A 144,179-nucleotide genomic window follows, 5' to 3' on the forward strand; every position below is an offset into this window, starting at 1 on the left:
GTTAAATGCTCTGCGGGTGCACAACAAGGCTCAGGAGTGAGAGCGCACTATGTACATTTGAGGTCTAAATTGGTGATTTGCACAGGGGAGGCTGTATGTTTTTTCCTCCTATGAAGCCTATGTCTAGTAACTATTCTAACCCCTCCCTCCACTCCACCCCAGGTACATTAATAAGTCCCCTCTCTATCTACACTATCTTCCCCCTCTACGTTGTAGGTTCCCTCCCCCCAGTCCCTAGTTTAAACATTACTCCACCCTTCTAGCCATCTTCTCCCTAAGCACAGGCCCAGTTCTCCATGAACCCAAACCCCTCCTTCCTACACCAGCTTCTGAGCCACTTGTTTACCTCCCTAATCTCCTGCTGCCTCTCTGGTGTGGCTCATGGTACAGGTAATATTTCAGAAAATATTACCTTGGAGGTCCTTGCCTTAAGTTTGCGGCTTAAGTCCCTGAAATCATTTTTAAGGACACTCCACCTACCTCTTACTTTGTCATTGGAGCCAATATGTACCATGACTGCTGGGTCCTCTCCAGCCCCACCCAGCAACTTGTCAACCCGATCCGGGATGTGCTGAGCTCGAGCACCAGGAAGACAATACACTGTTCAGCGATCCCTGTCTTCCCGGCTCAGTCTGCTGGAAATAGCGTATACGGCCCGAACAAAGTCACTAGGTGACTCCATTCGGACCATTGAAATTAATTACATCCGCTGCTCTCTGTACACATGGGCATCTTGTTGTCAGGCTATGTTTACATGGAAATTACACACAAATTTCATTCAGCAAAGCTTGCTAAACGGTATTGTGGAATTCTGCCAGAATTGCAGTAGAATTTCTGTTTGCTTGGAACACAGAAAACACAGAATTCTTCTGATTTCAATGGGATTCCACGACAGAATTCCACAAAATATAAGCCGTCTTATATTTTTGCAGAATGCGGAAAGCGGAATTTCCGTTGTCTACATGGGATTGCGGAATCCTATTGAATTCAATAATCAGTAAATTTCAACAGAATTTCTGACAGAATTCTTCAGTAGAATTCCATGCGTATATTCCACAATGTGAACTCTTAGCTGGTGTAAGTTGAACCTTGAAGCAGATGGCTACAACGGTTGTTAATCCTGTCAGCTGAAAACTGGACACAGAATTGGACACTGGAAGAATGTTGCCTGGTCTGATGAGTCTTGATTCCAACTGCAACATCCGAATTTGGAGTAAACAACATGAAAGCATAGATCCATGCAGCCTTCCATCAATGGTTCAGGCTGGTGGGGGTGGTGTAATGGTGTCAGGGAAATTTTCTTGCCATACTTTGGGCCCCTTAATATCAAATGAGCATCAGCTAAATGTGACAGCCTACCTGAATAATGTTACTGACCATGTCCATCCCTTTATGACCACAGTGTACCTATCTTCTGATGGCTACTATGTCACAAAGCTCTCAAACTAGTTTTTTGACCATGACAATGAGTTCACGATACTCCAATGGCCTCCACAGTCAGCAGATCTCATTCCAATAGAGAACCTTGGGGGTGTGGTTGGACAGGAGATTTGTATCATAGAATTACAGTTGACTGTAGTGAAGGCAAAAGGGGGGTCCAACCTGGTACAAGCTGTAGAGCTTGTAAAGTGGCCAGTGAATTTATATCACAAAAAATCATATACAGGTGGAAAAAAGTATACAGTATGTTAAACAGAGACTGTGATGAATACGTAACAGTGGCTTTAATCACCCATAGACTAATTCTAACCAATGCCATGTTAGCATTTTCCAGACTTATGCACTAAACAGATGCTATTATAACCTATGAGTTACAGATGGCGCTGTTAGGCATCCTTTAAATTGGCACTGTCAGAATCAAAACATTTTTATATAAACCTTTCTAATATACTTCATAATTATTTTTTTTTTTATAGAAATCATGGCTTATTAAAAAAAAAGACCATTCGGGGTCCCTGTACAATGCAGAACATAATCCTGTCAGGCTGCAGCATCATCTAGAGGTCCCCATACCATCCAGAACATAATCCTGCCCGGCTGCAGCATCATCTAGAGGTCCCCATACCATAGAAAATATAATCCTGTCTGGCTGCAGAATCATCTAGGGGTCCCCATGCCATCCAGAACATAATCCTGTCCGGATGCAGCAGCATCTTTGCCTCAGTTGAAGCACAGGATGGGACAAAGCCTAGGAAGTGACCAGAGACCAGACCTTAGGATTGGCAGCTTTTTTGGTTAAAGACACGATGGGGGCAACCAAGGTGGAGTAGTGGGGAATTAACTGTTGATAATAATTGGCAAAGCCAAGGAAGCGCTGAACCGCCTTCAGTCCAGTTGGTTGAGGCCACTCCAGTACAGCAGATAACTTGTTAGGATCCATTTGTAGTCCTTGACTGGTAACAATATATCCCAGAAACGGAAGGCTGGTCTTTTCAAAGGTACACTTTTCTAGTTTTGAATAGACTGGTTTGTCTCGGAGACGTTGCAGAACTTGACGGAGATGGAGACGTTGAGTGTGGAGATTGGGTGAATAGATGAGGATGTCATCCAAATAGACAACGACACAGGAGTAGAGAAGGTCCCAAAAAATGTCGTTGACAAACTCCTGGAAGACTGCTAGAGCATTACGTCTGCGAGGTGCAAGGATTTTCTCCAAATTGGATCTTCTTAGTGCCTATAACTTAATTTGTATAAGAGAAGGGGACGAGTGGAATGGCATAACAAGATATTCGAAATGTCCATCTCGAGTATTTTGAATATCCTGTTATGCCATTCCACTCGTCCCCTTCTCTTATACAAATTAAGTTATAGGCACAACGAAGATCCAATTTGGAGAAAATCCTGGCACCTCGCAGACGGTCAAACAACTCCGAGATTAAAGGAAGGGGATAACGTTTTTAACTGTAATTTTATTCAGTCCCCGGTAGTCGATGCAAGGACGCAACGACCCATCTTTCTTTTCCACGAAGAAGAACCCAGCTCTGGCAGGATAAGAGGACTTCCTGATAAATTGTTTCTGTAGGTTCTCCTGGATATAGGTTGACATGGCCTGGGTTTCTGGAACAGACAAGGGGAGTTGTGGTGCCGAGCAGCAAGTCAATTGAACAATCGTATGGACGATGTGGAGGCAAAACTTCAGCTTCCTTTTTGCTGAAGACATCAGCAAAATCCTGGAGAAAAGAAGGTAACCCGGGTAGAGGTCTAGACGATGGTTCCAACTTGGTCATGCAGTGATTGTTGCAGTGCAGAACCCAGCGAAGGACTTCTCCGGTTTTCCAATCCAGCTGTGGGACATGGAGCTGCAGCCAAGGTAGACCAAGCAAGAGAGGTGAAGTACAGTGTGGGAGAGCGTAGAAGGACAAGTTCTTCCTATGGGAGACTCCAACCTGCATCAACAGGGGTTCAGTGCGGTATAGCACAGCATAGTCCAGTTTTGCTACATTGACCATAAAGATGAACAGTGATTTCAGGAGGCGGAAAATTGGCAGTCAATACTTGCACTATGCACTAGAGAAGCATCAATAAAGTTTCCCGCAAAGCCAGAGTCCAGGAAGGCCAGAACTGAGAGGTTCACTTTGGAGGGAAGAAGAAGCTGAACCTTCATATTTAAGCATGGAGAGGAGGAATTCATGCCTAGGGAGGCCTCTCCAACAAACCCTAGGTGCGAGCGTTTCCCTGTGGCTGAGGTTGCAGAGGACCTTAAGGAAGTGCGCAGTATAGACAAATATTTTCGGTTCGTCGGCGAGTCCTTTCCTGCAGGGTCAGACGAGAACAATCCACTTGCATAGCCTCCACTGCGGGGGACAACGTAGAAGATTGCGGTGTTTGCTGGAAGACTGGCACAAACCGAGGGAAGCGCCAAAGTCATGCAGATTCCCTTTCTTGACGTAGCTCCTCTTTTCGCTCTGAGAAACGGATATCAATCCGGAATGCTAATTGTAAAGTTCATTCAAGGTAGATGGCAATTCCCGGGTAGCAAGGACATCCTTAATTTGACTCGATAATCCACTCTTGAAGGTAGCGCAGAGAGCTTCATTATCCAAGGCCAACTCTGACGCCAGGGTTCGAAACCGCATGGCATACTCACCAACAGTGGAGTTTCCCTGAGACAGGCTCAGCAGAGCCATCTCAGCGGAGGAAGCACGAGCAGGTTCCTTGAAGACAGTACCAAATTCCATCAGGAATTACATCACTGCTATCCCACAGAGGAGTTGCCCAGGCCAAGGCCCTTCCATAAAGGAGATTAATGACAAATGCCACCTTTGCTCATTCTGTGGAGAACTGGTCCACCATGAGCTAGATGTGCATGGAGCACTGCGTCACGAAACCTCAACAGGACTTGGAATCCCCCTCATATTTTTCAGAGAGCGATAAATAGAGTTTGGTCCTGGAGGAGACTGCAGCAACGAGAGGCTGTACTGGAGCTGGAGGAGGAGGCTGTGGCTTTGGCAGTTGCTGCTGAGCAGAAAATGCATCATGGCGGATATCTGGTTAAGCTGCTGTGCCTGCTGGGCCAACTGCTGGGACTGAAGCACCACGATAGATGCAAGAGCCGTGTTGTCAGGCCGAGGAACCCCAGTTGGATCCGTGGCTGGATCTTACTGTCACACACCTGAATGCGGACTGTCATGAAACTGGATGTGGATCCTCTACCTGTGTGGCTGATGACTTGGACCGTACCAGGGAGCGGAATCTAAGCTGCCACTGATCTACACCAGAGCCCGCTGAAAAGCAGGATGGATTTTCTGCGTCAGGCGACACCCAGGTTACTACCCCGACACGGCTCGACCACACAGGTAACTGGGCAAAGCGGGGTACCGGAGGATGAAGCAGAGGCATAGTCAACGTAGCAGAAGGTCTAGGCAGGTGGCAAAGGTTCGGAGTAAGAAACGTAGCAGGAAGGTCTGGAAACACGGGTAGGCAAAACAGGCAATGGGAACGCTTTCTCTTAGGCAATGAGCACTGAAGATCCAGCAGGGGGGCGTGGGAGGTGCAAAAAACTTATAACATGGTGAAAGGTGTATACACTAATTATGGGAGCACTGGCCCTTTAACCTCTCCAGGATGAAGGGCGTATGCATACGCCCTGCATCCTGAGTCCTTAAAGGACAACTGCAGCGGTATGACACTTATCCCCTATCCACAGGATAGGGGATAAGTGTTTGATTGCGGGGGGTCCGACCACTGGGACCCCCCTGATCTCCCTAACGGGGCACCGCCATTACCGCTTATGGTGAGCGCTAAGGCGCGTAGCGTCGACCTAGAGGTCGACGGTGACGCCCCGTCTCCTCCCTGTCCCCATACAGTTCTATGGGGGAGACGGGGAGGCACGAACGCTGCCTCCCCGCCTCTCCTATAGAGATGTATGGAGGAGGCGTGTCGGCTGCAACATCATGCTGCGGCCGGCACGCCCCCTGCACGGCACAGCCGCGGCCCCGTACAGGAGATCACAGGGGGTCCCAGCCGTCGGACCCCACGCGATCAAACACTTATCCCCTATCCTGTGGATAGGGGATACGTGTTAATCACGCTGCAGATGTCCTTTAAGAACGGAGGGCGTATGGATACGCCTGTGGGAATTCCGGTCCCTGCCGCTAGCCGGTCCCGATATGCATCGGTGTCACAGGAGCTGGCGCAGGACGTAAATATATGTCCTGCATCGTTAAGGAGTTTAAAAAAAAAATTTTAATCAGGTTACGGCAGTGTTTATTTTTTTCTTACAAATTATATAATATCTAGTCATATTTTTACATTTCCCATAGACTACAGTAAGATTTATTTTAAGTATACAATAAATAAATAATGCCAATATTAACAGTGATTTGAAAGCAATAGATTTAAAGTGTAAGCGCAAATGAACGCAGCGCTTAAAACCTCGACTTCAAAAAGTCTTGTGTGACAGACTAATACATTATTGATTTCTTTCCCCTCTGTCATGTTCTGTTCTCATTGCCTGCCCACAGTATTGACCCCGAGAGCACAGAAGATATTGGCATGCTGTGGAATGTAATTATTATGACCGCTGAAATGAGCCGGTAAATGACAGGCTTAGACAACCAAGCCGTCCTGCTGGCTATCAGTCATGGATTATTAACCTACCCAGCTGGTTATCTGATCCAGCAGACAGATTAATGCCAATAAATTACCAGACCAGATAAACCAATCTGGACATGTGAATTGTGGACAGTGATCGCAGGCATGAAATGTAAAAAGAACATAACAAGACTTGCATATGATGGTCCATTTATGCTGAGTGATTACAGATAATATACAGAAAGTATACAGATGACAATTTTAATGTTATTTCACATTTCAATCCTGCGATAACTTTCAGCATATCACATGTCCAGATTTCTTTATTTTTTTGTAGCCTGGATCTATATCTGTTCTGGACTCTTGATATCATAAAATATAAATACAGCCCATAGCAGACACCTGTGACACAGGTCATCACACTGTATCCAAAGATTTAAAGGGAACCTGCCTCAGATTTGACCCTATATAACTGTTGGCAACAGGTTACATAGGATAACATAATTTTATTTGCCATATGTGGATGTCGTCAGGGCCGGCAACGATCTTGGAGAAAAGAAGTGTGGACGTTGTCCTGTGCTGTATGTAAATCAGGTTTACCTAGTGCGTTCTTCATCCTGGGTTTGTCACGGTGCTCCAGGCTGTAACCACTTCCAATTTGGCATTATTGATAACCCAGGCACCTCCGACATCATTGCTCGGCACCGAAATCCCAGAAGCAGTGCTATCTCTGTGAATGAAGCTGCTTCTGGGCTTGTAAGACTTCAGGGAGAAAAGTGATGACTTTGAAAGGTGCTGAAATTGCCATGACTACCCAGACTGAAGAACACATGGCGACTACTTACGCCTATTTACATATGGCACTGGACAACTTTCCATTTTATCGCTGCCGGCTCTGAAGATGGGACAGAGTGAGCAAGCTGATTGTACTCTATATAACCTGCTGTCAATTGTTATATAGGGTAAAATCTGATCAAAGGTTCCCTTTAAGGCAGGTGATACAACAGAGCAATAGCTTGTCACTCACCTTTTTAAGCTGACTACTCATATACTAGCATTAAGCTGACTACTCATCCATTACTGAGCATTCTTAAAATGGTGGTATCATGATCCCCCTGACTAACCCAGAGCTGATTCAGGTTATAATTAAGAAATTTGGAACCAGATTAGAGATCCCTCTTTCAGAAGATTTTAGTGGGTTATAGCAGAACCCTGCATGTCCTCACACATTTCCACCAGAGGTGGCAGTACAGAATTAGCTCTTGCACATTCTAACTCTTCAGTGTAACAATGTGACAGGTTATACAAGTTAAATTCACAGTACCCAAGCAGAATTTAGCAATGTGCACACACACTTTACAGCCACACAAAAATGGTAGATACTGAATGTACCAAATCCCTGCAGTATTGATATCAATAGGAGCTGTGGAAATCACTACTTGCCAACTGTCCCTATTTTGGGCTGCAAAGGCTGTAGGGTTTGCAGACCATTTTTGAAAATTGCCAACTATATTGAGCTCTACCTAGCTGCATATAGCTGAGATGACATTGTCACAGCAAGCAAGAGAAGCAGGTCAGTTCTGGTACACAGCCCACCACAGGCCCCTTAGCCCCTTTCTCAGGGGTAGGTATGCCAATGTAACTTCCCTTATCTTAGCTGTTACTGAGAAGTAATGTGGTGTACCAGCACCAGAAGCTGTCCCATGGTTTTGGACTGTCTCGGGCGTCTTGGCAGCACAAGGTGTTTGGCCCACTAGAATGCTACAGTTAACTCTAAATTAATTTTGTTATTCTTGAATGTACATATGTTTTTCCTGTTACTGTGCCTTACATTGTGAACAGTGAGTGAACCCCATGTGACCCTGCCTGCCAATGAGAACCCCAAAAGTCTCCCCTACATAGTGAGATGAGGGGAGGAGTCAGTCAGTCTAGTGCTAGACATTGTTCAGTCTAGTTCCAACAAGGCTCCTCAGGTGTGCTGTGTGTCGTGTGCTCTGAGGAGAGGCCTGCTGCAAATCCAATCTCTCATCTGGTCATCCTGCAAGTATTACTCACAAGGTGGAAGTTCATGCCTCAGTGGAACAGTCTTCAGTACCTTGACAGGACCCTAGCAACCAGGATTTAATCTCCAATCTCTAGTCAGTATAATTCTGTCCGGTGAAAGCACCACAAGTCTTAACAAGGCAGCAGGGCTCCCAAGGGGTTACACTGTACTCTCACACCTAGGCCAGCTGTTTGTGTATTACCATCCGCACCAGCTCAGTAGAGACAGTTAACCTGATGTTGGTGTGTTCATTTACTCCCTGTGTCTGACCCAGGAGAAGCTGTCCCAAACCTTGGACTATGTGTTGGATAACAGTGCCCTGGCATCACAAAGTGATCAGGTATTTCCACCAACACCACCTGTGTCACCACAGTAAAGGTGTAACTTGATGCTCCTGGATGAATTTTATTCCATGTATTTATACCATGTTCCATTTATAATACTGGAACCTTTTTTATGTGGGCTCTGGGGCCTGCTGCAGCATCTACCCCTGCATCCTCTATAGCTATTTTTGTTGCAGTAATACCCTATTTTCAGACTCATTACATTACAAAGATGGGTCCGGTTCCAATTATGCTCTGCAAATCCTAATTTATCTGAATATGTGAGCTTGGCAGTAGAACAGCTATTTTGGGCCAGTTATTATAGCAGTTCGGGTGTAAGAATCCTTATAAATTACCACCCACAATATGTTGTCCCCTCACAATATAATGCCCCCCTATGGGCCACACACAGCATCTTGCCCCATGTTTGCATTTTACACTGTATAATGCCCCCTTTACTGCTCCCACACTGTATAATGTCCCTTCTGTCCACACACAGTATAATGCCTCCTTTGGTGCCTCCACATGGTATAATGTCCCACACAGTATACTGCCCCCTTAATGGCCCCCACACAGTATAATGCCCCAATTAGTGCCCCCAACATAGTATAAAGCCCCCTTAGCAGCCCCACGCAGTATTTTGTCCCCTTGGTGGCCCCCACAAAGTATAATGTTCTATTTAGTGCCTCACACACAGTATAAAGCCCCCTTTAGTGGCTCCCACACAGTATAAGGTACACTTAGTTTCCCCTTACATAATATAGTGCCCCCTTAGTCACCCCTTTAATGCCCCTACAAAGTACAATGTCTCCCTTAGGGACCCCCACAAAGTATAATGTCCGATTAGTGGCCCCCACACAGTATATTGTCCCTCTTAGTGGCACTTACATAGTATAATGTCACTCTTAGTGGCCCCCAAACAGTATAATGCCCCCTTAGTGGCCCACACACAGTATAATGTTACCACCATACAGTAATGAAATATTACCTCCATACCACTACTGAACAAAATGTATTCAGTAAGATATTGCCAATGATAGACCTACATATCACCAAAAGAAAACCACCATAACATAACAGCTATCATTACTACTACAGACCTTAAATTCCCTATATAATGAAATACAGGGCAGTTACATCCAATGACACACAACTCATGCAACCATTTTATAAATGTACACATTGCCACCACACACAAAAAAGGTGTAGAAAAATACTTGATAAATTCCCCCATTGACTTTAATGGGCTAAAAGTAATCTACTAGCCACCATGTTGTGTCTATTTCAAGAAAGAATACTATTTTTGTGGGACTGAAAAGCGTATGAAACCCCCCCCCGATATTGTAAAGATTTCTGTGATTGTTCCGTACATCCAGGCCCGTGCTATAGAAATCATCCTATTCAGAAACTGATCATCAGCACAAACCTTATTCCGTTAAAGACACATTTCAATGTGTAAGAATTACATGTCAATGCTGCCATAGTAGAAATCAACTGATCTGTGACCTGAAAGCTTTGTAAGGCATTTTCTATGCACAGGATTCTCTTGTAGTGATATTTTACATACTTCTATTGTTCAGACTGAACTGAACTTATACACTACCATTTAAGGAGGTCATTGGATTTTTATGTTCTTCGTAGCCTTACTCAAAGGAACACAATGACAAAGATTGTGAAATAAAATTGTTGTGCAAATAATAAATGTAGGTGACTTTTCATTTCACGGGTCACATGCATACAGTATGTTTAACCACATCCGAAAACCAAGGTCACGTTACTTTTATATAGACCGTATTTTCTAATGCAAGAGTGAAACATAGTACATGGGGTCTTCTAGGTAAACTCAAGACCTTCACGTTAAGCAGCAGACATTCCAATTGGAGGATCCCTTGACTTTCCCACATTTAAGCATCCCTATTAACCAAACCCCAAATGGTTATCAAGCTGACCTATTGAAAATAAAAGGGTACTGATAAAAACAATAAATCATGGTGCAAAAAATTAGCTCCCACACAGTTCTGTAAATGGAAAATGAAAACAGTTATATAGGGGTCAGAAATAGCAATGTAAGCATATTTACTTTTAAAAAAGCTACCGAATACAGCTACAAGTCATTTTTACCATTAAGTGTAAGGTTACTTTCACACTATAAAAATTAATCCGTATTGAACATCCGTCATAAAAATCTTGAAAATTGGCTGTTAAACGGCCATTAGAAAGTCTCATTATAGTCTATGGGATTTTTCTAATAGCCGTTTTAACCCATTATCACCCGTTATAAATAACGGTCGTTATTTTGTGATGGGCAAATGAACAGCCCAATATGATAAAAACAACCCCCACCCGAAAAAAGTAGCAAAAATGTATTTTCAACTTTATCCCACAAACAAGCCTGTTGATGGAGAATTGAACTTTTAGAAGGTGAGCAATAAAAATGCAAACATTTTAATCTGCTGTGTCATTAAGGGGCTTTTAAAAATAAACTATTTAGTGTCTGCACTCTTATTTTTGAGGACATTGTCCCAGTCAATGAGGTTAAAGGGGTTATCCAAGATAACACAAACAGCTGTTTTCTTCCACAAACAGTGCTACTCTTGTCCTCTTGGTTTTTTGTGTGGCATTGCAGCTTAGTTCCATTGAAGTTAATAAAGTAGTGTTGTAATACCACACACAACCTGATGACAGGTGGGATGCTGTTTTTGCAAGAAAGCAGCAATGTTTTTCTAATCCTGGATGACCCCTTCAAGGTCATCTCCAAGCTGATAAATTTTGGCCTTCCTAAAGTTCACTGTGGTTAATATTAAAGGACAACTGCAGCTTAATATACACTTATCCCCTATCTACAAGATAGGGGATAAGTGTTTGATCGCGGGGGTCCGACCACTGGGCAGGCACGGCACGCCTCCTCCATGCATCTCTATGGGAGAGGCAGGGAGGCAGCGTTTGTGCCTTAGCGCTCACTATGAGCGCTAATGGCGGCGCCCCTTTAGGGAGGTCTCGGGGGGTCCCAGCGGTCGGACCCCCCGCGATCAAACACTTATCCCCTATCTTATAGATAGGGGATAAGTGTATATTGCGCTGCAGTTGTCCTTTAACCCCTTAAGGACCAAGCCCATTTTCACCTTAAGTACCAGAGCGTTTTTTGCACATCTGACCACTGTCACTTTAAGCATTAATAACTCTGGAATGCTTTCACTCATGAATTTGATTCCGAACTAGTTTTTTCGTGACATATTCTACTTTAACATAGCGGTAAAATTTCGTCGATACTTGCATCCTTTCTTGGTGAAAAATTCCAAAATTTCATGAAAAATTTGAAAATTTAACAATTTTCAAACTTTGAAGCTCTCTGCTTGGAAGGAAAATAGGCATTCCAAATAAATGATATTTTGATTCACATATACAATATGTCTACTTTATGCTTGCATCATAAAGTTGACATGTTTTTACTTTTGGAAGACATCAGAGGGCTTCAAAGTATAGCAGAAATTTTATAATTTTTCACAAAATTTTCTAAATCTGAATTTTTCAGGGACCAGTTCAGTTTTGAAGTGGATTTGAAGGGCCTTCCTATTAGAAATACCCCATAAATTACCCCATTATAAAAACTCCACCCCTCAACGTATTCAAAATGACAATCAGTAAGGAAGTTAACCCTTTAGGTATTTAACAGGAATAGCAGCAAACTGAAGGAGAAAATTCAAAATCTGCATTTTTTACACTAGTATGTTCTTGTAGACCCCGTTTTTGAATCTTTCTAAGGGGTAAAAGTAGAGAAGTCCCCCCAAAATGTGTAACCCAATTTCTCTCGAGTAAGGAAATACCTCATATGTGTATGTCAAGTGTTCGGCGGGCGCAGTAGAGGGTTCAGAAGGGAAGGAGCGACTATGGGATTTTGGAGAGTGAATTTTTCTGAAATGGTTTTTGGGGGGCATGTTACATTTAGGAAGCCCCTATGGTGCCAAAACAGCAAAAAAAACTCACATGGTATACTATTTTGGAAACTACACCCCTCAAGGAATGTAACAAGGGGTCCAGTGAGCCTTAACACCCCACAGATGTTTGATGACTTTTCGTTAAAGTCGGATGTGTAAATGAAAAAAAAATTTTTTCACTGAAATGCTGTTTTTTTCCCCAAACTTACCATTTTTACAAGAGGCAATAGGAGACAATGCCCCCCAAAATTTGTAACCCTGTTTCTTCTGTTTATGGAAATACCCCATATGTGGATGTAAAGTGCTCTGTGGGCGAACTACAATGCTCAGAAGAGAAGGAGCGCCATTGGGATTTTGGAGAGAGAATTTGTTTGGAATGAAGGTCGGGGGTCATGTGCTTTACAAATCGTGGTGCCAGAACAGTGGACCCCCCACATGTGACCCTATTTTGGAAACTACACCCTTCAAGGAATGTAATAGGGGTGAAGTGAGCATTTACAGCCTACTGGCCTTTGACAGTGGGCTGTGCAAATGAAAAATTAGATTTTTCATTTTTGCGGACAATTGTTAAAAAAATCTGTCAGACACCTGTGGGGCGTAAATGCTCACTGTACCCCTTATTACATTACGTGAGGGGTGAGGTTTTCAAAATGGGGTCACATGTGGGTGTTTTTTTTTGTGTTTATGTCAGAACCGCTGTAACGATCAGCCACCCCTGTGCAAATCACCTCAAATGTACATGGCGCTCTCACTCCTGAGCCTTGTTGTGCGCCCGCAGTGGATTTTATGTCCACATATGGGGTATATGTGTTACAAATTTTGGGGGTCTTTTTTTTCCTTTTACCTCTTGTGAAAATGAAAAGTATGGGGCAACCCCAGCATGTTAGTGTAAAAAATGTAAAAACATTTTTACAATGACAGCTGTTATAGACCCTAACTTCACCTTTTCATAAGGGGTAAAAGGAGAAAAAGCCCCCCCAAAATTTGTTAGGCAATTTCTCTTGAGTATGGAAATACCCCATATGTGGCCCTAAACTGTTTCCTTGAAATACGACAGGGCTCCGAAGTGAGAGAGCGCCATGAGCATTTGAGGACTAAATAAGGGATTTGCATGAGGACGGAACTGGATGCAAGAATTACACTTGCCTCCGATACCAAAAATACCCTATGGCAGGGTTTCCCAAACAGGGTGCCTCCAGCTGTTGCAAAACTTCCAGCATGCCTGAAAAGTCAATCACTGTCCGGCAATACTGCGAGTTGTCTTGCAACAGCTGGATTCTCCGTTTTGGAAACAGTGTCATACGAGAAATGTTTTATTCTTATTTGGGGGGGGGGGGGGTGAAGGGGGGCTGTGTAGGGGTATGTGTATATGTAGTGTTTTACTTTTTATTTTGTGTAATGTAGTATAGTGTAGTGTTTTTAGGGTACACTCACATGGCCGGGGGTCTACAGCGAGCTTTCCGCTGAGAGTTTGAGCTGCGGAAAACTTGCTGCATCTCAAACTTGTATCATGAAGTTTGCTGTAGACCCCCGCCCGTGTGAATGTACCCTGTACATTCACATGGGGGGGTGTATGTGTGTGTGTGTCAAACCTCCAACTGTTGCAAAACTACCACTACCAACATGCCCTTTGGCTGTCCGTGTATGCTGGGGGTTGAAGTTATGCAACAGCTGAAGGCACACTGGTTGCAAAACACAGTTTGTTACTTAACACAGTGTATCGCAACCAGTGTGCCTCCAGCTGTTGCAGAACTACAACTCCCTGCATGTACAGTCTATCAGTACATGCTGGGAGTTGTAGTTTGAAACAGCTGGAGACACACCGGTTGTGAAACACTGAGTTAGGTAACAAACTTCGCAACCAGTGATCCTTCAGCCGTTGCAAAAACTACAACTCTCAGCATGCAGTGACAACTGAGGGCATGCTGGGACTTGTAGTTATGCAACAGCTGGAGGCATTCTACTAACACTCCCAGCATGCACTCTGGCTGTCCGTGCATGCTGGGGGTTGTAGTTATGCAACAGCTGGAGGAACACTGGTTGCAAAACATTGAGTTTGTTACTTAACTCATGTTTCCCAAAAAGGGTGCCTCCAGCTGTTGCAAAACTACGACTCCCAGCATGACCAGACCGCCAAAAGACATGTGCAGTGGTGTCCAAGCTGTAACCCTCCAAATGTTGCAAAACTTCAACTCCAAGCATGCCCAGACTGTCCAGGCATGCTGGGAGTTGTAGTGCTGCAAAATCTGAAGGGCCACATGTTATAGAACTACAACTCCCAGCATGCCTGGACTGTCTGGGCATGCTGGGAGTTGTAGTTTTGCAACATCTGTAAGAGCACAGTTTGGAGACCACTGCACAGTGGTCTCCAAACTGTGGGCCTCCAGATGTTGCAAAACTACAACTCCCAGCATGCCCAGACAGCCTTTGGCTGTCTGGGCTTGCTGGGAGTTGCAGTTTGGCAACTCCTGGAATGCAGCAGTGAAGATCACTTACCGCTGATCTTCACAGCTCCGTCCGCCGCTGCATCCGCCGGTACCGCCGCCGGTCCCGCTGCGATCGCTGGCCCTGGGACACGATCGCTGGTCCCGGGACACGATCGCTGGTCCCTGGACCCTCCGCCATCTTCCCCCCGCTCTGCCCCGATATCCAGGGGCGGGGCAGAGCGGGGATTTCACCATTAACCCCCCGCCCCCCTCCTGCCATTGGTCGCTAGTCCTAACGACCAATGGCAAGAGTTTAGGAGTGAGGTGGCAGCTGCTACCTCAGTCCTATCCCTTCAGGTTGATCGGAGCAGTCTCTGACAGCTCCGATCATCGTTATTTTCCGGGCGATCGGGTCACCAGAGACCCGATCAGCCCGGAACCCCGCAAGTCCTTGTCATTAGTCAGTCACTAACTGACTGACTAATGACAATGATCTGCAGCAGGGGACCAGTCTGATTGGTCCCCAGCTGCATAGTGTCATCGGTCAGCTGTCCAGGACAGCTGAGATGACGTTTCTATTACCATGCCAACGGACATGGTGATAGAAAATGTATTGGACGTGTATACACGTCCATTTGCGTTAAGTCACAGAAAAAATGGACGTGTATACACGTCCATTTGCGCGAAGGGGTTAAAGGGGTACTCCAGAGGAAAAAATTTTTTCAAATTAACTGGTGCCAGAAAGTTAAACAGATTTGTAAGTCCTTCCAGTACTTATCAGCTTCTGTATACTACAGAGGAAGTTGTGTAGTTCTTTCCAGTCTGCACTCTGTTGGCACCTCTGTCCATGTCAGGAACTGTCCAGAGAAGAAGCAAATCCCCATAGCAAACCTATCCTGCTCTGGACAGTTCCTCACATGGACAGATGTGTCAGCAGAGAGCACTGTGGTCAGACTGGAAAGAACAACTCAACTTCCTCTGTAGTATACAGCAGGGGATAATTACTGATGGAAGTAATTTACAAATCTGTTTAACTTTCTGGCACCAGTTGATTTTAAAGGGGTATTCCAGGAATTTTTTTATTTGACTATGCTACAGGGGCTGTGAAGTTAGTGTAGTTCATAATATAGTGTCTGTACCTGTGTGTGATGGTTTTCACACAATTCTTATGTGATTTTCACCCCACCATTTATTTTTAACAGCACACAAAATGACTGTTGTCTCAGATTTTTGCAATGTGGCCGAGACCTGACTCACTAGTCAGCTGATGACAGCGAGCCTGTCTGCTTCAATGGGTGGAGCGATCGCTTGGTGGGAGAGAGATCAATCTGCAACTAATGCACCAGCTGTAGGCACCCTAATTGAAAACCACGGGTCTTTTGAATGGATGCAGCTCATTTATGTTTCAATGGGTGGGGTGACGGATGTGTGGGAGGGAGGAAAATGGAATTGTGGGATTTGTAGTCAAAAAAAGAAAACTCAAACAGGAAATACCAGTTCACAAAAAGCTAGACACAGTGTTATGGTAATCTCATGACATAGCCATTTAGCCCCAAGACAAGCGCAGATCCTTCCTAAGCATATCCATTACTGTCTGCCAGGTATGTACTAAAATCACCTTATGGTCGATAACACCTTTAACAAAATGGTTTTCCACCAGAGTACCCCTTTCAGAAACACTGATGTAGAGGAATAAATGTAATTATTTTTCTCTTTCAATTACCCAAGTCCAAGTGCTCATTAGGATCTGTAAGCACTTTCCATTTTCCCTTTTAACTACAGATTCATTTACATTTTTAGACTTAATTTTTTCCTTTATTTGATCTAAAATAGCACATTAAATAATAAAAGTGCTTTATTACTTGTTATTACTCTGGAGAGTCCCTGACATGGGCAGCGGTGTCAGCAAGGAGAACTGTGGTCAGACAGAAAAGAACAACTCAACTTCCTCTGGAGCATACAGCAGCTGATAAGTACTGGAAGGACTAAGATGTTGGCTTAAATTTTTTAAATAGATGTCATTTATAAATCTGTGTAACTTTCTGGTACCAGTTAATTTGAAAATATTTTTATCCCCTCCAAGTCTAAAAGGTCCATCCTTCTTGCGGGGTCTTGTCCCTTCTCGGCCAGTGACTGGTTGATCAGGCAGGTCGCTCTCCAATATTTGGGGCCTACTACTATTACTGTGTGAGGCAATGCTCAATGGAGTTTGCAAGTAAGGGAGCATTCTGCTTGAGAAAGATGGCCCAGTCTGGATAGTGAAAAAAGGAAAAGTGAACTCCGAAAAGTGAAGATGTCACCTGTGAGTTACTGTATGTAAGGGTAATCACTTTTACTGGCTGAAGAGTGCTTGTGTACAGCTGGTCTCTACCTCTATATGGTCAGTGGTATGTGGCACATTTTTAGGGTGATTTGTAGGGTGATTATTAAACCAACATTGCATCCTGGGGGGGGTGGGCAGGGGGTTTATTTTACTCAAAAAGTACCTTCTAACTACCTGTGGACACACTCCATTTGCCTGTTTGCGTACTGGACATACATAAACACCCAATGATGCAGGGAGGTTAAAAGGGTTATCCAGGAAAAAACTTTTTTTTATATATCAACTGGCTCCAGAAAGTTAAACATATTTGTAAATTACTTCTATTAAAAAATCTTAATCCTTTTAGTACTTATGAGCTTCTGAAGTTATGGTTGCTCTTTTCTGTCTAAGTGCTCTCTGATGACACGTGTCTCGGGAACCGCCCAGTTTAGAAGCAAATCCCCATAGCGAATCTCTTCTAAACTGGGCGGTTCCTGAGACACGTGTCATCAGAGAGCACTTAGACAGAAAAGAACAACCTTAACTTCAGAAGCTCATAAGTACTGAAAGGATTAAGATTTTTTAATAGAAGTCATTTACAAATCTGTTTAACTTTCTGGAGCCAGTTGATATATATATAAAAAAAAGTTTTTTCCTGGTTAACCCCTTTAAACAGTTCTACAAATGTTTAGTAATTGTTACCCAAAGAACAGATGCATCCCCCTATCCCAGTTCACACCCAAAAAGTGTGTTGTGCACATTTGACTTTTTGGCACTTATTCTATCTGCACATTGTTCTTTACTATTTAGAAACCAAAGATCTTAACATTACAGGGACACAATGAAATACTGTATACAGTGTGATGAAAAAATAATTTATTATGGATGTCTTTACAGTACCTGGACAATTTATACTGTACATATGTGACATGTAAAGATACAGATAAATATTAGGAAGGTTGCAACATTAAAGGGGTATTCCGCTGCTTAGTGTTTGGAACAAACTGTTCCGAATGCTGAAGCCCGCACCGGGAGCTCATGATGTCATAACCCCCCCCCCTCATGAAGTAATGCCCTGCCCCCTCAATGCAAGTCTATGGGAGGGGGCATGACAGCCATCACGCCCCCCCCAATAGACTTGCATTGAGGGGGCGGGGCATGACTTCATGAGGAGGCAGGGCTATGATGTCACAAGCTCCCCTGGCACCGGAACCAGCGGCTCCAAACGCTGAGCAGTGGAGTATCCCTTTAAGTAAATCATGAAATAAGCCAGCACAATACATTCTGTATGTCAACTAACCTATCTAAAGAGATCCTAAAATACACTATTATATGGCACAAAGATAAAAATATGACCTCTCTATTAGTATTTACAAGCATTTGCTTCTGTGTGTCAAAAGTAAAGACTTATTTTTGGGTTTTATGTCAATGGACAAAGATACCCTGTTAATTACTACTAATACCTAAAATACAAATCGTATACAATACTATCATTTACATGGTTGACGTATAGCACATCCACTCATAATAAAGTATGTACCATACTAGTTAACATATAAAAATTTCACATAACATGTGGTGAGCGCCAGTTATGGATACTACTAAAAATGCTGACAACACTTTGCAGATTAGAAGAAACATGCGCGATCCTGTACCCTTGTTATGTGTGTTATTCATTCAATTATTGTATCTTCCATTTTTGGCTTGATTTTGTTTGGAAATTAAAGGTGTACTCCAGTGGAAAACCTTTTTTATTTTTTTTTAAATCAACTGGTGCCAGAAAGTTAAACAGATTTGTAAATGACTTCTATTAAAAAATCTTAAATGGGCACTGTCATGAAGTAAAAAAATTGATATGTTGTAGTACTTAAGTACTGCAACATATCTCTAATATACTTTAATTGAAAAAAAAAAGTGATTTTAAACCAGTTTAAAATCACTTTTAAATTCGGCCACTAGGGGTCGCCCTCCTAGTGGCCGAATGCATTCGGCAGTGACGTCACTACTGAATTTCGACTCATTTAAGCCTGGCAATGAGACGAAATTCAGGCACTGCAGTGCTCGCTCCCACCTGTCAATCAAACAGGCGAGAGCGAGCACACTGATAGCTGAGGCTGCGCGCATTGGCCAGCTCCACTGGCCTCGAGCGCGGCCCCGCCTGCCCACCCCCGTTACCCTGTCCGGAGGCAGCGCACGCACTCATTGCTGCGCTGATCCTCCGGATGGGTAAATCTACTCTCTGCACTATAGGCATGGTGGGGGGGAGCGGGGTTCGGGAGAGCGCCGCCGCTGCTCAGCACTATAGGCTGGGGGGGGGGGGTTTGGGGAGCGAAGTAGCACTGCTGCGCTAACAAAGTTATTGTTTTCACCACAGGGTGCCTCCAGCTGTTTCACCACTACAGCTCCCAGAATGCCCTGACAGCCAGTAGATGTCAGGGCAAGCTGGGAGTTGTAGTGGTGAAACAGCTGGAGGCACCCTGTATAATGAACTAAGGGTAGAAGTGTCGGCCCCAGCAGGCATCAGTGACGTCACGCCTGCTGGGGAAGTCTGCCTGGTTGTGAGCACACTACCAGGCAGACAAAAAGCCATTTTAATATAGTTAAAAAAATGTAAAGGCAGGGAGGGGGTTAGGGATAGATGGGCAATAGGCAGGGACAGAAAGAAAAAAAATGGATGGTGGGAGCTACCCTTTAATCCTTCCAGTACTTATTAGCTGCTGAATACTACAATGGCAATTCTTTTCTTTTTGGAACACAGAGCTCTCTGCTGATACCTTTGTACATTTTAAGAACGGTCCAGAGTAGGAGAAAATCCCCATAGCAAACATATGCTGCTCTGGTCAGTTCCTAAAATGGACAGAGATGTCAGCAGAGAGCACTGTGCTCGTGATTCAGCAGAGAGCTCTGTGTTCCAAAAATAAAATAATTTCCTCTGTGGTATTCAGCAGCTAATAAGTACTGGAAGGATTAAGATTTTTTAATAGAAGTAATTTAAAATCGGTTTAACTTTCTGGCACCAGTTGATTTAAAAAAAAAAAAAAATAATAATTTCCACCGGAGTACCCCTTTAAGGTTTTGTAGACAATTTTTTTTTTAATGTAGCTGCGTACCGATACAACAGGTTTATTAGTATACTGTGCAGTTGTTTCTAACTAGCCTCAAAACTATAACATTTCTTGATCCACAGTACATATATCACATGTGAATCGTAAGCATATGCCGTCATATAAGAGTGGCGCTAAACAAAAGCTAATATAGACTATTAACTATTTAAAATAGTGAAAATATTTTTGTTTTTACAAATTTGGCATATAGATTACAGGTTATAGGCTTGCCGCCAGGGCAAAATACACTAAAGTAATATTCACAGTAAACATTTACAACTACAGTTTACATACTTGTATGCAACAAATGAAAGGGCAAGCAACAAAGTTACTACAACTTAAATCAGCTTATTGAAAAACACATGATGGCACATCTTGACTTTCCCTGTATTTGGTTTTTCAGTGTTAATGCCTTTCTTACTCCTGAAAAACAAGGGCAAAAATAATAAAATCATACAATGCATATAAAATACAGTTTTAGCACATTAAAATATTGTTACGTACATAACCTTTAGCTTAGTTCTTCGGACCTTTTGAGGAGCAACTAGAAAAAGCATGTCCATGTGTTACATGGACGGCCCACTTATTTTTATGTACCGTATATACTCGAGTATAAGCCGAGTTTTTCAGCACGATTTTTCGTGCTGAAAACACCCCCCTCGGCTTATACTCGAGTGAACTCTCCACCCGCAGTGGTCTTCAACCTGCGGACCTCCAGAGGTTTCAAAACTACAACTCCCAGCAAGCCCGGGCAGCCATCGGCTGTCCGGGCTTGCTGGGAGTTGTAGTTTTGAAACCTCCGGAGGTCCGCAGGTTGAAGACCACTGCGGCCTTCGACATCATCCAGCCCCCTCTCACCCCCTTTAGTTCTGTACAGTACTCACCTCCGCTCGGCGCTGGTCCGGTGCTGCAGGACTGTCCGGAGAGGAGGTGGTCCAGTGGGATAGTGGTTCCGGGCTGCTATCTTCACCATGGAGGCCTCTTCTAAGCGCTTCGGGCCCGGCCTCAGAATAGTCACGTTGCCTTGACAACGACGCAGAGCTACATTCATTGCCAACGTACTTCTGCGTCATTGTCAAGGCAACGCCTCTATTCCGGGCCGGAAGCGCGGAGAAGGGGCGCCCCCGGTGAAGATAGCAGCCCGGAACCACTATCCCACCGGACCACCTCCTCTCCGGACAGCCCTGCAGGACCGGACCAGCGCCGAGCGGAGGTGAGTACTGTACAGAACTAAAGGGGGGTGAAAGGGGGCTGGATGATGTCGAAGGCCGCAGTGGTCTCCAACCTGCGTACCTCCGGAGGTTTCAAAACTACAACTCCCAGCAAGCCCGGACAGCCGATGGCTGCCCGGGATTGCTGGGAGTTGTAGTTTTGAAACCTCTGGAGGTCCGCAGGTTGAAGACCACTGAGGGCGGATGATGAGAAGAGGATGATGAAGGGGGGGGGGGTGTGGGATGATGAAGGGGGGGGGGATGATGAAGGGGGGGGGGATGATGAAGGGGGGGGGTGTGTGGGATGATGAAGGGGGGGTGTGTGGGATGATGAAGGGGGGTGTGGAATGATGAAGGGGGGTGTGTGGGATGATGACAAGGGGATGATGAAGGGGGGTGGGGATGATGACAAGGGGATGATGAAGGGGGGATGTGTGGGATGATGACAAGGGGATGATGACAGGTGATGATGATGAGGGTCTGGATGATGACAGGCGGTGATGATGATGAGGATGTTAATGACGGGTCTGGATGATGACAGGGGGGGATGATGTATTTCCCACCCTAGGCTTATACTCGAGTCAATAACTTTTCCTGGGATTTTGGGTTGAAATTAGGGGTCACGGCTTATGCTCGGGTCGGCTTATACTCGAGAATATACGGTATATTATTTAGCGTATTTTAGTGTATTATGTTACTCCACCGTAGAAAAATGTTACTTTTATTTACATGCTGTCCTGTAGCTTTCAGGTAATCACAGAGATTATTGGCAGGTAGACAGCCTATGGTTAAAGTTTTACTGGGGACCTTTCTGACAAAAACAGATTTTATATAGAGTGGACAACTCATTTGTGAACAAAACAATCAGAAATAAGTGTTTTAATAAATAATTAGTTCTAAGAAATATCCATCCCAGTGCTGTAAAAAATTAGCATGGAACTTTCACAGAAATTGACCTAAAGGGCAGATTTAAAGGGGTATTCCAGGAAAAAAAAATTTTTTATATATCAACTGGTTCCAGAAAGGTAAACAGATTTGTAAATTACTTCTATTAAAAATCTTAATCCTTTCAGTACTTATGAGCTTCTGAAGTTAAGGTTGTTCTTTTCTGTCTAAGTGCTCTCTGATGACACGTGTCTCGGGAAACGCCCAGTTTAGAAGCAGATTCCCATAGCAAACCTCTTCTAAACTGGGCGATTCCCGAGACACGTGTCATCAGAGATTACTTGGACAGAAAAGAACAACCTAAACTTCAGAAGCTAATAAATACTGAAAGGATTAAGATTTTTTTAATAGAAGTAATTTACAAATCTGTTTAACTTTCTGGAGCCAGTTGATATATAAAAAAGTTTTTTCCTGGATAACCCCTTTAAGTCCGCAACATGTCAGTCTACACGCTGCAGAAGTGTTATTATTGACTTTGCAGCAGATCTGCAATGGTGGAACTTTAATGCATTAAGACAAATTTATTAAAAAAAAAACTGTTTAAAAGAAAAAAATAGTCTCTGTTGCTCATAGCAACCAAAAAAACAAAGAAGCAAAAGACAGCACTTGAACAATCCACCGTGCTTGTGGTCAACCGGAGGGCCACTCCAGTGTCCAAATACAAAAAAATTACCAAGACCACAGAACAAATGATGGAAGACTCTGTTACTTATGGAAAGAGCTGTGATTTATTGGTTCCCCACATGCAACGTTTCGGCTAGAAGTTGGCCTTTATCAAGCCCATAGCAACCATCACCAATGACAACCATCAACAACCTTAATAGAACAGTTTAGGAAATGTAGGCTGCGCTCCTATTAGTTATTTCACATAATGAAAAAATTGACAACCTATTACATGCGCTGCTTTTTGTCCGTAATCGGCAAAAAAAAAAGGCTGAAATTTTTATGCAGATGTTTTTTCACCGTTTACAAGTGTAAGTCCATAGGTAAAATAAAATGTGACCTAAATTTTTCTCCTGTGTGAACCCGACAGTTTTTATAAACGCAAAAAAATCAATAGCAGGAAATTCGCTTTAAATCTGCACCGACCAACTCTTTACAATTAGTTGCGAATTTACAGCAGAAAATCTGCAGCATTATGACTCTATGTGAAAGCATCCTAAAATACATATAGAACATAGTTTTGTGGTATAGTAGAAAGCTTTTTCTGTTGCTTATTATAGCATCTTTAGTAACACGCAAGCAACAACTAGTGAAATGCTAAATGTGCAATTCCAATGTGTCAGGACAGAGAAGAGGAAGTATTAACAATGACGACTTAAATCAGCGGCAGAGTACATGTCCCTTTATCTTTCTTCCCACCCTGAGCAGTTTTAAATACAAGTTTTAATATTTTTTTTATACAAATAAAAAAAAAAATATTTAAAAAAACTTAAAGGAGAAGTATAACGTAAAAAAAAACGTATCCCTTATTCATATAGCTCTACGGGAGAGCCATTCGGCAATCTTCGGCTCTCCCATAGAGCTATATAGAGGGGGCTTGGCGGCTCCCGCTTTGAGTGGGGGTCGTGACGCGTCATTTAGCCATTCATGCCACGCCCCCTCCATGCATGTCTATGGGAGGGGGCGTGACGGCCGTCACGCCCCCTCCCATAGACATGAATGGAGGGGGTGTAGCCTGATGTCAGGAGGTTTCCGATACTGGAGATTCAGCAGCCGCATATAATGTGGGTGCTGCATGGAGATTGTAAGGGGTCTCAGCAGCGCCCCCCCCCCCCCCCCCCCCCCCCCGCGATCAGACATCTTATCCCCTATGCTTTGGATAGGGGATAAAATGTTTTTTGCCCAGAATACCCCTTTAATTTAGTAATGTATGATTATAATATAGAGGTATACAGTACACTTTGCAGGTACCGTTATATGCTGCAGATTTTCTGCACGTAAGCCTATATAATCATTTTCAATGGAGGGTACTGTTTTTACGTCCCAGCAAACAGACCAACACATTTCATACTGGGATTTATAGTTAATCTTTTTCTGAACCTCAAGTTCCTTTTAACGAAATGTGTTACAGAATTGTTCTCTCAGTCAAAATAAATGTTGATTGTACAAACAATGTAGCAGAATAGTTGGGCATAGTGAGAGAGTAATATTTAGACATATGAATCATTCCGCTAACAATGATTTATAACTCCAGATTTAATTCAAACATAAAAAATGTTAACTGTTTAGATAAGAGAAGTCTTCCATCCACATTAATCATACCTCTGTTTCTGCAGTCTTTCTGGACAAAAACCACACTTGCATTGGTTCGGTCTTCCCCTTCATGCTCACAGGTCCTCTATGCTGTAAATTAAACTGCGGGTCGGCATTTTCTGGACTCATAAGACATCTGAAAAATCATGCAAATGACAGCATAAGATGAGGAAACACTCTTTCCTAAAATGGGTCATCCACAACTCAATAGTCTTAATGTTTAATAAACGATCGTCCATCAACCAAATTCATCACAGTAAAAGGGGCAGCCCATAACTTGCATATAACTGAGCTGCAGTCCCAAATGTGATCACTCAAGGAACTGTACCCATGTAAACAAGGATGGTGGCATAATGTAGACCAATCACTGTACTAATTGATGCCAGAGACCAATCAATCATCAAAAGATTTCGGATGGCCCATCAAATTTTTAGTCTTGGAAAACCTGTGTAATACTCCAAATGTATATGCAGTGTATGACTATTTTATGAAAGCTCCAAAATATATGGCATGACATAAGCCTTTACATGTAGTAACAATGTTTTATCTTCTTTGCAAGAAAATAATTTTGTCATAAATACTAATCTTTGCCAATATTCTTCATAATATCTACCACTTAGGTTCTCAACACATGTACCAAAAAATACACAACATGTCACACGGTGGGTACTATTGGCCTCATTCTATATTATATTGTTAAAGTGGATGTTGCAGCAGTATGCGGCAATTGGACATCACATGCAGGCATGGTTTCGTTTAAATGTTATACTTGTAATATGGTACCTGTCCCCCCCCCCTCCCCCCCACATCTCAGCAAATATACTTCTAAGATTTGCACAAGGTGGAAGTTAAGTGCCTGAAAGCAGAAAAGGTAACCTCTTTAATCATGGATCCTGGGTATCCAAGCACATTGCACCTGTAGAGCAAAGGTTAGTCCGTCTGGTCTGTTCTCAAGGAATGGCTACTGTAGCACATATTGTTCACAACCATGTAAAATGACAGAACACACAGTGCATCACGGTTTGTTGTGTATAGACCTCTACTGTTTAGGGGCCAGGTTATGCTTAGTCTGGATCAAGTAGAGTATAGGTCATTGATTCTGAAAATTCTCTAAAGGAGGCATACAGACTAATGAAGCCAAACATATTTAGATTGGGAAGTTTGTGGGAATGTTATAATTATAGAGGTATTTCCACCTTAGACATTTATAACATATGAATGAGTTATGCCATGAAGGACTGGTATTGTGACCCCTAGCCCTGGGATCCACATCTAGCGTACCTGTCTGATCCCACAAAAAAATAAAGTTAACATGCTAATCCTGACCATGTACATCTATTTTTTATGTCATTGTCCTCTATATTTATTATAAAATCCCTCTTTTCATTGGTTCACATTGTTAGAAATCCTCTCAGGGGAAGAGGGCGTGTCCCTTCTTGTGGGGGTGGGAGATGATTGGTGTGTCTGCTCATGCAGCCTTGTCCATGAGTCATCTCTCGTTTATGACTCATGGACAAGCATGATGCTACTGTAAAACTGGTTAGTGTCCCAGACGGTATGGCCACCCCTAGTGGTGGAATTTCCAGGGGCTGTTTTCAGGATCAAACATGATGGACAAGGCAGGTGATATGTGGCTGTGTAGGGTTAGTAGTAGTGGCAGCAGCAGCAGTATAGTATAGAACATGATGGACAAGGCAGGTGATATGTGGCTGTGTAGGGTTAGTATTAGTGGCAGCAGCAGCAGTACAGTATAGAACATGATGGACAAGGCAGGTGATATGTGGCTGTGTAGGGTTAGTATTAGTGGCAGCAGCAGCAGTACAGTATAGAACATGATGGACAAGGCAGGCGATGTGCGGCGGTGAAGGGTTAGTATTAGTGGCAGCAGCAGCATTACAGTATAGAACATGATGGACAAGGCAGGTGATATGTGGCTGTGTAGGGTTAGTATTAGTGGCAGCAGCAGCAGTACAGTATAGAACATGCTGGACAAGGCAGGTGATATGTGGCTATGTAGGGTTAGTATTAGTGGCAGCAGCAGCAGTACAGTATAGAACATGATGGACAAGGCAGGTGATATGTGGCTGTGTAGGGTTAGTATTAGTGGCAGCAGCAGTACAGTATAGAACATGATGGACAAGGCAGGTGATATGTGGCTATGTAGGGTTAGTATTAGTGGCAGCAGCAGCAGTACAGTATAGAACATGATGGACAAGGCAGGTGATATGTGGCTGTGTAGGGTTAGTCTTAGTGGCAGCAGCAGCAGCAGTACAGTATAGAACATGATGGACAAGGCAGGTGATATGTGGCTGTGTAGGGTTAGTTTTAGTGGCAGCAGCAGCAGTACAGTATAGAACATGCTGGACAAGGCAGGTGATATGTGGCTATGTAGGGTTAGTATTAGTGGCAGCAGCAGCAGTACAGTATAGAACATGATGGACAAGGCAGGTGATATGTGGCTGTGTAGGGTTAGTATTAGTGTCAGCAGCAGCAGTACAGTATAGAACATGATGGACAAGGCAGGCGATGTGCGGCGGTGAAGGGTTAGTATTAGTGGCAGCAGCAGCATTACAGTATAGAACATGATGGACAAGGCAGGTGATATGTGGCTGTGTAGGGTTAGTATTAGTGGCAGCAGCAGCAGTACAGTATAGAACATGCTGGACAAGGCAGGTGATATGTGGCTATGTAGGGTTAGTATTAGTGGCAGCAGCAGCAGTACAGTATAGAACATGATGGACAAGGCAGGTGATATGTGGCTGTGTAGGGTTTGTATTAGTGGCAGCAGCAGCAGTACAGTATAGAACATGATGGACAAGGCAGGTGATATGTGGCTATGTAGGGTTAGTATTAGTGGCAGCAGCAGCAGTACAGTATAGAACATGATGGACAAGGCAGGTTATATGTGGCTGTGTAGGGTTAGTTTTAGTGGCAGCAGCAGCAGTACAGTATAGAACATGATGGACAAGGCAGGTGATATGTGGCTGTGTAGGGTTAGTATTAGTGGCAGCAGCAGCAGTATAGTATAGAACATGATGGACAAGGCAGGTGATATGTGGCTATGTAGGGTTAGTATTAGTGGCAGCAGCAGCAGTACAGTATAGAACATGCTGGACAAGGCAGGTTATATGTGGCTGTGTAGGGTTAGTTTTAGTGGCAGCAGCAGCAGTACAGTATAGAACATGCTGGACAAGGCAGGTGATATGTGGCTGTGTAGGGTTAGTATTAGTGGCACCAGCAGCAGTACAGTATAGAACATGCTGGACAAGGCAGGTGATATGTGGCTATGTAGGGTTAGTTTTAGTGGCAGCAGCAGCAGTACAGTATAGAACATGATGAACAAGGCAGGTGATATGTGGCTGTGTAGGGTTAGTATTAGTGGCAGCAGCAGCAGTACAGTATAGAACATGATGGACAAGGCAGGTGATATGTGGCTGTGTAGGGTTAGTATTAGTGGCACCAGCAGCAGCAGTACAGTATAGAACATGATGGACAAGGCAGGTGATATGTGGCTGTGTAGGGTTAGTATTAGTGGCAGCAGCAGCAGTACAGTATAGAACATGATGGACAAGGCAGGTGATATGTGGCTGTGTAGGGTTAGTATTAGTGGCACCAGCAGCAGCAGTACAGTATAGAACATGATGGACAAGGCAGGTGATGTGCGGCGGTGAAGGGTTGGAGTAGCTGTTGCCACTATGAGAAATTCATTCAAACTGAGTCTCAAAAGTTTTAGATTCACAAAATCAACACATTTTTGGGAAATTTGGAACAAATTTTACTTGTGCTGCATCAATTCACTCCTGTCTACCTGCAATGTTATGAAATCCTATAGATGAACATTCCATGCAAAATCAGTGCAGTATACTGGGAACACATTATTATAGAACCAGTTAAAATATCCTGAAGCCCTGATCCCAGTTTGATCTAACATAGAAAGGTGGCAGTATTCCTTTTTTTATGCAGACCACGTTAAAAAAATGAAACTATAAAGTTAAATTTAAATGCCCAGAAAACCTTTCCATTAGGTGAACATCCCTGTTCTTCACCGTTCTCTTCTATTCCCTGTAAACATGTCATTTCATATTTAATCTCAGCTCTTAAACCACATGTGAGCAGCCATTTCCATGAACGATCGTGCCCATCATTTTACCACACACAAGTTTATTTTAGTGAATAATTGTGCAATTCTCCATTCCATGCCTGGTAAAGTTCCATCTCTGCCATAAGAACCCCATAAATCAGTCATGACGAGCTTAGTATCTAGTTACTTGTGTTCCAATATATTTTCCAGCTGCAGCAGATGAGAAGTAAATCTTTTGATTGGGAGATTTCTGCACTTAAGATATCGTACCCCATTAAGCTTTTATTGTGCATTCCTTTCCTTTAATCTAGATAGGTGCTAGATGTCACTGCTTGTCTGCTTTAGAGCCCTTAGAGATATTACACTCGCTATTGAACATGTGCTTGTTGCATTGCTTTGCTCTGACGTACTGTATATATGAAAAACTGGAGATTTCTTCTTTTTAATTATTTTTAGGATTTTTTTTCATTATGATTAACTACAGCAGATGTAATAAATCATCATTCCTGAGAAGGAAAATAGACTCATGCATATGAAACAGTATTTTCAGCAATACGAAGACTCCTTGTATAGTGATAGAATAATCAGACATAATCAGACACAAAGCACATCTGTAGATTGGGAATTACGAAATAAACTGAGAGCGGCGAATTGATGCAAATGGAGAGGACATTCTCAACCATTGGTTAGGAACACGGGCTGTTCCCTGATCTCTACACATATTCAAAGATGTCATTTCCACTTGGACAGTAAGATTCTTGTACAGACACCTTTACATGACCGCCTATTATCATAAAATTACCATTAGCTAATTTATACAGATTACTTTTAGAGCATGAACATAGCCTGAATGGCCCCTTACTATAGCCTATGTATATACACGGATATCCTCCCTTTGAAACAATGCTTCATGTTTAGAGGCATTTATATGTACAGTACCTAAGACATAGACACAACATTTGGTAGAATATAAAATTGGCTGCACTTTTATTAAAGGTAACGTACATACAGCACACTGCTAGCAAGAATGGGCAAAGCACAGGGTGGAAGCAAGGTTGATAGCCCGCCTCTATTGCCTGTGGCTCACAGCATAGTACCTCTACTAGACTCCATAGCTCTCATTATCTCTAGTTCTCTCTTCTTGGACATTCTCACTAAGGCTACTTTCACACTGCCGCTTGGCTCTGCCACAAACGACCGTGTAGGCCCTTCTTTTTTTTTTCTTTTGCCTTTAACGGCCGTTAGTGTGACGGAGCATAACGGGGGGCATAATGGGCACAGAGGATTCCATTCACTTGAATGGGATTCTCTGACGTCCGTTATTGCGGCAGTTATTCCGACAGAAGATAGTGGGAGAAAAACGTTGCAAGCACTCATTTTTCTCACGCTATCTTCCAACGGACCCGCTACTGATGGGCAGTAGCGGTAGTTTGAAAGGAGCCTTGGTGGTCTTTCCCAGGTCTTGACAAGAAGTGTCAATTTGTCTATACACCTGCTGCCTACTCACACTTTTTTCTTATTACTACCAACAGAGATTCCTCACACATGCTCGGCGGTTCAGCTTGACTCTCATGTGTAGCCTTTCCATGCTTCACACAAAGGCTTCCTCTCTTTCCACAGACTGGCTGACTGCAGCTAATCCCTGTCCCCTAAGAATGGTGCAAAGTGGAAACAGGCACAGGGTTCTCTATTCATATGGCAAGACCTCCATCTAATCTGGATTGTCTATCTCGACTGACATGGAGATCATCCTGCCTGGGTACATGTCACATTAATCCTAGAGTTTGCCCATCATAACTTAGGCTAGGTTCACATGGCCGTTATCTTCCGTCCCGCTATTCTCCCATCATTGCTGCTAAACGAACCATACTAACAAACGGATGTAAACTGATGCAAAATGATGCCATTAAAGGGGTACTCCGGTGGAAAACTTTTTTTTTTATCAACTGGTGCCAGAAAGTTAAAAAGATTTGTAAATGACTTCTATTAAAAAAAATCGTAATCCTTCCAGTACTTATTAGCTGCTGAAAACTACAGAGGGAATTATTTTCTTTTTGGAACACAGTGCTCTCTGCTGACATCACAAGCACAGTGCTCTCTGCTGAAATCTCTGTCCATTTTAGGAACTGTCCAGAATAGCATATGTTTACTATAGGGATTTTCTCCTACTCTGGATAGTTCTTAAAATGGACAGATATATCAGCAGAGAGCACTGTGCTCGTGGTTCAGCAGAGAGCTCTGTGTTCCAAAATGAAAAGAATTTCCACTGTAGTATTCAGCAGCTAATAAGTACTGGAAGGATTAAGATTTTTTAATAGAAGTAATTTACAAATCTGTTTAACTTTCTGGCACCAGTTGATCTAAAAAAAAGTTTTCCACCGGAGTACCCCTTTGAGTGGCATCCTGCTGCATCAGTTTTTCATCTGTTTATTTTTGTTTCTATTTTTGTCTGGCTACTTCCTCACACCTCTTCTGAGCATGCTCAGAAGTATAATGGATCAAAAACTGATTGGAAAAAAACTGAGAGCTTAAAGGAACAGGAAGCAAACGGGTGCAAAGGGTTGTAAAAAAAAATCCCATTGATAACAATGGGATTCTTTTACAGCCGTTTGCAGCCCGTTTGAAAAATTATCAAATGGATTGATAACGGGCATTTATTAACGGGGGCAGATGGTAATGTGAACGAGCCCTTAGCTGTGATAAACCTGTGTTAAGACTTGCATACAATGGTACAAGGTAAGCTATCCAGAACATCATACAAAGTCCTAGGCGCAATATAGATAAAATACATAAGAAAAAGGTGTCACTAAGCCCTACATATAACACAAAAACAAAACTATCAGAAATAAACATTAAAGGTTTTTCCTCAGGGCACCCACCCCTCTTATCAGCTTTTCCACAGAGCTGTGGTGCTGGGGTACAACGAATAAGGTTGGACCCCGGGTTTCATTCATTGGGTAATGGTGGTGCTGGGGTACTGCAGCTCCAATAGTAAACCAATGACACCACTGCACAATAAATAGAGCCATCTGCTTCTGCCTAGTTCATTATGTATATGCTAGGGCCGTGGCCCCACAGATTAGTCCACCTCTTTTATGTGCACATTAGGTTATCTTCTTTACCATACAACAGCATCCACAGTAGGCAGCAATAATGGTGGAATACTGTTTGTTGCATTCATTAAACCCATACTCCAACTTTATGACCCTTTGATCTGGGAATATTTAAGAGAAACTCAGAAATGATTTATACCATTCACTCAGATTGATATTAGTGTGATTTACCATTAATATTTCATTCATTCCTATTAGGTTCATTTTAATCCACTTACCTGTACGTATATTCAGATACATTTATTTTCCCCTTCTCTCCAGTTGTCTCTGTTCTGCTAGTCAGATTGACAGTATTTCCGAACAGGCAGTAGCGTGGCATTCTCTGACCAATAACACCTGTCACCACTTCTCCTGTATGTATGCCAATTGTGATCTATGAGGATAGAAATGCTTAGATGAACCTTATCGGCCTGGTGTAGTCAATGAATAGCCATGGAGCACCCTGATTTCTGACAGTCCTCAAATGCTGAGAGACAGGCTATAAATTCCAAATGCCTTCAGTAATAAGTAAAGGGGATAAATCTATTAGTTCAACATTTCATAACTTAACATATTAAAAGGGACTGTCTGAAGCAGACTACCCATCCATATACCTACAATGTAAATATTGTTAACTGGTTTATAAGGCTGATGGTATTTGTAACTAGTAAATGATTGTAGGCTATTACAAAAAAAGTAGAACGATGACAAAATCATCTTTAGTTATAATGTTACTGGTTGTCCGGGTCTGTAAACAATGATGAAGACATGGGTGCATGCAACATTGCCATAGCCAAGGTATTATGCGGGAGGAGGCTTTAAAGATGTGACCACAACTGGTCAAACATTGATGACTAACTAGGGCATATGCGAAATGATTTCATTATATCTGACACAAGGATTTGTACAATAAAAAAGATAACTGTTCTCAATAATGTTTGTCACCAAAACATATTCTAAATGACAATTTACCTGCACAGATTCCCCATCTACTTGAACCTGTCCGGCAATCTCCATCATGTCTAAAGCCAAGTGACATATAGACCTTGCATGGTGGACACATGGTTCTGGAAGGCCACTGACTGTCATGTACTTGTCACCAACAGTTTCAACCTTAAAATATAAATATACATTTTATCAAACTACTGAACCTGTAAGTTTAAGATAATTGTTCAACTAGACATGAAATGTGGATTTATTAGACACAAACAGCAGTAATTACCCGATAAATAATAGCAACAATATTTATTTTTAAATAATTTCAATGCCTAACTTCTTTGAAACACAGTCTACATATAAACAGATTGAAAGAAAGTACAGGGATCCCCAACTTTCTACTGCTGCTTGATATCAACATACTTCCACCCCGGGACCAGTGGACTGTTGTTCCAATCCTTTGTAACATTAAAGGGGTACTCCACTGGCCAGCATTCAGAAGTAAATGCTCCGAACGCTGTTTTCGCACTGCGGGGGTTGGCCAAGCCCCCTCAATGCAAGTCAATGAGAGGGAGCGTGACGGCCGTCACGCGCCCTCCCATAGACTTGCATTGAGGGGGCGTGGCTGTGATGTCACGATGGGTGTGGCCGACCCCTGCAGCGCGAAAACAGCATTCGGAACATTTACTTCTGAACATTTACTTCTGAACGCTGGCCATATTATATCCCTTCCTACTTAATAACACTGTAGAAGGTTTATATGAAAGGGCTCAATTGCAGCAGGGCGCAGCCTCTGCACATCTAAAGCTATCCATACACATGAAATTTAAGTAGGCCAAATAAGCAATTATGGTGGCATTGTCCGTCCATCTAATGAACACGGGGCCTGCCCTGAAGGCATATGTTGAAGAGTAAGGTAGGATATGGAGTAGTTTAACATGCTCTATACTTTGGTTCTCAATGATCTACACTACCACCAAAGGTGTCTGGCAGCTGGTTTCTTCCCTTTCCTTATTCAGACTACATGCGTGTTTGACCAAGCATGCATGTGTATGTTGGGAATCAGAAGAGTTGGTTCAGTCAACAGCTCAAACCATTAAATCCTCATCTGTTAAAGGAATGGTGGACCATTAAAGTTAGCAATGGATTGTTGGAAATGGATAGTCACAGTTGAATAGATCTTAGGGTATAACAGCAAACTGTACCTTTCCTTATGGTGGTTGCCAAACTTAAAAAGGTTGTCTATTTATTTCTCAGCAAAGTTTAAAGGGGGTGGGGCCATGATTCTCAAGTGTCACTGCCTGACAAGTCTCCTTGTTGACCCTCCCCTCCCAGTCTCTCCTTGATGACAAACAGGACTCAGTCAAGAAGGTAATGGGAAGTAAGGGCAAGTGAAGGGGCATGCCAGGCTGCAAGTAGCTAGGCTCTACCTCTTTGACACTTGGCTCTGGAATAAAAGGGTGATTTTATAAGTTTGACAGCCCCCATCAGCTTAACTTTTATATACTATGAGCTATCCAATGGCATCTGCAGCTCTTATAGATACCAATATAATCCTCCAATTAGGCTATAATCGACCTTTAGGTAAGTATTGATCCACAAATTTCATCCACACAAAAGACCAAAGAATAGGTAAAACATCACTTTTACTGACATCAATAAAAAAAATTACAAAAATTTGACATTGATATACAAACATATGAGCGGCCCACAAAGGTGGGGGGATGGGGGAAAGGATGACAGGTGAATACCTAACTCTACATAGCCTGCTTGGCTGGATCTAATCTATTACTAACACTAAGTGTGGATAGGGAAGGGTATAGGAAAACCACCCATAATGTGAATGTGGAGATCAATGTACATAGACTGCTCTTGCTCCTTTTCCAACTTGTTTCACCCCACTATTAAGTTGGGGTTCATCAGGGGTAGAGGAGCGTATAGTACAGAGAATATACAAAATAGATATACAAAAGATTTTTTAACATAAATTGGGGCCAACAACAAGAAAATAACAAACAAAAAGATAATGTCCATCATCAGATAATTGATATTATAATACAGTGAAAGAGTGTCTAGTAGAAACTGCATCAGAGGTAGTCAGGGAAAAAAAACAGATAGAAGATGGATGGTGTGTAGCCTCACGTAGCCTCACCCCAGGACATCTATCTGGATATTTATCATCTAGTCCTGGCCCGCTCATCAGTGGATACCAGGTCCTCATCGTGATTATCTACTCTTTTTTACTCACTGGTCATTCTGACATCAGGGTTCCCATTATGGTCTTTTGTTGGCCACAGATCTTTCAGATGCATAACATACTTCTTATGGCAGTTTCTTAATACTGCACACTATACCTACAATCAGAAGCCATGATTGCCAGCACTGCGAGATGCCTCCATCACATCAGGCTATTTTTCTTATTTCATCACCACATAACAACAAAACGTGTTTATGTGTATTATATGTTTACCATGGCTCTTTCTATGTGCATATATGGTTACCAATAATTCTGTGACCTCTAACATTTACTAACTCTGTTTGTGTTATAAATGTTTGGTACCCTTCTGTCTTAATTCAAGTGACCGCGAGATCCTTTTCCTGACTACCTCTGACCCACTTTCTACTAGACACTATTTTACTGTCTTACAATATCAATTATCTGATGATGGACATTATCTTTTTGTTTGTTATTGTCTTGTTGTTGACCCCAATTTATGTTAAATAATCTTTTGTATATCTATTTTGTATATTCTCTATACTATACTCTCCTCTACCCCTGATGAACCCCAACTTATTAGTGGGGTGAAACGCGTTGGAAAAGGAGCAAGAGCAGTCTATGTACATTGATCTCCACATTCACATTATAGGTGGTTTTCCTATACCCTTCCCTATCCACACTTAGTGTTAGTAATAGATTAGATCCAGCCAGGCAGGCTATGTAGAGTTAGGTATTCACCTGTCATCCTTTCCCCCATCCCCCCACCTTTGTGGGCCGCTCACATGTTTGTATATCATTCAAATTTTTCTTGTACTTTTTGTAATTTTGTATTGATGTCAGTAAAAGTTATGTTTTACCTATTCTTTGGTCTTTTGTGTGGATGAAATTTGTGATCAATACTTACCTAAACGTCGATTATAGCCTAATTGGAGGATTTTTTTTTGGTATTTATACTTACACGTCCCCTAGGGCTGAATTATCTTGTCATTTTGAGGGAGTGACTTTATTTTCCTTCTTTGTAAAAATCTGCAGCTCTTACCAGAAAATAGAGCTGACAGATTTCCTTTAAATTGCTTTTAATACTTTTGCTCCCTCCTGTAGTTTTTCACTACTTCAGAATAATTGACACTTGTAAAACTTGAACTAATAGGTAATAAGATTAAAAGGATATTAATGACAAAATGTAGTAATTCTCTATTTTTCAAGCTTACAGAGACGTACATTTGAGAAATCTTGTCAGTCAACACCCTGTAGTGAGAGCTGTTAAGTCATTTTATACTGAACGCAAATAAATATCATATTTATGTTATATTGACAGGCATCTGAGACTATATTTAATTCTACAATTCCAAAAGTAGAGCTAGTCTGGGCACAGCTTGAATGTGATGATTCGATGCAAAAGAATGTGCCAACAATTTGTGCTACAGATTGTAATACAGAAGATGTCATGGAACTTCCATTACCATGGATATGATTTAGATGTGAGAGTAAAGTATGATACATTCGTTACATAAGAGAAACCCTTCTGATGGCGTGGATTTGTTTCTACTTAAAGAGACATTCATACGCGACAGTATGTAGTTTAGATTTTTATTTTAAACATTGCTATAATGGGACTGCACTGTTATTGTTATGTATTCCATATTTCACTTCTAGATCTGTCTTTGGCATTAGGCAAATGAAAGGACGGATATGGCTAAATAATGTATCTGTATTTGTTAATGAAGCACAATATTGATCATTGAAAACTCATCTGTATTTAAGGTGTTGCTGTCTTTAAAGAAAACTTTTAATATGTAATGCAGACATGTCAAAAGTTTACATTGGTTAGGGTTTCAGTGCTGAGACCCCCATCAATCACTAAATAAAGTAGGATAAAACACTGTGCCCTGCTTAATTTCCCGCCTCGCCACTCATTGTAGGAGACAGCCTCCATTATAATGTATGGAACCCTTCATTTGCAAAAGGACAGATTGATTGCTGAACCCCGGAATAATTAAAGGGGTATTCCAAGCCAAAACTTTTTTTTATATATCAACTGGCTACGGAAAGTTAAACAGATTTGTTAATTACTTCTATTAAAAAATCTTAATCCTTCCAATAGTTATTAGCTTCTGAAGTTGAGTTGTTGTTTTCTGTCTAACTGCTCAATGATGACTCACGTCCCGGGAGCTGTGCAGTTCCTATGAGGATATTCTCCCATCATGCACAGCTCCCGGGACGTGACATCATCATTGAGCAGTTAGACAGAAAACTTCAGAAGCTAATAACTATTGGAAGGATTAAGATTTTTTAATAGAAGTAATTTACAAATCTGCTGCTTCTGGATAACTTTAAATTATGTAGTGCCTTTCAAACCAAAAATTTAAAGGGGTATTCCAGGAAAAAACTTTTTTTTTATATGTCAACTGGCTCCAGAAAGTTAAACAGATTTGTAAATTACATCTATTAAAAAATATGAATCCTTCCAGTACTTATCAGCTGCTTAAGTTGAGTTGTTCTTTTCTGTCTAACTTCTCTCTGACGACACCTGTCTCGAAAGCTGTTCAGAATAGGAGCAAATCCCCATAGCAAACCTCATATGCTCTGGACAGTTCCTGAGACAGACAGAGGTGTCAGCAGAGAGCACTGTTGTCAGACAGAAAAGAACAACTTAACTTCAGCAGGGGATAAGTACTGGAAGGATTACGATTTTTTAATAGAAGTAATCTAACTTCATGGAGCCAGTTGATCTAAAAATGAAAAAAACATTTCCTGTAATACCCTTTTAAGCTCTTACCACCTCCTGCCGCTTCCCCCGAGAACATTTCTTGACTTTGCTGTTTTCTCAAATTTTACTGAACAAAAAATGCTAGTTCATACCCTCAGCATCTCCCGCCTGGACTATTCTAACAATCTTTCCTCTGGCCTCTCTCTCTCTTACACTCAATCCACCTTACACTCACCACTGTAGCCTTGTAAATGCACCTCTCCCGTGATTCCTCCTCTGCCTTTCTCCTCTGCCATTCCTTTCATTGGCTACCCACTGGCCTGTGAATTCAGTTTAAATGATTGACATTGACATACAAGGCTGTCCACTACCTGTCCTCTCCATAATCTCTGACCTGACATAATGATACCTCCTGGCATGTCTTCTCTTCATCTTTGATCCTCCTATTGCCACTCTTTACACAACCGTATCTTTTGTGTAACCCCTAATACTCTGAAACTCACTATACAAGAACATCAGACTGTCATCCACCTTTAAAATCTTATGCAACCTGAAAAAAACCACATGAAAAGCTTGCAAACTATTGCAATGTACAATAACCCTGCTGCCATTATATATACGATCAGCTTTTACCCTCCCCTTCTGTCTCCTTTCTACATCCCTTGTAGATTGTAAGCCTTCTTATGCACGGTCTTCTCCCTGCACCAGTCTATCATTTGATAAAAGGGGTACTCCAGCATTTTACTTCTTATCCCCTGTCCAAAGGATTCCCATAAGTGTCTGATCGTGGGGGGTACGACTGATGCAACCCCTCGCAATCTCTTGTATGGAGCCCTGGCTCTCCTTGTGCACGAAACAGAGGTCAACATGACCCCTCAATGGATTCTCTTTAGGAGATACACCAGCACTGTACTCACTTGCTTGTTGTCTTATGTTATGTACTAAAACCCTTTTATTCAAATGGAATTAACAGTGGTTTCAAATTATTATTGTTATTATTATTATTAATCATAATAGTAATATTTAACATAATTATTCACCATATCAGAAAACATAAGATTATGTACAATGCACTAAAATAGTAGAGATCCAAAATAATTTCAATTTTTGTCACTAAAAATACAATATGCGTATTTACCTTGTAGACAAAAGGATTCTTGCGAGAGTCAGTTAAAATATCAAATCTTGTGTAAACGTCATTCAGAAGATTTACAATCTTCATGGCTCCTTCGCCAGAAGCATGCTTGCTGCAGAATGCATTAAATCCTACAATGCCACTAAACAGAATTGTGACATTGTCATAACGCATGGCTGGAACTGGGCGCTTATGTCTGAGTTCATTAGCAACAGAAGGTGGAAGCACCGAGTATAGAAGGCTGCATATAGAAAGGAAACGGGAAATAGAAACTGAGAATCGTTGTGAATTATATACATGATGAGCTGACAATGGTGAATCAAACAATGGTGAAATGCTGACATATCATCCAGGGGATAAGATGTCTAGGGGTGGAGTTCCCCTTTAAAATAGAGTCATTACATTTCTAATGCCACCATTACATGTCATCATTGCCAATGCTTAAGTATTTCTTACGTATCAGTCTTTTTTTTCTCATCTTCCAGGGCCCGAAGGGTGTGCTGCAGACGGTCAGTAAGTATTTCCAGTTCTTGAGTCAACTTATATTCTTCTCTGAACTGTTCTCCAAGAAGTACCAGGTCACGAGTAGCATCATGGAGGGGGATGTCACTGAGATACAGTCCTCTTCTTGTCAGATCATCCAAGTTCATCACACTGTGATTGAATGTAGCATCAATTCATCATTCTATATTTCACTTAATTTACAAGCAAATAGAAAACTAGTTGTCATAGCTGGACAGAGCACCTCCAACATGGCAGGTCTTGTGAGATATTTCTAGTATGTAGTAGTTATGTATAAAAAGTGATTCAACGTTCTGAGTCGGGTACTATGCCGAGTTACGAAATATCATATAAGTGTTTTTGTGCCTAAGCAACTGATTCTGAGAAAGATTAGAAGCAAGCTTCCCTGGTGATCTTTTCTTCTTGCACATACTACAGGACAGGGGTCTTGCTGAGTCAATGTTTCGCCAGCTTAGAGTTGTTTTGGTATCTTCAGGGGGTACATACTCATAAGTGTATATGTAGAGGGTTGGGCAAATTTTTTTGTTTATATTGTTAAATAGAAACATAGAATGTGTCGGCAGATAAGAACCATTTGGCCCATCTAGTCTGCCCAATAATCTGAATCCTATCAATAGTCCCTGGCCCTATCTTATATGAAGGATAGCCTTATGCTGATCCCATGCATGTTTAAACTCCTTCACTGTATTTGCAGCGACCACTTCTGCAGGAAGGCTATTCCATGCATCCACTACTTTCTAAGTAAATACTTCCTGAAATTACTTTTAAACCTTTGCCCCTCTAATTTAAAACTATGTCCTCTTGTGGTAATTTTTCTTCTTTTAAATATGATCTCCTCCTTTACCGTGTTGATTCCCTTTATGTATTTAAAAGTCTCTATCATATCCCCTCTCGTCTCTTCTTTCTTCCAAGCTATACATGTTAAGGTCCTTTAACCTTTCTTGGTAAGTTTTATCCTGCAATCCATGTACTAGTTTAGTAGCTCTTCTTTGAACTCTCTCTAGAGTATCTCTATCCTTTTGGAGATACGGCCTCCAGTACTGCGCACAATACTCCAAGTGAGTTCTCACCAGTGTTCTGTACAGCGGCATGAGCACTTCTCTGTTTTTACTGCTTATACCTCTCCCTATACAACCAAGCATTCTGCTAGCGTTTCCTGCGGCTCTATTACATTGTCTTCCTGTGTGGTGTGCGCGTCAGGCCCGGCAGCTGCAGCTCACGTAAAGTGGCAACTGCGACATAATATTATTTTTATGAAGTCTTCACAGGAAATGGAACAGGGTGTGCTAGTTTGCTGGAAGTGGTAAGCATTAAGAAATTAGCGAACAATGACATACACAGGATTTTTAAACAGAGTAGTAGTACAAAATGGCTCCTATTATGGTAAGTTTGTCAACTTTCTATATCTACTATAGTAGATATTTTTTAATAGTTTGAAAGATCAGATATACTACTATGTATCCCCAGCTTTCTTTCAGACTGATATAGAGTTAAAGTAACATAAACAATGTAATGTATATCTCATTACCTTGGTGAGCAGAGAAAAAGAATGTTGTCGGCTTCTGGCAAGTAGATCATCTGTCCTTTTAGACGTAGACAACTTATTTCAGTTAAAGTCAGTTCATCTTCGGTCTCTAATTTTTCCACATCAAGCAAACCTTCCTTGTATTAAATTATAAAAATAAATGATATTAATGAAACATTTTAGTCATATATACTACATATGCTGTATTGTATGACTATGTATCTAATCTAATCATTCCAAGGGATAGAGGGTAAGAAAATGGCACTTGCTTATTTTGTTTAGCATACCTAGGTGTGATACTCTGACTTGGAACATGTGCATAGATGTTTCATATGGAGATTCAAGCTAGATATGTATTTTAAAGATTTTAGATTAAAATGGTTTTGTGAGATTTTCCATTCATTTTCCATCCATTTGTGGCTTAGGATAGAACAGGACAGGATACCCCTGAGCAGCAGAATGATGGAATGGACCCTTACTGCCTGTTCATCTGATTGCTGCACATATTAATATGTACAGTTATATTATAAATTCCAGGACCTGAGAACGTTTTGTAGTGTAAAGGTCCTGGCAGTACAGAGTTTACATTGTGTTCATTCCGGTGCAAAGCTATTGCTTTGCTCTACACACCTGCAAGGACCTGCAAGCTCTACACTACATGCCTCTTTTAGCACAGAACTGTGAGCTGGGATCTGGTGCTGCACTCCCTCATCTCTGGGGAGCTGAATCAACATGAGGGATCTGAAGAGCAAAGGTTTATGCAGGTACTACTATCCTCATCATCCCCTACACCAGTAGTTCTCAACCTTTTTTGCGACTGTACCCCCAAAGGGTAAAAGTATGTCCGCGGGTACCCCTCGCGCGAGGGGTACCCGTGGACACAATAAGTAATAAAAGTACTTAATTTAATGATGGCGTGTGCTTAGCTTTCTAATGTGATACTTAATCCCCTTGGACAATTAGTCCCCCCTCCCTCTGATCCCCTTTTGCCATAATCGGATAATGGCAAAAGGGAATCAGAGGGAGGGGGGAATAATGGCACAAAGGGATTAAGAAAGAGGGGGGATAATGATTACCCCCCATATTATGCCATTACCCCCCCCCCCTCCGATCCCCCTGGGCCAATATATGAGATACATACAGTAACACCCTCCCTCCCATACTGCGGTGTTACACTTAGTTTAACATGCGTACCAGGTCCGTGTATATCCCGTTCGACGGGAGTCGGAGGGCCGCACTGATGGGTGATGTCCTTCTGCACTGTGCTGGCACCTCAGCGCACCATCTGGGACGTCATGCGTCCGGCCCGACAGCTGCAGCTCACGTAAGGTGGCAACTGCGACATCCGATCCCCACTCTGCGCTGACAAATACTGGCCAATGCATGGGCGGTATTTGTCAGCGAATTGCCGTACCCCCACACAACCCATGGTGTACCCCTAGTGGTACACGTACCCCTGGTTGAGAATCCCTGCCCTACACTTAAAGAATTGTATGAGAGATCTCATACCATCCTGCTGCCTAAGATCACACAGCCAGCTCCAGCACGCCCCTTATGCAAATCCTAGCCACTCCCTGCAACAGCAGCATACAGTATTGTAGTGAACCCTACATCCATCTGACGGATTCACTGTCAGATGGGGCACAAAAACCTGCATAGTAGAAAATTTAAGAATTTCCAGCACAAAAGCACGATGCAAGAAGATTTATTAATGATTTATTGTGAATTCACACAGCAAACAGCAACATGGATCATGGAGTAGAGTGACGCATTTCAGCAACCTAAAAAACCTGCATACCACTAGACTTAGGGCACCCCAAGCTTTTAGGAGGTACTTAAAATTTATAACTTCTGAGGAGGCCACAGTTCCTCTTTAAAATATGATTTCACTGTAATGCTGCAATATGTCAGATTAAATCAGCTATGAAGCCTGTGTCCGTTTCATTCTGCATGAGTTCTGAAAAAGCATGCAACTAACTATAGGGCCTGTCAGTAGGTTTTCAAAGTTTAAAGTAAGAGAGTAGGGTTTTTGACCCTGAATCCTTACATACTTACATCATAAGTTAATTAACCTCTACAGTGCTGTGATATCAGAGTTTATTAGGCTTTGGAGCCCTCTGGGCGTTCCCCTCAGCTGCTAGAGCCCAGCACAGTTCAACCCCTATTACAGTTAGTTAGGCTGGGTTCACATATGTCCGACATCCGACATAGGTGAACTCAGCCTAAATCTCGACGCAACTGATGCCACAACTAATGACAACTTGTCATCAGTTGTATAGCATGTGGCATCCATTGTTTCTGGGCAACGGACAGGGGAACGCAGCAAGCTGCGTTCCCCTGTCGGGTGCCCTCCGGCATGTCCAACCATCCGGCGTCAAAATTGAGACACTGGATGATTGTGAACTGTCCCATTCAAATGAATGGGATCAGTTCCAGCATCACTTTCCCTCCGGTGCACGCCGGAGGGAAACTGTGCCGGACGACTGATATATGTGAACCCAGCCATACTCTCCTGTGCAGTGGTCACCTCTTCTACCCCCGATTGACAGCCAATAGGCTGTACTATAATCCCTGTAACCTTGTAGCCAAGGGTAATACCCAGTGGACTTTAAAGCCTCATTTGCACATGTTTTTAACCTTTGATATCTCAGCACTGGAGGGGTCAATTAACTTATGAGAGGTATGTGTGACTTAGGGTCAATGGCACTATATAGCCATTCCTTTACTTTATATCCTAAAAACCTGCTGAAGGTTCGCTTTAAATCATAAAAGCTCTGAGAATCTTCTAAGGATTGATTAAGCAATCTTTAATATGCTTTTGTTGCGTGCCATAGACAGAAATATGCTAAGCAGAACATAGTGCTGGATGTGTTTTGGAGATTTATATCTTTTTTAGTATTGCAATTGTGTGGGGTGTCTTTTGTCTCTTTGGCGGATTTTCTGTTAAACAATCGTCTAATAATTTCATATTTTGGCTGGTTGTATATTTTATTACTTTCACAGCTGCTCTACCTTTGCACTACAATTAATCTTTAACAAAAACAAATGGGGAAAAAAGGAAAAGTAAACTTGCACTGACATTAGGAGCGGAGAGCGTTCTCTGACATGAACCTAACTAAGCTATCAACACTTCTCCTGATGAGCTGTTATTTTAGGTAGAAAACTGACAATAAAAGGTAAATGAGTTGTAACTATGTTATATCCTTTTCCTCCATATTAAAGAAAGTCAGCAATTAAACATCTGACCATCACAATAAAAGGAAGGGACACTTCATTAGGCCTGCTTGGCACTATGTGACATGTAAACAGTCCACGGCAGGCTTGGGTTGCTATGATCCTATGTAGTCCAAATAAAATCTTGCTGTATATATAAAAATGTATTTTCCATCTTGTTTTTCCTGTGCTGAGACATTTGAACTGTGGGTAAACATAACCTTATTTGGAAATATTTCTACTTGAAACATAGTATAAATGAGAGCTGGCTGTGAACTTGAGTCATATGTTGAGCCAATCATAAATTCAAGTATAAGATTCCAGAAAGAATAGGCAATAACTTATAATAAAATGTAAATTCACATTTGCGAAGATTCCCATAATGCTTCTTAGCAACAGTTTTTTTTTCTGAACTTAAAGGGGTATTCCAGGAATTTTTTTTATTTGGCTATGCTACAGGGGCTGCAAAGTCAGTGTAGTTCATAATATAGTGTTTGTACCTGTGTGTGACGGTTTTCTCACAATTCTTCTGTGATTTTAACCCCAATATTTATTTTTACCAGCATACAAAATGACTGCTGTCTCAGATTTTTCCCAGGTGGCAATGCGGCTGAGACCTGACTCACTAGTCAGCTGATGACAGGAGTCTGTCTGCTTCAATGGGTGGAGCGATCGCTTGGTGGGAGAGTGATCAATCTGCAACTAATGCAACAGCTGTAGGCACCCTGATTGAAAACCACAGGTCTTTTGAATGGATACAGCTCATTTATGTTTCAATGGGTGGGGTGGCTGATGTGTGGGAGGGAGGGAAATGGAATTATGGGATTTGTAGTCAAAAAAAGAAAAGTCAAACAGCAAATACAAGTTCACAAAAAGCTAGCCATAGTGTTATGGTAATCTCACAACATAGCCATTTAGCCCAAGACAAGCACAGATCCTTCCTAAGCATGTCCATTACTGTCTGCCAGGTACATACTAAAATCACTTTAGGGTGGATAACCCCTTTAAGCATTTCTTGTATATTGCTAACAGGCATATGAGAAATCTTTGCTAAACCGGAGCAAAGTTGTATGTTCACATTTATTTTCTAAGTTTTTTGGTGGCTGCACAATGAGTTCTGTATAGTTGTCAGATCTCTTTAACTTTGGTTAAGTGGGTATCAGTAACTGACCATGTGCTTCAAATTTGCCTTCAGGCGATATGATACTTCTCGGCTTACCAGACACACACCTATTTAGCAGCTATAGGTTGACATTGCCGCTTTGCATTAGCATTATGCTGGATACGTCATATGCTGTTTCGCCTAAAGCTGGCCATACACAAAAGTAGCCAAAATGTCTATGGGGCCCCCAACTCTTCCCAAGAGCAGATGTCAGGGAAGAGAATAGTTGGAAATGTAAAATTTTTAACATGCTTACTCTCTGGTGAAATAAGCTACCCCCAAAGGTGTCTGGCAGCGGCTTTCTTCTAGCTCTCCTCATTATGCATGCAAGTTGGCTGAGCTGAGACACTGTCACATAAAATAAAAAGCTGTTCCTGTGTCATGGAAGCATGTCTAAAGATTTGATAGGTCAACTTCTAAGTGTTCAGACCCCACCAATCTCTTGAATGAGCCGGGACGGGAGAAGTACTTAGCTAAGCTTCATTTTTCTCGGTCTCACCTTGCTGCAGGTGACAGTTTTCATAGAAAGTCTATGGAGCCCATGTTATGTGGCAGGCAACAAAAAACGGGAGCAAAGCTCTTAAATAAATCATTTATCTAATTTGTAGAAGTGATCGGTGCAGGTCTGAACACAGACTCTGTCCGATCAAAATTTCCACATCTTTATAAGTGAAATTTTTTTATGCATAATATATAAGGCTTATTATAAATGTGCAACATTTGAACTTTTTACTAGCTTCACCCTTTGAGGATTTAGAATAATATCCATCTTAAAGGGGTGCTCCCGTGGAAACCTTTTTTTTATTTTTATTTTTTTTAAATCAACTGGTGCCAGAAAGTTAAACAGATTTGTAAATTACTTCCATTAAAAAATCTTAATACTTCCAGTACTTTTTAGGGGCTATATACTACAGAGGAAATGCTTTACTTTTTAGATTTCTCTGATGTCATGACCACAGTGCTCTCTGCTGACCTCTGCTGTCCATTTTAGGAACTGTCCAGAGCAGCATATGTTTGCTATGGGGATTTTCTCCTGCTCTGAACAGTTCCTAAAATGGACAGCAGAGGTCAGCAGAGAGCACTGTGGTCATGACATCAGATAAATCTAAAAAGTAAATAATTTCCTCTGTAGTATTCAGCAGCTAATAACTACTGGAAGGATTAAGATTTTTTAATGGAAGTAATTTACAAATCTGTTTAACTTTCTGGCACCAGTTGATTTAAAAAAAAATAAAAAAAAAAGTTTTCCATGGGAGTACCCATTAAAGATGATTTACAAAATCAGGGATTCATTGCATTTTCTTAGCAATGTATAATCTATTGTATAGGCTATAGGTTATAGCTGTTTACTTTTAGTAAGTCCAGTATAAGGAACAGGGGTGCATAGTAGTTTAGGTGTGCAACATTTCATTACTTGGGTTTTGAGGGGCTTTTGGGACCCTTCTCCCTTCTCTCATTCTTTCAATGCAATTCATTTGAGGTTCTGTTCATATATAGAGTACGAGTATAGCAGTGAGTGTATGGAGCAAATAAGAATAATCTAGAAAAGCTTGATAAAGGAAATAAATGAACAGCCTGTGTCATTTCCATAAATAAAGAACGAGTGCACATTTGGAAAAGGTCATGCTAAAATTCATGTTAATATATATTTCTTTTAACTTGCCGTCCTGTTGCCAGGATGCATGCCTAATGGATTGCCTATTAGTCTGACATTGATCTGTCCTCCAATTCTCCTTTTACAGTTCTCTCTCGGCTCAAAAGGCCCTGTTTACAAATCTACTGAGTGTATATGGCAGAGGTTGGCTCAAGCACACGTCCACATGGGGGGTCTCGGAGCAGACAGGAAGTCTCCTCTAATTCTCACACATCCTCAATCTTATACTTTCCCATGCTCCACCGTGATGTATTCCCATCCTTTTATTTCTGCATTCTGCCGCTGAAAACCCTGAACCTTTTCCATGTTCCACCATATATTTACAAACATTTTGCACAATACGGCTTGGATAATGCCAAGACATTTTTATTTAAACCTATGCACCATAATTCATTTATCCTAAAACATTTAACTATGACACTATTATGGCAATTAAGTTCTCCTTTACACAATGTTCTTTTCTGGAATTTTCAAATGCATATGTAAGTGTTTCCCAAACAGGGAGCCTCCAGCTGTTGGAAAACTACAACTCCCAGCATGACCGGACAGCCAAAGGCTGTCCGGTCATGCTGGGAGTTGTAGTTTTGCAACAGCTGACGGCACCCTGGTTGGGAAACACTAGCAAAAATAAATATGTTTTGTGTAGTGACATTTTTTTATTTATTTATTTGAGCATCATTTTTAACACTATTTTTTTGGTCTTCTTCAAGTCCAATAAAGAAGCTTATTTGAAAAATGCTATAATACTCATACCTAGAGCACATTTGAGGAAATGCAACTGACTTCAATAATTTCACATAAGGGTCACAAAAACGATGGTATGTGGTTTGTTTTTGTATCTTACTATAGAATTAAAGGGAACCTGCCATTCATTTTTTGCTGCCCAAATCACAGACTGCATAAAACTGGTGCAAGCAAAACATTGCAGGTGTTCTATAAATCACTCTGATACACTTGGGCGTTTCAGAGTAATCATTGCCGTAAGGGAACCGAGCATTAGATTTTACAATATATAACACTTGGTGAGGATATGAAGCTTGTAAGTTACCCCTGCCACCCCGTAAGTAGTTCTCTTGGTGGGAGCTATACTTACCTAGTCCTGTTGCTCCGGCCGTAGTAATGACCCCTCGGCGTTATTGACAGTCCACTAGGCTAAGTATAGGTCCCTCCCAGAGGACTACTTACGGGGCGGCGTGGGTAACTTACAAATTTCATGTCCTCACCATTAGAGATGGGCAAATTAAAAAAAAATTTGATTAGGCTGATCCGCCGAATTTTCTGTAAAAATTCGGTTCAATCCAAATATATTCATGGCAAATTGCTATTAAAAACAGCTATTTCTGGGCTACAGAGAGCCTCAATAGGGCTTTAGAACACTTTGCCTTGTCCTAACACGCATAGGGAGTGTGCTGGGTCAGTGAAGTAATACTGTTATTCACACTGCCGCAGAGTCTGGATGTGGCAACAGGGTCAGGAGACTATATGGCATCACAATTGAAGAGATTAAAGAGATTTTTTTTAAAGTAATACACCCCAGTACGGTTGAAATAAAAAAAATTCATACTTTCCCTCTCTGAACTGTCCCTGACTGCACTATGGTTGCTTGCAGTCTTTGAATGGGGAGTGCTTCCTGTGATGATCTCAATTGGCAGACTATGAAACGACTTCTAAACTCTCCCTGCCTGCCTGCCTGCCTCCAGTGATGCTAGCTTGAGGTCAATGGATTTCCCCTATGCTGATCTGTATTGTCAGTAATGCTGATTAGTGACCACACAGTGTCTGCTCTCTCTCTCTAGCCGGGAAATGGCCATCTTCTGCAATGGCTGCCGAATATATAAGGCTGTGACATCACAGGGCTGGCTGGCTGCTGATAGGCTGCATGCCGCCATGTGATTCAGGGTGATCCCGCCTACCCTCCTTCCCGCCTTCACGGACTTCCTTGCCCCATATGCATTTGATTCGTTACCACAAAGCATGAGGACATTTTTATGAAATTTGGAACGAATTTGAGTGTATCAGCTTCGATTTGCCCATCTCTACTCACCTTCAATGGGGACAAAAACATCCCCCGGGGATGGTGAAGATAAAGATTTTACCATAAATAATGTGTTGCCAAGCATTATATATGGTAAAATCTAATGCATGGTTCCCTTTGAAAATGCTGCCAGTCATGGTAGCAGGTCCCCGTGGCTGCTCTTTGGCGCACCAGTACTGAGTGGCACGTCTTTTTCTGTCTTTGCTTATTCATTTGTAACAATGTTATAGCTAATTTTTTTTAATTTTTTTTCTCTGAAGTGTTGTAGAATATGCTGGCTGTATATAAACAAATATTATAATTTTTAGAATTATTATTATACTTGGAAGAGATATTGCTAAAATAATAATATTGTAAAGTCACTACATAGCTTTGCTGCCCCATAATTCTGTTTGATCTGTGGAGGCTAGGGGTTGGACCACACCGTTAATAATGTTAATAACCTACTAGGCCATAACACTAGATGGGTCTACACCTTTAAACCTAGGAATGTCATGTCTTATTTTGATGGAAGAAGTTACACATCATTTTTTGTGCTGTTATGTGGTTAAAAAAGTTCCACCATGGGGTGTGAGTACATGTTTTTTTTTTTTTTTTTTATATGGCTACCGGTCAAAGTTCATAGGGGGGAGATTTATCAAAACCTGTGCAGAGGAAAAGTTGACTGATTGCCCATAGCAACCAATCAGCTTGCTTCTTTCATTTATCAGAGGCCTTGCTAAGAATGTAAGAAGCAATCTGATTGGTTGCTATGGGCAACTAGTCAACTTTGCCTGTCCACAGGTTTTGACACATCTCCCTTATAATTCTGGAACCATGGAACTATAACCAGAATATTTATCTTCTATTTCCGTATTCTTACCTATCCTAATATAGGGATGTATTCAACTTAACTAATGTCACATAGCTATGATTGACAGTAAAAAATATATGTGCACTCATAACTCCATGAATTATCCTTTACCTTACTTCTCAGGACAAATACAGTGTTGATATGAGACAGGATTCCATGGAAGCTGATGTCAATATGGGGACGAACCAAGGAGAATACTGACAGAAGGTTACAGTTTCCAGGCTGGAGCTGTATATTTGTGAGGAGAGAAACATTAATATTAATTATCCTTATGTTACATGGTAGAATGATATGACAAATCAGCACAGAGTAATAAATCCTACAGATAATACTAATATAAACAGATATGCAGAAACACACATATCAGTCAGCTAATATTGTGTAGCCCCCCCCCCCCCCCCCCCAAAACATCTCTGAGCCATCAAGGAATGGACTCTATAAGACCTCAGATTTAAGTCTCGTAAGTTGGGATTTGAGGTCCTCCATTGAACTGTCTTGCTTTCCAAATCAAGATAGATGTTCAGTTGAAATAAGAGCTAGCAAATTTGGAGGCCAAGTCAACACCTTGATCTCATTCTCATGTTTAGAGATGAGTTACTTGATTTGGAATGCATTTTAAATTTTTTTTTCTCATTTTACAATAAAATGGAATTCACTTAGGATTCACTTTAGGCAAAATCAGTAGGAGCAGGGACTCCTGTCAGACATAAGAGCCCTGCTCCTGTACTTACTGAGCAGTAAGGCATACACTGTGGGGGAGATTTATCAAAACCTGGCCAGAGGAAAAGTTGCTGAGCTGCCCATAGAAACTAAGGCTGCTTTCACACTATGAGCATTCATCCGTTATTAAATGTCCGTTTTCTGTGTAAAATCGGACGTTTAATAACGGATGAAATAAAGGGTGCTAAAGGCTGAATAAATATTCATCCGTTAAGACCTGTTATCCCTCATGTATGGGCAAATACCTCTGCCTACAGACTCCCACAGCCGGGGACTACTACTGTTCCCATCATGGAACAGACTTGTTTCCATGATGGGAGTAGAAATTCCCTGGCTGAAGGAGTCTGCAGACAACTGTGGAGGCTACATTAGTGCTTGTACTACTACCCCCATCATGGAACAGACTCTGTTCCATGATGGGGGTTGTAGTACAGGGGCTGAGGGATTGATCGCACCAGGTTTCACTTCTGAGACCCGATGCGATCAAAAGTTATTAAGCAGGGGAGCAGGCGGCATACTCCGCAACCTTGCGATGTATAGTGTGTTTTAACTCTCATTTTTGAATTCCCCGCGGGGAGCTCAGAATGGCCGGTACTGAGGAGCCAATCAGGGCTCTCAGCGAGAGATTGAAAAATTAACTTTGGGATTAGCAGGGGTCATATCTATATTAAAAGCTCTGTGGGGGGCAAGATATATAGCGCTGCAGAGGGGGCAGATATATAGCCTATATATCTAGCCCCCCAGCAGCGCATTAGATAGGACCCCCGCCTGCGCATTAAATATATACCCCCCGCCGGTGCATTAAATATATACCCCCGCAGCGCATGTGTATGCTTCTATATACCTATGCCACTGCAACGCTATATGTGAAAAGCATTCTAGTAGCAGCATCGGCCGCCCGATGCTGCTGATAGAAATACTTTTCATACATAGTGCTGTAGTGGCATATGTATATAGAAGCGCTGTGGGGGGGGGGCAGATAACGCTATTTGTCTGCCCCCCACAGCTCTTATATACATATACCCCTGCTGCCATATGAATGAAAAGTATTTCTATTAGCAGCGCATAGAGCCGGCTCCCGGCACTATGCACTGCTGATAGAAATACCTTTCATTCATATGGCAGCAGGGGTATATGTATATAGATGCACTGGGGGGGGGGCAGACATATAGCGCTATCTGCCCCCCCCCCTTCTATATACATATACACCTGCCGCCATATGAATTAAAGGTATTTCTATTAGCAACGCATAGTGCCGGGAGCCGGCTCTATGCACTGCTAATAGAAATACTTTTCCGCAACATGGAGGCTAAATGACTCCCTTCTGTCGGACCCCTTGTGTCTAAGAGATCTTAATGTAACGATAGAGAACTTCCGTGCGGATCACGCTCATGATGATTCCTCATCGCTGGTTAAGTGAGAAACCTTGAAATGTGTCCTCCGTTGAGTCCTGATATCACATGGGGCCCGACTGAAGAGAGAGAACGCTGCCAAGCTATCCTCCCTTTATTCTGAACTGCATTTGTTAGAATCCCTTCACAAAAGGACTCTACAGGAACAGACACTTAGAGACCTCATTAGAGTTCGACAGGAACTCCTGTCCTTGTTAAACAATAAACATAAATATTATAAACAACTGACTGGGAGGAACTTTTACGAGTGGGGGAACAAAGCGGGAAGGATGATGGCCAGAGCTTTGAGGGGAAAAAAAAACCTCGCCCTTTGTTCCCTCGATTGTCCCCCCCTCATCTACTGACCGTGTACACCTCACTCCAGAAATCCTATCAGCTTTTAGACATTATTAATCATCCCTCTACAATCTTCCACCACCTTCGTCCACGCCCTCGCCCTCTAGACCCTCTTTATCTCAGTACATTGCTTCTACGGCCCTCCCCACTCTCGCAGCAGACGTGGTAACTACCTTAGAGGAACCGTTCTCTTCGGAGGAACTTGACTTAGCCATATCCAACCTCCCGGCTGGGAAGTCCCCAGGCCCAGATGGTTACACGGCTGGGTTCTACAAGACACTCCGAACGTAACTATCTCCCTCTCTCTTAACTACCTTTAACTCCATTTCGGACTCCACCCCTATCCCTGCTTCCTTCCTCGGGGCCTACATTACAGTAATCCCTAAGGAGGGTAAAGACCCCTCCCTTTGCCAAAACTACAGGCCCATCTCCCTTCTAAATGTGGACACCAAGCTTTTCGCTAAGCTCTTGGCGAACCGATTGGTGGTACACATGAATGCCCTGATCCACCCGGACCAAGTTGGTTTCATTCGGGGTAGGGAGGCTAGAGACAACACCCTACACACCTTCTCTTCAATATATTATGCTCGTAAACATAAACTTCCCCTCTTCCTATTGTCCCTAGATGCAGAAAAAGCTTTCGACCGGGTGGATTGGGGCTTTCTGAAAGAAACGCTGTCCCAAATAGGACTGGGTGAGAGGATGAGAGGTCGAATCATGTCACTCTACTCCACCCCACGAGCATAGGTTCGTGTGAACGGTCAGCTATCCAGCCCGTTTAACATTTCCAATGGCACGAGGCAGGGTTGTCCCCTATCACCTCTCTTATACGTTCTATGCATGGAACACCTGCTCACTGCAATAAGGCTGACCCGAGATATTAGAGGCCTTCAGACACCCTCGTTCCATTGTAAATGTGCGGCCTTCGCTGACGATCTACTACTTTACCTCTCCGAGCCCCTTACGTCCCTCCCTTCCCTTCGACTATTCACACTTTCTCCCAATATAGTAACTATAAGCTGAACCCGACTAAGAGTGAGGCAATGAACATCACTCTGCCGGCCACGTCCTCCAACGCCTCAAATCGACTTACCCTTTCAAGTGGTGCGATAGGTCACTTAAATATCTGGGAATTCAGTTTCCCGCCGCCTTATCAGACACATTCTCATTGAACTTCCCCCCCTTGCTTAGTTTACTAAAGTCGGACTTGGCCAGATGGGAGTGTAGGGATTTTTCCTGGATAGGGAGAATTAATGTCCTTAAAATGAATGTTCTCCCACGCCTGTTGTACTTGTTCTCCACCATCCCAGCTGTACTCCCAGCTTCATTCTGTCGGGGGCTCTCTGCGCTCCTATCTGGCTTTGTTTGGACTCACAGACGCCCTAGAGTGGCACGCAGGATTCTGACCAGGCGAAAGACCGATGGTGGCCTCAGCTTGCCTGACTGCCTTTTCTACCATCTGGCCTTGGTCCTGACTAGGGTTTTGGATTGCCACTCTTCTGAACCCTCAAAGCTGTGGATACAACTAGAAAGAGATGCTTCCCTACAGGAGCCCAACACACTCTTGTGGAGCCCCGACACCCCCCCCCCCTCCTATGAAAGCCCTTAACATACACCCCCCAGTGATTGCAACCCTGCTTCACATTAAACGAACTTACCTTCCCAGCTTAAACCTATTCACACCTGATGGACCGCTGACCCCGATATTCCACAACTCTCTTTTTATGCCTGCCTTTGCCACGTCCTCCTTTCTAGGCCAACCTAGAAATGCCAGCCCCACATTCCTAAACCTCCTGTATACTTCTTCATTGCGACCCCTTTCTGACCTGATGAGTGGGACCACGCCCCATTTCACACATCTATTCCAATATACACAACTACGGCATTTCTATACAGCACACAGAGATAAACTGAAACTACATCGCCCACTCTCCCCGTTTGAGAGGTTGTGCACCTCTACTACTAGTTCGCTTAGACCGATAAGCTTGATATATAGTTTACTCCTCGATACTTTACAATCTGAACCTCTCTCTTTTAAGTGCAGCTGGGAGAGAGAAATGGGGGTAGATATCTCGGACGGAGAGTGGGCGACGGCAACACGTTGGTGCCACAAATTGTCGACTTCCACTAGAGCCCAAGAAACGAATTGTTACGCCGAGCGCTCCGGGTCCCCGCTCCTCCCCGGAGCGCTCACAGCGTTCTCTTATTCACAGCGCCCCGGTCAGACCTGCCGACCGGGTGCGCTGCGATATTGCTCCCAGGCGGGAATGCGATTCGCGATGCGGGACTCGCCCGCTCGCGATGCGCATCTCGATTGCCTTACCAGACCCGTTCCCCGTCTGTGCTGTCCTGGCGTGCGCGGCCCTGCTCCTTAGGGCTCGCGCGCGCCGGGTCTTTGCAATTTAAAGGGCCGGTGTGCCACTGATTGGCGCAGCAGGTTTTAATCATTACCTTCACCTGTGCACTCCCTACTTATACCTCACTTCCCCTGCACTCCCTCGCCGGATCTTGTTGCCATTGTGCCAGTGAAAGCGTTTCCTTGTGTGTTCCTAGCCTGTGTTCCAGACCTCCTGCCGTTGCCCCTGACTACGATCCTTGCTGCCTGCCCTGACCTTCTGCTACGTCCGACCTTGCTCTTGTCTACTCCCTTGTACCGCGCTTATCTCAGCAGTCAGAGAGGTTGAGCCGTTGCCGGTGGATACGACCTGGTTGCTACCGCCGCTGCAAGACCATCCCGCTTTGCGGCGGGCTTTGGTGAATACCAGTAGCAACTTAGAACCGGTCCACCGACACGGTCCACGACAATCCCTCTCTGGCACAGAGGATCCACCTCCAGCCAGCCGAATCGTGACACTAATTATAAGCTTTTGTCTAGGTGGTACCGTGTACCCTCCCTATTAGCTAAGTTTTACCCGGGAGTCTCTGACTCTTGTTGGAGGTGTGGGGAGTCGAGAGGTACGATCTCACACATTTGGGTGGCTTGCCCGAGACTGGAACTCTTTTGGTCCCAGGTTTTAGATACAGTGCACAACCTCACATCCATTCACCTCCCTAGAGAGCCAGCCCCATTACTATTGACAATATTCCCACCAGACCTTCCTAAATGGTCTGCAAATTTGGCGAGATTCATGATTCAGACCGCGCGTACATGTTTACTTAGACTTTGGAAATCACCGAATCCTCCTTCAGTTACATCCTGGTTCCAAGAACTGTCCCACCTGCATAAAATGGAGGAACTTCTAGCTGACTCTAGACGACAAGTTGAAAAACATCACCTTACTTGGGGCCCATGGCTTAACTTCACGGGCACTGATGAATGCAGATCCATATATCCTACACCACATACCACACACGTTACCTGAACCCTTGGGAACTCACATTCTATGCCACGGCCCTCCGAACCTGCGCCTGGGATCCTCGTCTGCTCTTCTCTCCCTAAGGTCAGTCCTGCTTATACCATCATACTCATAGCATTTTATCTGGTGTCACAACTTTCTGCACCTTTCCCTTTCTTCCTGCAGTTCCTACTCTCCTCTCTTCTTTCTCTCCTATTCCCCTTTTCCTCCCTTCTCCCCCCTTTCCTCTCCTTTCTCCATTTGTACTTTTCCTTCTCTTCCTACCCTTCCCCTCCCCCATTTAGGTCCCTAATGTCTTTTATACCTGTAGAGCACAGTGGTCCCTGATGAGACTGCCGCGGTAGGGACTCATAGCTGTGTCCCCCACATTACTAGAGATGCAGCTGAAGGTGCCTACTATCTTACTAAACGCGAGCCCTACCATCTTGTGTCTTTACAGGTATGGAGTCTAGTAGTAGTTGAAACTCATTGATATAGTTACATTGAGTCGATTTAAGTAGAACACAACTGAACATAGCATCTGTTTTGATATTGACTCCTGATACATGCGAGTATGTAACATAATGTTCTGTATTGTATTGTATTGTCTACTATCTTGTTTATTTTACCCTGCAAACTTCAATAAGCACCTTTAGTACAAAAAAAAAAGGAAATACTTTTCATTCATACGGCAGTAGGGGCATATGTATATAGAAGAGCTGCGAGGGCACATATACATGCGCTGCGGGGGTATATATTTAATGCGCCGCGGGGGCATATATTTAATGCGCCAGCGGGTATATATTTAATGCGCAGGCGGGGGTCATATCTAATGCGCTGCTGGGAGGCTAGATATATAGGCTATATGTCTGACCCCCCCCCCCTCTGCAGCGCTATATATCTTGCCCCCCACAGTGCTTTTTGGCCCCTGCTACTCTCAAAGTTCATTTTTCAATCTCTCGCTGAGAGCCCTGATCGGCCATTCAGGGCCCCCCGCGGGGGATTCAAAAATGAAAGTTAAAACACACTGATACATCGCAGGGTTGCGGATCATGCCGCCTGCTTAATAACTTTTGATAACTTTTGATCGCTTAATAACTTTTGATCGCATCGGGTTTCAGAAGTGAAACCCGGTGCGATCAATCCCTCAGCCCCTGTACTACAACCCCCATCATGGAACAGACTCTGTTCCATGATGGGGGTTGTAGTACAAACACTAATCTAGCCTCCCCAGCTGTCTGCAGACTCCCACAGCTGGGGAATTACTACTCCCATCATGGAAACAAGTCTGTTCCATGATGGGAGCAGTAGTCCTCCCTCAGCACTGCAGGAGTCTGCTGATGTCACCTCTTCTGAGCATGCTCAGAAGTAATAACTGGTATAATAAACTGTGTGCAAACGGATGACATAAAGGCTCATCCGTCAACCATAGACTTCAATGTTAAAAATGACGGCCATTAATTTACCCGTTTCTTGTGAAGGAAGAAAAATTGGTGCATATGCCGTTATTTCTTCCGTAACAACTAACGGTCGTTATTCATGACGGACTATAACGGGTCATAAAGGATAATCAAAAAATCCCATAGACTTTAATGGGATTGTTTAACGGCCATTTACCAGGGTTTTTCTAACGGACGTTTGTAACGGATGAATTTTTATAGTGTGAAAGCAGCCTAATCAGATCGCTTCTTTTATTTTTTAAAAGGCCTCTGAAAAATGAAAGAAGTGATCTGATTAGCTACTTTTCCTACAGACAGGTTTTGATAAATCTCCTCCTATATGCTTTGCTGGTTAGTTTACATTCCGCGTATGTGTGCAACCCAGAGCTGTATGAATAACAGCAGTCTTAGTGACATATACAACATATTATGACTAGCATACAAAGCATTTATATGCATTCTGTAACATATGTTTTCTAGAGTGTTTTAAGTGGTCTATTGAAATAGATTGTGCTTTTGTTGTATCTGTTTGCATGGTCAACTTTAGACTATGTTCAGACATGATAAATTCATTCCAGTAGTTTTGTGTGGATCCCACACTAAAAATGTACAATGATATTTAGTAAAATGCAGGTTGATGGGAAAGACCTGCATAGATGTGGATGTTTGATAGTTGTGGATTTTATGTGCACTGTATGCCTTATAAGCAGCAGCTATCTGCTTGGTTTTTGCATTAGATTTCACCCTTTAAATGCAATGTTGGACACTGGTAAATCTGGTTTTACCTTGCATTTGCTGCCATACCCATGGCAGATAATGTCCACTGATGCTAGAAGGTTATACAGATTTGTAAATTACTTATATTTAAAAATCTTAATCCTTCTTGTACTTATCAGCTGCTGTATGCTGCAAAGGAAGTTGTGTAGTTCTTTCCAGTCTGACCACAGTGCTCTCTGCTGACACCTCTGTCCAGATCAGGAACTGCAGGGAGCAGTTTGATATGAGGATTTGCTCATGCTCTGGACAGTTCCTGACATGGACAGAGGTCACAACAGAGAGCACTGTGGTCAGACTGGAAAGAACTACACAACTTCCAAGTACTAGAAGGCTTAAGATTGTTAAATAGAAGTAATTTACAAATATGTGTAACAACACAACTGTTACGTTATGTGCTCCGGCCACACGCTGGCCATGATTGCAGTGAAGAATTTGCAGCATATTGGATCATAATAGGTGGATTTCACCCTTTCATTATAAAGAGATAAAATCTGTTGTGATTCCATACCACAATCAGCAACAACATCTGTATACGTTATATGGATTTTGCACTGGTGTCTTGTGAATTTGTGTATGATCCAGATGTAAGCCACCATGGACCCAATATACCGAATGTTGCTCTAGGTCTCATGATTTTCAGCACCATTATTTAAAAGCATGCATAAAACTTAAACAGGACCTAAACCTAGAGGAAGAAATAAGAAAACATTCCCAAAAGCAAGGTTTAGGAATGTTCTTGTTCATTTTTTTGGGATTTGGGATCTCCTTTTTAGTTAAAACTGATAAACTGAAATATGACCTATTGCACATATGTAAACAACTTATTACCGCTCAACAATTTCTAACAGATGTTGCATGTAAATGAAAATATAGATAGAGTGAAAGATATAAGACAAATATGTTAGTTGCAAATAGATAGATAGATTAATAGATACTTTTACCTGAGGAAGAACTCTGTAGATAGCATTTCCACATTGTGTAACAACAAGATCTCTATCAAACATTATATGAAAAGGGAACGCTTTGCAAAATGTGTAAGGGCTTATACGAGATTCTTGAGTTCCATTCTCCTCAAATCTGTCCAGGTCTTCGTAAAAGTCTTCCTCTTTAGAGTCCTTTTCTTCTATCAAGAATTGTGTGTGGTCACACTCCTCATTTCTTTGTTGAATGACCTTTGGAAAACATTAATAAGTAACCACATATTTTACATTATTATAATATATTAGATTATATTTCATAATATTATATATGCACTTAATCTATTATCTGGATATGTTCGAAATCCAAATAATAGATTCCAAGAACAGTTAGCAGTGTTCTCTACCATTACTGTACAAATAAACATTTTACTCCACGACTATATACATGTGTTCTCATTTTTGATGGTAAGCCTTTATAATGGATGGTAAAATATAATAATGTTTTTTGTAAGTTTTGCCAAATCTATATAAGACATATATAATTGAAATGAATGCACCTTCACATAGTAAATAATAATAACACAGTAGGTGGGGGCCCTGTTACAGTGCATTTGGGCACAGGATTTGGGTGCAGTTGATACATGGGAAATGAAGTATTTCACCCTATAAGAATCACCTTGCTGCAATGGACTCAGTTCTTTGATGTCCTTAAACCCTAAATGAAAGGGTCTGTACAATAGGACACCATGATTAAAAGAAATCTGTCATCAGTGTCACTTGCACTAACTTGTCAGTACAGACAGGTAGCGCAGTTGACACTGATGACAACAATACTTACCAGGGCCCGTTTTGTGCTGTGGTTCTCCAACTATCCTTTTCGGTATCTTCAGCTACGGGCCTAACTTGAAGCATGGGCGGAGCTTAGCTACATCACTGCTGCTGTTTGCTAGCAGCAGGACCCAGCAGAGAACAGCAGCGGTGAGGTCACTAAGCCCTGCCCATGCTCCAAGTCAGGTCTGGAGCTGAAGATACCGAAGAGTATAGCTGGAGAACCACAGCACGGAACAGGACGAGGTAAGTACCGTTGTCTTAGAAAACCCTTAAAAAAGTTGAACACATTTACTTTACTCAGTTCAATGGCTAAATCCTAATTGTCTGGAACACTGGAGCACCAGTAATAGCAGAGGGAAATCCCAGCTGAAGTAAGAGACAATTAAAATCCTATGTTAGGTGTTATATTGCAGCTCCAATGAATTTCTAAAATATACCAACAATTTGTAAAAATAATTACATAATAACCATGCACCAAAACACCAATGGGATCATGTACTGTTCAAGTATCAATAACACATCAACAGCCAAGCCAAAAAACAGCTGGTAATAGTTAAAGGGGTATTCCAGGCCAAAACTTTTTTTTATATATCAACTGGCTCCGAGAAGTTAAACAGATTTGTAAATTACTTCTATTAAAAAATCTTAATCCTTCCAATAGTTATTAGCTTCTGAAGTTGAGTTGTTGTTTTCTGTCTAACTGCTCTCTGATGACTCACGTCCCGGGAGCTGTGCAGTTCCTATGGGGATATTCTCCCATCATGCACAGCTCCCGGGACCTGACATCATCATTGAGCAGTTAGACAGAAAACTTCAGAAGCTAATAACTATTGGAAGGATTAACATTTTTTAATAGAAGTACTTTTAAAATCTGTTTAACTTTCCGGAGCCAGTTGATATATATATAAAAAGGTTTTGCCTGGAATACCCCTTTAAGATCCACTCTTCAAATACATGTTTGGCCTTCGTGCATTACTATTCATTGTACTGATTATTTCTGCTGCTATTCTACATTTATATCCATGATTTTATGTAATGGCTTTCCTTATTATTTTTCAGAAATAGCAATGCTAAAGTAGTGACCAGGTCAACTATCATTAAATTAAATTAACTCTATGCAATGAACATTTCCAATTTTAAGCCATGTATACTTTAAATGAATATAAGTACAGTCCTCCTCCTGCCAAATTAAGGTACTGCTCAAGGGATAAGCACACAAGAATAATAATAAGCTAATAAAAGTGTAATTGATGGTAAATTACAAAGATGTTCAAGTGTTTCTAAAAATATGTGAAATAATTGTGGGGCACATTTATAATCAACTTCCTAATGCAGCAGAAGCTCAGTGCCACATAATCCACTAATCATCAGGTCGTAAGATATTGGGCTCTTTTTGTTGAGTGTCTGTCAGAGGTTTATAGATGTAGCCATTGCCAACTGTGTTGGCACCCTACATATGTCACAAAGCATTCTACACTATCAGGGCACTGGGCTTTGAAATGTGATCCTTTATGTATTGCTCCTGTACCATGCTACAGGCCAGCCATACAGATTTGCTAAAGCATAAAGCAACAATGGTTTACTTCTGACCTGCTAGACAGACTTACTGAGCCAGACATAGGGCATTCAGCCCAATAAGTCTTCAGATGGTAAGCCAGCAATGTGTAAAGCATCATCAGCTTCCTTTTGACTTGCCGGACAGATTTGCTAGGCCGTATGCAGAGTACCCGACCCAGCCAATCTACTGACAATAGTATTTTTTAAATGAAAACCCTAATTCAGTGGTGTAAAAAGTGTCCTGTGGGCCGCTGGACAAGTTTTGTTTCTGAGCCACCCCACTCCCTCAATGTGACAGTTAGTCTATAGTTATTATGCTTATAAGACAATTTTCTCTGCATGATAATAATGTATACCCCCAAATATTTGCCATACATGTACCTAATAATACCAATATGCAGTAAATGTTAAGCCCCTTTGTGCACCCTTATAGTTATTAGCCCTTCCCCTGTATAAAGGTTAGGCCCACTTTCTGCCTCCCATCAGAAAATAAGGCCTACTTTGTGTCCCTTATAAATAGTCAGACCCCCTCTATGCCCCCCATATAGCTGTTTGGTCCCTCTGTGCCCCCATGTAGTAAACTAGGCTCCTCGGAGCCCCATGTCATTTTTATGCCCCTCTGTATGTCCCCACACTGTGCCCCCATTAAGAAGTTATGCCTCCTCCATGTGCCCTCATATATAGTGGGTATGGACCCTCTATGTGCCCCTACACTGTCCCCCATGTAGCAGTAAGGCCCCAAGTAAAAGAAAAAAAAATCTTCATCTGTTACATTGTTTCCCTGCAGTTCCTGGCGCTCGATTCCTGTGCAGCTCCTCCTACTATTTTACTATACTATTTTAGTATATTTTCAGAAAGCCTTTACATGTAGCAGTGAGGCACATTCTCATACAAAATGTCTATTGGATCCCTTGGAATTACCTTTTAAGCCACCATTCATGTGTATACACGGGTACTGAAATAGAGCTCAGAAGAGCCCAATATCACCCATTCTCCTTTGAGATACTATATACAGTATGTTCACACAGTACTCCAAGGTCTCAACAAGTAACATGTCTACTTTTGGAGACCACAAAGTTGGCATAGCCAGTCTTGAAGATCGTTTTTTGCTATCTGTGGAAAAGTGTGCAAATTTTTCTCTTACAAAAGGAGCAAAGCTGATTCTCTGTTGCCACCTATAGGCATTGGCTACTGTACTCTAAGAAATACATAAGCTTGCTATGCAGCAGTGTTACACCATCTATAACAGCAATATCCAACTGGACAATAAAAAGAAGATAAACATAATGCGCTCTAAAGAAATATACTGTTTAAATCTTTGGAAGATTACCAAAAACTCACCTTCATATCTATTTCTGTTCCATGGATCTGCTGTGCCACTGTTTTGATGATCCCAATAACAATATCTTGAAGTCCTTCTCTCTCTGAATAATAGTGTAAAATAAGGCCTTTACCCTTCTCTGCATCAGTACATCTAAATGATGGAGCACGCATACCTGGATAGATAGTACCTAAGTGATCGTGCAGAGCATCCAGGTTCTAAAAATATAAAGAGAATGTCCAAATAAGATTTTAGGAAATCCTTCTTTTACAACAATTACCAATATATGAGAGGATGTTAACATAGAGGATTCTTAATTTCTTGTTGGATTCTAATTAGGACAAATTGGACCCATTTTGTTTGCCATGGGCGGGTATCATGTAAGTAGTATAAGTAAGTAAGTAGTATAAGTAAGTTGAAAAATAATGAACAAAATAATCATCTTCTCTAATAAATGTCTGAGAGGGTAGTGTTTCTGAGAAAGATCATTGCTGGCATATGAAGTCTTTTAGGTCTTTATTGTAAATTAGCTTTTCACTAAAAGGAGGCTTGCCCTTTAGAGCCACCTATCATAGATAGCTACCCTGTAAGTAGATATCTAACCCATAAGAGGCAAGATGAGCAACTCACCTCTGGCATTATTTTGGCTGTAATACAGTAATTATTATATATTTTAATTGCTTTTCAACCCAAACAGTGAGAGTGGGGGTGGAGGTGTTCACTACATTTTCCAGCTCAGAAAAGTCATAATCATCATCTTCTCCTTTCCAACCTTTTCAGGAGCAGCCAAGTATTCATTAAACCCTGCTATTTAAAAATCAATTTGCTGTAACAGTCTACTGTATAGCTACAAATAGTAGCTTTACAAGAGTAGCTAAAAAAATATCTACTGTATAGCTTCAAATTGTAAACTATGTCATACATTTTTAAAAATACCTTAGGAAACCATAAATTGGGTTAACTACTAGAAATGGGGGGGGGGGGGGGGAGTAGCTGTTGCTCCCTTAGTATAGTACTAAAATACTTCCATATTACAGCAATTTCGAATTCTTCAGAATTTTTTTTGCAATAATACTGTAAGGCAAAAATGTAAAACCCTGAAGATAGTTATGTCAGCCATTTGCAACTTACAAAACAATAACATTTTTGGTCAAGTCTTGCGTTAACAAATATGTTCTACTTTTTTGCCAGTTTTACACCAACCTCACAAGTGGGTAGGACTTAAAGGGGTACTCCGGTGGAAAACTTTTTTTTTTTAATCAACTGGTGCCAGAAAGTTAAACAGATTTGTAAATTACTTCAATTAAAAAAATCTTAATCCTTCCAGTACTTATTAGCTGCTAAATACTACAGAGGAAATTATTTTCTTTTTGGAACACAGAGCTCTCTGCTGACATCACGTGCACAGTGCTCTCTGCTGACATCTCTGTCCATTTTAAGAACTGTCCAGAGTAGGAGAAAATCCCCATAGCAAACATATGCTGTTCTGGACAGTTGTTAAAATGGACAGAGATGTCAGCAGAGAGCACTGTGCTTGTGATGTCAGCAGACAGCTCTGTGTTCCAAAAAGAAAATAATTTCCTCTGTAGTATTACGCAGCTAATAGGTACTGGAAGGATTAATTTTTTTTTTAGTAGAAGTCATTTAAAAATCTGTTTAAAGGGAACCAATCATCATAAAATCTTTATTTTCACCATTCCCGGGGGATGCTCCTGCCCCCAGGGATGGTGAAGATATGAAGTTATAAACTAGTCACCGCTGCCGCCGTAAGTATTCACCTGGGCGGGGAGCTCTTCTCACCTACTCCCGTTTTTCAGCAGGCAGTGACGCCCCCTCCGCTTGATTGATGGGCAGCCTCATCGCTCTGCTCCGTCTGTTCAGTGAGCGGAACAATGACGCGGCCCATCAATCAAGCGGAGGGGGCGTCGCTGCCTGCAGAAGAACAGGAATAGGTGAGTGGAGCTCCCCGCCCAGGTGACTACTTACGGTGGCGGCGGTGACTAGTTTATAACTTCATATCTTCACCATCCCTGGGGGCAGGAGCGTCCCCCGGGGATGGTGAGGACAACAATTTTACCCTATATAACGCTTTGCCAAGCATTATATAGGGTAAAATCTGATGATTGGTTCCCTTTAACTTTCTAGCACCAGTTGATTTAAAAAAAAAGTTTACCACAGGAGTACCCCTTTAATGAATGAGTGTATCTTCCGATAGTCCAGTGGTCCATCTGCTCCAGCTTATTGGTTGTGCCCTCTTTTTATCAGGTACATTTTAATCTGGTGTGTAGTATACCAGGCTAAGTAAATTCCCCCTTATTACTTGTGAAAAGCAAAGTTATAGTGACCATAGTGTTTCTATCATTGATTTGTCGTCATAGGTTGATGGATGCCTTTGTTTATGAAATATTTACAAACACATTGTAACAAGCCTGTAAATCTCAATATTAATATGGACACATCAGCAGCGTTTACTGTAATGATAACTGTGATGATAACTATAGTCATAATAACCGGCACAATTTCCTCCAGCTTTAAGAAATCATGGACACATTCATTTTTTATTATGGACAATAACAATGTTTAAGGAATGTCTGTGGATTTATGGACAGCTGGCTATCTGGCTAAGCATCAATTCTTCTTTTGATGGCTTTCTATAACAAGAAAGGAAATCTACTAAGGATCATCCTACAACAATCTCACCACAACATTGAGTCTGCTAGAAGATACCGGATGCCACTATTCATTCTTCTCACATTTCAGCATAATTGATTCCCTTTTTATTTTGCAATGCAAACCTTAAAAGCTCACTTGGGACTCTTTAACTGCTTCGTGATTCACCAACTGACATCTTGTTTTTCAGAACTGTTATTGATTTTTTTTGTGATCTACGTCTATAATGTTGTTTATGTATTTTTTTTGCTGTTTGTGGTCACTATGCAGCGAAAATGATTATCTGGTGTAATATATCTAACTTTCTGTTAAGCTTTCACAAAACAGGAACTGACCTGCAAGAACTCCCTGACATTGGATCCAAGGACCCGAAGAATTGTGTCATATCCAGATTCTTGGCAAAAAACAAAAAACATATTTCCAAACATTTGGAGAATATCACCGGCATTGAGATCTGTAGAACAATTCAAGAAAAAGATAATGTTTAAATTACAATTAATAAGGTTTAGGATTACTGGAAAAAAATCCTTTAAAGGGGTACTCTCCCCCTAGACATTCTTATCCCCTATCCAAAGGATAGGGGATAAGATGTCTGATCGCGGGGGTCCCACCGCTGAGGACCCCCGCAATATAGCATGCAGCACCCACCTGTTTCTGCTCCGGAAGCGCTGGAGGGTCTGGGTCCTGACAACGGGAACTGAAGTCTGTGACGTCATGACTCCGCCCCCTTGTGACATCACGCCCCGTCCCCTCAATGCAAGTCTATGGGAGGGGGCGTGACGGCCGTCACGCCCCCTCCCATAGACTTGCATTGAGGGGAAACAGGTGGGTGCCGAAGCATTGAGCAGAAACAGGTGGGTGCCGCATGCTATATTGCGGGGGTCCCCAGCGGCGGGACCCCTGCGATCAGACATCTTATCCCCTATCCTTTGGATAGGGGATAAGATGTCTAGGGGTGGAGTACCCCTTTAAGATAATGCAAATTTGTGAAATAAATTTACCATTTTGTACTGTATTGTAAAGAGCAATAAACATTTGTATCTCATGCACTTAAAAAAAATAGCGACATAAGCCCATTGGCATAACAAACAATGGGGTAGATTTACTAATATGTTTGTGCCTAGACCAAGATTTGGTGCATTTTGGCACATCTCATTTTAGATCCATTTATTATGGTCATGTGGCAAATGGCCATGGCTTCATTTTAGGATAAAAAAGTAAACTCCCGACAATTGCTATAAAAAGTTAAAAGTCAAAAAATGTGCCAGATTAAGGCTGGGTTCACACTACGTTTTTCAACTACGGTTCCCGCATACGTTTTCTATCAAAAAACGTATGGGGAAAAAAACGGATTGAACAGTATGGGAAAAAGTAAACCATATGCGTTTTTAAACAGTATACTGTTTTTAAAAGTGCATATTGTTCCGTCCGTTTTTGTAGAAAAAAAAAAACATACGTTTTTGAAAATGTTGTCCATTTTTAATGGGATGGGTCTTGGGTGTGGACTTTAGGATTCAAATGCGCATGTGCAAAGTAAAAACTTATACGTTTTTCCCGTATGGAACCGTATATATGTGCGTTTCCCATTGACGTCCATGTTAAAAAAAACGTATGCGGTTGCAATACAGTTTTTAAACCGTAGTCAAAACCGTAGTTGACCACAATTTTGTCTCCAGTTTAAAAACCGTACTGCACCCGCATACTTTTTTTTAAACATGGACGTCAATGGGAAACGCACATGTATACGGTTCCAAACGGGAAAAACTTATACGTTTTTACTTTGCACATGCGCATTTGAATCCTAAAGTCCCCACCCAAGACCCCTCCCATTAAAAATGGACAAAATTTTCAAAAACTTATGGGTTTTTTTCTACAAAAACGGACGGAGCAGTATGCACTTTTAAAAACAGTATACTGTTTACAAACCCATACGGTTTACTTTTTCCCATACTGTTCCATCTGCTCCGTTTTTTTACCCATACGGTTTTTGATAGAAAACGTATGCGGGAACCGTAGTTGAAAAACGTAGTGTGAACCCAGCCTTAGACTGTCCAGTCAGGTGTTTTCCAACTAGAGTGCATCCACTACAACTTCCAGCATACCCAGATAGCCTAAGGCTGAAGGCACAGTGGATGGGGACCACTGGTCTAGTTTGACCGTACACATAGGGGACCACTGGTCTAGATTGGCCATACACATAGGAAAAAAAGTCTGTCTGAAAGCTAACAGTAATCTCTCCTTAGCCAAGCTAAGCATTAATGTGTATGAATGGATAAGTGTTCATGTATTTTCAAAAGGTTGGGGTAAGCTGCTGCCTGACACATCTGCTAGTGGCTTATCTCTACAAGACCAAAGGGATAGTGCAGTTGAAATTCAACATGGCCACTTCTTTCCCCCAACTTCATCTGTCTAGCCTTGTCTGTCTAATTGCCTATTTCCGGTGAAATCGGTGGGTTTGGCCGACATGTGTCTAAAGTGTATGGTGACCTTAAAGGGGTACTCCGCCCCTAGACATCTTATCCCATATGCTTTGGATAGGGGATAAGATGTCTAGGGTCGGAGTACCCCTTTAAGTTTGCACATACAGAATTGCCAGGTCTATCCCATTATGTCTCCTGTCAAACATGAAGGCCAGATTCAAATAGCCAGAATATGGATGCATTCTAACTCTCAACCGCCACAAGAACTGGACCCTGCTGTTCTACCAAAGTTCGCTTAGAACACTTTTTTCCCAGTACACTTAACTGTGGGGGCTATGTTTCTATCACTGTGCAAAACTTGCATAAGATCTGCATACTTTGTAAAAACTATTTTAACACATAGATCATCATAGAACCTGAACAGACAATAAAACACCTAAAACAGAAGGGAATTTGTGATCAAAACTATAAATAAAGATGTGCATAGTGGCTAACCTGTCCAATTATCTTTTGCGCAAGCCAAAAAATGGCGTGGGAACTCCAGCAAAAAAAAATGTGCAAAAGAAGGGAGTTTATGCAAACATTTTGTGCAATTTTGCCACTGTGTTCAGGAAAGGATAATCACCTCTGATCACATATATTTACGATGCTATGGAGCAATACAAAATTGTTAAAAAGAACACCTACCCTGTTACAGCTAAAGCTGTCAGTATATGCTCAGAAAGGTTGTTTGGAAATACTAAGTTAGATTTAATGGTTTCATGTATTCTACAATATCCTAAGACTAATATATGGCTACCAGTCCAGGCCTATTATACATAGCATAACAGCTCCATGGAAACAAAGGTCTGCAGTTCCATTAAATATTTTCCATTCCCGCTGGGAGGAGGCAATGTTTGTTCTAGGTTCATGTTATTGAAAAAGTCTGTTTATATGGCTCACCCAGTAAATCAGTGACTCACTCTAGAAAGAGGCATTGGGGACATAACATTATATTAAAACCAAATGCTTAAAGGGGTACTCCACCCCTAGACATCTTATCCCCTATCCAAAGGATAGGGGTTAAGATGTCTGATCGCGGGGGTCCCGCCGCTGGGGCATGCGGCACCCACCTGTTTCTTGTCCGGAAGCGCTGGAGGGTCTGGGTCGCAACCATGGGAACGGAAGACTGTGACGTCACGACTCCGTCCCCGTGTAACGTCACACCCTGTCCCCTCAATGCAAGTCTATGGGAGGGCCGTCACGCCCCCTCCCATAGCCTTGCATTGAGGGGACGGGGCATGACGTCACACGGGGGCGGAGTCGTGACGTCCCAGTTTTTTTTCTTTATTTACATTTCAGGAGTGATTTTTAGCCGACCACTGGCTTTAGCGTTGATGCCATTCAATATGACATATCACTGCTGGGGACAGTGATTGGCTACTCCTAAAATGTAAATAAATACCCAAAGGAAGGCTATCATATTTTTTTACGCTAGCAGTATTAAATTGGCGAGTTTTATAAAATTTTCACTGATCTTTGAAAACCTTTTAATGGACAAAAACAACCTTGGAAATGATTATAGTTACATTTATCCCATAGCAGCATTAATATGATATAACAGGGGCAAGTCCATCACATTTCATCAGAATAGAAAACTAAGGAGTGTGGGGGTCAATTATCCCCCAAATGAATAGAGCAGCAGCACACAAGAGCAGTCAGCGCTCCATTTATTCTCTATGGGAGTATCAAACATTGCCCACTTTATTGCTCGGAAGTTCCTTTAGTGAATGAATGAAGCGCTGGCTGTATCTGCACTCTGACTCTCCATTCATTTTGAGGAAAACTGGCCTCCAATCTTGGAATCAGAAAGGACCCCTGCTGAATCTCTGTTTTTTAGCTAGTTAACTTGGGATAACCCCTTTAAAGGACAAAAATGGAAAAAAATATATCTATATTTCCTATTCATATGATAGGTGATAAGTGTCCAACCGCTAGGATCCCAGAAAACTTCAGAATAGGACCTTGACTCATCGTACATCATGGAGCTGCAGATGGCACTACATCCATTCATTACTATGGGAGTGCCGGAGATACCCAAGTACAGCACTCCCATAGAAATGAATGGATGAAGCGCCATCTGCAGCCCCATGAAGCCTGAAGAGTCGGCACCCTTTTCTGGAGATCACAGGGGAGTCCTATCAGCCTTTAACCTACAATTACCATTCTGACAATGTATTGCCCTGTCGGTATGCTTACATTTGACCTCCTGTCTTCTTTATCTGCTATATCACTGTCAGGCCCAAGGCCTGATTATGGAAACATGCATGTGTTTTATAAGACATGGGTGAGGGGTCATTCAGACGGTGTATCCTTTGTTTTTTGTGTATTGCATTTTATCGGGGGGTCTGGCTGTTTGTTTGTATTTCCTTTGAAGTCATGCACTCTGGTCTCATCATATAATCAAAGAGATAAGGGGCCAGGAAGAGAGAAGACCCCCTGGTGGGATCAGAGGGGAGGGGGAATGGAGTCTCCCTCCAAAAAGGCAGATATATAATATTTAACAATGCTAGACTCAGGGTGTTAAAGGCTGTGCAACAAGCTGACAAGACCATCCTAAGAACAGCTGGAACTCACTCTCATGGACTGCTATATCATCATGCTGTAAGAACTTCATCTTTTGTTTTCTGAACTTGCCTTGCTAAACTCTTTCATATTTTTGTAACTGCATGTAATTTGTTTCTGTATTTTTATATAGTCAGCACTGTGATACCTTTTATCAGATTAAATGTTTAATTAATCAGCTCTGGTCTTTGATCTCTAAATATATGAGCTCACCTTTCTGAAGCTGGTGGAAACACGTTTATCTAAGGGTCAATTTGGTGACTTGCTGGGACTAGTAGTGGATACCCAGAGGTCTGGTGGCCTTAACCCTTGCACCATCACACTCTCTCTAGCGTCTTAGCTGGACCGATAGGGTGTGATCGTGACAGTCACCCTCCAAAACTATGTCATTTTCTGATTGCACAGAAATTTAAGGTAAGTCGTGTAAAAACCTATGCAGAATATTGGACAGATTGGGATAGATATTTCTGGGTTTGAGTATGAAAAGAGAAAAGATAAGGAGTACAGTAAAGAAATCATGCCTTAAAATGTCCGAGAGCTTAGCTGTTGATAATATTTAATAGCCTGTCTTGTAAGAATGCAGTATAAGGGGCTCAGAATAACAGTGCATGTTAAATATATTCATTACATAAACTTCAGCTTTATTAAAGCAACACAAGAGAGTAAAAATAGATTAGAAAGCTATGAGTGTGAATTGCCTTCCTCCCGAACTTCCTGCAACAGTTATCACAGTGTTACAGAAGTCCCCATTTTACTTACTGAGCACTTTGCTTGCAGCTGATACAAGGTCATAGGTTTTGGAATCATCGTAAATTATTCTCACCAAGAACTGTCCCTCTTCATCCAGCTGTGCTTCTCTCCTAGAATGTAAATGGAGAGCCATGATACAGCATGTAAACTGTTGTGTTGACAAAAAGAAATTGATATATATATATATATATATATATATATATATATATATATAGATATTTTAATGAATATATTTTGATGAATATATTTTGATGAAATATTCAATGTTTGATGAAATGTTTGTTAAAGGGGTTATCCAGGAATCAAAATACAGAGATACTTCATTTCAAAAACCACTCCTCGTCTGGCTCCAGGTTGGGTGTGGTATTACAACTTGGTTCCATTCACTTCAATGGAACTGAGCTGCAGAAACATCCATCCTGGAAACAGAAGGGGAGTGTTTTTTTTATTTTTTATTTTTTAAGAAACTAGTTCTGTTTTTCGATTCCTGGATAACCCCTTTAATTGGTACAAATGTTGCTTTTAAATCAGATAAAAACATAATAGAGTTAATTTAAACTTTTCATTTAACACTAGTTACCCTCTCTTGCAAGTGTGTTTTTTTTCCCTCAGAAGTCCCATACAAGTCTTCTGATACGTCTCCTGATCACATTACTCGTGTACTGCAGAGATTGCCCAGGACTTTTAAACATCCTGCTGACTGTCCAGCAGGCAGGTGTAAAGAATAGTTAGTGCTTGGATTGTGATATGAGGTTGAAATATGAGAACAGGATATGTGTCGGGATATGAGGACAGGATTTGAGGTTGGGCTATGAAGAAGAGATATGAAGTCAGGATATGAAAACTAGATATGAGGTTAGGATATTAGGATGGGATATAAGAATGGGATTTAAAGTCAGGATTTGAGAGTGGGATATGAGAATGGAATATGAGGACCGGATATGAGGATGGGATATCAGGATGAGATATGAGGACAGGATATGAGGATGGAATATAAGGTTGAGATATGGGGTCGGGATATAAGAATTGTATATGAGGATGGTATATGAGGTTGGGATATGAAGACAGGATATACGGATGGAATATGAGAATAGGATAATGAGGATAGGATATGAGGTTGGATATAAGGACAGTATATGAGGACGTGATATGATGTTTGTGATATGAGGACAGGCTATGAATATGAGCATCATTGTTGCTTTTCCTCTCTCCCAAGGTTTAAGTAGGGAGACTGGGCAACACGGGGTACTCAGCTAGTAGGAAAATAAAGATACTATTTTTATAGCATTTGGAGCTATATTTTGCTGATGTAAAGTATGATTGACTCTATACTGTCTTAGGCTAAGTTCACACATTGTGAAATCAAAACAAAAAAGGCAGGTCTAAAGAATAGTTAGTTTGGGGGTTGGGATATGAGGTGGGAATATGAGGTCAGGATATGAGGTAGGGATATTAGGAAGGGACATGAGGACAGAAATTGAGGGATTTGAGGATTGTATGAGGATGGTATATGAGGTTGGGATATGAGGTCAGGATATATGGACTGAATATGAGAATAGGATATGAGGATGGGATGTGAGGATAAGATATGAGGACAGGATATAATGTTGGGATATGAGAATGGGATGTGAGGTCAGGTATGACAGTATAAAAGGTTGGGATATAATGACAGGATATGAGGTTGGGATATGAGGACAGGATATGAGGAATATGAGTATGAGAGCATCATTGTCAGGATCCGGATGGGTATACTGTGAGGATACTGGTGGTGGATCCTCTGTGTCAGTGGGGTGATGACGTGGGCCGTACCAGGGGAATGGAGTCTAAGGGGTTACTGGTTTTCACCAGAGCCCGCCGCAAAGCAGGATGGACTTGCAGCGGCAGGTAACCCCCAGGTCATTCCACCCGATAGCGACTCAACCCCAACTGACGGCTGAGACAGGTGCGGTACAAGGGATTAGGCAAGAGCAAGGTCGGACGTAGCAGAAGGTCAGGGCAGGCGGCAAGGTTCGTAGTCAAGGGCAACGGCAGAAGGTCTGGTAACACTGGTAAGGGCATACACAGCAACACTTTCACTAGGCACTGAGGCAACAAAATCCGGCCAGGACAGGAAGGGGAAGTGGGTTAAAATAAGCCTGGAGAAGATGGAAGCCAATTACACTGATTGGGCCAGGCACCAATTAGTGGTGCACTGGCCCTTTAAATCTTAGAGAGCCGGCGCGCGCGCCCTAGAGAGCGGAGCCGCACGCGCCAGGACGTGACAGCCGGGGAACGGGACAGGTGAGTAGATTGGGATGCGACCCACGAGCGGGCGCGTCCCACTACGCGGATCGCATCCCTGCCGGCAGTGACAGTGCAGCGCTCCCGGTCAGCGGGTCTGACCGGGGTGCTGCAGAGAGGAGAACGCCGCGAGCGCTCCTGGGAAGAGCGGGGACTCGGAGCGCTCGGCGTAACAATCATTGTTGCTTTTCCTCTCCCCTAAGGTTTAGGTTGTGAGACTGGGCAACACAGGGTAATCTGATAGTAGGAAAATAAAGATACTATTTTTATAGCATTTGGAGCTTTCTTTTGCTGATGCAAAGCTTCATATTGACTCTATAGGCTCTTAGGCTAAGTTCACACATTGTAAAATAAAATAAAAAATACAAAAACTACAGTAAAATAAATTGCCCCTTTTCCAGCTGACCACATCTTTTTTGGGGGGGTTTGTAGGTAAATGTTGGTGCAGTGCACCCACATTTTAGTGCACTACCCAACGAAAGCAGGTTGAGATTACAATAGTGATTCAGGACCATTGTATTCAGGACCATTGTATTAAAAAATGGCAGTAATTCTAACATTAGAATTTGATTTGATTTTACAATGTGTGAACATAGCCTTAAAGGGAATATGTCGGGGGGCGGAGCCTAGCTGCGGACTGGTATGGATGTGTGAGCATGCACCTCTCCTCCTTAGCAAGCTCCCAGTATCTATTACTGCACTTGCATTCGCCTCAAAACGGGCAAAATAGGTTGCGGATCTTACTATGACCCTGCTGAATCGCCTGGACCCGGAAAAAAACTGGCAGATATGGCAAAATTCCTAAAAAAAGAATGCCACCTCTCCCGCCAGACCACCTAAGATGGTGCCCAGGAGATGGTGCTTCACCAGGCATACGGGGTGGATGGAGACTCAGACGCTGAAGGTGAGGAGGCTGCACCAGCGATGGTCACGCAACAATTCCTCAAGACATTGATGAAAAAAGCATTGTCGGAGGCACTGAAACTGGTCAGACGGAGATGCACTCCATCGGCTTTAGAACCGAAGCGCTGTAAGCCACCTGCTCTGGGATCGCGACGTTCTCGGAAGTGCTGGCGGGGAGACAGACTCGCTTGAAGACACATGTAAATTCTGCTTTATCTCTTGAGGATCAAGAAAATAGGAGCTGTAGAAAGAATGTTCACTTCAAAGGTCTTCCAGAGTCTTGGGCTCCTGAAGCTCTGCGCAAGGTGACTATGGACACTTTGCGACCCTCTTGGGTCCTGAGAGAGCGGCTCAAATTGTTATAGAGAGGGTGCACAGAGCCCTAAGACCAAAGCCGAAGCCATCGAAGCCCCCGAGGGATGTGATTTGTGGCCTCCTCTCATATGTGGACATTGTGGCCATCTTACAAGCAGCTAGGAAGCACAGACCTCTTCTCTATGGGGACGACAAAATTGCACTATTCCAAGACATCTCCCCGACTACCCTGGCGAAACGCAGGATTCTTAAACTGCTGCTTGAAAAACTGAGAGATGAAAACATCAACTCTGCCTGGCTTTTTCCCTTTAGACTCTCTATAAATGCTAACGGAAAGAGGATAACCGTGAGAACGCCGGAGGACTTGGAGGTGGTGTGGTCCACCCTGAACATTGCCCCCATGGAGATCCCTATCTGGCTCCCAGTTGCTGACATGCCATCTTTGCCACTCTTACTGAAGCAAGATGACTGGAAACAGGTGTCTAGGCAGAAATCCGGCAAGAACAAGAAGACGCCTGTGAAAGGACCCCCTCCACCTCGCTGAGGATCTTCAGCTGCTAGCTTGGTGGCAGTTAATAAGTGTTTTGTGTATCGCTGACAGTTTACACAGATGTGGGGTTAATTAGAGACTATGGGAAGCTATTCTTGGGTGCTCAGAAAAGAGAGTGTCTTGGTGGTACCCTGCTGGGAGTCTAGAAGTAGGGTATGCTGTCCCTGTTGTACCTCCCTTAAGGTGTATACTTTCATTATATACATACCAAATTCAGTGAGGGGGTACAATTATTCTCTATGAATGGTTAAATTGCGGGATCGTTAAGAGCGTGTAATTGACACATCTTAACCTGCTAAGGGTTAATAAATTGCTCCGATATTGTCACCCCCTCCCTTCTCCTCACTACTACTACTACTATTGGAGGTTACACGGAAACAGGGGGCATCTATTTTACTTTTACAAGAAACACATTTCAAAGACCAACTCCTGGATACTAAGTTCACGATAGCCAACCTGTATGCACCAAACCAGGTCCAGATATACTGGCTTTTAAGCACCCTAGAAGATTTAGCATTATTTTCAGAGAGTTCTGTGACCTGTGACAGTGGGCCCTTTAGTTGATACCACGTCTGGTAAATCACATACGTTGTATAGGGCACTTGCGAAATTGCAATCTAAACTTTCTGATCTCTCCCTTCTAGATGCATGGCGATATCTCCATCCTAGAGGTAAGGAGTATTCCTATTACTCATCTGTCCACAATTCCTACCAACGCCTGGACTACTTCCTCATCCAGTCTTCGCTTTTCCCTAGTCTCACGACCGCAGGTATGGATACTATCACTGTCTCTGACCACGCTCCTGTCACTCTTACACTAACTCTCTCTCTCGACCCTCCCCCACTCAGTCCCGATGGCGCCTGAACGAAAGCATACTTGAAGACTCACAAGCCAGGGAGGATGTTGGGAAACACTTAAAAACATATTTTGACCTTAATACAGGCTCCCGTCCCCCCACACCTGTGGTTTAGGAGGCACTCAAATCGTACATAAGAGGCACCTTCATTTCTTGGGGCACTAAGCTTAAGAAGGAGAGGGGTCAGGCGGTCTCTTCACTGAGGTCTCAGATTTCAGTGTTAGAGAGGGCATACAAGCGTACTAAAGCAGTGGAGGTACAGGAGGAGTTGAAAGGGCTCAGGGAACAACTCCTGGGTCTTATGCAACTTAAATACTCGAAGGCATACTTACATTACAGACATAAAATATATGCCCATGGAGACAAAGGGGTTAAACTCATGACCGCTCTGTTGAAAAAGGCGCAAGCTAAATCACACATTCACACCATAAAATCCCCAAATGGGACTATCCATACATCTTCATCTGAAATGGCTGGGATGTTCAGGGACTACTACTCATCACTCTATGTTTTGGGGGAGGAGGACACACAGACTCAAGTGGAGGAACATTTGTGTCTGACTGACCAGTTCCTCCGTGATCTAAATCTACCTACACTTTCTCCTGACTTCTCCGGTGACATGCGGGGAGCTCAAGAAAATCCTTTCCTCCTTCCCTCCTGGCAAAAGTCCAGGCCCAGATGGCCTGCCTCTCTCTTATTATAAAGCATATGGGGACACACTCATTCCACACTTGAGGGGGGAATCGCTGCCTAAGAAGGCCTAGGAAGCTCACATAACTCTGTTAGTTGAGGAAGGTAAAAACCCTGAGGAATGTGGCAGTTACAGACCGATCTCTCTTCTGAATCTGGACCTTAAAATATGGGCCAAGCTACTCTCATTACGCATTAAACAATTCCTTCCACATCTGATAGGGAGGGAGCAGTCTGGGTTTGTTCTGGGAGAGAGGGCCACTCAAACACTATCAGACTTATGACAGGAATAAATAAAGCTCATAGGACTGGATGCCCACTTGTCCTTCTCAGAATAGATGCCGAGAAGGTGTTTGATAGAGTTAATTGGTCCTTTCTGAGATTGATTCTTGCAAACCAACAATTTCCAGATACATTCATCAACACAGTTTTCTCCCTATACTCTTGCCCCTCGGCATTGTTACTGGTAAATTAGGTGATCTCCCGGCCATTTAGTATCAGTAATGGGACAAGACAGGGCTGTCCCTTATCCCCTACATTGTTTGTTCTGGTAATGGAGGCTCTGCTTCAAGCGGTACGCCAATCACAGGATGTCAGGGGTACGGAACTTAAGGTTCTTGCCTTTGCAGATGACCTTTTATTTCTTATACGTGACCCATTGAGGGGCCTGCCCTGCCTTACCCAGTTACTCGAGAACTTTAGACGTGTATCCAATTTCAAAGTCAACGTCACAAAATAAGAACTGCTAAATATTACATCAACAAATACCCTAAAAACTAAACTTGGTAGTGTAACCCCATTCCTGTGGGCTAGCTCTTCGCTGAAATACTTGGGAGCTAGAATTCCTTGCTCACTTACTAAGGTTTACGAGACTAATTTTAAACCACTCATTCAAGTTAAAAAGCTACTCCAGGAATATGATAATCTCATGGTTTGGTCAAAAAAATTTAGTCAAATGCTATGTACTGCCTAAGATTACATATAAACTTAGAATGCTCCCTGTGTCCCTACCCTTTACATTCTTCCACCATATACAAACCCTGATCTCTAAATACATTTGGAGGTCGAGCAGACCTGGATTAGCTCGTAGTCTCTTAATCAGGCACTCGAGGAAGGGTGGGATAGTGCTATCTGACGCGTGCACTATATACAAAGCGATGCAGCTACAAAGATGGTTGGACTTGGCCAGCTTCCAAGCTGCGCCCACATCTTCCACACTACACGTGAACAGTTCACATACTCATGTCTTCCTGAGAGAAGTCTCTCAAGAGATATAAGCCATATTCGGGCTATCTCCTATCTCTTGGTGTCTCGTCGACCTGGAGGGAATTTTCCCCTTCTCTTTCTCCTTCTGTTTCACCTCTCCTCGCGGCAAGCCTGATACCTGTGGTCGTTGACTGCTTCTCACCCACCTACCAGATAATGTGGGACAAACTAAGCAATATCACTGTCTCCCAATTGTTTGGGGATGCAGCATCGCCTGCATCTGACACATTGAGATCTTTATTTCCTCTACAGAGGTTGTCCTTCATGCATCTCAGACACTTCACCCACTGCTGCGAGTTGTTCAGAGGAAGACATCTGCCACTACGGAATCCGACTAAATTTGAAAAACTCCTGGTTGGTTCTTAACCTGACAAATGCAAACTCTCCTCATGTATAGCATTCATTGAAGCCTCACACAATGTATCCCCGCCTCACTATGTTGAATCTTGGGCTAGGGAATTAGGTAGGTAATTTTTGAATGAGGAAATTGCAACTGTCTAACGGCACTCACATGGTTTCTCTAGATGTGTTAGGCTTCAGGAATCACACTATAAAATTTTCTCTTGTTGGTACAAGACCCCTCAATTTCTTTATAACCATAACTTGTCAGAATCGAACAGATGTTGGCATTGCAATCTACTTATAGGAACTCATCTGCATATCTGGTGGACATGCCCTGTTATAGCCTCCTTCTGGAGGGAGGTTAGTAGTGCACTTCATTCTAAACTGAAGCGGACAGTTATTCTTCAACCCGAGGCTGTACTACTGGGCCTCCCAACACCCGGGTTTACCCCAAGCAAACATTCTCTGCTCACCCATCTGGTGGCAGTTGCCAAAACATTGATTCCGCTCAAATGGCTCCAAAAAGACCCTCCTACTATTGCAGACTGGACTACCAGGGTCCATCAGGTATGCAGATTTGAGGAAATGTCACACAGATCACTAAGAATCCATGGCAAATACCTGAGTATATGGCAGCCTTGGCTGTGGTCGTCCTTTGGAGGCACAGACTAGTTCATAATCTATGCTGAAATGTGTCTGAAAATGGCTATGCATTTACTGTCCATTCTTTTTGCCCCTCACAGCGGTCTCCCCATCCCCCTTTCTTACCCCCTCTGCTATTTCCTATTCCCTACCCATCCCCTTTCCCAGTACTCAGTACCTGATCCATGTGTGCAAAGAGCTGATTTGATGTGTTTATGTGTATACCTGTTCGAGTTCATTGCATTCATGATATCTCAATCCCTTTTCATTCAATGTTGTTAAAGGTAGCTGTGTCTACCAATGTGTATGTAATGCTTATTTGTGTTGATAAAACAATAAAAACAAATTTGACAAAAGAAAAAAAAGGAATATTTCAGCAATTTGGGGACCTAAAAAAACAGTTGTCATTTGGTTGTTAACTTTTATGCTGGGTGGCCCCCTGTGGGTTCTCCCTGTCCCTCCGGCTTTGATTGATAGATATCTCCCTAAATCCAAACAGGAAGAGATCTATTAATAAAGGCTGGTAGAACGGATTTTCTGGCAATACTGCATGATAGTGATGACAGGTTCCCATAAAAAAAGATGTTTTTAAAAATCTGTCGCTGGTCAACCCCTTTAAGTCTTTGTTAATGCAGGGCATTTCAAGCTCTAAAAAATGCTCTAAACATATATTAAGATGTTTTGACTTGCTTTTACTTTTCTGTTGGTAATGTTTTTGATCATTTTGGTGCCATATATCTCACTTCTGCCTTCCTCTTGCACAGCTCAGTTTTTAAGGACTATATATGGTTGGAGACATTAGGAAACCAAGCACATTTTTCTGGCATGACGCGACCTCTATAAATCAAAGTAAACTAAGTTAATTATTACAGAATTTTGAATGGCTCAGCATAATACGCTTTGGCTTATGATCTGAAAAGTTCTATGCTGCTTTGAATGTCTACAAATAACAACAAGCTGAGATGTGAACATAACAGCTACTCATTGGTTGCAGTGATGATGTTCAATGCATTATCCTAGCAGCCAGTTTTGGCCGCGCTAACTTGTCCATGTATGACTAGTCATCACACTGTAAACTAGATGTAATGGAAACTAAAGAATCCTATAAAGTTTCAACACAATATTACATTATTTATTTTTACCAAGTTGGGGCCTACTGTTAGAGGTTAAAAGCCTTTAACCCCTTAAGGACTCAGGGTTTTTCCGTTTTTGCACTTTTGCTTTTTCCTCCTTACCTTTTAAAAATCATAACCCTCTCAATTTTCCACCTAAAAATCCATATTATGGCTTATTTTTTGCGTCACCAATTCTACTTTCCAGTGACATTAGTCATTTTACCCAAAAATGCATGACGAAACGGAAAATAAAAATCATTGTGAGACAAAATCGAAGAAAAAACGCCATTTTGTAACTTTTGGGGGCTTCCGTATCTACGCAGTCCATATTTTGGTAAAAATGACACCTTATCATTATTCTGTAGGTCCATACGGTTAAAATGATACCCTACCTATATAGGTTGGATATTGTCGTACTTCTGGAAAAAATCATAACTACATGCAGGAAAATTTATACGTTTAAAAATGTCATCTTCTGACCCCTATAACTTTTTTATTTTTCCACGTACAGGGCAGTATGAGGAATTTTTTTTGCGCTGTGATCCGAAGTTTTTAATGGTATAATATTTGTTTTGATCAGACTTTTTGATAACTTTTTATTCATGTTTTAAATTTGGAATTTTTTTGCGCGTACGCCATTGACCGTGCGGGTTAATTAATGATATATTTTTATAGTTCGGACATTTACGCACGTGGCGATACCACATTTTTATTTTTTTATTTTTTTTAATGGGAAAAGGGGGGTGATTCAAACTTTTATTAGGGGAGGGGTTAAATGACCTTTATTAACACTTTTTTTTACTTTTTTTTGCAGTGTTATAGGTCCCATAGGGACCTATAACACTGCACACACTGATCTCCTATGCTGATCACTGGCGTGTATTAACATGCCTGTGATCAGTGTTATCGGCGATTGACTGCTCCTGCCTGGATCTCAGGCACGGAGCAGTCATTCGTCGATCGGACACCGAGGTGGCAGGTAAGGGCCCTCCCGGTGTCCTGTAAGCTGTTCGGGACGCCGCAATTTCACCGCGGCAGTCCTGAACAGCCCGACTGACTAGCCGGGATACTTTCACTTTCGCTTTAGAAGCGGCAGTCAGCTTTGACCGCCGCTTCTAAAGGGTTAATACCACACATTACCGCGATCGGCGATGTGTGGTATTAGCCGCGGGTCTCGGCCGTTGATGAGCGCCGGGACCGACGAGATGTGATGCAGCGCGACCCTGCTTCATATCGCGGGAGCCGGCGCAGGACGTAAATATACGTCCTGCGTCGTTAAGGGGTTAAAATAGAACACTAAATTCCACTCGCAAGCATCCAAGTTTCCACTGAACATGGCTATCTGAGGTTTATCCTGCCATAATGTATTCGTAAGACAAACTCTTCCTTCATCTGCCAAAACCAAACCATCTATACTTAACCAAACCATTTTAAGTGTCGTCACAACAAACTAAGTTCAGTTTCTTGCTAATGTCATGAAAGGCAGAGATAACACCCGACAGGAGAGGAAACTGTGCAATAATATTGTACAAGAAAGAAACGAAACATAATTTTGCTTCTGTTACTGTCCTACCACAACCTTGCAAAATATATCATAGATATTGTATTAAAGGGTAGCTCCCACCATCCTATTTTTTTCCTTTGCTAGCCCGTTCCCCCCCCCCCCAATACGTCACTAGCCGTTCCCTCCCCCCCCGCCCCGCATACCCCGTTCCCTCATTACACTTGCAGTTACTGCAGAGTCCGGCAGCGGGCGTGCAGGGATAGCGGCGGCAATGAGGCGGCGGTGGCGATGTGCGGGAGGAGTGGCCTCCCAGCCAGTGGCCGGGGAGCCAATGCGCTCGCTCCCGCCTGTCTGATTGACAGGCAGGGAGCGAGTGCAGCCTAACTGAAAAAGGACTGATTGCCACTCCAAAATCAGTCCTTTTTCAGTGGCCGGTTTTTATATGTAAATTAAATCTTTTTAATGAAAAAAAAATAATAAAAGTATATTAGAGATATGTTGTAGTACATAAGTACTACAACATATCAAAAAATTAAGTTGGTGACAGTGCCCATTTAAGTATGACTATATATGTGTGTGTGTGTGTGTGTGTGTGTGTGTGTGTGTGACTAAATATATGATTGGATTTAAGTAGTTAATTTGTTTTCCCTTAGACTTGTCAGCAGCACAATAATGGGTTAACTTGGCCCCCTGTGTACTTGCAGGACTGTGGAATTTTTAATAAAAAATTTGCATTAACACCCCTCCTGAATAGTATATAAACCCCCATCACCCCCTGGTCACTGAGTAATTTATAAAGTAACTGAGAGGAATAAGAGGGAGGGAAAGCTTGTGCTGCTGACAAGACTAAGGGAAACAGACTAACTACTTAAATCTAATCTTCCCTAGCATCTTTCAGCAGCACAATAATGGGATTTGTATAGTTATAGCCATGGGAGGGTAATTATAATTTTTTTACTGAATTTAATACAGATTTAGTAAAATCCATTCTTTCAGAAAATAAAGATTCAATTTTATAATGCTTGAAAAATAAGTCAATGGAGTGGACCATGAAGCACTCTGACATATATGGTTCAAAGAGACTGAACCCTTTTCAGCCCAAGATGTGGCAGCAGCTCTCGTAGAATGAGCCCTAATAAATTCTGGGGGCTCAGAGTCCTGGGCCTCATAGGCTGTCTTAATACAGTCAATTATCCATCTAGATATTGTAGGTTTAGAAACTATTTTTCTTCTACAATACACTTGATAAGAGACCAAAATATTCTTATCCTTGCATAAGGGCTTAGTACGTTTGATGTAGAGTTATAGACACCTTACTATGTCAAGACTACTATAGTCCACTTCTCCATCATCAGAGGTGGGAGTATACCTAGGGAAGCAAATTACTTGGTTAGTGTTTAAAAAGGTGGGACACTTTGGAAGAAAAGATGGTAAAAACCTTAACAGAACTTTGTCAGGATTAAAAGATATATATGGCTCTATTGCTGTTAGGGCTGCAATTCTCCTACTCTTTAAGCAGTACCAATTGTCAACAAGAAGGCTACCTTCATGTATACATATTTTAGGGGAACCTCTCCCAGAGGTTCAAAAAGATGTTCACATAATTGATTAAGAACCAAGGTTAAGTCCCAAGGGATTACAGGTTGAACCACTTTTGGTCTTAATCTATCTAAGGCTTTAAGAAAGCCTTTCACTTGTAATACTTGATGTAATTTAGTCTGTAAACAGGCTAATAAAGCAGACACTTGAACTTGCATAGTATTAGGAGAGAATCCTTTATCAAAACCATCCTGTAAAAATTCAAGCATTTGTGGAATAGATGGAGAAGTGGGATGTACATTTTTTTAGAGCACCAAGAATCAAAAATCTTGATTCCAGCATATGTTTTTTGTGTAGAGACACTCCTAGAGTGTGCTAGTGTATTTAACACTAGATCGGAAAAACCCTTGGATCTTAATACAGGCCTACCAACTTCCAGGCTGTTAGGTGGAAGGTTTTCAGGCTGGGGCAAAACTGGTTCCCTGGGAGACAAGGTCTGGCCGCAGGGGCAGCTCCCAATAGATTCCCTGAGACATCGTCATCAGAAGAGAAAACCACAACCTCTTCGGCCAAAATGGAATGATCGCTATTACCATAGCCTGATCTTGTTTGTTCTTGGCTAGGACTCTTGAAATAATCAAGGTTGGTGGGAACACTTAGGCCAGCTTGAATGTCCAAGGAATGGACAATGCATCTATCATAAACAGGTGGTCTGTCTCGTAAAGAGAGCAAAACATGTTTCATTTTGTATTTAGTCTAGTTGCCTTCAGATCTATCTCTGGAAGTCCCCACAATTCCATGATTTGCTGAAAAACTTCCTGTGATAGAGACCACTCCCCGGAATGGACATATTCCGACTGAGGCGATAAGCGAGGATGTTCAAGGACCCTCTGATGTGAATAGCTGACAACCTGGTTGTCTTCTGTTCGGCCCAAGATAATATTCTCCCTACTTCTGTAAGTAGGATTGAGGACCTCCTGCCCTCTTGTTTGTTTATATAAAACACGGAGGCCATTTTGTCTGTTTTGATTCTGACTACTTTCCCTACCAGGAAAGGTTTGAAGTATTTTAGTGCGTAGTAAACAGCTCTTAACTCTTTCATATTTGAAGATAGTTGCATTTTGTTCTACTGTCCAGAATCCTGAGGCAGTCTGGAGCCCCAGATGAGCGCCCCGCCCTGATCCTGAGGCATCTATCGTGAATGTCGTCCAGATAGGTTCTTCCAAGGATACACCGTCTTTGAGGTATATCCTCCACTGAAGGGATTTGCTGGTGGCAAGAGAAAGTCAGTGTACTGTATCCAGGTCCCAGGAAGTTCTGTTCCACTTTCTGAGAACCTCCGACTGTCAAAGCCTTAAGCGCCACAGCGTCCAAGACACGGCATCCGCCGAGGAGGAGAGGAGACCCAGATACCTCATTAGTGTTCTCAGGGTTACTTTGAGAAGAGATTTCAGATAACGATCTCCCACATGGATGCAAGCTTTCCTCTGAGCAGATAGGTAAATGTTCGTGGACTGGGAATTTATCAAGAAACAAAGGAATTGTTTGGTTGTGGCTGGAACTAGGTCTGATTTCTCTTTATTGGCAATCCAGCCTAGATCTTTTAGTAGGGAAAGAACAGTCTGAAGATGCTCCTGAAGCATCACTTGTGTACTGGCTATAATCAGCCAGTCATCTAGGTAAGGAATCATTTTTATCCCCTGTAACCTGAGAACAGACACCACTGCACATACCACTTTGGTAAAAATAAACGAGACTGTGGTTATTCCAAAGGGGAGCACTTTGAATTGAAAATGTTCTTAAGTATTTTCTGTGCGCGGGAAGAATGGGAATATGCAAATACACATCCGTCAGATCTAAGGAAGCCATGTAGTCTCCTTGAGACAGGAGAGGCTTGACCGATTTTATTGTTTCCATGTGAAATTTCTTTTTCACTGTATATCAGTTTAAATATCTCAAGTCTATTATTAGATGAGATTTCCCTGAGGGCTTTGGCACTAGAAACGCTGGAAAGTATACTTCTGTTTTTGCTTGCGATGGTGGCACTGGTTCTATGGCAGCGTGCGCCAGAAGGTCTAGTATAGATTTTTCCAGTAGAACTTTCTCTGTAGCCTGAAGGTTTGAGGAAATTGTAAACCTGTCTGGGGGAGGAAATAGAAAAGAGAGATCATACCCGACTTTTATAAGTTTGAGGACCCATGGGACTTTTATTTATTTGCTCCCACATCAGAAAAAAACAAAGAAAGGCGACCGCCTACTGGAATATCTTGACCGTCAAAATTCAAGCTTCTTATTTGACTTGGAATTCCTCGGGGCTCCCCCACCCCTAGAACTTTAAGTTACATAAATGGTGTTTAGAGGGATTGTACCCAGAACAGGGATGCAACTAAGGGGCCATGCGACCTGCTGTTGACAATGCCATAGTTTTTGCAGCAAATCTTATTTGCTGGTTGGCCAAGTCGCAGAGGTTATCAACCGCTACATTAACATGTTTAAAAGCGGCCAGAATATCATCTTTCTGGACCCCACCGTCTATGTCCTCTTGAATTTTATTTAGCCATTTCCTAAGGGAACGAACTACTTCATGGGAAGCTATGGAGACCGCATTCTGGCAAGCCACAGCAGTTAAAGGCGACTTCAATTTTACAGGCCATGGGGTCCTTGAGACTTGAACCGTCCTCGGCAGGAACAAGAGTTCTTTTGGACAGCTTGGCTATTGCTACATCAACCTTTGGAGGGATCAACCAGTCCTTGGACTGTGATTCCTCCAAAGGAAACATTAATTTTAATCTTATGTACCTATGCAGGTGTTGCATAGGATCTATATTGTCTGATCTCTTAGAAGTGATGATTTGTTAAATCTACCCCCTATTAGACTATCAAATAGTAACATCAGATTGATGCTTTTCATTTTGACAGCGGCTAAATGCTTAATAGCACGCAGATGGAGAAGTACAGAAGTTTCTTCTCAGCAAATGCTGTGGGATAGGATTAGTGATATTAGATGGCTAGAATATCTTTCTGCATGCATAGATAACAAATTGCCCTTCTTTTATAAAGTCTGGACGTCCTGGGACTCACTCGAGGCAAATCAGCCCTAATGACACATGATGCTGGACAAGCCATGCAGGATTCTATTTTTCAGCTTATAAATATAATTTTATTTTATTCCCTTTTTTTTCTCTCTTCATTAATTCTTTCTCTCTTTATACTTTTTATTCTACTTTTTATTTCCACACTTTCCTTTTCCTCTAACACTGTTCACTTTACTATTGTTCCTGAAGTATTAACAAATACGTGAACGAACATTTAATCACATGTGTTGCAAAATATTATAATTGTGGAACTATGATACCGTTCCTGTACAGAATTTATACTGTAACCCTTATTTTATTTTATATTGCATTCCTCCATTTCATGTTTGTAACATATGTTGAAATACAAAAAGCAAAAATAAACTATTGTTTAAAAAAAAAGAAATGATGATTCAATACCTATGCCAGCAGCATGATTATCATGACTTCAGGTGAATAATCTTACATAAACAATAATCCCAATCACCCGTCAGCAGCCCAACATCTATTTCAACAATAGAGCGGTGGTCGGAAAGAAAGGCAACAAGCAGTAAACAATGGGAACAGAAGATGGGCACAACATAAAAAGTAAGCAAATCTGCTAATAACATATATTTGCAAAATGTAATACATTTTCATAATCTATAAAATAAACTCTGCTGTACAAGATGGGAATACCCCTTTAGGGTATGTTCACACATACACAGATTTAATGTGCAGGATTTGATGGATAGGGTTTTCTGCTGCATATTTCAATGTAAACTAAATGATTGAGCACAGCTTCTAATCGGCAGTTACAAATCCTGCGCATCAAATCGCCACAGGATCCTTTATGTGTGAACGTACCCTTAAGTGGAACTGCAATGCTAACACAAAGAAGGCAGAGTTTTTCTCCTTATTCTTAAAAAACAGAAAAAAAAAAAAAAAAAAACATATGCACGCTACAACCCCCAGAGCTGATTGAGCTGTTCAGATTTGGCCTTGGGCCAAACATTTGTTCAGTTAACAACTATCGTATTGATATGTATTACCAGATACACACCAGGTCAAACATGCACTTATTCAAAATGTGCTATGGGGGGCAGCTCATCTCCCTGAGAACAAAAGGTATTCTACTGTTTGGGAAAAGTTAGGGGTATACCACACACAGTAGATAGTCACCCAGTCTAGGCGACTGTTATCTAATCTGTATGACCAGCTTTAAAGGGGTACTCCGGCCCTGAGACATCTTATCCCGCCGATGGTGACCCCTGCAATCTTGTATTCGCCACCCACCTGTTTGAGCAGCACGCCACAGTGCCAGCTCACAAACAGCCTGATGGCGACCATGGGGCCGGAGTATCGCGACGTCATGACTCCACCCCCATGTGACGTCACCCAAGCCCCCGCTATGCAAGTCTATGGGAGGGGAGCGTGACGTCACATGGGGGTGGAGTCATGACGTCACGATACTCCGGCCCCATGGTCGCCATCAGGCTGTTTGTGAGCTGGCACCATGTCTTGCAGCTCAAACAGGTGGGTGGCGAATACAAGATTGCGGTGGTCCCCAGCGGTGAGACATCTTATCCCCTATCCTTTGCATAGAGGATAAGATGTCTCAGGGCCGAAGTACCCCTTTAAGGTGAGCACTGGGAGATGGAGCAGACCACTTTTTCCTGCTTGACTCAGTTACACTCATTAACAATGCAACACATTTGCCCATAGATGTTGCAGCCTGGCCTGTAGATGGCAGGCAATTCATCAAAACAACCATCCTGCTTCTCTCAGTCCCTTCTCAAACCATCTGTCAACTCAACTGGGAAATGTGTCTTCTAGTGCATTGTAGTGCAATGATCTCTTGGAGTACACTACCCCAAAGTAGCCTCTGTGAGTCTTGTTATAAAGCAAAAGGGGAAGCACTTACGCCATCTTGTGATAAGACCCAGTGTGTCATTTACATATCTGCTTAAGACATAACTGCATGCTGAGTTTTTATTCTGTGTGCATTACTTTTTAAGGCAATGAGATGAAATCATAGCAACCACCGGGACATATATCCCTAAATCAAATAGATCTTAAAAGTAGACAAACAAAAATAACAAAATATATGCAATACATTATACATATATATATACCGTACCTCAATCCCTCAGACTCAACAACAACATCCATAGTTTCAAACGTGGCCTGAAAACACATCTCTTCAGACAGGCCTATAACATTCTTTAATAGGCCTCAACATTTCCTCAACATATCCCCGCACCTCTTGTTTGAATAGTTATTGTGTAATATTATGTCTGATACTTGTCTTTGTTTGTACCCCATAATTGTAAGCGCTGCGGAATCTGTAGGTGCTATAGAAATACAATTATTATTATTATTATTATTATTATTAATACATATCTTCTGCTAAGTTCACACAGTGTTTTTTCAGGCGCATTTCATTTGTAAATATGTGTCTGCAAAATTGCTGATGAATTGCATCTGCATTTAGAAAATAAAAAGATTCATGCAGACCACTGTTATTGTTTTCTAATAGTAATACACGATGCATAAGAACATTTCTCTTATTTTTTATATTGTATTTAACCAAGGAGTGGCACCATTCGCACAAAGACCTTCATAGTCAGGAACATTTTCATTTCTTTGTTTTCCTAAGCAAATTCAGCATGAAGTCATTTCAGTATTTTTCATTGTCCATTGTATGTTTCTGCCTAATATTTAAATGGATAGTTTTTATTAAAGTGTATTTACTATGTTGTTGTGTCGGCAGAATACACTTTTTAAACTCTCTGAAACTCTGTTGCTAAAGTGAGCAGTGAACAACTACATTGATGTGGTCTGAAATGGCAGGAGGTACTCAATCCCAAATGCAGTTGTGTACCTACGCTGGGGTAGAGGTCCTGCACTTGTGGTCTGTGGCTATGGGCGATCCCCAGCATAACATGCATACAATGGAGGATGCCTGCAGAAACCACAATGACATCCTACACCAGATAAACGTGTGGATGCGTAACACTTATAATTTAAACATTGAACAACTACATTGACGTGGTCTGAAATGGCAGGAGGTGCTCAACCCCAAGTGCAGTTGTGAACCTACACTGGGGTAGAGGTCCTGCACATGTGGTCCGTTGCTATGGGTGATCCCCTGCATAATGTGCATACAATGGAGGATGCCTGCAGACAGTCACAAGTGCCACAATATAGGTTCACTACCTTGGTAAATGTAAACAATTACATTAGCTAACCCTCAAAACTGATGTGAAATTGAGACATTAGCCAGTATATCTTTATATGAAGGACATACCTGAGCCCGCACAACAAGTCAGTCCTAATGCTGCTGTAATTTGGTTCCTGGTTTTGCTTATACGGCACAGTTAGGTTAGTGTTAGGTCCCATACCACGTGAGAAACCTTGGTGTTGGTGTGCGGGCTCAGGTGAAAGCTGTTACGCCCCCTCCCATAGACTTGCATTGAGGGGGCGGGTGTGACATCACACAGGGGCGGAGTCGTGACGTACGGTCTTATGTCCCCATGGTCGGGATGGTATTAGCCTGAGGGCCTCCAGCGGTTCTGAAAGCTGTTACAGGTGGGTGCCGCATGGTAGAATGTGGGGGACCCCAGCGGCGGGACCCCCGCGATCAGACATCTTATCCCCTATCCTTTGGATAGGGGATAAAATGTCTAGGGGTGGAGTACCCCCTTTAAGGACCCAGCCAATTTTATTTTTGCATTTTCGTTTATTCGTCCTCGCCTTCTAAAATTCATAACTCTTTTATATTTCTATTCCCAGATCCATATACGGGCTTGATTTTTCGTGACCAGAAGTACTTTGTAATGACATCACTAATTTTACCCTTAAATGTATGGTAAACCCCCCAAAAAATTTTGTGTAAGGAAATTTAAATAAAAATCTAATTTTGCAAATTTGTGGGGGTTTAGTTTTCACACTGTACACGTTGCGGTAAAAATTACATGTTTTCTTTATTCTCTGGGTCGATATGATTAAAATAATACCAATGGTTACATACTTTTCTATCATTGCACTGCTGTTAAAAAATCTCAAACGTTTTTTTACAAAATCAGTATGTTTAAAATTGCCCTATTTTGACCACCTCTAAATAAATATTTTTCCTTATTAATGTGTGAGGGTTAATTTTTTACGCCATGATGTGTAGTTTGTTTTGGTACCACATTTGCATATTTATGACTTTTTGATAGTTTTTTTTATAAAATTACTTTGCAGTTTGATGTGACAAAAAAAGCTGACATTTTTTACTTTTATTTTTTTACGTTAACGCCGTTCGCCGTAGGGGATCATTAACATTATATATCTATAGTTCAGACATTTACGCATGCAGGGATACCAAATATGTTTATTATTTATGTTATTTTTGCGCTTTTTTGTATTAATATGGGGAAAAGGGGTGATTTTAAACTTTATTGGGGGAGGGGATTTTTCAAATTTATTTAACTTTTTTTTAAAACTTTTTTTTACATTTATTTTACACTTTTTCAGTCCCAATAGGGGACTACTTATAGCAATCCTTTTACTGCTAATACTGTTCAGTGCTATTTATAGAGCATAGCACTGATCAGTATTATCCGCGATCTTCTGCTCTAGTCTGCTGAAAGGCAGATCAGTGCAGAAGACCCCGGGAGACGGACGGAGGCAGGTGAGGGGACCTCCGTACACCATCTTGGATGATCTGATCCCCACGGCAGTGCGGCGGGCGATCAGATTAGCCATTATAAATGCCGCACTGCCGCAGATGCCGTGATCTGTATTGATCACGGCATCTGAGGGGTTAATGGCAGACATCAGCGCGATCGCTGATGTCCGCTATTGCCGGCGGATCCGCGGCTGCTGACAGTCACTGGAACCTGCCGGGAATGAAGCGTGCGCATCTCCTGCGCTCGCATCACAGCCGCGCCATAAGTACATTACGCCGCATGTCGTTAAGGGGTTAACTGCACAGTGAATTGTATAAAGAGGAAACCACCCCAAATGTTCTAAATTGCAATTTTTTTTTTATTTACCTCACAAATATAAATCTTTTTTTTTTCTTCCCGTTTTGGAGCATATGTTATGGAAAAATAAATGAAGACATTACAAAGTACAATTTGTCCCGCAAAAAATAGCCCTTATATGGGTGTGTAGATGAAAAAATAAAAGTGTTATGGCTATGAAAGGGTTTCCATGGGTCTGTTGGTTCTCTGACGAATTATCTAGAGGTTTCACAGTATGGCGGGTTAATACATATGCACTTACCACTTTCTAGATTTGTACTTGTAAATCATTTTGAAATCCATGTCATATTTTCCTCACTTCCAAATGATTGTCTATTTTGTGTAGGTTTATTACATACAATTACAATTAAATAAATTAGAATCTGTGGTTATACCATGACACATTGCAGGCCAAGGAGATGAATACCGTATTTTTCTCCGTATAAGACGCACTTTTTCTTCCCCAAAACTGGGGGGGAAAAGTTGGTGCGTCTTATACGGCGAATACACACCTATCGCGGCGGGACCCGCGGCTAATACAGGACATCACCGATCGCGGTGATGCCCTGTATTAACCCTTCAGACGCGGTGATCGAAGCTGACCGCCGCATCTGAAGCAAAAGTGACACTAACCCGGCTGCACCGGGAGGGACCGTACCTGCCTCCTCTGTGTCTGCTCCGTGCCGGTTTCCCCTGCATGGCTGGCGCTCTCCTTCGTCGTCATCACGTCGTGCGTAGCGGCGTGCATAGTGACGTGATGGCGGCGACAGAGAGCGAAGATACCGGGCAACAGAGATGTTCCGGAGCGGCGGGAACACCCCGGGGACGCGGCCACAGCGATGGAGGGCGACATCCAGGGCAGCGGTGACGAGCGGTGACGAGCAGTGACGGTCCGGAGCGGCGGGGACATGTCAGTATTACCTCCTTACCTCCTATACCAGTGGTCTTCAACCTGCGGACCTCCAGATGTTGCAAAACTACAACTCCTGGCATGCCTGGACAGCCAACGGCTGTCCGGTCATGCTGGGAGTTGTTGTTTTGCAACATCTGGAGGTCCGCTGGTTGAAGATCACTGTGACTTATACTTTATATTGTATTCTAGATTTTCCTCATTTAAAATTGGGTGCGTCATATATGCCAGAGCGTCCTATTGGGTGAAAAATACGGTACTTATGCAAGGTGCTGTGGAGAGGTATGGCAGTGTATCTAATAGAAAGCAGGTACCTTTTTCTAATTCCCAGTATCAAAAAGAAAGCTAAATATTAGAAAATGTTGGAAATGACCTTTCTGTGTTTGCTTAGCACTTTGGTAAATACCATGTTATCAATATAGCTCGAACAGCATTTGCAGGTGCATGTACTTGGCATACCAATCCAGTTGTTTTCTACAAGTGAATTGAGGTGATTTTAGCTTTCCTTCAAATTCATTTATATCAGTCAGTAACCACTCCTTAGACTATATATCTATGGAATTACTGACTAGTTATTGGGCCTATTTATTAAAGACTTGGACTGGACCTTCTTTCAAAGATGGCGTCAAAACCCTCTGTGCAGTTACTCTCTCATCAGTCAAATCTATCTGGATATTATTCAAGGTGTGCTTTCTTTTCTATTACAATTTCTTCAGGAATTTAAAGTCATACAGGAATTTAAAGTCATAGTACCCTATGTAGTCAGCACAAAGGAACTTCATGGTTACAAATGTGTTGCACACTGCCCTGTCTTCCGGTGCTCCGCTTGCAGCGTCCGGAAGTTTATTACTCTGGACGCTGTGTGCGGGTTTCCGTGTTCAAGGCCGCCCCCTCGTGACGTCGCGTCCGGCCCCTCGTGACGTCATGCCCGCCCCCTCAACGAAAGTCTATGGGAAGGGGGCGTGGCAGCGGTCGCGCCCCCTTCCCATAGACTTTCGTTGAGGGGGCAGGCGTGACGTCACGAGGGGGCGGCCTCGAACACGGAAGCCCGCACACAGCGTCCGGAGTAATAAACTTCCGGATGCTGCGAGCTCTGGAAGACAGGGCAGTGCAGAACCCCTTTAATAACTGTCTCACTTGCAATGTACAGAAGCTCTAAGGCACCACTGGTTGAAGAAGAAATGTTGAGGGACAGGTTATCCCTCTTTAGTATTGCCCATGTTTAATTTATATTTATTATTTTTTTTACATGGATTGTAATTTAACCCCTTAAGGACCAATCGTTTTTCTGTTTTTGCATTTTTGTTTTTTCCTCCTTGCCTTTTAAAAATCATAACCCTTTTAATTTTGCACCTAAAAATACATTTGGGGGCTTATTTTTTGCGCCACCAATTCTACTTTGTAATGACATCAGTCATTTTACCCAAAAATCTACGGCAAAATGGGAAAAAAAATCATTGTGTGACAAAATTGAAGAAAAAACACCATTTAGTAAATTTTGGGGGCTTGCATTTCAACGCAGTACATTTTTCGGTAAAAATTACACTTTATCTTTATTCTATAGGTTACGATTAAAATGATACCCTACTTATATAGGTTTGATTTTGTCGTACTTTTGGAAAAAATCATAACTACATGCATGAAAATTAATACATTTAAAATTGTCCTTTTCTGACCCCTATAGCTTTTTTATTTTTTCGTGTACGGGGTGCTATGAGGGTTCATTTTGTGCACCGTGATCTGAAGTTTTAATCATTACCATTTTTGTTTTGATCAGACTTTTTGATCGCTTTTTATTTCTTTTTTTATGGTATAAAATGTGACCAAAAATACTCTATTTTGGACTTTGGAATTTTTTGGGCGCATACGCCATTCACCTTGCGGTTTAATTAATTATATATTTTTTAGAGTTTGGACAAGAAGATATGTTTATTTTTATTTTGTTAATATATTTTTTTATATGGAATTTGGAAAAAGGGGGATTATTAGGAAGGGGTTAATGTGTGTGTTTTTAAACTTTTTTTAAACTTTTTTTTTTACACTTTTAGTCCCCTTAGAGGACTTTTAGGAGGAATCATTTGATTCCTCATACAGATCAATGTGGTTCCATAGAACCACATTGATCTGTGTGCTCTGCCCTCGATTGATAAAGCCTGGTCCTACCAGGCTTTATCATTCTGAGCGCAGGAGCCAGCACAGAAGCAGAGGTAAGCTCTCTGGCTACCTCCACAGTGGATCGCCCCCCACGATTGTGCTGCCGGGAGGGGGGGGCATCCACCCCACTGGACCACCAGGGATGGGATAAAGGCACCTTTAGATGCCGCTTTCAGCTTTGACAGCAGCGGTCTAAAGGGTTAATAGCCGCCCATGGTGATCGCCCCATGTCAGCTATTAATGCCGGCCCCCAGCTACAAGAATCAGCTGGGGGCCGGCCGGTATCATTTGATTCCTCATACAGATCAATGTGGTTCCACAGAACCACATTGATCTGTGTGCTCTGCCCTCTATTGATAAAGCCAGGTCCTGCCAGGCTTTATCATTCTGAGCCCCGGAGATGGCACAGAAGCGGAGGTAAGCTCTCCGGCTACCTCCACAGTGGCTCGCCCCCTGCGATTGAACCACCAGGGATGGGATAAAGGCACCTTTAGATGCTGCTGTCAGCTTTGACAGTGGCGATCGAAAGGGTTAATAGCCGGCCACGACGATCGCCCCATGTCAGCTATTAATGCCAGCGCCACCTACAAGAATAAACTTGGGACAGGCCGTTATGACGTGGGCTCGAGTCGGGAGTCCGCATCATACCCCGTTAACGGCACATGGACGAGCATAGAGGTTCATGGTCATTAACGGGTTAAGGGAAACTGTAAAAGGAGTGCTATGTTTCCAGTCTCCTAAACTGTATCTCTAGGATACCTCCATTAATAGTATTGTCTTGAGGACTATACAAGGTCCTCAATGTCTTTTTTAGAACCAACCACAAAGCATATTTTCCCTTCTCTATTCAGACCATTGTCTTAAAGGATGATGGATTTGTCTATGATGACACATATTCATGTATCAGTAACAAATGCTCTTAACCTATCTTGGTCTGTTGGACTCAATTAAGTGGCATTAAAATTAATGAAGAAGATAATAAAATAATTTATTTAAAGGCTTATCTGGCACATTTATTAACATCAGTGAAAACAGTATAAAAAGAAGTTAAGAGATTTATTGCAATAAAAGCCAATGCGGCATGAGAATAACAACACAATGTGTTTTGAGTTCTGGCTTGTGTCTTTACATACAATACTAGCTAATCATTACTTATTTCTCATTATCTCACTTACACTGCATTAACATACAAGGACATAGTAAGGAATAATGACATATTATTTAACCCCTTAAGGACTCAGGGTTTTTCAGTTTTTGCACTTTCGTTTTTTCCTCCTTACCTTTTAAAAATCATAACCCTTTCAATTTTCCACCTAAAAATCCATATTATGGCTTATTTTTTGCATCGCCAATTCTATTTTGCAGTGACATTAGTCATTTTACCCAAAAATGCACGGCGAAACGGAAAAAAAATCATTGTGAGACAAAATCGAAGAAAAAACGCCATTTTGTAACTTTTGGGGGCTTCCGTTTCTACGCAGTGCATATTTCGGTAAAAATTACGCCTTATCATTATTCTGTAGGTCCATACGGTTAAAATGATACCCTACTTATATAGGTTTGATTTTGTCGCACTTCTGGAAAAAATCATAACTACATGCAGGAAAATTTATACGTTTAAAAATGTCATCTTCTGACCCCTATAACTTTTTTATTTTTCCACGTACAGGGCAGTATGAGGGCTCATTTTTTGCGCCGTGATCTGAAGTTTTTATCGATAGGATTTTTGTTTTGATCAGACTTTTAGATCACTTTTTATAAATTTTTTAATGGTATAAAAAGTGACCAAAATACGCTTTTTTGGAATTTTTTTGCGTGCACGCCATTGACCGTGCGGTTTAATTAATGATATATTTTTATAGTTCGGACATTTACGCACGTGGCGATACCACATATGTTTATTTTTTATTTTTTTACACTGTTTTATTTTTTTTTAGGGGAAAAGGGGGGTGATTCAAACTTTTATTAGGGAAGGGGTTAAATGACCTTTATTAACACTTTTTTTTAAAAAAATTTTTGCAGTGTTATAGGTCCCATAGGGACCTATAACACTGCACACACTGATCTTCTACACAGATCACAGGCGTGTATTAACACGCCTGTGATCAGTGTCCTCGGCGCTTGACTGCTCCTGCCTGGATCTCAGTCACGGAGCAGTCATTCACCGATCGGACACCGAGGAGGCAGGTAAGGGCCCTCCCGGTGTCCGGTCAGCTGTTCTGGACGCCGCGATTACACCGCGGCGGTCCCGAACAGCCAGACTGAGCAGCCGGGTCACTTTCAGTTTCGCTTTAGAAGCGGCAGTCAGCTTTGACCGCCGCTTCTAAAGGGTTAATACCACGCATCACCGCGATCGGCGATGTGTGATCTTAGCCGCGGGTCCCGGCCTTTGATGAGCGCGGCGCGATCCCGCTTCATATCGCGGGAGCCGGCGCAGGACGTAAATATACGTCCTGCGTCGTTAAGGGGTTAAAGCCGTTAATACTTAAAATTTAAATTCCAATCCTAACTTCACAAAATAAATCATCTTAATGTTACAACCAAACTTTTGGTAAAAAGAATATAAACCCAATAAGACGCTCAATGCATATCCACAAGCTCATATTGACAGAAGTTCAGCTGTGTAATGTAATGAGTGAAATAAGTAGGATCTTAGGGGTTAATTTTCCTGTTTTTTGCTGAAGCATTATGCGTTCCTGTGGTGACACCCAGGCCTATCAGCAGGCTTTGTTGCATCTGGTCTCAGTATCCACGCCCTTCTTAGCTGCCCATAAATACCCAGTTTGTATCTCTAGTTGCAGGTTCAGTTCCTCTGCACTAGCTCTTGTTTACTCCTTTCTTGTTTAATACTGTGTATTTTGACTTTAGCTTGTGACATTACTATTCTCTGCTTATTGATTTGGGACCTTTGCTGCTATCTCGGAAAAGGTACTAGCTCATGAAACTACACTAAGGTTGGGTTCACATTACAGAATATTCTCATTGAATTTCCTCTGTCTTTCCATGCAAAAACCATGGCAAACAAGTAATTTAAGGCAGATCCCAGATCTAGACGTTTTTGACAAGGATTATTTTCAGTTTCAAGAAAGAACATGTGCATTCTTAAATCAGGAGCTCATCAGGAGTTTCCATTTATACCAATGGAGATATGTTTCAATGGAAATACTATGCAGAATTTCCTCAAATCACTTGTGCATTATGGTTTTGCATGGATTTTCATGGAAATTCAGCAAGGAAATTCTGTCTTATGAACCCAGCCTAAAAGTATTCACATAAGCAGACTTTCTATGTTCTGTTCATCAAATTCACATTTACAAATTAATTTGAATAGGTTTCAATATACATTAAAAAAAATGTTTTGTCATCATCAAGAATTTTATTAACTTCACCAATTATGGAATGATATTTTTCTCAAAGTGTATCTGTTGTTTTCCAAAACTTTTTATATAATGTAGCTAATACCATTATATGTAATTTTGTAATATACATTGGTTAAAAAATGTGGCTATTTCTGGGTGAAAAAGTACTGTCCCTGCAGCTATTGCCTGTGTGTGTCTCTGTGAGGAGTCCAAATACATGAAGTGAGGGCAGGACAAGCAGGGCTCTGTGCAGGCTCCTGAGTTGTCAATCATCCAGCTCTGTGAGCCGGGAGCGTGTCCCACATGTTATTTTCTACATTATATAAAAAGTTTTTGCTAATGACAGGTACACTTTAACAAAAGTCTAAATAGTGTAAAATGAAAGTCTGACATTCTGTTACGAGGTCCATAAGAAATCTAATGACGCTTTATTTTAGTCCATTAAATATGGATTCATTGAAAATGGAATTGTGACATTAGTGTGAGCTTAAGGATTACCTAGAGAAAACATTTACACATAAACAATAACACAACATAGCCAGCACTTAGCATGATTGCATTGTCAGTGACTAAGTACGCAGTCACATCGTTTGGGAATCTACTATGGTAGTTGGCGTTCTTCACTATTTTCTGAAAAGGTGTGAATGACTAGAACAACTACAGAGGATTTAGAACATCATGTCCAAATAAGAAGTTATGCAATGCTACATACATGTGGAAAAGGATTAGAATAAAGTTCTCCTTTTAAGGAAAGAGTATGGGAAGTATATGCTACAATAACAAATCAATGCACAGGATAACTTTTCCACTTAAGCAAAAGAGGGAAAGACTTTTACACTTACATTGAATGTCATATGAGGTTTAATTGAAACGTCTCACAGTAGGTGAGAAATCCAAGTGGCGTGCATTAACATTCTTTGAGCAGACAAGCCTGCATTGCACACAATGTTATCTCATAAACCATAGTGTAATAAAACAGACCACCTAAATTGAAACAAAGCCTCTATACGTCTTTCTGTAGTGATGTCATATGGTACTTCATATATCAATAACTGGAATCTTGACTGGCTCTGGGTTTACATTTTTTGCCACCACGGATAACAATAGATTCCCGTTCCCTTACTAACTATCGCTAGATAAATGCATTGCCCAGCATTCTTACAAACACTCCCTTATACTGTACATGCAAACACTGTATGACATTGTTAGAAGACTTTTCTCTTTGAGATGTAACATTTAATCACTTTCCCTTTAAATGGGATTATTTGGGGAAATATTTTTACATTTGAAAGTGGTTAGGGTGGCAATAAAACATAAAATAACATGTATAAACCTGCCATTGGTCCCCCATAGTTGTCATTCCAATGGTACCATGCTTGTTGCTTAAAGTTTCCTGTTCTCCAGCCTGAATCATAGGAGGTGCCGATCACTTGTTGACCAATCTTAGCAAATTGGAGTGGGCTTTTCCTATGTGTTAGGCCACTCCAATAACACTTCCTCACCCCTATCTGTTTTTATCTGTGTGCAGTTTAAATAAATGACTTAGCATATAGGGGTGCTCAAAAGGTTTTCAATAGAGTCAACTGAATTAGTAAATAGAATTGTTGATCTCTCTTATAGGAATAAGTAATCTGTTGTAGTCTCTTGCAGGCATCCCCCATTTTATGCATTTTTATGCTGGGGATCACCCTTAGCAACAGACCACAAGGGCAGGATCTGCTCCCCCAGTATATATGCACAACTGCATTTGGGTTTGAGCACCTCCTTCCATTTGAGACCACGTCTTTGTTGTTGTTTAAATCTTATACTTGGAGGTGTATAAACTCCACATTTAATGCACCTTGATCACTATCAAGGCAGCATTAATGTTCACCTGTGAGGCCGGCAACATATCAACCAACTCGGGTGGGGCTTATAACCTGTCTCCCTCCTCCCATTGTATGTGTGCCCAGTCACACTGGAGGTTACTGGGAGCAGGCTGTAAGTCGGGCCTAATGCTACTGTAATTGCCCACTGGCCCCTGGTTTTGCTTATCACGCACAGATAGTTCAGTGTTAGGTCCCATGCCACTTGAGAAACCTTGGCGTTGGTGTGCGGGCTCTGGTGTGTCCTTCATATAAGGATACACTGGCGAATGTCTCAATTTTAACATCAGTGTTGAGGAATAGCCAAAGTCCTTGTATACATCTACCACAGTAGTGCACCTAAATTCCTGTATTGTCCTCTGTTATAGGAAAAAAACTATGTATCAACTGCTTTGCAGTTCAGAAAAGAATTTTTTCCTTAAGAATTAAAATTGGCTACAATTGCCAGGGAATTTGCCTTCCTTCCATTTAAATTAGTTTTAGGAAGGTTAAACGTGATGGGCATATGTTGTTTTTTAAATCCTAAATAATAATCATTATAATCATCAATTTTAAAGTATATAGTAAAAAAGTAGCTATATAGACCATTATTCCTTAAAACCTAAATATGGACATATACTTCTAACATAGCAACAAAAAATTATCTTGTAATAACATTCAAGGATACAAAAATATTATCTCATGAACGTTGTTTATTAATAATAACATATACACTGCTCAAAAAAATAAAGGGAACACTTAAACAACACAATGTAACTCCAAGTCAATCCCACTTCTGTGAAATTACACTGTCCACCCAGGAAGCAACACTGATTGACAATCAATTTTACATGCTGTTGTGCAAACAGACATCAGGTGTAAATTATAGGCAATTAGCAAGACACCCCAATAAAGGAGTGGTTCTGCAGGTGTTGACCACAGACCACTTCTCAGTTCCTATTCTTCCTGGCTGATGTTTTGGTCACTTTTGAATGCTGGCGGTGCTTTCACTCCAGTGGTAGCATGAGACTGAGTCTACAACCCACACAAGTGGCTCAGGTAGTGCAGCTCATCCAGGATGGCACATCAATGTGAGCTGTGGCAAGCAGGTTTGCTGTGTCTGTCAGTGTAGTGTCCAGAGCATGGAGGTGCTACCAGGAGACAGGCCAGTACATCAGGAGACATGGAAGAGGCCGTAGGAGGGCAACAAACCAGCAGTAGGATCGCTACCTCTGCCTTTGTGCAAAGAAGAGCAGGAGGAGCACTGCCAGAGCCCTCCAAAATGACCTCCAGCAGGCCACAAATGTGCATGTCTCCACTCCAATGGTAAGAAACAGACTCCATTAGGGTGGTATGAGGGCCCGACGTCCACAGTTGGGGGTTGTGCTTACAGCCCAACACCATGCAGGATGTTTTGCATTTGCCAGAGAACACCAAGATTGGCAAATTTGCCACTTGCACCCTGTGCTCTTCACAGATGAAAGCAGGTTCACACTGAGCACATGTGACAGACATGATAGAGTCGGGTGACGCCGTTGAGCACATTCTGCTGCTTGCAACATCCTCCAGCATGCCTGGTTTGGTGGAGGGTCTTTTTTTGGGGGGCCGCACAGCCCTCCATGTGCTTGACAGAGGTAGCCTGACTGCCATTAGGTACTGAGATGAGATCCTCAGACCCCTTGTGAGACCATATGCTATTTCGGTTGGCCCTGGGTTCCTGCTAATGCAAGACAATGCTAGACCTCATGTGGCTGAAGTATTACAGCAGTTCCTGCAAAAGGAAGGCATTGATGCTATGGACTGGCCTGCCCGTTCCCCAGACCTGAATCCGATTGAGCACATCTGGGACATCATGTCTGGCTCCATTCACCAATAGTGTTGAGCGGCATAGGCCATATTCGAATTCACGAATAGTCGCGAATATATGGACGAATATTCGTCATATATTCGCGAATATTGCATATTCGTAATATTCGCGTTTTTTTTTCGCATAAGCGAAAAATTAACATATGCGAAAATTAACATATACAAAATTAGCATAAGCAGAAATTCGCACAGTAGTATTAGAGCCTTCTTTACACCACACAAGCTGGAAGCAGAGAGGGATGATCACTGTGATGTGTACCGTGGAAAAAAATAAAAAAATAAAAAAAAACAATATTCGTAATTACGAATATATAGTGCTATATTCGCGAATATTCGCAAATTCGCGAATATGCGATATTTGCGAATAAAATTCGCATTGCGAATATTCACGAGCAACACTATTCACCAACGCCACGTTGCACCACAGACTGTCCAGGAGTTGGCGTAGTTGGCAGACTGTCCAGGAGCATGACTAGGCGTTGTAGGGAGGTCATACGGCACATGGAGGCCACAAACACTTAAGGACATTACATCAAAGGTGGATCAGCCTGTAGTGTGGTTTTCCACTTCGAGTGTGACTCCATATCCAGACCTCCGTGGGTTGATAAATTTAATTTCCATTGATAATTTTGGTAAGATTTTGTTGTCAGCACATTCAACTATGTAAAGACAATAGAATTGAATACGATTAGTTCATTCATTTAGATCTAGGATGTGTTATCTTAGTGTTCCTCTATTTTTTTGAGCAGTATATATATATATATATATATATATATATATATATATATATATATACTAGCTGAGTACCCGGCATTGCCCGTTTTTTTTTTTCCTCATCCTTGTTGGGGAGGAAAATCAACAAATGAGGAAGCTTTTGACTTAATATCCCGTCCCCATATATTGTTGTCATATCACAACCCCATATCCCGTCCCCATATCCCGTCCTCATATCTCAACCTCATATCCCGACCTCATATCCCATCCTCATATCCCATCCTCATGTCCCGTCCTCATATCCCATCCTCATATCCCGACCTCATATCTCGACCTCCTATCCCGTCCTCATATCTCGACCTCATATCCCGACCTCCTCTCCCGTCCTCATATCCAGTCCTCATATCTCATCCTCATATCTCGACCTAATTTCACGACCTTCTATCCCGACCTCCTATCCCGTCCTCATATCCTGTCCTCATATCTTGGCCTCATTTCCTGTGCTCATATCCCGACCTCATATCCCGACCTCCTATCCCATCCTCCTATCCCATCCTCCTATCCCGTCCTCCTATCCTGTCCTCCTATCCCATCCTCATATTCCGTCCTCATATCTCAACCTCCTATCCCATCCTCATATCCCGTACTCATATCCTGTCCCCCTATCTTGAACTCATTCCCTGTCCTCATATCCCAACCTCATATCCCATCCTCCCATCCCGACCTCCTATCCCAACCTCCTATCCCAACCTCCTCTCTTTGTGAGATGGGGTATGGCATGCAAGCCAGATTGACATATTCACCAGGAGATGAAGAGCGGAGCTTGTGGAGTAAGAGTGAAGGTAAGGGTTAATTTATGTAAGGGTGTAGGTAAGGGTTAATTTAACTATCATATCTTTTTATTTAACATAGAAGTAATAAGTGTACCAGGTATTATTTAAATATCTCCAGACGTCCGGAAGTTATGTGGGAACATACATTTCCCATTGATTTGCATGGGACTTTAAACAAAAACCCCCGACCCTCACAAATGGGGGTAGTTAAGGGTTAAATTAACTATCCTATATTTTAAGTGGACATATAAGTAACATGTGACCAAGTATTATCGAAATATCTCCAGCCGTTTGGAAGTTATGCAGTAACATATATTTCCCATAGACTTGTATGGGACTTTAAACAAAAACCCGGCCCTGGCAAATAGGGGTGAGTAAGGGTTAAATTACCTATCCTATGTTTGTTGTTGACATATAAGTAACATGTGTGCCAATTTTCATGTTAATATCTTAAGCCGTTTGGAAGTGATGCTGGAACATACACACACACACACACACACACACACATATACATACTGTGGCAGTGTGACAAGGAAAGGGTGTATTTCCCTTGCTAACTCTGCAGAATACTCCACCTGTGGCCTGATTAATGGCCTGGGGAAGTGTGTTTAAAAGGAAAGGAAACAGAATAGTTGGGGCTCTCCCTTGGAAACCGTATGCTGGCTGTTAGAGGGGGAGACACACAGGCCCTGTTTAGGTAACACGCAGAAGGCGCTGAAGGTGCTGCGAGTGGTCCAGGTTCGGGTATGAACTGTGAGTAACAGGTTGCAGGAGACACATGTTTAACTGGCTGAGGGTAGCTCACCAGTTCGTAGTCAGGGCATGCTGATTTGTGTAGTCAGTGACCTGACGGTCTAGGACTTTATTTTGTTCCTGTTTATGTTTTGTTTTACCTGCAACCTGTGGATATAAAGCTGGCGAGGAGCCAGACTTGTATGCAGAACTGTGGTCTGTGGTGTTATTGTGAGGAACGTGTCCCGTAGCAAGTGACCAGGACGATCCCAGAGCTAATCCCCAAGGAGGAATCCTTACAATACACACATACACACACACACACATACATACACACACATACATACACACACATTGAGGGACATGTAAAAAAAAAGATCAAAGATTTTACCCCTGTTTTGTGTTTAAATTTTTGCACAAAATTTTGCGCAAGCAGTTTTTGCCTCTTTTTTGGTGTACATTCTGGTGGTGCATTTCCTCCAGATGTGTGGGTTTTGATGTACCTTGGAGTGACATAATTAGTACGCACAAATTTATTAACTGCGTACATTTCATTTACCCGCAGAAATCTTGCTCAATTACCAAATTTTAAACGCAAATATAAGCCATCTTGGACTTCACGTAGCAAGATGCTCTAAATTATTGATTCCAAGGAGATTACTCTGCTTCTGCCACCTGTCAGATTATCTCTGGGATACTTAACACCTTTCCATGTACCTTTTAAAAACAATGCAATGTTTATGGATGCTTGTGATCAGCCTTCACCCGCAGTCTAACCCCATACACCTGGATAATACACCGGGATAATACACCGGGGTAATACACCGGCATAATACACCAGGTTATAGTGTGGGTGAAATATTTCCTGGCACAGTTCATTCTTTGAACTGTGTAAAATTCAAACTCCCCCTGTTCTTGATGGGTGCAGGAGATTGCACCTGTGTAGTGTAACCATGGTGACTGTACAGCTAAGAATATACCACTGTATGTGCAGGGAGGGAGAAGGAGGTACAGCTGTTAGGTCTATGTTTATGGGTGTGTGTGTGTGTGTGTGTGCAGCAGAGCTGAGTGTGTGTGCATGTAGCAGAGCCAAATGTGTGTATGCAGCAGGGTTGAGTGTGTTATATGTGTATGTAGCAGAGCTGAGTGTGTGAGTGTGTATGTAGCAGAGTTGAGTGTGTGTGTTTATGTAGCAGAGTTGAGTGTGTGAGTTTGTGTATGTAGCAGAGCTGAGTGTGTGTATGCAGCCGAGTTGAGTGTGTGTATATGTAGTAGAGCTGAGTGTGAGTGTGTATATGTAGCAGAGTTGAGTGTGTGAGTGTGTATGTAGCAGAGTTGAGTGTGTGGATGTGTATGTAGCAGATCTGAGTGTGTAAGTGTGTGCATGTAGCAGAGCTGAGTGTGTGAATGTGTGTATGTAGCAGGGCTAAGTGTGTGATTGTGTGTATGTAGCAGGGCAGAGTGTGTGAGTGTGTGTATGTAGCAGAGCTGAGTGTGTGAGTGTGTGTATGTAACAGAGTTTAGTGTGTGAGTGTGTATGTAGCAGATCTGAGTGTGTAAGTGTGTGTATGTAGCAGAGCTGAGTGTGTGAATGTGTGTATGTAGCAGAGCTGAGGGTGTGAGTGTGTGTATGTAGCAGAGCTGAGTGTGTGAGTGTGTGTATGTAGCAGAGCTAAGTGTATGATCAGGTGTATGTAGCAGAGCTGAGTGTGTGCGTGGTCATGCTTACACATAATGACAAATTCAGCTCTGCTGCATACCCATGTCGCACACTAATTTCTGCTACCAGGGTGCCTCCAGCTTTTGCAAAACTGCAACTCCCAGACATTCTGGGGGAGATTCTAAAAAACTACTGTAATTTCTGTTCCAGCGATATTATTATATTTTTTTACTGGTCTCCTCGAACCTGCCGGCCTTCCTTGCAGAATTCCGCAAAGTTTTTGAAGAACCCGCACAAGCGGGTAACTCCTCTGTGGGTGACTACGCTGTTCAATTCCGCACACTGGCTTCTGAACTGGCTTGGAACGACGTAGCCTTGTGTGCCACCTTTAAAAATGGACTCTCCAGTGGAATCAAGGATACTCTCTCTTCTCGAGATCCTCCTACTAACCTAAGCAAACTTGTCCAATTAGCCACCCGTATTGATGTGCGTTTTGCCGAGAGGCAGGAACAACTTCATTTGGAAAGAAAACCTGCCCAAACATGGTGATTACCCCGACTGGCTCCTGTGTTCCAACGTCCTCCTCTACCATCTTCTTTGCCTCCTTCCGAAGAGGCTATGGAGGTGGATTGCTTTTGCCTAATGCATCAGGAAAGATCCCGCCAACACATTGAGAATTTGTGCCTACATTGTGCCAGTCTGGAGCACATTCTCAAAGTCTGTTCTATACGTCCTCCGCATCCGGGAGAACGCTTGCATCTTGGACAAGTAAGAGTGGCATCCCTGAATGTGAATATTACCTCTCCTCGTTTGATCATTCCAGTTCAGGTCTTTTCTCCTGCCAAGACGTCTTTCAACGCTTCTGCATTTTTGGACTCTGGTTCCCCTGGTGACTTCATTGGTGCTTCCCTGGCCCAAAATTCCATCTTCCAGTGACTCGTCTTGCCAAGCCTTTGTACATTTCCTCTGTTAATGGACAAAATCTGAACTGTAAGGTGCTATACTGCACTGAACCTCTCATCATGCAAGTAGGAGATTTGCATAAGGAAAACATTGAGTTCTATGTGCTACCACATTGTACTTCGGAGCTTCTTCTTGGTCTTCCTTGGCTTCAACGTCATTCTCCTCAACTAGACTGGAAATCTGGTGAAATCACATGTTGGGGATAGTTTTGCCAAAATCATTGTCTTGTGCCGATCCAGTCTAAAATTATTTCTTCGCCTCCTCCTACTAACAAAAACTTTAGGCAATGTCGCAGGTTTGGACTCTACGCCAAGGCATAACATTCCTACCAAACGATTGATTCCTTTAGCTCCTGACTATCTTTGGCAAGTTCCAGCTGGAAAATCTTTTGTACCTTCTAAACTGAGACGTAAAGTCCTGAATTGGGGACATTCTTCATTACTGCCTGTTCACCCTGGAAAACAGAAGACTATTCAACTGATCTATCGGCATTACTGGTGGCCGCACCTTGAACGCAATGTCACAGATTTTGTTCATTTCTGCGTTACCTGTGGCCATAACAAAACCATTCTACAGAAACTTGCGGACCACTTAAAGCCTTTGCCCACTCCTGAAACCCTCCAAAAAGAAGGGGAGACCAAAGGGGGGGCACTGTAACGTCATCGGTCCTGTCAGACACGCTGGCCGTGAGCACTCTCCTCTCATGTCCCTGCTGCCGGCGGGGCTGGAATTCACATCGCGGGATGCTCCCGCATGCGAGTTCCAGTCCATCACTCACCTCCCTGGTCTTCCGTGTTCTCAGTCCTGGCGCACGTGCCCCCGCATCTTATGGCGTGCACGTGCCGGAGCTCTGTGATTTAAAGGGCCAATACACCCTAATTTGTGTATTCACCTGTTCCTTCCCTATAAGTGTGTTCACCTCCCCTTCCTGGTGCCGGATCTTAGTTGCCCTAGTGCGTGAGAGAAAGCTACTGTGTTTCCTGTGTTCCTGTTTATCCGTGTACCTGATCCTTGTTCCGTGACCTGACCCTGCCCTGACCTTCAGCTATCCTGACCACATCTAGTCCTTATCCATCTGTACCACGCTTCATCCCAGCAACCTGTGTGGACGAGTTGCGCCAGGGGTAGCGATCTGGGTGCCCCCTGCCGCAGCAAGACCATCCTGCTTTGCGGCAGCACCTTAGACTCCGCTCCCTGGAACGGCTCACATAATCATCCACACAGGCCCAGAGGATCCACCACCTGCTGTGACCCTTACTGGGACAAACTTTCAAAAGTCTTTCTTATATTTGCTTGTTGCTTGTATTGATTCATGCAAAGTTGTTTGTAATGAAAAGATTTGCTATCATTGGTTTCCCAAAGGAATGATGGAAAATTGAAGATATTTTGAAGTGAATGTTCATCTTTGATGAATATAGAACTAGTCAATCCAAAAAGCTAGTTGCATTTCTCATCTAGTATTGACCTTGAGAGATAAAATCTATGTAATAGTTCAGTGCTTGCTATAGCTAGCTATTTCTATCAAAAAGTTCTCTTTACTAATGGAACTACTAAGTAAATTGTGTAGGAAAAAGTTCCCTATAAGAACTTTTAGAATTCTGTCTTATGATAGGCTTGCTGGCAGTTTTCAATAAAAAAGCAGAATTGTCAATGCAGGTCTGAAGTTTTATACAGATTGCTACTCAGGATCAGTCAGAGATATCTACTGAGTTGGCAAAGTTGCAGACACTTTATAAAAGTTGTTATATAGAACATTTTGAACTATAAACAAATGCATTAAAAGTTTACTTGGAGCCATAATCAGGAGAAATCAGCAAAAGACACAGGGGGAGATTAATCAAAACCTGTCCAGAGGAAATATTGTTGTGTTGCCATAGCAACCAATCAGATTGCTTCTTTCCTTTTAGAAAAGGCCATTGAAAAAAGAAAGAAGAGATCTGATTGGTCGCTATGGGCAACTCAGCAACTTTTCCTCTGGACAGGTTTTGAGGTCTTCAGACCCTTTCACTATGTTCACATTTTTGTTATACTGCAGCTTGTGCTAAAAAAAAACCCAAATATAATTCACCCATCATTCTACGCTCAATACCCTATAATGATAAAAAGTGAAAAACAGAATGTTAAAACACTTTGCTAATTTGCATTGACATAAGCATTCAAACCGTTTACACAGTACTTAGTTAAAGCCCCTTTGGCAGTGACAAGACCAGAGGTGTCAGCAGAGAGCACTTTGGTTATACAGAAAAGAACAACTCAACTTCCTCTGTAGTATGCAGCAGCTGATAAGTATTTTAAGGATTAAGATTTTTATAAAGAAGTAATTTACAAATCTGTTTAACTTTCTAGAGTGAGTTGATACAAAAAAAAAAAAATCCCTAACCCTAATCCTTGGAGGGAGAACCTTTGCCCCAGTCTGAGGTCCAGAGCATTCTGAATCAAGTTTTTATTAAGAATATCTGTGTACTTTGCTTTATTCAGCTTTCCCTCATCCCAGGCCAGTCTACCTGTCTCAGCCACTGTAGTTCTTTTAGTTTAAAACAGAAAAGATTACAATAATAATAAGCAACATTAGAACAATAGTACACACATCATATACAGTACCTGTACAATATATAATATATCCAAAAAATACTCCATATTAGTTGATAGTCACTGTAAAACACCCCACAGCATGATGCTGCCACCACCATTCTTCTTTTTAGGGATCATGTAGGGCTGGTATAGAGCAGTGCCTAGTTTCCTCCAGATATGACACTTAGAATTTAGGCCAAGTTCAATCTAGGTTTCACCAGACCAGAGGATTTTGTTTCTCGCATTTTGAGAGCCCTTTTGGTGTTTTTTTTTTTTTGCAAACTCCAGGCGGGATTCCATATATCTTTCTTTTTTTTTTTACCGAGATGAGACTAATTTCTGGCCACTTTGCTATAAAGTGAAGATTAATGGAGTGCTCTACACAGTTAGGGTGAACCTTTAATATCTGTATAGCACAGAGAATATGAACTTTCAGCTTCACTAAAGGATCAGCTTACACTGCTGAAAGAAATCTATGGAGAGTGCTTCTTCTCCCAGGAAAGATGCAATGCAGCAATCCACAGAAAATATTGGTTTATTGCAACATCCTGGGAGGAGAAGCGCCGTCTGGGATATCCTTCTTTTTGGACCTTATCCACATCTCTGCATCACTATCCAGCTGACCGAGAGGCACCTGGACAAGACCCGTGACTGCTGACCTCCATGACCACTGCGAGCTTACACGCCTGCTGAGGTGTTGTGCCCTTAGCACAACACCGTCTAGTAAGCTCCCAATTATTTCTGCGCACATTGAAGCTCTGTTAAAACACCTACACTAGCAGCGCACCTTGTTTTTCTTTCTATTTCATTATGAAAAAGATATTCGCACCTAGTTTCTATACCCCATGGAGTTGAGCTCTTGGAAAGTTCTCACATTTAAAGATGAAGCCTGGAGAAGTGTAACCAGGTGAAAATGCCAGATACAAGTTTTATGGACACAAATAGTGCTAATACACATAAACTAAACACACACATACTCTCAAAAGTTACCTGAAATGAAAATGACACTTAAAGGGGTACTCCGGTGGAAAACTTTTTTTTTTTGGTTTAAATTAACTGGTGCCAGAAAGTTAAACAGATTTGTAAATTACTTCTATTAAAAAATCTTAATCCTTTTGGTACTTTTTAGCAGCTGTATGCTACAGAGGAAATTCTTCACTTTTTGAATTTTGTTTTTATGTTGTCCACAGTGCTCTCTGCTGACACCTCTGTCCGTGTCAGGAACTGTCCAGAGCAGCATAGGCTTGCAATGGGGATTTTCTCCTTCTCTGGACTGTTCCTGATACAGGCATCAGGTGTCAGCAGAGAGCACTGTGGACAACACAAAAAATAAATACAGATTTTCCTCTGTAGCAAACAGCTGCTAAAAAGTACTGAAAGGATTAAGATTTTTTAGTAGAAGTAATTTTCAAATCTGTTTAATTTTCTGGCACCAGTTCATAAAAAAAATAAAAATGATTTACACCGGAGTACCCCTTTAACCAATACGTTTTATGTGTACATAATAAAAACATTAATCAATTACATGTACATAGAATTAAGCTCCTTCCACCAACTTACTTGATATCCTCCCATACTTCTTCTCCATAGTTCCTTATAACCAGTAACTCCAAGGCATGGTTGACAAATCCATACTATAAATAAATGGAAACATTTGGAATTACTAATAGATGGACAAACCATAAAACATGTAATAAAAGTAAGCAGACCTTCTGTAAAGAACTTCACAGAAAAGCCTGGATTAATAAAATTCAGCTATATTAGGCTGGGTTCACATATGTCCGGCATCTGGCATAGGTGAACTTAGCCTAAACCTCACCGCAACTGATGCCACAACTGATGGCAACATACATCAGTTGTATGGCATCCGGCGTCCATTGTTTCTGGTACTGGACAGGGAAACGCAGCAAGCTGTGTTCCCCTCTCCATTGCTGTCCAGCATGTCCAACCATCCGGGGTCAAAATTGGGACGCTGGATGCTTGGGAACTGTCCCATTCAAATAAATGGGATCAGTTCTAGAATAAGTTTCCCTCCGGTGCACACCTGAGGGAAACTATGCCGGACACCTGATATATGTGAACCCAGCCTTACTGAGCTACTGAGTTGAGCTAAGTTTGATGCCATTGTCAAGCTTAAAGGAAAACTGTCAGATATGTTCTCTTGCACTATCCACAGTACTGGTGGATAGTGCGGGAGACGCTGATTCCAAGAGCCCTACCTTACCCGGATCCGCTCGGCCGTTCGCCCACAATTATAGTTTTATTCTATGTGTATATCTTGCTGTAACTGGCAAGGGCGGGGCTTCTGCAGGTTAACTAGCACTGACGTCAGCGCTGCTTATGAATATTCATCCCCCCTCCATCCAGCTCTCCCTCTCTTCGCTGCTCCAAACTGAAGGGAGGGGGGATGAATATTCATAAGCGGTGCTGACATCAGTGCCAGTACTTCAGTGGAATTTTTTTTTTTTTTAAATCAACTGTTGCCAGAAAGTTAAACAGATTTGTACATTACTTTTATTTAAAAAAAAAAAAATCTTAATCCTTCTAGTACTTATTGGCTGCTGTATGCTCCACAGGAAGTTCTTTTATTTTCTGTCTGATCACAGTTCTCTCTGTTGACACCTCTGTCCATGTCAGGAACTGTCCAGAGCAGGATAGGTTTGCTATTGGGATTTCCTCCTGCTTTGGACAGTTCCTGACATGGACAGAGGTGTCAGCAGGGAGCACAGTGGTCAGACAGAAAAGAAATTCAAAAAGAAAAGAGCTCCCTGTGGGGCATACAGCAGTACTGGAAGGATTAAGATTTTTTAATAGAAGCCATTTACAAATCTGTGTAACTTTCTGGCATCAGTTGATTTTAAAAAAAAATGTTTTAAACTGGAGTACCCCTTTAAAACAGATTGGGGGTTAAGGGCAAATGCTCCTTTTCAGGTTTACTAGTTTTAATAAGTCTGCATTAGCATGTAAGCACCCCAGGGCTTAATTCACACCTTAGACTGTTCCCTTCTGCTTTATAATGGCCATTATGCTGCTGCTTCTTTTTATAGTGAACTATAATTAAAATTATGTTTTCAATAAAAAAATTGCATGCTTTGTTTTATTTTTTATTTTTTTATATCTGTTTCATTTTGTTAGTAAAATTGTGCAGCGTTTATGAGGTTTTTGACCTGTGTTTTTCCTGTTTGAACAAGCCCTATATGCCCCGGTAGATGTTAATCAGATAGATTGTAATGCACCAATTTGAATGAAAGAGATGATGTTCCATATACTGCTCCAGTGTGCCGATCATCACCAATTACATCCCATTTGGAAGGGGGTTCAATTCTTACTAGCCTGGCTATAGGAAAATGACAAAAACTCTGGAGAGAAGAATGAAGTGCAGTGAAATTTAAGGTCTTACTCACGAGGAAAGCATACAGGGTAAGCAACAAAAAGTAAGTAACAAAAAGGAAATATTGACAAAACTGGGTCTATATACTCTTCATAGTCTCTCAAATATATTGGGAAGGGTATTACAGTATTTTTGTGGAAAACGAGAAGATACCTTTTAAGTAGCTCTGTATTAGAGAAAAATCTTGACTCAATATATAACAACATACTAAGTTACAATATATAACAATTCCTGCAAAACTCTACTGTTTATTACTGTTACAATAAGACCGACCATATGTCATAATACAGCAGCTGGCTGCCATGTCACTTTTTTGTCAGCATTGCTGACTGTATGTGAGATAGATAGTTCAGCACATGATATATTAACCCTCTTTCATGTTTCAGGAGTAACAATCAAGTGTCTGCATTCCAGTTTTTATATACCACATCATCTACAATTTCCACAGATAAATCCATCACATTATTAACCACATAATGCTATTCTGTACATGGTCTTGTGCAAACATTTGTGTCATTTCAGTTATTTGTGTATTGAGTATTTGTCCTTGATTTCTAACCCAAGAAACAAAATATAAAGTACCGAAAATAAAGCTCGATCGAACCTACACCATTATTGTCAGGGTACTATAAACACAGGTATTCAAAATGTTATTTGAAACAATGCTACAAGAAAAGGAATGTCCGAAATGTACTCAACAGATAGGTGACCGCGTAATTCTTGTAACTATAAACTAGTGAACTGTATGTGTAAGTAAAGCACATTAAACACGCACTACGACTTGTCCCTCGTGAACATGACGCGTTTGAATCCAGTCCAGGGCCTTCTCCAAAATGACGACGCAGCTGATGTACTGACGTCAACTATCATTACAATGTGCGCTTTTATTTATGTTGGGGGTACAGCTCAGCCACCTTCTAAGAAATGTTTTCATTATGTACATCTGTGGACGCTCTTTTACATCTCTTTGGTCGTATAATTTATCAGGAACACAATTCACAAGAATAGTGTTATGCAATGGAGTATCTACAGATATTGCATATAGCCAAAATCTGATATGTTACAGCGGAAAATGTTATGACACCACGAAAACAATGAGCTCATTTAGGAATGCAGCTGTACTGACACTACAATACATGATAATGATGGGATTTATTAGTATGCAATACGCTCCAGTGTAGGAAAAACAGGATGTGCTTTAAATGATCATGTAGAACAAATCCACCCACAAGTTATTGTAAGCGTGCACAGATTTCGTGTTAGAAACATAAGCATTTGTGATTGTTGTATGGTATAATGTGACAATTGTATCAGCAGTGCAAGATATGAACCTATGAAATGTATATATAAATCTGTATATATCTACACTTGATGATTGTCCATACCTCTATATTATAGATGACATTTACTACTGAATTTAATAAATGAAGCACCTACCATTCTGCCGGTGAGTTCCCTTTTCCCCTTTCAAGAAGAAAATGGTATATAAAGAGTTACTTAGTGACAGCCTCTGCAGCTCTAATGAAGCTCAGTACAGCAGCAGAGCCCAGTCCACAGCAGAACCCGCCCCCTGATGATGAACAGCAGGCAGCAGCCAATAGGAGCTCAGATGCTGTACTCCCCCCCCCCCCCCCTTCTCCAGTCCTCAGCATAGGATGCCTGACAGGGCTATGAGCTGAGACACAGAGAAAGGAACCATCCTCAGCTCCTCTTGTTGCTCCAGCAACAGCAAAGTCACAGTCAAGACACAGCTTAGCTCTGTATCTCTGCTGCATTGTGGGAAAGGGAAGGTTACATTTATTTCTGTTTAAATGATAAACAATAAACAACATTTTTAAATTTGATACAATGTATGCAGATGTTATGAAGTGATACAAAATCATCTTGTAGGACAAATACTGTAAGCAGAAGTCTATGTAACATGTTATTCCTGAGACGGTACGCGTTCACATATCAAGATTTAGGGCTAAACATGGCTACTTCACTAGGGTATGGTGAAACTGTTCAACTGTTATGTAGTATATTAGAATTAACATTGTAGAGAAAAACTGCAGACTGCAGAATAAATAGCGATCCTCCTGGTACTCTCCCGATGAGGATATTGAGATACCAAAGCGGACAATAAAAATTAATAAATAAAACAGGATTCTTTATTCTTAGCGCTGTGGACTACGTGTTTCAAGGGTTTAGACCCCCTCTTCATCAGGTCCCCTCCCATAGACTTGCATTGAAGGGGTGGGATGTGATGTCATGAGTGGGCGGGGATATGATGTCACAAGCTCCCAGCGTCGGCTCCAGTGTTCGGAACAGCTTTTTCCAAATGTTGAGCAGCTGTTTACCCCTTTAAGTATTTGTATGTATGATAAGGCCGCACTGGATGTGGAGTAAGTTCATAGTGGGTAACATAAATTCTTTCTATGCATAGACTCTTTAAGGATATGTTAACACAATAAAGCTAATTTTATCCAAACTGTCTTATTTGCCTATAGCAACCAATCACAGCTCAGCTTTTATTTTACTTCAATTTGATAAATAGAGATGTCGCGAATTGTTCGCCGGCGAATAGTTCCCGGTGAATTTTGCATGTTCGCGTTTGCATCGCCGGGTGAACATATGTGAAGTTCGATCCGCCCCCTATACTTTAACATTGCAGTAAACTTTGACCCTGTGAGTCAGAGTCAGCAGACACATTACAGCCAATCAGCACCAGTCCCTCCCTTCCAGACCCTCCTACCTCTTACACGGACGCCATTTTAGCCTCATTCGGCATGCTGCAGGCTTAGGAAGTGGAGGGTTAGAGAAGCTGCTCCTGCTGTATAGGGAAAGCAATAGCTAGGTTGCTGCTAGGTGGTGTATTTGGGGTCCAGTTTACTCCTAAAGCACAAGTGTAACATCTGCTTTAACCCCTTAAGGACCAAGCATTTTTCTGTTTTTACACTTTCGTTTTTTCCTCCTCACCTTTTAAAAATCATAACCCTTTCAATTTTGCACCTAAAAATCCATATGAGGGCTTATTATTTGCGCCACCAATTCTACTTTGGAATGACATGAGTCATTTTACACAAACATTTATGGCGAAACGGAAAAAAAAATCATTGTGCGACAAAATTGAAGAAAAAACACCATTTTGTAAATTTTGGGGGCTTCTGTTTCTAGGCAGTACATTTTTCGGTAAAAATTACACTTTATCTTTATTCTGTAGGTCCATACGATTAAAATGATACCCTACTTATATAGGTTTGATTTTGTCGCACTTCTGGAAAAAATCATAACTACATGCAGGAAAATTTATACATTTAAAATTGTCCTTTTCTGACCCCTATAACTTTTTTATTTTTCCACGTACAGGGCGGTTTGAGGGCTCATTTTTTGCGTCGTGATCTGAAGTTTTAATCGTTACCATTTTTATTTTGATTGGACTTCTTGATCGCTTTTTATTCCTTTTTTTATGGTATGAAAAGTGACCAAAAATACGCTATTTTGGACTTTGGAATTTTTTTGCGTGTACGCCATTGACCCTGCGGTTTAATTAATGATATATTTTTATAGTTCAGACATTTACGCACGCGATGATACTACATATGTTTATTTTTATTATGGTTACATATTTTTAATATGGAATTTGGGAAAAGGGGGGTGATTTAAACTTTTAATAAAGAAGGGGTTAATGTGTGTGTTTTTAAACTTTTTTTAAACTTTTTTTTTTTACACTTTTAGTCCCCTTAGGGGACTTTTAGGAGGAATCATTTGATTCCTCATACAGATGAATGGGATTGCATACAATCCCATTCATCTGTGTGCTCTGCGCTCGATTGATAAAGCCTGGTCCTGCCAGCCTTTATCATTCAGAGAGCCGGAGCCAACACAGGAGGAGAGGTAAGCCCTCAGGCTACCTCAGCAGTGGATCGCTCCCCCGCGATCGCGCTGCGGGGGAGCGATCCACCCCACTGGACCACCAGGGACTGTATACAGGCACCTTTAGACGCCGCTGTCAACTTTGACAGCGGCGATCTAAAGGGTTAATAGCCGGCCGCGGCGATCGCCGCATGCCGGCTATTAACGCCGGCCCCCAGCTACAGGAATCAGCTGGGGGCTGGCCGGTATGACGCGGGCTCGAGTCGGGAGCCCGCGTCATACCCCGGTAACGGCCATTGGACGAGTATAGACGTCCATGGTCGTTATCGGGTTAAGGACAGCACCCAAAAAAGCCCTTTTTAGGGCTGAAAGATATCAGTCCTGGTTGGGAGGGAACCGCTGGTTAAAAGAGCTACTCCAGAATCAAACTTAAGTTCCTTCAAGCAACTATCTACTTCAGTATTAAAAGGCTGAAAGATATCAGTCCGTTAGTCTTGCAACAGCTGGAGACACCCTGGTTGGGAGGGAACCGCAGGTTAAAAGGGGTACTCCAGAATCAAACTTAAAGGAGTACTCCGGAGCTTCAGCCTATCACATCGCTGCGGCCGGTGATAGGCTGAAGCTCCGTGTGACGTGCCGGGCTAACAGGAAGTAAGAAGAATACAGCCCGGGGACCGAACACCTGTACCGGAGTGTACCGGAGCTCCGGGGGCTCGTTGGCAGGTAAGAGAAAGTGTGTTTTCTTTTATTTTGCAGCCCGGACGGGATAAAAGGAAAAAAGTGCGAGCCAGAGTACTCCTTTAAGTTCCTTCAAGCAACTAACTACTACAGTATTCAAAGGGCTGAAAGATATCAGTCCGTTAGTCTTGCAACAGCTGGAGGCACCCTGGTTGGGAGGGAACCACTGGTTAAAAGGGGTACTCCAAAATCAAACTTAAGTTCCTTCAAGCAACTATTACAGTACTCAAAGGGCTGAAAGATATCAGTCCGTGTGTTTTGCAACAGCTGTAGGTACCCTGGTTGGGGACCACTGCTTAACCCCTTAAGGACCCAGGACGTCCCGTGATGTCCTGGCTCCCTGGGCCTTAATGACCCAGGAAGTCCTGTGACGTCCTGACGGTTTCAGGTCCCTGCCACGCGCCGGCCAGAGATCGTTAGCGGATGCCTGCTGAAATGCTTCAGCAAGCATCCAGGGAAAATGCTGAGGGGGGCCATGTAGGCCCCCCATGTCGGCAATCGTCGCAAATCGAGAGGGAAATCGCCCTTGCGATCTGCGGCGATACCGGGCTGATCGGGTCTCTGGGACCCGACCGCCCGTTAATTTTGCATGATCCCGGTTGTCACAGACAGCCAGTACCATGCTGAAGTAGAGGAGCGAGGTGGCAAGCCACCTCCCCCTATCCCCTGCGATTCCTCGGTTAGTTATCCGACCAATTGCAGGGGGGGGGTGGTTACTTCCTCCCGCCCTGCCCGGCCCCTGGAAGTCCGGAGAGGACTGGAGGAAGACCGGAGGACTTGGCGGGGGAAAGGGGAGTGCTGGGGCCCGGCCCCGTTACTTACCTCATCCCTGAAGACCCGGATCCCGGTGGCAGAGACGGCAGCGGTGGCGACAGGTGAGTTGATCTTCGGCGGCGTTGTGGGACCTTTGTAGCATTCCAGATCGCCGTAAAGCGATCTGGACTGCTCCATTACTGTCCCCTTACACTACAACTCCCAGCATGCCCAGACAGCCCTTGGCGTCTGGGCATGCTGGGAGTTGCAGTTTTGCAACAGCTGGAGGTCCACAGTTTGGAGACCACTGTGCCCTTCCAGATGTTGCAAAACTACACATCCTCAGCATGCCCTTACTGTCCAGGCATGTTGGGAGTTGTAGTTCTGTAACATCTGGCCCTTCAGATGTTGAAGAACTACAACTCCCAGCATGCCTGGACAGTTTTGGCATACTTGGAATTGTAGTTTTGCAACATCTGGAAGGGCACAGATTGGAAACCACTGTATTAGTGGTCTGCAAACTGTGGTCCTCCAGATGTTGCAAAACTACAACTCCAAGCATGCTGGGAGTTGTAGTTCAGCAATATCTGGCTCTAAAGATGTTGCCGAACTACTACTTCCAGCATGCCTGAGAATGTTTGGGAGGTGTGGTTTTGCAACAACTGGAGGCACACTGGTTGGGAAACATTGTCTGTTTCCTAACTCAGTGTTTCCCAACCCGTGTGCCTCCAGCTGTTGCAAAACAATAACTACCAGCATGCACTGATAGACTGTGCATGCTGGGAGTTGTAGTTTTGCAACAGCTGGAGGCACCCTGTTTGGGAATCACTGGCGTAGAATACCCCTATGCCCAACCCTATGCAAATCCCTATGCAAATCCCTAATTCAGGCCTCAAATGCGCATGCCGCTCTCACTTCGGAGCCCTGTCGTATTTCAAGGCAACAGTTTAGGGTCACATATGGGGTATCGCCGTACTTGGGAAAAATTGCCTAACAAATTTTGGGGGCTTTTTCTCCTTTCACCCCTTATGAAAAGGTGAAGTTGGGGTCTACACCAGCATGTTAGTGTAAAAAAATAATTTTTTTACACTAACATGCTGGTGTTGCCCTATACTTTTCATTTTGACAAGAGGTAAAAGGGAAAAAAGCCCCCCAAAATTAGCAATTTCTCCCGAGTACGGAGATACCCCATATGTGGGCGCAAAGTGCTCTGGGGGCGCACAACAAGGCCCAGAAGGGAGAGTGCACCATGTACATTTGAGGTGATTTGCACAGGGGTGGCTGATTGTTACGGCGGTTTTGACAAACGCAAAAAAAAAAAAACACATGTGACCCCATTTCGCAAACTACACCCCTCACGGAATGTAATGAGGGGTGCAGTGAGAATTTACCCCCCACTGGTGTCTGACAGATCTTTGGAACAGTGGGCTGTGCAAATTAAAAATGTTGTACAGCCCACTGTTCCAAAGATCTGACAGACACCAGTGGGGGGTAAATGCTCACAGTACCCCTTGTTACGTTCCTCAAGGGGTCTAGTTTCCAAAATGGTAGGCCATGTGGGGGTTATTTTGCTGTCCTGGCACCATAGGGGCTTCCTAAATGCGACATGCCCCCCGAGCAAAATTTGCTCTCAAAAAGCCAAATATGACTCCTTCTCTTCTGAGCATTGTAGTTCGCCCGTAGTGGACTTCAGGTCAATTTATGGGGTACCTCCATACTCAAAAGAGATGAGGTTACAAATTTTTGGTGGTATTTTCTGCTATTAACCCTTGCAAAAATGTGAAATTTGGGGGGGAAACACACATTTTAGTGAATTATTTTTTTTTTCACGTATGCAAAAGTCGTGAAACCCCTGTGGAGTATTAAGGCTCACTTTATTCCTTGTTACATTCCTCAGGGGGTCTAGTTTCCAAAATGGTAGGCCATGTGGGTATTTTTTGCTGTCCTGCCACCATAGGGGCTTCCTAAATGCGACATGCCACCGAGCAAAATTTGCTCTCAAAAAGCCAAATATGACTCCTTCTCTTCTGAGCATTGTAGTTCGCCCGTAGTGCCCTTCAGGTCAACTTATGGGGTACTTCCATACTCAGAAGAGATGGGGTTACAAATTTTGGGGGGTATTTTCTGCTATTAACCCTTGAAAAAAATGTGAAATTTGGGGGGAAACACACATTTTAGTGAAATTTATTTTTAATTTTTTTACATGTGCAAAAGGCTTACTTTATTCCTTGTTACGTTAATAAAGGGGTCTGGTTTCCAAAAGGGTATGCCATGTGTTTTTTTTTTTTTTTTGCATTTCTGGCACCATAGGGGCTTCCTAAAGGCAACATGCCCGCCAAAAACCATTTCAGAAAAACGTACTCTCCAAAATCCCCTTGTCGCTCCTTCGCTTCTGAGCCCTCTACTGCGCCCGCCGAACACTTTACATAGACATATGAGGTATGTGCTTACTCGAGAGAAATTGGGATACAAATATATATATATATAAAAGTATACATTTTCTCCTTTTACCCCTTGTAAAAATTCAAAAATTGGGTCTACAAGAACATGCGAGTGTAAAAAATGGGTCTTCACTTTGCTGCTATTCCTGTGAAACACCTAAAGGGTTAAAACACTGACTGAATATCATTTTGAATACTTTGGGGGGTGCAGTTTTTATAATGGGGTAATTTGTGGGGTATTTCTAAGATTAAGACCCTTCAAATCCACTTCAAACCTGAACTGGTCCCTGAAAATTGTGATTTTGGAAATTTTGTGAAAAATTTGAAAATTGCTGCTGATTTTTGAAGCCCTCTGGTGTCTTCCAAAAGTAAAAACACGTAAATTTTATGATGTAAACATAAAGTAGACATATTGTATATGTGAATAAAAAAAAAAATTTGGAATATCCATTTTCCTTACAAGCAGAGAGCTTAAAAGTTAGAAAAATGCAACATTTTCAAAATTTTCATCAAATTTGGGGATTTTTCACCAAGAAAGGATGCAGTTACCACAAAATTTTACCACTATGTTAAAGTAGAATATGTCACGAAAAAACAATCTCGGAATCAGAATGATAACTAAAAGCATTCCAGAGTTATTAATGTTTAAAGTGACAGTGGTCAGATGTTCAAAAAATGGCCGGGTCCTAAGGTGTAAAATGGCTGGGTCCTTAAGGGGTTAAAAGGGGAATGCCGCTGGCAAGCTTTTTTTCTTTAAAGCAACTAACTACTACAGTATTCAAAGGGCTGAATTATATCAGTCCATGTGTTTTGCAACAGCTGGAGGCACCCTTGTTGGGGACCACTGCATAAAAGGGGAACTCCACTGGCAATTTTTTTTTGCTCATTGTCACACTAGTGCAAATCACATTAGGTGTGACAGTTGTGCAAATAAAAAAAAAAAACTTTTTTGGCTGTTGAATAAAATCAGCCATCACTGTTAGTTCACGTCACAGTTGCAATTTTTCCTGCCTGCAGGGCAAATTGTGTCACCCTAGTGTAAATCACATTAGGTGCGACAGTTGCGCAAATGAAAAAAAAATACCTTTTTTGGCTGTTAAATAAAATCAGCCGTCACTGTTAGTTCACGTCACAGTTGCCATTTTTCCTGCCTGCAGGGCGAATTGTGTCACCCTAGTGCAAATCACACTAGGTGCGACAGTTGCGCAAATTTAAAAAAAATACCTTTTTTGGCTGTTAAATAAAATCAGCCGTCACTGTTAGTTCACGTCACAGTTGCTATTTTTCCTGCCTGCAATGCAAATTGTTTCACCCGAGTGCAAATCACATTAGGTGCGACAGTTGCGCAAATTTAAAAAAAATGCCTTTTTTGGCTGTTAAATAAAATCAGCCGTCACTGTTAGTTCACGTCACAGTTGCCATTTTTCCTGCCTGCAGGGCAAATTGTGTCACCCTAGTGCAAATCACATTAGGTGCGTCAGTTGCGCAAATTTAAAAAAAATACCTTTTTTGGCTGTTAAATAAAATCAGCCGTCACTGTAAGTTCACGTCACAGTTGCCATTTTTCCTGCATGCAGGGCAAATTGTGTCACCCTACTGCAAAGCACATTAGGTGCGACAGTTGCGCAAATGAAAAAAAAATACCTTTTTTTGCTGTTTAATAAAATCAGCCGTCACTGTTAGTTCACGTCACAGTTGCCATTTTTCCTGCCTGCAGGGCGAATTGTGTCACCCTAGTGCAAATCACACTAGGTGCGACAGTTGCGCAAATTTAAAAAAAATACCTTTTTTGGCTGTTAAATAAAATCAGCCGTCACTGTTAGTTCACGTCACGGTTGCTATTTTTCCTGCCTGCAATGCAAATTGTGTCACCCGAGTGCAAATCACATTAGGTGCGACAGTTGCGCAAATTAAAAAAAAATGCCTTTTTTGGCTGTTAAATAAAATCAGCCGTCACTGTTAGTTCACGTCACAGTTGCCATTTTTCCTGCCTGCAGGGCAAATTGTGTCACCCTAGTGCAAATCACATAAGGTGCGACAGTTGCGCAAATTAAAAAAAAAAAACCTTTTTTGGCTGTTAAATGAAATCAGCCATCACTGTTAGTTCACGTCACAGTTGCCATTTTTCCTGCCTGCAGGGTAAATTGTGTCACCCTAGTGCAAATCACATTAGGTGCGTCAGTTGCGCAAATTAAAAAAAATACCTTTTTTGGCTGTTAAATAAAATCAGCCGTCACTGTAAGTTCACGTCACAGTTGCCATTTTTCCTGCATGCAGGGCAAATTGTGTCACCCTACTGCAAAGCACATTAGGTGCGACAGTTGCGCAAATGAAAAAAAAATACCTTTTTTGGCTGTTCAATAAAATCAGCCGTCACTGTTAGTTCACGTCACAGTTGCCATTTTTCCTGCCTGCAGGGCGAATTGTGTCACCCTAGTGCAAATCACACTAGGTGCGACAGTTGCGCAAATTTAAAAAAAAACTTTTTTGGCTGTTAAATAAAATCAGCCGTCACTGTTAGTTCACGTCACAGTTGCCATTTTTCCTGCCTGCAGGGCAAATTGTGTCACCCTAGTGCAAATCACATTAGGTGTGACAGTTGCGCAAATAAAAAAAAAAAACTTTTTTGGCTGTTAAATAAAATCAGCCATCACTGTTAGTTCACGTCACAGTTGCCATTTTTCTTGCCTGCAGGGCAAATTGTGTTGCCCTAGTGCAAATTACATTAAATGTAACCAAAAAAATGACAGCCAGAGGAAGGCCACCCTGCAGGGGCCGTCGTGGTGCTGGGATTCCCTTTGGCCCTAGAATGGCCAGTGTTCAGAGACCACGTACCCCCAACCCCCAAAGTTCTGAGGACTTAGTTGACTGGCTATCACAAGCCACCCAATCTACTACTAAAGCTTCCGCTCAGAACCTTGACGCACCGTCCTTCTCCTCCTCTAGCTTAGCTTCGGGCACCTCTCATGCTACCACTTGCCTGCCTGCCGCCACCACCAACACTAGCACCACAGCAGCTTTACTTGATCGGTCAGAGGAGTTATTTACACATCAGTTTGAAAACAAGAGTGATGCGCAACCATTATTGCCAGAGGATGTAGTTAACAGGGATATGTCTCAGTCAGGCAGCATTACACACATGGACGTACGGTGTGATGATGGTGTTGTACCCGCTGCTGCTTCATTTCTTGAGGTGTCAGATAGCGGTGAAGGTGTTGATGATGACGATGTGTCCGTGGATGCCACGTGGGTGCCCGCTAGAAGAGAAGAAGAGGGGGAAAGTTCAGATGGGGAGACAGAGAGGAGAAGGACGTCGCAGGGGGAGGTCATTGCAAGGAGCTAGTGGCACAGTCAGACAGCATGCATCGACACCCGGGGTCAGCCAGACGAGACGCCAATCAACGCATGCTGTTGCCACCACCAGAATGCTGTCATCGCAGAGCTCAGCAGTGTGGCATTTTTTTTTGTGTGTCTGCCTCTGACAACAGCGAGGCCATTTGCAACCTGTGCCAGAAGAAACTGAGTCGTGGGAAGTCCAACACCCACCTAGGCACAACTGCTTTGCGAAGGCACATGATGTCACATCACAAACGCCTATGGGATCAACATGTCAGTACAAGCAGCACACAAAGTCAAAGCCGCCATCCTCCTCCTGGTCCAGCATCTTCAGCCAGGTCAACCACTGCTGCCCTCCTTGCCCCCTCTCAACCATCCGCCTCTCCGTCTCTCGCCCTGAGCAGTTCCTGCTGATCTGCCCACAGTCAGGTGTCTGTCAAGGAGATGTTTGAGTGCAAGACAATGTCTCAAAGTCACCCCCTAGCCCAGGGCCTGACAGCTGGCTTGTCGGAACTGCTAGCCCGCCAGCTTTTACCATACAAGCTGGTGGAGTCTGAGGCCTTTAAAAAATTTGTAGCCATTGGGACACCGCAGTGGAAGGTACCCGGATGAAATTTTTTTGCACAAACGGCAATCCCCCACCTTTACTCCATTGTGCAAAAGGAAATTATGGCATGTCTGGCAAACAGTGTAGGGGCAAGGGTCCATCTGACCACTGATACCTGGTCTGCAAAGCATGGTCATGGCAGGTATATCACCTACACTGCTCATTGGGTAAACCTGGTGACGGCTGCCAAGCATGGAATGCGTGGCTCTGCAGAGGAGTTGGTGACACCGCCACGACTTGCAGGCAGGCCTGCTGCCACCTCCTCTATTCCTCCCACTCCATCCTCTTCCATAACATCCTCGGCCGAGTCCTCTTCCACTGCTGCGTCTTGCTCCACATCACCGGCACCCCCCCCCCCAGCTCCCCAGGTGCTATTCCACATCCCGGATACGGCAGTGTCACGCCATCTTGGGGTTGACTTGCCTCAAAGCGGAGAGTCACACCGCACCAGTGCTCCTGTCGGCCCTGAACGCACAGGTGGACCAGTGGCTAACTCCGCACCAACTGGAGATCGGCAAGGTGGTTTGTGACAACGGAACAAATTTGTTGGCGGCATTGAGGTTGGGCAAGTTGACACATGTGCTGTGCATGGCACATGTGTGTAATCTGATTGTACAACGCTTTGTGCTCAAGTACCCAGGCTTACAGGATGTCCTGAAGCAGTCCAGGAAGGTGTGTGGCCATTTCAGGCGTTCCTACACGGCCATGGCGCACTTGTCAGATATCCAGCGGCGAACAACATGCCAGTGAGGCGCTTGATTTGCGACAGCCCGACACGTTGGAATTCAACACTCCTAATGTTCGACCGCTTGCTCCAACAAGAAAAAGCCGTCAACGAATATTTGTATGACCGGGGTGCTAGGACATCATCTGCGGAGTTGGGAATTTTTTTTGCCACGTTACTGGAGGCTCATGCGCAATGCCTGTAGGCTCATGCGTCCTTTTGAGGAGGTGACAAACCTGATCAGTCGCACCGAAGACACCATCAGCGACATCATACCCTTTGTTTTCTTCCTGGAGAGTGCCCTGCGAAGAGTGCTGGATCAGGCAGTAGATGAGGGGGAAGAGGAAGAGTTGTGGACACCATCACCACCAGAAACAGCCTTATCAGCATCGCTTGCTGGACCTGCGGCAACGCTGGAAGAGGATTGTGAGGAAGAGGAGTCAGAGGAGGAATGTGGCTTTGAAGAGGAGGAGGAAGACCAACCACAGCAGGCATCCCAGGTTGCTCCTTGTCACCTATGTGGTTCCCGTGGTGTTGTACGTGGCTGGGGGGAAGAAGATTATACCTTCCCTGACATCACTGAGGACAAGGAACGGGACATGAGTAGCTCGGCATCCGTCCTTGTGCAAATGGGGTCTTTCATGCTGTCGTGCCTGTTGAAGGACCCTCGTATAAAAAGGATGAAGGAGAACGACCTGTACTGGGTGTCCACGCTACAAGACCCCCGGTATAAACATAAAGTGCCTGACATGTTATCACATTACAGCAAGGCGGAAACGATTCAGCAGGTCCAAAATAAATTAAGAAGTATGCTGTTCACAGCGTATAATGGTCATGTCACAGCACAACAGGGATCAAACAGGGGAAGAGGTGAAAGTAATCCTCCTCCTTCTCCCACAAACACGCCGGCAAGAACAGGAAGCTGTACAGACATGCTATTGATGGAGGACATGCGGAGCTTTTTAAGTCCTACGCATCGCCACAGCCCTTCGGGGTCCAAAATCAGTGAACGACTTGACCGACAGGCAGCAGACTACCTGGCCTTAACCGCAGATATCGACACTCTGAGGAGCGATGAACCCCTTGACTACTGGGTGTGCCGGCTTGACCTGTGGCCTGAACTATCACAATTTGTGCTCGAACTTCTGGCCTGTCCCACTTCAAGTATCCTGTCAGAAAGGACCTTCAGTGCAGCAGGAGGTATTGTCACTGAGAAGAGGAGTCGCCTTGGTCAAAAAAGTCTGGATTACCTCACCTTTCTTAAGATGAATGAGGGATGGATCCCGAAGGGACTGACACTGGGCGATACATTTGACTGAACAATGTCTGATCAGATGACCTGCCTTGGCCTAAAAATGGTCCACACGCTGCTGTATTTGAACTCTGAATGCCGGATGACTTGCTTGAATTATCCGTCACCAACTAGGGTTCAAGCCGCAATGTTTTAGGGCACTTTCTGCCTGGCAAAACAAACAGCAGCACAGCAGCGGCTGCGACAATACCAAATTTTCAAGCCAGGTGTACATGCCTAATTTTTCTGGCCTCTGCTGCTGCACTTGTTATGGTGCTGCAATTTTTATGGCCGCTGCTATAGCTGCGGTTGCGACAATACCCAATTTTTCATCCATGTGTACATGCCTAATTTTTTTGGCCTCTGCTGCTGCACTTGTTATGGTGCTGCAATTTTTATGGCCGCTGCTACAGCTGCGACAATACCAAATTTTCCTGCCAGGTGTACATGCCTAATTTTTCTGGCCTCTGCTGCGGCAATTGTTATGGTGCTGCAATTTTTATGGGCGCTGCTACAGAAGCGGCTGCAACAATACCAAATTTTTCAGGCATGTGTACATGCCTAATTTTTCAGATACTCTCTGTTGACATCTCTGTCCATTTTTGCAACCGTGGATCGCCGGTTCGCCGGTTCGCAAACTTTTGCGGACGTTTGTGTTCGCAATTCGCGAACCGAAAATTTTATGTTCGCGACATCACTAACTACTACTACTCTCCTGCTCGATGAAAGATAGAGACGCGATAATCCGTTCAGTGGAGCACGCTTGCGGCCCCGGAAATCTGATGGCATAACACACCTGGTATTGCTCGATCTCGCAATTGATCGTGCAAAGGTAGGGGTTATTAAAGCCTCTTGGGTACTGCTGAGGCCTACTCCTGACTGCTCCTGGTGTAATGTATGGGGTAATTAAACACTCTTGGGTAGTGTTTTTCATTTAATTTACTGATAATTTTATCGGTAATAAAATTGAATTTTCCAGAATACTAATCGTTACACAACGGAACGCTTGTTGCGTGTGATTTTTCAATGAAAAAAAAAAAAAAAACGGACAGGGATTAACTCTGCTTCATCATTTTGGGCGAAAAAAGTCCTTTGGTGATCTGATCTTTTGGAGACAGATGCGCTTACACACATATTGAATTAGTTTTTGTAAAAAAATTTCAAATATTGTGTGGTTTATTATTTTTGAGAAGAATGTCTTTGGTTGGTCCACCGTCCTGCATTATAGAGTCTTGTGAACTGTTGGATATGCGCTTGTTCTTACACAAAGGTATTTCTTTAAAACATTTCTAAAATGTTGTTGTTTTTTGGAGGAGATTGTGAAGCCCGGGTGTGTACTGGTGCATCAGCCAACTCCAGGCTGTGTCCTTCAGGCAATATATGGGTTCCTGATGCCGCAGAGGGGGGGCCTGGGTCTGGAAATTTCTAATTTTTGGATAGCGAGTGCTACCTATGAGAAATCTTTGTCAAAAATGTCATATATTGTGTTGTTTTTTTGGGGGGGATTGTGAAGCCCTGGTGTGTACTCTTGCATCAGCCAACTCCAGGCTGTGTCATGCAGGCAATATATGGGTTACTGATGCCGCAGGGGTGGGGCCTGGTTCCGGAAATTTCAAATTTTTGGATAGTGGGTGCTACCAATGAGAAATCTTTGACAAAAAATTCTCATTGTGTTGTTTTTGGAGGGGGAATTGTGAAGCCCTGGTGTGTACTGGTGCATCAGCCAACTCCAGGCTGTGTCCTTCAGGCAATATATGGGTTACTGATGCCGCAGAGGTGGGGCCTGGGTCTGTTAGTTTCATATATTTCATATATTGTGTGTTTTTTTTTGGGGGGGGGATTGGTGTGTAGTGTACTAGTGCATCAGCCAACTCCACGCTGTGCCATTCAGCCAGTAAATGGTCTCCTCTTGCTGCCAACATGTCCACGCTATGTCATTCAGTCACTATATGGTCTCCTGACACTGATGCCACCACCAGGCTCTGTCATTGTGCTGCTGTGCGGCAGTGATTCTAAGAGCGATGCCAGTAATCTGCATGCTATTCTGAATAACAGTATTATTTCACTACCCCAGCACACTCCATATGCGTTTTAGGACACAGCAAAGTGTTCTATACCCCTATAGAGGCTGTATGTAGGCTAGAAATAGCCTTTTTTAATATTGATTCGCCACGAACAAATTCGGATCGAAACAAACTTTTCGGGAAAATTCCGCGAATTGGCCGAATCGAATTTTTGAAAAGTTCGCTCATCTCTATATACTACCAAACACTTTACCCTCTGAATATAACCTTGTTGTACAGTGCACCCTCATACAATACCGCAACATATTGTGGTTCATAAAAACTGTACCACCCCAGAAATTCCTTATAATACACACATAACCTCTGAAATGCAAAACACTCTGTGCTCCTCACAAAAAGTATTATTGCTCCCTGTCCAGTGCCCCCACATATAATATTAAAAAGAATAACAATAATGATCCATCCTGTGCCCCCACATTAATAATAATAATGATTTGTCCTGTTCCTCCACATATAATAATAATGCCCTTGCACCCCCGCCCCCCCCCCCCGATAGCCATAATGGCCTCTGTCATGTGCTCCCCATATATAATATCCCCAGCCTGCACAAAGGCTGTGTTTATAGATTTTATAATCTGTCTGAGACAAAAATGTGTCTGATTTTTGTCTCAAATTACAGCAACCAATCACAGATGAGTTTTTATTTCTCAAAATGAGCTGCAATTAGACATGCTTTTGTCTCAGACTGATAAACCAAAAAGGCATGTATAAAACGCAAAATGTGAGAACAGCCTGTCTCACCTTTCTTGTTCCTGTTCTTCTGTAGTCCTGCCTCTAGTGACCATGATGTCATCACTAGAGGAGGAGCTATATAAGAATAAAGTACAGGCAAGAACCAGGAAGGTAAGTATAAATCATTGTTGATTTACTGTATGTTCTGAAAATAATAACTTTTTAACTCTTTTCTGGCTGGGCAGGAGGTTTACAATGTGTTCATCTTCATCTGTGGCTGTATAGCCACTGGCACAGCTAGTACTGAGCAGTGACTGGCACCATGGCATTTTTATGGTTGCTTTTTTTTATGGAGCTTTTTCTGATAAAAAAAATAAAATTAAAAATACTGTGTGAAGTGTCTTTCCACTTGACAGGTTTTTTTCTTTTAGGAAAATTGCCACCACAGTATTTGAGTCGATACCAGAAGTAGGAAATATAAAGAAAGGACTTATACTTCTTCTTCCTTGTGGATCCACTTCTGGCGTTGGATCAAAAACTGCAATGGCAATTTTCCAAAAAGCCACCAAGTGAAATCCCAACTTTACTCTAATATTACAAAAAGTATACCAAACATATCAAAAAATCACTCTTCGTACACACAGTACATCTGGATATAGATGTTTATGAGCATGCGAGATATAAACACCTTGGGGGGGGGGGGATTGATCAAATCCTGTCAAGAGGAAAAGTTGCTGAGTTGCCCATAGCAACCAATCAGATCACTTCTTTCATTTTTGAAAAGGCCTCTGAAAAATGAAAGAAGTGATGATTGGTTGCTATGGACAACTCAGCAACTTTTCTTCTCGACAGGTTTTGATAAATTTCTCCCCTTATGTAGTGTCCAAACATATTGCAATTTTACCCTAAAATGGATCCTGTAAGATGGTGTTTTCCAAACAGGGTGCCTCCAGCTGTTGCAAAACTACAACTCCCAGCATGCCCAGACAGCCAACGGCTGTCTGGGCATGCTGGGAGTTGTGGTTTTGCAACAGCTGGAGACACACTTTTATCAAAAGTCATGCAGTCAGAATAGTTATATAGATTTTTTGTGAGAGCTAGTGCCTAGGAAAAGAATGCTCATTGTTAGACAAAAAAATGTAATAAAAAAAATTAAAAAAACTCTAAATGGGATAATGGTGTGATAGATGCAAATGGTCAACTTTTAAATGCATGAATATACTCCCAATATAGTAGATAACTTTAATACTTCAATACTTGCCTATTTATATTAATTTTCTAACCCCATAGACTTAAAGGATAGGGTTTCTCTCTGGTTAATGCAATTTATTATCTCTCTCCGCAAGCTGTTTCAATATTTCAAAGTCTCAGTAGAATTTTTTTTTCGCCAGCCAAAGTGTGAAACATTTTTCCTATCTTGACTTTTGAACATCAGCCAGTTGTCAGCTGAGCAGGCAGCTGGGATGCATAACATGACAAAAGCTTTATCAGTCAGCGGCATGACTTTCTCGAAAGCCAGGGCAGTTTGGTTTTTACACCTGAATCCTGCTTCATCTTCCAGTGATATTTATAGATGACTTTTGTGCAGCAATTTACATGGCTAGAATGTACTCTATTACAAAACCGGCAAAACACTACTAACCAAGCCACAGTCAGTAAAACTCAAGGGGTCGATGGTGATATGTACTGAAGATAGCACTATAGAGGGTGACCTGGATGGTTTCTACAAGGACAATCAGATATAGCGTGGTCACCCCTGTTATACCAAGCCTGTTGTTATATGGCAGCTTGATATTCCAATGACAATTCTGAAGCACTCACATATGAATGAATCCAATAGGAAACTCCGGTTTTAAGGCCAGGTTCAATATATGGAATTTCAAAGGGAATTTTGTTTTGAAATTCCGCTCGGGAATTCTGGTGCAGCAGAAATTCCCACTGCTAGCAAAGGGATACTGCTGCACAGTGCACACTGCAGAGTTTTCGAGGTGGATTTGAGCCGGGAAAATCCCCTTGAGAAAGTTCCACCAGAACATTGAAATCGATCAATGTTCTGGTGGATCTCTGTTCCACAGACATTGCCATCTATTGGGGCGGCAATGTATGCGTGGTCCTAGCACTGAATGATTCACTAGGAATCTCTGGAAATTCAAAAGTGTAAACCCAGTCTTAGAGGTATACTTTATAGAAATGTAGACCTGCTACATGTGTATTTATTGATGTACTTAACCCCTTAAGGACCAGGCCATTTTACACCTTAGGACCAGAGCGTTTTTTGCACATCTGACCACTGTCACTTTAAACATTAATAACTCTGGAATGCCTTTAGTTATCAATCTGATTCCGAGATTATTTTTTCGTGACATATTCTACTTTTACATAGTGGTAAAATTTTGTGGTAACTTGCATCCTTTCTTGGTGAAAAATCCCAAAATTTGATGAAAAATTTGAAAATTTTGCATTTTTCTAACTTTGAAGCTCTCTGCTTGTAAGGAAAATGGATATTCAAAATATTTTTTTATTTTATTCACATTTCCAATATGTCTACTTTATGTTTGCAGCATAAAATTGACGTGTTTTTACTTTTGGAAGACACCAGAGGGCTTCAAAGTTCAGCAGCACTTTTCCAATTTTTCACAAAATTTTGAACCTCGCTTTTTTTCAGAGACCAGTTCAGGTTTGAAGTGGATTTAAAGGGTCTTCCCATTAGAAATACCCCACAAATGACCCCATTATAAAAACTAAACCCCCCAAAGTATTCAAAATTACAATCAGTAAGTGTTTTAACCCTTTAGGTGTTTCACAGGAATAGCAGCAAAGTGAAGGAGAAAATTCACAATCTTTATTTTTTACACTCGCATGTTCTTGTAAACTCAATTTTTGAATTTTTACAAGGGGTAAAAGGAGAAAATGTATACTTGTATTTGTAGCCCAATTTTTCTCGAGTAAGGACATACCTCATATGTCTATGTAAAGTGTTCGGCGGGCGCAGTAGAGGGCTCAGAAGCGAAGGAGCGACAAGGGGATTTTGGAGAGTACGTTTTTCAGAAATGGTTTTTGGGGGGCATGTTGCATTTAGGAAGCCCCTATGGTGCCAGAACAGCAAAAATAACCCACATGGCATACCATTTTGGAAACTAGACCCCTTGGGGAACGTAACAAGGAATAAAGTGAGCCTTAATACCCCACAGGTGTTTCACGACTTTTGCATATGTAAAAAAAATAAAAAAAAATTTCACTAAAATGTGTGTTTCCCCCCAAATTTCGCATTTTTGCAAGGGTTAATAGCAGAAAATACCCCCCAAAATTTGTAACCCCATCTCTTCTGAGTATGGAGGCACCCCATAAGTTGGCATGAAGTGCATTACGGGCGAACTACAATGCTCCGAAGAGAAGGAGTGATATTTGACTTTTTGAGAGCAAATTTGGCTCGGGGGGCATGTCGCATTTAGGAAGCCCCTATGGTGCCAGAACAGCAAAAAAAAAACACATGGCATACCATTTTGGAAACTAGACCCCTTGAGGAGCGTAACAAGGAATAAAGTGGGCCTTAATACCCCACACGGGTTTCACGACTTTTGCATATGTAAAAAAATATATATTTTTTTTTCACTAAGATGTGTGTTTCCCCCCAAATTTCACATTTTTGCAAGGGTTAATAGCAGAAAATACCCCTCAAAATTTGTAACCCCATCTCTTCTGAGTATGGAGGTACCCCATAAGTGGACCTGAAGTGCACTACGGGCGAACTACAATGCTCAGAAGAGGAGGAGCACCATTGAGCTTTTGGAAAGAGAATTCGTTTGGAGTGGTAGTCAGGGGCCATGTGCATTTACAAAGCCCCCCGTGGTGCCAGAACAGTGGACCCCCCCCACATGTGACACCATTTTGGAAACTACACCCCTCACAGAATTTAATAAGTGGTGCAGTGAGCATTTACACCCCACTGGCGTTTGACAGATCTTTGGGACAGTGGGCTGTGCAAATGGAAAATTACATTTTTTATTTTCACGGATCACTCTTCCAAAAATCTGTCAGACACCTGTGGGGCATAAATGCTCACTGCGTACCTTATTACATTACATGAGGGGTGTAGTTTCCAAAATGGGGTCACATATGGGGGGGTCCATTGTTCTGGTACCATGGGGGCTTGGTAAACACAAGTGGCCTTCAATTCCGGACAAATTTTATCTTCAAAATCCCAATGGCGCTCCCTCTCTTCTGAGCATTGTAGTGCACCCATAGAGCACTTTACATCCACATATGGGGTATGCTCTTACTCAGAAGAAATTGGGTTACAAATTTTGGGGGGCTTTTTTTTATTTTCCCTTGTGAAAATGAAAAATTTAGGATGACACCAGCATTTTAGTGAAAAAAAATGTTTTTTTTCATTTTCCCATCCAACTTTAATGAAAATTTGTCAAACACCTGTGGGGTGTTCAGGCTCACTATACCCCTTGTTACGTTCCGTGAGGGGTGTCGTTTCCAAAATGGGGTCACATGTCTGTATTTATTGTTTTGCGCTTATGTCAGAACCGCTGTAAAGTCAGCCACCCCTGTGCAAATCACCAATTTAGGCCTCAAATGTACATGGTGCGCTCTCACTCCTGAGCCTTGTTGTGCGTCCGCAGAGCATTTTACGCCCACATATGGGGTATCTCCGTACTTATTGCGTTACAAATTTTGGGGGTCTTTTTTTCCTTTTACCTCCCATGAAAATAAAAAGTAAAGGACAACGCCAGCATGTTAATGTAAAAAAAAATTTTTTTTTACACTAACAGGCTGGTGTAGACCCAATTTTTCTTTTTCATAAGGGGTAAAAGGAAAAAAAGCCCCCAAAATTAGTAACGCAATTTCTCCCGAGTACGGAAATATCCCATATGTGGCACTAAACTGTTTCCTTGAAATACGACAGGGCTCCGAAGTGAGAGAGCGCCATGCGCATTTGAGGACTAAATTAAGGATTGCACAGGGGTGGACATAGGGGTATTCTACGCCAGTGATTCCCAAACAGGGTGCCTCCAGCTGTTGCTAAACTCCCAGCATGCCTGGACAGTCAGTGGCTGTCCGGAAATGCTGGGAGTTGTTGTTTTGCAACAGCTGGAGGCTCTGTTCTGGAAACACTGCCGTACAATACGTTTTTTATTTTTTATTAGGGGGACAGTGTAAGGGGGTGTATATGTTGTGTTTTACTCTTTATTATGTGTAAGTGTAGTGTAGTGTTTTTAGGGTACGTTCACACTGGCGGGTTTACAGTGAATTTACCGCTAGGAGTTTGCGCTGCGGTGAAAAATTTGCCACAGCCCAAACTTGAAGCAGAAAACTTACTGTAAACCCGCCAGTGTGAATGTACCCTGTACGTTCACATGGGGGGGCAAACCTCCAGCTGTTTCAAAACTACAACTCCCAGCACTACAACTACTGACAGACCGTGCATGCTGGGAGTTGTACTTTTGCAACAGCTGGAGGCACACTGGTTGGAAAACCTTCAGTTAGGTTCTGTTACCTAACTCAGTATTTTCCAACCAGTGTCCAGCTGTTGCAAAACTTCAACTCCCAGCATGTACTGATCGCCAAAAGGCATGCTGGGAGATGTAGTTATGCAACAGCTGGAGGGATCGCAACTACAACTCCCAGCATGCCCAGAGAGCTGTTTCGGCTTGCTGGGAGTTGCAGTTTTGCAACATCTGTAGAGCTATAGTTTAGAGACCACTGCATAGTGGTCTCCAAACTGTGGACCTCCAGATGTTGCAAAACTACAACTCCCAGCATGCCCAGACAGCAAACTGCTGTCTGGGCATGCTGGGAGTTGTAGTTTTGCAAGATCTGGAGGTGCACAGTATAGAGAACACTTTGCAGTGGTCTCAAACTGTAGACCTCCAGCTGTTGCAAAACTGCAACTCCCAGCAAGCCTAAACAGCTCTCTGGGCATGCTGGGAGTTGTAGTTTTGCAACATCTGGAGGGTTACAGTTTAGAGACCACTATATCGGTCTCAGACTGTAGCCCTCCAGATGTTTCTAAGTAACTCACCGGCTTCCGTTGGATCCAGGGAGCTGCGTCGCGGTCCTCTTCTTCCGCCGATCGTCGCCCGCTGCCGTCGTCGATGGGTAAGTGGATCTTCGGCGCCGGTCCCTGTCGGTTTCCCCGTCCTGCCCCGCCTATTGTGGGAGGGCAGGACGGGGAAATCGAAAGCAAACCCCTCCGCCCCCGATCTGCTATTGGTGGTCGCGTCTAGACCACCAATAGCAGAGATAGGAGGGGTGGCAACTCTGCCACCTCACTCCTATCGCTACAGGGGGATCGTGGGTGTCTAGGACACCCGCGATCCCCCTTCTATTCCGGGTCACCATAGACCCGTATGACCCGGAATCGGCGCAAATCGCAAGTGTGAATTCACTTGCGATTTGCGCCGATCGCCGACATGGGGGGGGTCTAATGACCCCCCTGGGCATTTGCGCGGGGTGTCTGCTGATAGATATCAGCAGTCACCCCGGCGCGATCCCCGCCCGGCGCGCGGCGGGGACCGAAATTCCCACGGGCGTACAGGTACGTCCTTGGTCCTTAAGTACCAGGGAGCAAAGGCGTACCTGTACGCCCTTGGTCCTTAAGGGGTTAAAGGGGTACTCCATTCCTAAAAAAAACTCCTCTAGCCACAGGATAGGTTATATGTCTTACTATGGTGGGGAGGGTCCGACCACTGGCCCCCATGCGAACGCCAGGCAGATTCTGCCCATGCAGGGAGCAGCCACTGCTCCATGCAAGGAGCCGTGTCGACCGCCACAAAAAGCGATGGTCAACACGCCCCCTCCATGCATCTCTATAGGAGATCCAGAGATAAACGAGTGCTGTATCTCCGGCTCTCCCATGGAGATGCATGGAGAGGCCGCGTCATGCTCTGTGCACATATTGGTGGCTGCACCGTGCATGGGGAGAGCCAGGATGCTGGGCAGGAAATTGTGGTGGGGTCCCAGCGGTCAGACCCGTTTGATCAGACACTTACCCTCTATCCTATGGATAGGGGATAAGTTTTACTGGAGAACCCTTTTTAAGCGCATATATAATAAGACATGATGCATTCACAATAAAACAAGAAGACATCAAAACAGAGTAAGGGAAGGGTATTTTACGATGCGGATCTGCCAATGACCAACCCTAGAGCGAGCCTCCTGTCTGTGGCCGTGTGTCTGCTCGTAGCAGCAATCCTCTGCTACAAGCACACACAGGGATCTGCATCACTCTAGTAAACTGCATGCACATGCGCAGTTTACTCTCAGGCATCGCAACCACTCTCTGCCTAGGTTAGGGAGCAGTGGAGTGGCCGCGATCTCTGTGAGTACACTGCCAACACATGTGCAGTTTACTCCAGTCACTCAGATCCCTGTGTGGGTGCTAGTAGAAGAAGATTGCTGTTACGAGCAGACACACCGCCACAGGCAGGAGGCTCTATTTAGCGTTGGTCATGGGTGGACCCGTTATGTGTGACCCTACCCTCAGCAAAGTGGAGGTTTGTCTGATATAATTTTATGCTGACTATACTGCGAGCAGCATGAAACTGTTGTGCTCCTGGCACATGAATTATTACTATTATATGTGATAACATATTAGTATTTATTATTAATATCAGTGTATAAAGAAAGCCGCATCATCTTCAAGATGGAAATACTCCTTTAGTGCTAGAAGTTATGGACTTCAATAATAGAAAGTGTCGAACAACTGTAACCCTAAACTGAATTTCCCCTATAAACTAGAGCTTGTTGTTGCAACTTGTGTATTCTCATCTACCATTAGCTTGCGTAGACCTTCTAATTGTTAATACTTACAGAGACTAAATAATATAGTTAAATACTGGAGAGTTTACTTACTGTATATTCTAGTTTGGAATTTGTTATCCACTTTTTTGTTGCTACCTCTGTGACATCACGCTCTGGAAGGTAATTGCTAATGTCTAGAACCTGCTAAGGTTTGGAGCCTATAAATACACTGAGATGGATCAATGACTATATACTATTCTTTACCTGCTAACTTCACTGAGGAAGGTCCCTAAGGCGGGACCGAAAAGTGTTTGAAATCAGCCATATTACCATGAGGACGCCAGCCAACTTCCTTTTCATTTTACTCACATTTTCCACGAGCCACCCGGATCCAAGGTCAGTAGGAACCCCGCTATTCATCACTGCTACCACCCCCTCTGCTATCCATCACTGTTATCCATCACCACTGCTACCTCCAAGAACATCCAGGTCTGCACTGCACCTAGGATCTACGTGCAAGAACCAGGAGGTTTGCAGAAACACAGGAGAAGAACATTGTTACTAGAGCTGCAGCGCTCCGTGTCACTGTGCGTATTAGGTCTGCTCCAGCGCACTGTTCTCAACACAGCCGGCGGCATGAACCAGGGGACCTGCATAGGATTGGGTGAGCGATATCATCTTACTATACTACGAGCTGTAGTGACTTGTTACTGATTATATGCATACAAGGAGAACTTCATCATCTTGTAACTTTATTGTTTTGCCATCAATCTTTATTTTGTGTCAGATCTTATGATTTTATTTTTTTATATTTTTTACTGAGGAAGTTCGAATTTTATTTTATTTTTCACATTAATGTTTTTTGAATATTTGATCACTGCATTTTTATTTCACACTCTGACAAGGGCCCTGTCAGTTGAGATAGCATATGCATTTTTTTACATATACTAATAAATTTCATCTTGTTTCAATATTACATGTGCCTTATATTTATAGATCTTGAGCACTAGTTCTTTTGTGTTTCAACAACAACAAAGACGTGGTCTCAAATGGCTGGAGGTGCTCAACCCCAAATGCAGTTTTGCATACATACTGGGGGAGCAGATCCTGCCCTTGTGGTCTGTTGCTAAGGGTGATCCCCAGCAAAAAAAATGCATACAATGGAGGATGCCTGCAACAGACCACAAGTGCCACAATGGCATCCTACACCAGATAGATGGTGTGGATGTGTAACTATTAGAATACAATACAGGAATTTAGGTGCACTACTGTGGTAGATGTATACAATGACATTGGCTATCCCTCAACGCTGTTAAAATTGGGACATTCTCCAGTATATTCTTAAATGAAGGACATACCAGAGCCCTGCAGGTTTTTTTTTTTTTTTTTCAAGTCTTCAACTTCCTATACTCCAGAACATGACTTCCATCCCACTAGCTGACGCTATAGGGCAGCAGATAAAGATATCAGTTTCACCAGGGCTCTGGTATCTGGTGGTCCACATACGGAGATACAAGTATTATAATTTACACATTGTAGATGGGGCCTGTTATAATTTTGGTATTAGGGCCAAAATGCTAGGCTTTTGTGTAGACGTTTCCCTTTTTACAGAGAAAATATACGACAGATACCCATTAAAAAGAAATGTCACTAAACTAGTGAATCTACATCTCAGAATAGATCTAGAATAGGTATCTACATCTCAGCCTATAGGTATAGATTACCTCTGACTCCTCCCATCAAGAAGGCCCACAGTAAGGCTAGGTTTCCACATAGGTTTTTTTTCTGGCTTTTTTTTGGAAAGCTGACTCTGCAGTTTTTAAGCCAAAGTCAGATGTGTTTTCAAAACGAACAGGAAATATAAACAAAGGACTTAAACTTCTCCATCCTACTGGACCCACTTCTCATTTTGGCTCAAAAACTGCAGTGGCAAAAAAAAAAAAAAAAAAATTTCAAAAATGCCAGAAAAAGCCTGTGTGAAAACTTAACCTAAAGGTGCTTTAAAGATTTAAATAGCTTTCAGAATGTTTGGCTGTTTTTGTGGTGCCTTTTCGGTAAATTTTTGAATCTCCTACCCCTTGGGAAAGACTTCTATGCAGCGAGAAGGCTGGATCTTCCGGCCAGCCAGGAGATGGAGCACAATACCACCTGCTTACCTGGCTAATATCTAACTATCGCAGCGGGTCTCATGAATGGGACCTGGTGCAATCAACATTTTTGATTTGTCAAAAGCTATTTTTCATGACTGTTGCACGTTAATGTTATTTCTCTTGTAAACTGTGTGTACTGTACAGGACTGTGAAGAAGTCCCTGTTATGTACCTTATTATTTACAGCTTTCAGCAGTTATTTCTGAGTTTTATATTATAAAAATTTGGTTTATTTGTGTTCTGCTTATTTGTCTTATTCTTAATATTGAATAATTTTTAGGTTAACATTTTAGGGGCTTTAGAGCCAATTACTGGTTTCTCAGTAATAATGATCCTAAGTGCCCCCATTCAGAAATAGTGCTCCTTAGTGCAGAAACTCTTTAATAATGATCCTTAGTGTCCCCATTCAGTAATGCTGCGCTTTAGTAGCCCCCACTTAGTATTAATGACCTATAGAACCCCCACTCAAAATTGGTGCTTCTTAGTGCAGACAATTGTAAAAACAACCCTTATACAACCACTTAGTAATGGTGCTCCTCAGTGGCTCTGCTCAGTATTGGTGTCCCCTTTTTACCCTCCACTTATTTAGTGCCCCCACTTAGTAATTATGTTGCCCCATTTGTAATGGTGCCTCTTGCAGTTCTCTAAGCTAAACTATTCATCGACAGCCTTTAATGCACTAGGAAGGGGTATCAGCAGCCATCACTCACTGTCAATGACCAAAATCAATGTCACTAAAGTCAGTCATTAAACTCCTTAAATGTCACAATCAATATCAATTGTGGTATCTAAAATGCTAAATGATAGGTGGAACTCCTGTTAGGTACCTAATTTTCTCCTCCATGTGGGATGCAGATTAGTTACTATGGCAGTTGAAAGCCCTTACTAGGCCACAGTGACTGCCATATTAGCTCTGCGAATTTTGTCTGCGTCAGGCAGATTGTACCGGCAGACAACCAATCTAACTGATCAGAGTTATGCAATAGTATAGCATTGATCAGTATAAGCAATCCTATTTTTTCCTAATAAATATAGCAAATGTAGACAAAAGAAAAAATAAATTTATGTGGTATCACCGTGCAGAATGTCCAAACTATTAAAATATAATGTAATTATTAAAAAAAAAAATTTTCTAACGTCTTAATTTTATAACATAGTAAAATAAAACAAAACTTTATAAAATCGGGTACTGCTGTAATCGTACTGACCATAGAATAATGATAACATGTCAGTTTTACAGTAAAGTGTACTTTATAATAAAGAGAGCCCCCAAAATGTGAAAAATTACATTTTGATTTTGAATATTATTACAGAAATATTTTTTTCTTCTGTTTTGCAGGATATTTTATATGGAAATTAAAGATGCTATTTATCACAAAAAAAAGCAAGCCCTTATAAAAGTTACAGCAAGGGGAAAGAAACAAAACTTGCAAAAATGAAAATTGTCCTGGCCATTAAGAGGTTAACTCTGGATATATGAAAGGACAACATTTTATGTTATCACAATCTTTTTTCTATAACAAATACCTTTAGATCTAGGGCACCATGCCATAAATTAATGGCTTGCATTCCTAGTCAGTATATAAATTAATGGCTTGCATTCCTAGTCAGTATATAGTAAGGGTGCATTCACACCATGTTTTCTACACGCGATCACCAGATCCAGCAGGGAATTGTCAAAACCGGATGCTACCATATCTTCGCCGGCCCACATCTTATTCATTTGAATGATCCGACCGGAGTCACTATCTGGCTCATTTTTGCACCGTATCCGGTTTTGTAGCCGGACTGAAAACCATGGAATGCCGCGGTTTTCAGTCCGGCAACAAACCCAGGTACGGTGCATCGTGTGAAATGCACCCTTACATGGAAAATTCACAAGCCATAATATGTGAAGGCTAAAAGTTCATAAAAATTATTTTACTTTGAGTAAGGCCCTCATTTATCAGGATTGTCCAACAAAAAACTGGCCTTGAAGCCTACATCAGCCAATCATAGAGCAGAAGATTTCATTTTCTCCAGAACAGTTCTAGAAATAAAACTTGATCTCTGATTGGGTTGTATGGGTGATATAAATAGTTTTTTCTGTCATGCAGAAATGGACCAATGGTATTTATACACAGATGTGGAAAAAATTGTTGGTACCCTTCCACTATGGACAGAAAAAACCTATAATGCTCTTTGAGATAACTTGAAACTGACAAAAGTAAAAATGATTAAAAAAAATTCTAATAATTAACTGATAATTATCAGACATTGCTTGTTAATTGTGGTTTAACTGGATCAATTTAGAAATCAAAATAATGAAACTGCCCTGGACAAAAATGATGATCCCCTGAACTTAGGCTGGGTTCACACCATGTTTTTCCCATACTGTTTTCAATCAGTTTTTCTAAAGAAAACCGTATGGCAAAAAAATTGATGGAACCGTATGGGAAAAAGTAAACCGTATGTGGTTTTAAACCATATACTGTTTTTAAAAGTGCATACAGTGTCGTCCGTTTTTGAAAATTTTGTCCATTTTTAATGGGAGGGGTGTTGGGTGGGGACTTTAGGATGCAAATGTGCCTGTGCAAAGTAAAAACCGTATACGGTTTCCTGTATGGAAACGTATTCATGTGCGTTTCCCATTGACGTCCATGTTAAAAAAAATGTATGCAGTTGCAGTACGGTTTTTAAACCGGAGTCAAAACGGTGGTTGTCCATGCTTTTGTCTCCGATTTAAAAACAGTACTGCAACCACATAAGTTTTTTGGACATCAATGGAAAACGCACATGTATACGTTTCCATACGGGAAACCGTATGTGGTTTTTACTTTGCACATGCGCATTTGCATCCTAAATTCCCCACCCAACACCCCTCCAATTAAAAATAAACAACATTTTCAAAAACATATGTTTAAAAAAAAAAAAAAACAGACGGAACCATATGCACTTTTAAAAAATAGTAAACTGTGTAAAAACGCATATTTTACTTTTCCCATACAGGTCCATCCGTTTTTTTTTTTTTTGCCACACAGTTTTCTTTAGAAAAAACAAGGAAAAGTCCGCTCACCTCTCCATGCGAGTTGTAGCTGCCATGATTCCTGATTGCTCCAGGTGCTGTCAGGATATTGCTGCCGTGGACAAGGTATGTAGTAGAAAGGAGTAACTCACTTGGAGTGAAGATCAGCACTTCCAGACACATCAGTAGATATAAAACACAAGCTTTTATTTTATCTTCTTAAAAAACATCAGGGTAGCAAATCATGTTAAAAACATGGTATTGAGAAAGGCTACACAGCCGAAACACGTTGGTCCATGTTTTGAACATGATTTTCTACCCTGATGTTTTTTAAGAAGATAAAATAAAAGCTTGTGTTTTATATCTACTGATGTGTCTGGAAGTGCTGAGGGATCTTCACTCCAAGTGAGTTACTCATTTCTTTAGAAAAACTTATTGAAAACAGTATGGCAAAAACGTGATGTGAACCCAGCCTTATTAATTTGTTGCAAAACATTTTGAGGCAGTCACGACTATCAAGTGATTTCTGTAACTCTCAATGAGTCTTCTGCACTTGTCTATAGGTATCTTGGCCAACTCCTCATAACACACCGCGCGTATATATATATATATATATATATATATATATATATATATATATACTGTATACACGCGCACGCACACACACGCGTAACTAACAACACATTGCTAATTTGCTCATGATCTCTATTATGGACATTTATCAACATGTTTAGTCAGGTTTTCTTTACTATAATTGTCGCAAAATTGTCGCAACTGCGACTACGCGATTTTTCGTGCGACATTTTGACTGGAAAGCGAGAAAAGCAAGTTTTCCAAAACTTAACTACGTAGTAATAATTTTAAAATGGACTATGGGTAGTCAGGTATTTATTAACTGCGACAGTCGCAACTGCGCAAAAAAAAAGTCGCAACAGGGTTAAAAATTGACTAAATTTACTCCAGTTCAAACATGGAGCAGAAAAAGCTACTACCAAAGTAAAAAAGGAAAAATTGCTTACGTGAAAGAAAATTATCAACAGGCTGAAACCAGTTGATAAATAAGTCACACGTAAGCAAAAAAAAAGTAAGGAAAAAATTACTAAAAAAAAGAATACATAAGTAAACATTGATAAATGTCCCTCTATGTGAATTGCACTCAGTAAACCAGCCCAGGCCAGGTGCTCTGTGCGAACAATATGTAGTATCATGCAAGTTTAAAACAATAAATCAGAAGAATCTGTATTTGAATCTAAACTATCAGTAGGTAGCCATTTGCCCCTTTAATATGTGACACAGATTGGTCTGACTGAGGCTGAACGAATGAGTAAATGAAATAAAAATGCAGCATGAATAGTGTTGAGCGGCATAGGCCATATTCGAATTCGCGAATATTCGCGAATATATGGACGAATATTCGTCATATATTCGCGAATATTCGCATATTCGTAATGGTCTCGTTTTATTTTCGCATATGCGAAACATTTGCGTATGCGAAAATAACACATGCGAAAATTTGCATAGGCGAAAATGAACATAAGCAAAAATTCGCAAATGCGAAAATTAGCATATGCTAATTTTCGCATATGCGAAAATTTGCACACCAGTCTCACACAGTAGTATTAGAGCCTTCTTTACACCACACAAGCTGGAAACAGAGAGGGGTGATCACTGTGATGTGTACTGTGGTGAAAAAAAATAAAATAAAATGAATATTCGTAATTACGAATATATAGCGCTATATTCGCAAATATTTGCGAATATGCGATATTCGCGAATAAAATTCGTATTGCGAATATTCGCGAGCAACACTAAGCATGAAGGAAGAAGAAATAAGGATTGGATCGGCAGGGAAACAAATGCTCGGCAAGACAGTGCAGCATGGAGGTGATAGAGCCAGGGGCGAACTAACAACACTCGGGCCCCCCGGACCAAAAAAGGCCCCTGCTAGGCTCTGCAGCTTGTCAATCTTCTGCCACACCCTTATTCCACCCAAATCCCACACACAATAAATTAAAATTTATATATGTAAGAAACACTTAAACGTAGGTAAATTTCCATGACCAATAATACCGCCATACTGTACTATATAAAACCACTGTACACAGACCAGTATGCTCTAAAGGATCTGTATACAATATAAGTGATTATAAACAGGACCATATGGTGGTAGATATCAGCTGTACACAGGATGTGTATACCATATAAGTGATTACAGTTACATTTTGGGACTTACAATTACGTCTTTTCTGATCAGCCGCGTCCTCTTTCCTATTCTTTTCCTTCCGCATCAGACCGCTATGTGGATCTCTTAACATCTGCAGGACAAACATGTCCATTTTACAGTGCCCCTCCTCTACACAATCTTTCCATCTATAGGCCGAGGAAATTGTAATAATGCCCTCCTTGGTGTCCTGCACAGTAAAAGGGCAGGTAGGTTGGTAGCAGGGTAAATAAGTAACTAGGTAGGTAGCTCAGGAAGCCAGATATGTAGGTAGGTGACAAGCCAGGTAGGTAGGGGGCTAGCTAGGTAGTTAGACAGCCATGTATGAAGGCCAGGTATGTAATATATAGGTAGGTAGCTGGGTATGTAGGTATTTAGATAGCCTGGTATGTAGGTAAGTAGTTAGGCATCCAGTATAAAGCTAGGTAACTCCCCCTTCCCTGTAGGTATAGGCAACAGAGTTAACTCCCCCTTCCCTGTAGGTATAGGCAGCAGAGTTTACCCCCCTTCCCAATAGGTATAGGCCGAGTTCCCCCCCCCCCTCTTCCCCATAGGTATAGGCAGAGTAAACCCCCCTATTCCCCATAGGTATAGGCAGAGTTACCCCCCTTCCCCATAGGTATAGGCAGAGTTAAACCCCTCCTCTTCCCCATGGGTATAGGCAGAATAACCCCCCCTTC

General features: G+C 42.3%; 1 protein-coding gene across 1 annotated transcript; it reads right to left on the bottom strand.

Moving 5' to 3' along the window:
* Positions 1–17,919: 17,919 nt before the first annotated feature.
* On the bottom strand, positions 17,920–113,438 carry GUCY1B1 (guanylate cyclase 1 soluble subunit beta 1). The gene is made up of 14 exons (XM_056562106.1): positions 113,310–113,438; positions 110,042–110,115; positions 70,817–70,917; positions 65,369–65,487; positions 62,384–62,581; positions 58,676–58,906; positions 49,827–49,943; positions 40,802–40,935; positions 39,208–39,405; positions 38,755–38,992; positions 32,725–32,865; positions 31,992–32,146; positions 24,589–24,715; positions 17,920–20,590 (listed from the first exon to the last, which is right to left on the bottom strand). The coding sequence occupies exons 1-14, from the start codon at positions 113,310–113,312 to the stop codon at positions 20,585–20,587; spliced, it is 1,842 nt and encodes a 613-aa protein (XP_056418081.1). The 5' UTR covers positions 113,313–113,438; the 3' UTR covers positions 17,920–20,584.
* Between the last annotated feature and the right edge of the window lie 30,741 nt (positions 113,439–144,179).

Source organism: Hyla sarda, chromosome 1 (assembly GCF_029499605.1).
Source record: "Hyla sarda isolate aHylSar1 chromosome 1, aHylSar1.hap1, whole genome shotgun sequence".
Lineage (NCBI taxonomy): Eukaryota > Metazoa > Chordata > Amphibia > Anura > Hylidae > Hyla > Hyla sarda.

What these genes read in the sequence shown, in the direction of transcription:
- GUCY1B1 (XM_056562106.1), bottom strand. An exon ending in CTTTTTCTCTGCTCACCAAG is followed by an intron (nt 39,406 to 40,801) that starts GTAATGAGATAT and finishes ATTCAATCACAG; the next exon opens with TGTGATGAACTTGGATGATC. An exon ending in GTATCTGAATATACGTACAG is followed by an intron (nt 24,716 to 31,991) that starts GTAAGTGGATTA and finishes ATGATTTTTCAG; the next exon opens with ATGTCTTATGAGTCCAGAAA.